Source organism: Cetorhinus maximus, chromosome 19, assembly GCF_964194155.1.
Source record: "Cetorhinus maximus chromosome 19, sCetMax3.hap1.1, whole genome shotgun sequence".
NCBI lineage: Eukaryota > Metazoa > Chordata > Chondrichthyes > Lamniformes > Cetorhinidae > Cetorhinus > Cetorhinus maximus.
The window spans coordinates 83,598,107-83,726,337 of NC_135897.1; the positions used below are offsets into that span (position 1 = coordinate 83,598,107).

Sequence of the window (128,231 nt, forward strand, 5' to 3'; positions counted from 1 at the left end):
GCAAGACAGGCATGTTCGACATGGAATTTGGTAGGCTGAACATTGGCATAGCCTCCCTACAAGAGACCAGGCTTGCCGAGAGTGAATCACTGAAAGAAAAATGTTCATCTGGCAGGGGATGAGTTCAGAGGAAGTATGTGAGCAAGGTATTGGCTTCACAGTAAGGGACTCGCTACTCTCAATGATAGAACTCCCCACCCCCCACAAATGGTTCAGAACTTGTTCTCTCCATCCACCTCTCAACGTTAACAGGTCAGTTACCATCATGAGTATCTATGCTCCAACACAGTGCTCCATTGCAGAGGTGAAAGACCAGTTCTATGAGGACCTTGACATTGCTATCCCTAAGTCAGAACACCTTTACCCACTGGGGGCTTTCAACGCAAGAGCAGGTATGGACATTGAGGCATAGTTCTCCTGCCTAGGACATCATGACCTGGGAAAGGTAAATGAGGACAGACAGAAACTACTTAAGCTTTGCTGCTAACACGAGTTTTGTGTAACTAACACCTTCTTTCAGAACAAACCATGCCACAAGGTGTCCTGGAGACATCCAAGATCAATGCCATTGGCACCAACTGAATCTGATTATCACCGGACGTGATTCTCTGAACAGCATTCTCAACACACTCAGCTACCACAGTCCTGACTGTAATACAGGTCGCTCCCTGGTGTGTACTGGGGTTAGGACGCAACCCTTGAACTTTTTCATCCAAAGCATAAATTCTGCCCTTGTGCCAATGTCAGTCATATTGCCTACCCAGATAAAAACCAACAGTTTCTTGACTCGATTGAACAGGCGCTGTCAGGCATTCCCACACAGGGTGCAGAAGCGAAATGGAACATACATCTACCGTGTTGCATTCTCAACATATGGGAAGCAAGAACAGAAAAATACTGACTGCTTAAAGGCTAATGTCACTGTGATGGAACCAACCATTGAAGACAAGCAGTCTGCTGTCATTAATTACAAGAGAGATCTGAACAAGAAAACTCTGAATGCACTAAGATCTGCTCAAAGTAAAGTCCAACAGACAGCTAGGCGGTGCACCAGTGACCATTGGTTACAACTTTGTCAAAATATCCTGATGTCCTTTGACACAGGGAATGCTAGAAGCATGTATGAAGAGATCAAAAAGGCAACAGCAAAGAAAACGGCTCCATTGAAAACAAAGGCAGGTCATCACCAACTGCAATAAACAGCTGGAGAGTTGGGTGGAACACAACCTTGAGTTGTACTCTAGGTAGAACACTGCGACCGAGGAATCTCTAAGCACCATAGAAAGCCTGCCTGTCATGGCAAAACTGGATCTTGAACCCACAGTGCAGGAGCTTAACAAAGCTATAAATTTATTTGCCATGGGCAAAATTCGAGGTGCTGATGCTAAACCACCTGAACTCTTCAAGCACAGGAAATTGGTAGCCCTGTAGGATCTGCATGAACTTCTCTCTCTCTGCTGCAGGGAGGAGACATTGCCCCAGGATATGCATGACCCTGTACAAGAACAAGGGTGGCCATAGCAATCGCAACAACTATTGAGGCATCTCCCTGCTGAGCACTGTGGGAAAGGTACTTGCCTGTGTTGCCTCTGTCAGACTGTGATCCTGGCTGAACGCATCTATCCTGAATCCCAGTGTGGTTCCAGAACTGGAAAATCTACAATTGACATGATCTTCTCAGTCCAGTAGCTGCAAGAAAAATACTGTGAACAAAGGAGATCACCATATATTGCCTTCATCGATCTCTCCAAGGCATTCGAGCATGTGAGCAGAGGTGGTCTAGTTAAGCCGCTGGAGAAAACTTGCTGACCGCTGAAACTGATCAATGCGATCTCTTCTCTCCATGACAACATGATGGGTAAGATCAGCTGTGACAAAGCAACATTGGAACCCTTTGAGACCCACAGCTGGACCAAACAGGGTTGTGTTCTGGCACTGACGCCCTTTGGCATATTCTTATCTTTGCTGTTGTCATATGCCTTCAGGCCATCTACAGAGGGTGTCTACTTACAGGCCAGAACTGACAGAAAGCTGTTTAGCCTAGCTTACCTGAGATCCAGGGCAAAGGTGCACCAAGACTTCATCAGAGTGTTGTTCAATGCTGACAATGCTGTACTTGCATTCCATATCAAGGAAAAACTTCAGCTGCAAATGGACAGATTCTCTCACCCCTCTAAAGAGTTTGGTTTAACCATCAGCATCAGGTTGTACTGCCATCTATCAGCGTTGACAATGTGACACTGGAGGTTGTCGATAGCTTCACATATCTAGGCTCCACAATCACCAGCAAGCTGTCACTTGATGCTGAAATCAACACACGCATCACAAAAGCTGCAGCTGTTACATCCAAGCTGAGGGGGAGAGTGTGGAACAACAGTAACCTGACTGAGAACACCAAACTGTGAGTCTGCCAAGCCTGCGTCCTCAGCACACTCTTCTACAATGGTAAATACCTGGACAACATACACCAGGCAGGAGAAAAGGCTGAACAGTTTCCACCTTCTCTGTCTCAGACGTTTCCCCGGCATCTCTTGGCAGGACAAGGACTCAGAGGTCCTGGAGTGTGCTAATTCCATCAGCATATACTCAATGCTAAGCCAACAACCTCTGCGTTGGCTCAGCCACATTCATGGGATGGATGTTGGCCGTATACCCAAAGACCTTCTGTACGGTGAACTGGTCATTGGGTCACAACTTTCTGGGCGTGCATTATAATGATAGCAGCTGAAAATGAAATATGAAGATGGTGGGTATTGACACTGACAACTGGAAGGCAGTTGCTGGCAGCCGTGACCTCTCGAGGATGACTGTTTTGAGGGGCATTGGAAGAGGCGAGTGAAAAATAAAGCTTGGCTGGCCCAGAAGAGGGCACAGAGAAAACAGAGGCCAGTGAATGGCACACTTTCTCAGTGCACTGTCTTACTCTGTAGGAAATGCGGCAGAGACTGCTGCGCCAGAGTGGAGCTCCTGAGCCACACCAGGCGATGCTTATCACAGAATTGACCAAAACGGGCCAACCATCGTCTTACACAGACAAAAGGCAGCCACAGACTGACAAGAGGCTGTTTATTTCTTTCCAGGGGTCTTTCTGGTCCCTTTTATAATGACCTCCTGTCTTCCATCTCTTACTCCCATAAAGGACCAGTAGTTCTTAACATCGCTAACAGAGTCCTCGGCAGCCAGAGAAATAGCTGACCTAAACAAAGACTGTTTAAATTTATTGACTGATGCTTTCAGAATGACAGCAGTTGATGAAAATCTATCAATGCAAATGGCCTCAATGTCAAAGGTCTATAAAGTGGCTTGTAGCCACTGATACAGACACTACAAGGTCTTCTGCTGGGGCGAGATAAAATATCTTTTGTAGCATTTACGGTGTGGAAAGTCCCAGCTTACTGCAAATGTAGCATTTTTCTTTTCTGTCTAGAACTATTAAGAAAATGTTGCTCTTAGTATTCAGAATGGTAAGAATTTCTGGCTGGCTACTACCCTGCCACAACAGTCCTGAAGAGTGGGAGTGGTGGGAGATTATTACCTGTATCTCAGGGTAACAGATAAAACTCCAACGGCTTGCGTGTCATGTTCAATGGGACACAACCTTCCAGCGAGCTATGCCGCGCTTGCAAATTCAGTAACCCCTGGTGAGGTACTTGACAAATTCAACTCGACCTTCAGGGACCAAGATTGCATAGCCTGAATAAACTGATGTTGTCATACTGTATCCCAGCCATGAATGCTACTTTTAATATGCAGAGAGTGCATTCAGTAAGACGTATGCATATTAATGCCTCAATTGGGTTTGAACTGTCTCTGCTGATACAAAAGCATCCATACTTGATGAGGCTTCCTGTGAGAAAATGCTTGCTCAAGTGCCTCCTCCTTTATGCAGCCAGTCCTTTCCCTCTTTTTCAAGCACTCCTTCATAGTCTGCTCAGACACTCTCACTCAATAGCATAACAACTTAAATAAGATACATGTACTAACAATGGGCGACAGCTGTGCATAATTCAAACTCGCAGAACCAGGTGGATACATTCTCATCTGAAAATGCTTCAAGGCAAGCACAGACCCAGTGACCTGTTGCCTGGAATCTTTGCAGCTGACGTTGCATCTCTGAAGTTGTCCTCTCCAAGCAATAAATAAAATTGTACATTAGCAGAGAAATGCCAGCTTAAAAACAGCACTTTTTTCCCCCACACACTACACGAACAGATCTCACAACGGGACAGGAATATGTGAAGAAGCCATTTAAAGCAGTTAATGTCCTATACTAATCAACTCCACTAGTAAAGCCATGGATGAAAATAGGGCCTGGGACTGATAGAAATGAGGATAAATATAGACACTATCACAATAAATACATACCGTTGGAACACTATCATTCCAGCCTTCCTGTATAACCCTGAAAATGTTATTGATGGAATACACTGTGGAATGTAATATTAATAAAAAGAGACTTTGAATTTGTCTGACACCCTTCACATCCTCAAGATGTCCCAAAGTGCTCTTTTTATATTTGTTCTTGGGATGTGAGTGTCACTGGTGAGGCCAGCACTTATTGTCATTCGTAACTGCCCTTGAGAAGATGATGATGGGCAGTCCACCCACAGTGTTGTTAGGGAGGGAGTTCCAGGATTTTGACCCAGCGACAATGAAGAAATGGCGATATAGTTCCAAGTCACATTGGGAGAGTGACTTGGAGGGGAACCTGCAGGTGGTGGTGTTCTGTGCAAATGCCCTTGTTCTTCTAGGTGGTAGAGGTTGCGGGTTTGGAAGGTGCTGTCAAAGGAGGCATGGCATATTCTAAAGTGCATTTTGTAGACACTTCTGCCGCTGTGCATTGGCAGTGGAGGATGTGAATGCTTAGAGTGGTGGACGGGGTGCCAATCGTGCAGGTTGCTTTGTCTTAGATGGTGTTGAGCTTCTTAAGTGTTGGAATGGCAACTATCCAAGCAAATGGAGAGTATCCCATCACACTCCTGACTTGTGCCTGGTAGATGGTGGACAGGCTTTGGGGAATCAGCAGAATTCCCAGCCTCTGCTCTGCTCCTGCCGCACAGTATTTATTTCACTGGTCCAGTTCAGTTTCTGGTCAATGGTAACCCTCAGGTTTGATGGTGGGGGAATTTAGTGATGGTAATGCTGTTGAATGTCAAGGGGAGATGGTTGGATTCTCATGGTCATGTCCTGGTACTTATATTGTCCAGATCTTGCTGCATGTGGACATGGACTGCTTCAGTGTCTGTGGAGTTGCAGATGGTATTGATCATTGTGCATTCATCAGGAAACATTCTCATTTGGATTTTATTGAAGGGAAGGTCAGTGATGATGCAGCTGAAGATGGCTGTGCCTAGGACACTGCTTGAGGAACTCCTGCATCACTGTCCTTGGGCTGAGACGATTAGTCTCAAACAACCACAATCACTTCCTTTGTGTTAGGTATGAATTCAATCAATGGAGAGATTTCCCCGATTCCCATTATTTTCAATTTGCTAGGGCTCCTTGATGCCACACTAGGTCAAATGCTGCATTGATGTCAAAGGTGGTCACTCTCACCTCACCTTTGGAATTCAGCTCTTTCGTCCATGTTTGGACCAAGGCTGTAATGAGGTCAGAAGAAAATTGCCCCTAGCAGAACCCAAACAGAGCATCGGTGAACAGGTTATTGCTGAGCCAATACCACTTACCACTTGATAGCACTGTCTATGACATTACTTCAATGATGATTGAGACAAATGGGGCAGTAATTGGCTGGATTGGATTTGTCCTGCTTTTTGTGGACTGGACATACCCGGGCAATTTTCAACATTGTCAGGTAGATGCCAGTGTTGTTGCTATAGCGGAGCAGCTTGGTTAAGGGCACTGTTCTTGCTGGAGCACCAGTCTGGCAACAGCCAGGATGTTGCCAGGGCGTGTAGCCTTTGCTATAGCCTGTGCCTCCAGCCATTTCTTAATATCACGTGGAGTGAATTGAATTGGCTGAAGACTGACATCTGTGATGCTGGGGAGCTCAGGAACAGGATGAGATACATTATCCACTCAGTACTTCTGGCTGAAGATGATCGCAAAAGCTTCAGCATGCCTGTTGCGCTGAGGATATCATTGGGGATCGCGATGTTTGTGGAGCTTCCTCCTCCAGTTAGTTGTTTAATTGTCCACCACCATTCACAACTTGATGTGGCAGGACTGCAGAGCTTTGATCTGATCTGTTGGTTGTGGGATTGCTTAGCTCTGTGTATAACATTTTGCTCCTGCTGTTTAGCATGCATGTAGTCCTGTGTTGTAACTTCACCAGGTTGGCACCTCATTTTTAGATATACCTGGTGATGCTCCTGGCAAGCCCTCCTACACTCCTCACTCCTCAGGTTGGACCCCTGTTTAGATTATAATGGTGGAGTGAGGAATATGCACTGGGTCAAAATCCTGGAACTCCATTCCTGACAGCACTGAGGTGTATATCGTGGTTCAAGAAGGTAACTCACCATCTCCTCAAAGACAATTAGGGATGAGGAACAAACACTGGCCTTGCCAGCGATGTTCGCATCCCATGGAAGAATTATAAAAATGCTGGGCCCTGAGGTTAGATTGTGGTTGAATGCAAATCTGCTGCTGATGATGACCCACAGCACCTCATGAATGCTCATTTCTGATCTGCTAGATCTGTTCTTAACCTATTGCATTTTACATGGTGGTAGTGCCACACAACATGATGGAGGGTGTCCTCATTGTGAAGATGGGACTTCGTCTCCACAAGAACTGTGCGGTGGTCACTCCTACCAATACTGTCATGAAAAGGTGTATCTGCATCATGAAGGCTGGTGAGGACCGAGTCAAGTAAGTATTTCCTCTTGTTTGTTCTCTCACCATCTGCTGCAGGCTCAGTCTGCCAGATATATCCTTCAGGACTCAGCAAGCTTGTCAGTAGTGGTACTCTTGGTGAAGGATATTGAAGTTCCCCACACAGAGTACATTCTGTGCCCTTGCTACCTTCAGTGCTTCCTCCAAGTGATGTTCAATATGAAGCATTCATCCATGGAGGGGACTGAGGGAGGGCAGTAGGTGGAAATCAGCAGGTTTCCTTGCCTGTGTTTGACCTGATGCCATATAGATTTCCTAAAACTAAATCCAGAATTGGCCTTAGTCTTGTTGGACTTTCTGCTTACTGGGATGAAAAGCTTTCTTGAATGCATTTCAAGAATTCTGCAACCTCTATATCTTTTACATTTATTTTATCCCAGTTAATACTAAGGTAGTTGAAATCTCCTACAACTAGTGTTGGAGGAGGCTGCAAAGATAAGTTGGGGTGAGACCATGGAGTGATTTGAAAACAAAGGTGATCGTTTTAAAATTGAAGGATTTTAAAATAAAGGCTATTACCACAATACTTGCCAATCCTGGTTCATTGTATCAGGATAATGTTCCCATGTACTCACGTCCTTTGTTCAGTAAACATCCGTTAGACTCTTTTGTCCCGTTTTTACAGAGATTCTACAGTTTCTGTGGCTCCTATTTACCTAACTAGCCATTAAACATTGTTCAAAGTATGACCCAATCCATAAAAGTATAAATGGAGAGCATTCTGAATTAGCCTGTGTTGAAAGTGGAATTCTTTTGGCCTGTAAGATGTGCCTATCTTATATAAGAATAATTTTAAAGTTGTGATAACTATAAGGTGGACTGGAAATGCTCGGATGGTTTGCCACATCAAAGCCTAGGAAGCTTTGATCAAGGATTAGCGAAGTTAAAGGTTATCTTGGAAGGGAGAGGCACTTTAACTGCTAATTTCGCAACCAACATTCCAGATGAGAACTTTGTTTGCAACTGGTGTGTCAATAATGTTACTGACTTCCCCACCATCTCTAAATTAACTACTAGGTACACATGACCCTTTACATATATAATTGCTGGCAATCCATTGTAAACTGTAGTTTAGAACTGACGTCATTGTTTCAAGCTTGTTGCTTTGATGGATTTAATGTGACCAAGCTGACTGCCAATTACAGGATTAAAGCAAAATACCGCGGATGCTGGAAATCTGAAACAAAACAGAAAATGCTGCAAAAACTCAGCAGGTCTAGCAACATCTGTGGAAAGAGAAACAGAGTTAACGTTTCGAGTCCCGAGGACCATCCTTCAGAGCTCTTAGAGTTTTTCCAGCATTTTCTGTTTTTGTGCCAATAAGAGGAATTTGCTCCAGCTGCACAGGAAACACATCTTTATAACTCATGGCCCTTCTCATGCTCTTCACTTATCTGTTCCTTGTGCTGCTATATGGGATAGAGGCTCATGGATCTCCCTAAGCAAGACACATGGGCAAGATTTTAACCCAGTCAAAACCCACCTATTTGCACAGCATTAAAATCAGGCCCTTTCTGCCTCACACCGGAAACAACAGCTGGGAAAGTTCAGAGGCAGCTTCCTGGAGGATTAGGAAGGTAGAAGCAGAATTTCTGCCTGCCACGTGAATGTATTCCTGACCTCATTGAGTGTATTTAAGACCGAGATAGATGGGTTCTTGATTGGTAAGGGGAATCAAAGGTTACGGGGTGAAGGCGGGAAAATGGGGTTGAGAAACTTATCAGCCATGATTGAATGGCGGAGCAGACTCAATGGGCTGAATGACCTAATTTATGCTCCTATGTCTTATGTCTTATGGCTTATGACCTTGTCCAAAATCCCTGGAGATCAGGGCCACTTGAATATTGAGGTTGGTCATCCATACAATTTCCAGTGCAGTTGGGGTTTCATCATCGGTAGTGGGAGTGGGGAGAGAAATGGCTGCAGCCCTTTCTTTCTGTGTAGGGAGAGTCACTTTTCTGAGCAAAGATCTTTACAAACATTTTCTAAAGTAATTTAATTTTAAATTTGCTACTTAATGCCAATCTGTGATGCCCACAGAGAAGGAAATAGACGCAAGAGGATCCCACCCCAATTTCAAGTGGGATTTTAAATCGGCCAATGAAAAATCATTAGATACCCAAGTGAACGGGGTGCACCACATATTTCTGCCCTGGATAATAGCGGCTTTGCTTTGCTGGGGTCCAGGCATTTCAAGACCCGTGCCTTACTAAGATCTTGACAAGAGAAGCCCGAAGAACAACACACTTTTCCAAAGGACATGTTAGTGAAGTATAACATTTTGCCCATTTCCTTTTGCTCCCAATAATTGTTTGTAACTAAATCTGCCACAGTTGCTTAGCCCAAATTAGGTGACCCACAGGCATGGCATTTTTCACCATTCAATATAATAGGAAACACATTGGCTTTCCCAGAAGCAATTCACTGCCACCAGGGTTATTTATTAGACACGAGCTGTCCTAATCCCAATAACAGTGGACAGTAAAGATAAAGGAAAACAAAAACAGAAATACCTGGAAAAACTCAGCAGGTCTGGCAGCATCGGCGGAGAAGAGCAAAGTTGATGTTTCGAGTCCTCAGTTACTAGATCCTGGCCTCTTGTGCACCCCACCGATTTTAATTGCTCCCCATTGCCCATCATGCTTTCAGCTGCCGAGGCCTTAACCTCCGGAATTCCCTCCCTGAACCTCTCTGCCTCTCTACCCCTCTCTCCTGCTTTAAGATGCTCCTTAAAACCTACCTCTTTGGCTTAAGCTTTTGGTCAGCTGACCTGATATCTCCCTATGTGATTCGGTGTCAAATTTTATTTGATAATTCTGCTGTGAAGCATCTGGAAATGTTTTTCTATGTTCAAGATGTTATATCACTGCAAGTTGTTGTAGACTTGAAAACAAAAAGTGCTGGAAAAACTCAGCAGGTCTGACAGCATCTGTGGAGAGAAAGACAGAGTTAACGTTTCGAGTCCGATAGGGACTCGAAACGTTAACTCTGTCTTTCTCTCCACAGATGCTGTCAGGCCTGCTGAGTTTTTCCAGCAATTTTTGTTTTTGTTTCAGATTTCCAGCATCCGCAGTATTTTGCCTTTATCTTGTTGTAGACTCTTTGTGCTTATGGAATTTTCTACATGAGCAAGTGGGAGTATATATGGAACATGATCAGGGTGGTGCGGGAAGCTTGAACTGTATCATAGGATCATACAGCACAGAAGGTGGCCATTCAGTTCCTTGTATTTATGCTGACTCTTTGAAAAAGCTATTTCGTCCCATTGCCCAGCTCTCTCCCCATGGTCCTGCAAATTTTTAAGTTTGCCAACCCTCCAGGACTGGCCTACATCAATCTCCAGGGCACTCCTGTCTGCAACCTTGGAGAAAAATCACCGGGACATTAAAAAATATTATATTTTTGTCACTTTCTTTGAACATTTCTCTTTCCCGGCTATAAAAGTACTGAAAATGGGAAATAAAGGCTGTCTGACTGACAATCAAGCATCATCCAATAGGGCGATAAGTTTTTTTGCTTTCCAATTGGCGTGTAGGAACGCAGTGCGTCACAAGGATAGATGTGTTGGCCAACTAATGGCTGGAGTGTGGGGGCAAATCATGTAATGAAACTTCCAGGAATACATTTAGCCACAGTTGGCAACCCTATTTCCTTTACCACCTGATATAATCACAATGGATGGAATTAGAAATAGATAGTCAATTTTACATTCAAACATGACATCTGTTTTCCTGCCGGCTGTGAAAATCAGTTGGCGTAATCCATAAGCAATTTTCAAAACTGGCAGATAGGGGAAAAAAAACATAACTATCACCTCCTCCACACCTAACACCATTTCTAAGCCAGAAAGCTTCTTACTACTTATATTGAGTGTTTCACGTAGATCAACTGATAAAATATGAATAACATGAAATGATTATAGCAAAATTATTTTTAAAACATGAATAGACAATCATGCCCTTTGGATGAAATATTAAACATAGATCCTGCTTTTAACAAAGACAAAAATTGCCGAAAACACTCAACAGATCACGCAGCATCTATGGAGAGTGAAACAGCATTAAGGTCCATTGGTGAAAGGTCATTGATCTTATATTATAATTGGCAAAGATTAGTGATGCAACAGCTTTAAGTGAGTAGAGAGACTCTACTAGAAAGTAGGAAAAGGGGAGGATGAAGAAAGAAAAAATCAAAAGGTCTGAAAGGAGTGATTCAACGATTAAGGGACATTGGTGCAAGGCAAAAGGGAAAGGTGGTGGCACAAGTGAAGGTACAAAAGAAAGGTCCAGGAGTGATGCAAATAGCAAGTGCGGAATCATTACCAGTGGCTGCTATCTGAAAAAAATGGGGGCAGGGGTTATGGTCTGAAATTGTTGAACTCAATGCTGAGTCCGGAAGGCTGTAAAATGCCGAATCGAAAGATGAGGTGCTGGTCCTCGAATTGACATTGAGCTTTCTTCTCTTTATTCTTTGATGGGGTGTGGGTGGCACCGGCAAGGCCAACATTTGTTGCCCATCCCTAATTGCCCTTGAACTGAGTGGCTTGCTAGGCCATTTAAAGAGTAGTTAAGAATCAACCACATTGCTGTGGGTCTGGAGTCATGTGTAGGCCACACCAGGTAAGGTAATGGTAGATTTCCTTCTGTACAGGACATTGATGGACCAAATGAGTTTTTACAACAATCCATGATAGTTGTCAGGGTCATCATTACTGAGACTAGCTTTGTATTCCAGCTGTATTGATTAAACTTAAGTTCCACCGGCTGCCATGAGGGGATTCAAAGCCATGTCCCCAGGGCATTAGCCTGGGCCTCTCGATTACTAGTCCAGCAAAATTACCACAACACCACCGTCTCCCCCAACTTCATAGTGGGTGTGGGATGGAGAATTAAAAGGCCATGCTTGCAGACTGAATGAAGACGCTTAGCAAAGCAAATCAGCCCAATGTGGAGGAGACCACATCACAAGCTGGGAAAACATATGCTAAATTGAAAGAAGCCCAATTAACTTGCTGTTTTACTTTGAATGAGCATTTGGACCCCGGCTGCTGAGAAGGGAAGTGAAAGGGCAGGTGTTGCACCTCCTGAGCTTGCATGGAAAGGTGCCATTAGAAGAAGAGCAGATGTTCGGAGTGATTGAGAAGTGGACCTGGGTGTCAGAGAGGGAACAGTCCCTTTGGAATGCTGAAAGTGGAGGGGAAGATGTGTTTGGTGGTGGCATCACACTGGAGGTGGTGGAGAATGATCCATTGAATGTTGAGGTCAAGTGAAGGAACAGATAAGGACAAGGTGAATTCTAATGTTGTTCTGGTAGGGAGAGGAAAGATGAGGGCAGAGGTGCAGGAAATGGAAGGACGCAGTCAAGGGCCCCGCCCGCCGCGGTGGAGGGGAATCCTCAGATGAGGACAAGGAAAGACATATCGGAAATGCTGCTGTGGGAGAGATCCTGCCTGCAAGTTCAGGTCAATGTCAAAAATCCCAAGGCTCTAAATGAATATAATCACTGAGCCTTGTTCTTGGTTGAAAAAGTACAGACTAAATAGTTGTCCTATTCACTGCTGCCTGTGTATTGCTTCTAGTTTCGAACGGCTGCTGCATTTTCCTTCATGATGTAACCGCTCCTCAGAACTAATTGATCGTGGGAAGCGCTTCCAGGCATTCCAGTGTGACAAGGAGCTGTGGAGGTGCAACTAACCGTACATTACAAAAGCCAGAGTGTCAGATATAAAAGAATAAAGACCCTGGATGGATTAAGGTATACTCTCACAGAAATTTAAATAAGGTACATTGCTCCTTTAAACTCTCCTCATGATGATGATCTCATTACCTCTCCCTGCCAGCTGATGTGTCATAGTTTCACATGTTCTTTTTGTGTATGCATATCCTGGACTCTGCAACAGCACATGTCTTTCTGTTTCCCTTTTCCTTGTGTGTTCAACATAAGTGTCCTTTTATTTTTGCTCGGTTTATTCGTTCTGTGACTCATTTTCAACGTGTGCAATCTCAGTGTAAACTTCCCTTGCTTCCTGCTTTGACTTCTTTCAAGCGATTCTGTTGAAGTGGCTGAAATTTTTCTGTGGGCTGGCTTCATTACAGTCAGAATGCCCACATGGGCCTCTGACAACTTCTTATCTACTGTATAATTCTGAAAAGATTTTTAATAATGGTATGGTTTTAGTGTTTCTTTACAGCAACACATACCTGCATTTATATAGCGCCTTTAAAGGAGTAAACCATTCCAGGCACTTCATTGCCATCACACCAAGCCACATGACATATGAGGTGACCAAAAGCTTTGTCAAAGAGGTAGGTTTTAAGGAACATCTTAAAAGAAGAGAGAGGTGTAGCGAGGCGGAGAGGGTTAGGGAAGGAATTTGAGTTTTGAGCCGATATGGCATATAAACAACATTGTTAATTGCTCCACTAATTTGTGCCTTATTAGCATAAATATGCTTTCCGTTCTTAAAAGGTTTACTCTCAGAGCCATTCTCCTCCACAAAAGTGTATTTAACCTCATTAAGTTTTGTGTTCATTTTTGTTTTAGGCCCTAAGCTCTGAATTCCCTCCCTAAACCTGTCCACCTCACTTTCCTCCTTTACTACACTCCTTAAAACCTACCTCCTTGGCCATGCTTTTGGATCGCCTGTCCTAATATTTCCTGGTGTATCTTGGTGCCACATTTTGGTTTAAAGTAAGAGAGACTTGCATGTATACATCACCTCTCACAGCCACTGGAGGCATAACGCTTTACTGCCAATGAAGTACTTCTGAAATGTATTCATTGTAATGTAGGAAATGCAGCAGCCAATTTGCACACAGCAAACTCCCACAAACAGCAATGTAATAATGACCAGATAATCTGTTTTTTGTGGTGTTGGTTGAGGGATAAATATTGCCCAGGACACAGGGATAACTCTCCTGATCTTCTTCAGAATAGTACCACGGGATTTTTTATGCCCACTTGAGAGGGCAGACAAGGCTTTGGTTTAACACTTCATCCAAAAGACCCACTTCCAACAGTGCAGCACTCCCTCAGTACTGCACTGGAGTATCACTGTAGGTATTTGTGCTAAAAGCCCAGGAGTGGAACTTGAATCTTGTAACTCAGAGATGACAATGCTACCAACTGACCCACAGCTGACACACTAAATACCTCTGTGAAGCTCCTTAAGACGATTTATTATGTTAAAGACATTATATAAATCCAAGTTGTTGTTCTTCGAAGGCATTGAACAAAAACTTATGAAGTGACTGAAGTAATCATATAGTTCTTCTAACTGTTATTTCATAACATACCTTATAACATTAGTTAAAAGTACTTAAAAGAAGATAGGTGCAGTTTCACAGATTACACCTATATGCTTCCAGCCAGAGTTCTCATATTATCCTGAATAATTTCACTCAAGGACTGTGGGTTTTCCCACCTTTTTTTATTTTCCAACCTATTTGCTCCCCTTTCCCTCCTGAAGCCACGCATATATGTTTAACTAAAATTCCATCCTGTGTCTTGGTCCTTTCAGTACCTCCTGAGGCCACTATTTGTCAGTGAGAATGAATGTTGACAAGCTGATTGACCCTGGGAGAGGCGGGGGCAGGGTATCGTAAACAAACCCAACGCTTCTCCTTTGACGACAAATGCGCATTTTCCAGCAGGATTGAACTGGAGAGCTATCAAGAGCAGGATCTGTGGCTGATTTCTGATTTCTACCCTCCCTAGCCTGAGGGCACTAAAGCCAATTGTAGGGCTTCGAACACCACCGCTCAGCTACTAATTACTGAATCGGAGGTGTACGTGCTTTAATAACTCAGGGTACTGCCCTTACCCCACTTGAACAACCAAGGAGGACCATAATGAATGCAATACAACCAGTTTGCCTTGACATTTCCAGGATATTAGCACTATTTAGGGGGAGATGGTGGTGTAGTGTTAATGCCACTGGACTAGTAATCCAGTAGGCCTAGGCTAATGCTCTGGGGACACGGGATCAAATCTCATCATGGCAGCTGGTGGAGTTTAAATTCAATTAATAAATCTGGAATTGGAAGCTAGTCTCAGTAATGGTGACCCTGAAACTATCTTTGATTGTTGTAAAACCCACCTGATTCACTAAAGTCCTTCAGGGAAGGAAATCTACCATCCCTACCTGGTCTGGCCTACATGTGACTCCAGGCAGACCCACAGCAATGTGGTTGACTCTTAGCTGCCCTCTAAAATGGCCTAGCAAGCCTCTCAGTTCAAGGGCAATTAGGGATGGGAAACAAATGCTGGCCTTGCCAGTGATGCCCACACCCTGTAGTAGAATAATATTGAGGGCATGTAGGTCTGCACTGGGCCCTATTCCTTTTACATGCCTGTCGAAATCTCGGTCCGTTTGTAAGCTGGCACAGGGTATGCCCACCTAGAAACGGGTGAGTATGTACAAACACCACAATAATGTTGGAGAACAACATTCTCCTATTCGCATGCTTAGCAATACTGGGCACAAGGGGACACCTGAACACCACTGGCATCCCTCCTGCCAGCCAGATACTAAAGCTGTTAAATAGTTTTAAATCCACTTTGCAGTACAAGATGTGCCATTTTTTTAATCCATTTCTGTGGGCTGGCTTACCAAATGCCAGAGCTGCACCCCCTCTCTCCCACCAGCTCTGAATTTGCCAAAGAAGATATTAGTGGTGGAGGTGCCTGCTCTGTCTCAGTCGGGGGGGCACTCTTAGCTCTGAGTCAGAAGGTGGCGGGCCCACACGAGAGACTAGAGTGCATAATCCAGGCTGACACTTGCAGTGCAGTAGTGAGGGAGTGCTGCACAGCCAAAGATGCTGTTTTCTGATGAGACATGAAGCTGAGTCCCTGGGCTTGATTTTTAGCCCTGGACAGGGTTGGGGTTGGAGGAGGGCGGGTGCTAAAAATGGCGCCACTGGCCTGTGTGCCAGTTCCCTGGCTCCAGCCTGCACCCGGGCCATTTTTTCAGAGGAGGAATGGAGGGGGTTGGCAGTTCTACCCATTCACACTTGGCGGGTAGTCAGTCCAGGTAATGAAGGCCACTTACGGCCAATTAGCTAGGATTTTCCAGTCAGCCTCCAGGTTCCCCCAGGCCGTGGGCACCAGTTTAGCTGCCTGGAGGCAGACACATTGAGGCAGATGGGGGGGAGTGGGGGCAAAACTCCACAGACTCTAGGGACTGTAGCAGCTGCAGGCTGCCCTGTAGATGGGCAATCACCAGCACTCACCCACCACACCCCCCAACTCCCCCACAATGATAGCCTGACTGCAAAAACTATTTTTTAGTTTAAATTTTTTTTTTAAATTAAAACTTTATAAAGCTCTGCAGGTTAGGCCACAACTAGAGTACTACATCCAGTTCTGGTCGCCACACATTAGGAAGGATGAGCGTCCATGAGAGATTTACGAGAACACTTCCAGGGGATGAAGGATTTAGCTACAAGGTTAGGCTGGAGAAGCTGGGGTTGTTCTCCTTGGGGCAAAGGAGATAGAGGGAAGATTTGAAAGAGGTGTTCAAGATTATAAAATGGACAAAAAAAATCTGTTCCCATTAGCTCTGGTACAAGGACTCAGGGATGCAGATGTGAGATTATGGCCAAAAGTTGCAGCAAGTAGTAATGAACTGGAACTTACTACCCACCAGGATGGTGGAAGCGGAGAGGATCATTGATTTTCAAGGAAAATTAGATGGGCACTTGAAGGATATGACCTGGGGAGAGGGGTTATGGAGATAAAGATGGGCCACGGGACTGACTGGTTTTCTCTATGGATAGCTGGCATAGACTTGATGGGCCGAATGGCCTCCTTCCGTGCCATAAATGACTCAATGATTATATGTTGGAGCGAGAAGCCACCTCCATTTTGAACAGCCCTCTCCCTTACTTACCTTGCATTACAGCCTGCTGCTCCTTTCAAGTTGAAAAGCCTCCTCTGATTGGCCCGTCAGCTTCAAGAGCCCTCCTGCCATCTATAATAAGATGGTGAGCCTGTACACTGGCCATTAATTGTTCTCTCTGGGGAAAATCACAGTAAGTGATTGCTTCCCACACAGTGCAGGCTCTGATCCACATTTTGCCCTGACAATGGGGACCAGAAGCCCACAAAGAAAATCCTGTCCCTCATCTTCCCTCTCACATGGATGTAAAAAAAAAAAATCCCATGACACTATTCTGAAGAAGAGTAGAGCAGTTGTCCCGTTGTCCTGGCCAATATTTATCCCTCAATCAAGGTCACCAAAGCAGATTACGTTTGCATCACTGATGTTCATGGGATCTTGCTGTGCATAAATCAGCTGCCTCATTTCCTACACTGCAATAGTGACGACGCTTCAAAAGTACTTCATTACCCATGAAGCATGTTGGAATGCCCTAAGGTTGTAAAAGGTGCTATAAAAATGCAAGTCTTTCTGTCGTTCCGTTCTGAAAATGTTAACTTCTTTTACGTCATTTCTAACTGATTACTCTATTTTAACATTTCTGTGGCTTAAACGACTTTACTTACTGTTTTATTCTCTGCCGGGTTCAAATATCCAATTAGGTGGTTAGACCCACATCAAAATTTTTGACTAAAATTCTGCTCTAAAGTCTCCAGTTCCAGCCAATCACCCTCAAACTGCACTGAGTGTACAAATTGCCAGCAAAGTGGTTAGTCGTATCTATGGGTTCCACAGTAAATGCTATGAAGAGAGGTGTACTGTGGAATCCATGGAAATACTTGCTCATATGAACCATCGACCATCCACTTTTTATTCCTCTTTTTATTCTGCTGGTGTTTTAAGAGAGTCCCACTATCAAAACCTCTTTCAAGCTGTTATAAAGAGTTATGATGAACTTGAACACCTGTCCAGCTCTTTCATCAAATCCTGTTTTCCTCAATATTATTGTTGAACACTGAGTTACGCTGTGCACCATCACCAACACAAGGTCTTTTAGCCTCAGCTGTGTGTATGTTATTTCAACTTCGTCAGACCGTTGGCTTAGTATCTCCTCCAAATTGTACACCTCCAGTGACTTCTCATTGGGATTGAGATTGGGACTATGGGAGTGCTAGAGTGTTTCACGTGCTGCCCTAAAAAACCAGACGTGATGAGGAAAAGGTCGACTGATTGGCATCGTGTCTATTTCACATTACTGACATAAGCCAGTTCATCCCCATTTTTTAAACATTTTATTAAAAATAATCAACAGAAATGCAGAAGTAAACTAGAATCATGTCAAAGTTACATCTTTTTAACTTGATTTAAAGAAGGTGACTGGAATAGTTCAGAACAATCCCAAAGCTGGGCAAATAGTGGCATAGTGGTATTGTCACTGGCCTATTATTTCAGAGACCCAGGGTAATACTCTAGGGATCTGGTTTCAAATCCTGCCATGGCTGATGGTGAAATCTGAATTCAGTAAAAATCTGGAATTAAAAGCCTGGCCTGGTGAGCTACAAAATCATTACTGATTGTTGTAAAAATCCATCTGATTCACTAATGTCCTTTAGGGAAGGAAATCTACTGTCCTTACCTGGTCTGGCCTACATGTGACCTCCAGACCCACAGCAATGTGGTTGACTTTTAATTGCCCTCTGAAGAAGGACAATTAGGGATAGACAATAAATGCTAGCCTAAACAGCGACATCCACATCCCATGAATGAATAAAAAATAATGTGGGTTCCATAAGGAAGAAGAGCTTGAGGATAGCTTTGAATTTTGTCAGTGTGTGGAAATAATGAAGTGAACTGAATGCAGATCAGGTATACATCATGGTTATGTTCACGCTCACTATTTCTACAAATTTGCCATTTAAGATAGGTGCAAACTTTACCCCTTTCTTGAGGCTTGCATTAGCAAAGGATGTACTGGAAGCATTTTCTCTGCATCAAGTTTATGGGAACTTATCTTGCTGACCCAAGTGTGCAGCATATTGGTTTAACAGGCCAAATAATATTAATTGTCTAATTGGAGAGGACGCAATGCAATAGCGAAAATTTTGCTGGGAGACATTGATTGTCAATATGAGCAGTGAACATCATGCCTGGTAAATACTATGATGAACTTGAACACCTGTTGGATTCTTTCATTGAATTCTCTCCTTCTCAATATTATCATCTAACACTGAGTTATGCTATGCACTATTTGGGAGCTTGACAGCTATGAAATATTGATCGTTTGACCAGTGCAATTACTGATGAGGCCCCAAAGAACAAATATAGAATAATGAATTCGACAGCACCTTCCAAACCCTTGAACCCTACCATCTAGAAAGACAAGAGAAGCAGATGCATGGGATCACCAGCACCTGTAAGTTCCCCTCCAAGTCACACACCATCCTGACTTGGAACTATATTGCCATTCCTTCACTGTCGCTGGGTCAAAATCCTGGTAATCCCTTCCGAGCAGCACTGTTGGTGTACCTACAACACATGGACTGCAACGGTCCAAGAAAGCAGCTCACCACCTCCTTCTCAAAGGCAATTAGGGATGGGCAATAAATGTTGGCCTTGCCAGCAATACCTGCATCCCATGAATGAATATAAAAAAAAGTACCCAGTATTGATTACAGTGTTGTAATCTCTGCAGTGGTCAGATTGCATCAGAAACTGAGTTTACAGTGATTATAGCTTTGAATCATTCCCATGCAACTGTTGCTTTTTACAGTGTGTACTTTGGAACTCATGGGTGCAATTTTACTCTTTTTTTAAAACAGCAGCAAATATGTTAAGTGTGGTTGATGGATCGCACCAATCACACTACAGGATCACTGAGGCAATCACTATAGCCCTTGTTTTATATATCAGTAGAGTGTATGGTGTGTGATCCATGAAGCATGTGGCAACCCAGGGAGTCTGGGAACATGGAGACCAGGTTAATCTTAGCAGCTGGGTCTCATTACCATAATTTTTCTCATCCATTGTTCTTAATCATTCATATGTAAGAAAATATTCTGAATTGTCTTCCTTGGGTTTAAAGCGAATATCCTTTACACTTCCCCATTTGGCCCATTCACTTAATCTGTCTGCATCCCTTTATAACTTCATGGTCCCATTCACACAACTTACTCTATTTCCTAACTTAGTTTCATCTACAAACTTGGAATACTGGAATACTTGTAATCCTCCATCAGCCCCTACTCCTCAACCCCCTCCCACGGCACCTCCCCATGCAACCGCAGAAAGTGCAACACCTGCCCCTTCACTTCCCCTCTCCTCACCGTCCAAGGGCCCAAACACTCTTTTCAAGTGAAGCAGCATTTCACTTGCACTTCCCTCAATTTAGTCTACTGCATTCGTTGCTCCCAATGCGGTTTCCTCTACACTGGAGAGACCAAACGCAGACTGGGTGACCGCTTTGCAGAACACCCTTGGTCTGTCCGCAAGCATTACCCAGACCTCCCTGTCACTTGCCATTTCAACACTCCACCCTGCTCTCATGCCCACATGTCTGTCCTTGGCTTGCTGCATTGTTCCAGTGAAGCTCAACGCAAACTGGAGGAACAGCACCTCATCTTCCAACTAGGCACTTTACAGCCTTCCGGATTGAATATTGAGTTCAACAATTTGAGATCATGAACTCTCTCCTCCATCCCCACCCCCTTTCCGTTTTTTCCCCCTCCTTTTTGTTTTTTTCCAATAATTTATATAGATTTTTCTTTTCCCACCTATTTCCATTATTTTTAAATGTATTTCCATCCATTGCTTTATCTCTACCTTTTAGCCTTTTTAGATTCCTTCACCCCACCCCACCCCCACTAGGGCTATCTGTACCTTGCTTGACCTGCTTTCTACCCTTAATTAGCACAGTCCTTTAGATAATATCACCACCTTCAACACCTTTGTCCTTTTGTCTGTGACATGTTTTGGTTATCTCCACCTATCACTGGCCCTCTACCTAGCTCTTCTTGTCCCAACCACCCCCCAACCTTAAACCAGCTTATATTTCACCCCTTTTCTATTTTTACTTAGTTCTGTTGAAGGGTCATGAGGACTCGAAACGTTAACTATGTTCCTCTCCACCGATGCTGCCAGACCTGCTGAGTTTTTCCAGGTATTTTTGGTTTTTTTTGTTTTGGAATGCTGTATCTCTACTTCTTCATCCAAGTCATTGATATAAAGGATGAAAAGCTAAGGGTGGGGGGAATGGGTGGCAGCACCAGGGGTAGGAGGAAAGAAGGGCTGGTGGATTCCATGTGCCCTAACAGAAGCTCCTACTGACTATCACTAAGTAACCATGTTGTGTTCTAATGCTTTGACGTATCAGTCCTTTGGAAGATATGAACGCAGCAAGGTTTTCAATTGTATTTTTCCTCTTGTGTGCCCTTCTGTTGTGTGAAGGCACAATGAAAGAACTCCATATTGAAACGCCCTATCTGTCACTTACCTTCTATTAAACCCTGATGCTCCGCTCAAGCTGGAAGGCCTCTGATTGGTCCTCCAGCTTCGAGAGCCCTCCCACAACCCTTAATTGGACAGAGAATCTGTCTCCATGCCAATTAAGGGTCAGCCCTTATGAAAATCCCAATGAGCGACTGCTTCTCCCTGGGGGTGATCTTGAGACCCAGAAACAGTCCTGACCTCAGTTCCCACATCTGGAGGTAAAATCCAGCCCCAGGAGAATAAATGGGGTGAAAGAGCAGAGGGTTCTAGGGGGACAGATACACAAACCATTAAAAGAAGCAACACAAGTTAATAAGGCCGTAATAAAAGCAAACAAAACAAAGAGGTTCATTTCGGAGGGATACAATGAAAAAGCAGAAAAATTATGTTTAAACTTGTCTAGAAGCTTGCTTAGGCCACACTTGGAGCATTGTGCACAGTTCTGGTCTCCACATTGTAAAATGCATAAGTAGAGTAACATTTCAGAATGAAAGGAAGAGTTACATTTGTATAGAAATTTTCACAACCTCAGAACCTTCCAAAATGCTTTATACCCAATGAAGTTCTTTTGAAGTGCAGTGACATGTATTGCAATGGATTTGTTAATAGGGGATAGTACGGGAGAGTGGAGTTGAAATAGTGGATCGGTCATGATCTTATTGAATGGCAGAACAAATTCAGGAGGCCAAATCCTGTTCATCTTTCTTATATGTCTTATATTCATACGGGTTATAGGCCTTGAGTTCTGATGAAGGGTTCTTCCTGGAACATTAAACTACCTTTATTCTTCAGACCGTCACTATATACTGTATGTACTTCCACATTTTCACCTTTATACTACTATTTTCCAACATCTGTAGATTTTTTCCTTTTTATTCCCAAATAATCAGGTGATTGGTGATTTTTATTCAAGTTTGTCTGTCGCCACTCTGCCATCTGGATGACCTGTTGATACTTTGAAGTTCTTCAAACTCAGGGAGGTCTGACAGTCTCAATACTCTTTTCAGTTGTAAGAAAATACTTAAATCCAAAATGGAAAGTTGATTTTTTTTTTCCCCCAGTCAATATTCACCACTTTGTTCACTCTGTTTAGTAAATACTGCCAGGTGCTCTCGGTGCTGATTGTTGGCCAGCAACCTGACAATCAGCATAATCTCCTAGTCACAATGGGGCCAACTTTCTGCCTGCCATTCAGATCTTTCACGAAGGAAATTGGCAAGCAAGATGAGTAATCAGTGAACACACGGAACATTGAACAAAAGTCTGATCACACCCATGATACCCTCTTTTTGCCAAGCTTAGCAAACTAAACTGGAAGTGAGATGATTGGCGCCTTAACAAGCAGACAGTAAACATCATGGTCCCCGAAAGAAACAAATGAGTTGCCAATATTAGTATGATCATTGGAAACATCAGAGCTATGATTCATTAATTCTCAAGAAGGCCTATTTTAGCTCCTCTGGTGCATCAGTTTCCATAGAAACGGAAATTCGGTCCTGGGTTCGGTGCAATGCATGTGCAACCGTTGAATTTGGGAGGGAGTGAACTCCCCCCTGACAACAACTCAGCAACTTTGGTTGAAAGGTGTGCTAGTGTGGACATCATGTGACACAAGGCATGGTCTTAGCAGCAGTTGCATTACTAATATTGACAAAAAAGCTATTTTTAAATCTATTTTGCCTCATATATTTTACAATGATGCGCATTCCTTTAATTTAGAAAACAGCATTTAGTGAAGATAATGTCTGCATTTTGCATACATAAGAAAAGCTCTCATTACTTGCTATGTCTACATGTTGAAAGAATTCAGCAACTGTCATAACTCATCCAGATAAAGCCTTTGGCTCCTCTCATAAGAGCAATGAGCACATTTTTTCTCTCTCTGTGCTCTATTCCTCTGTTGCAAAATGTCGATAGATTCACTCTTCCCTTCCAGTTGATCCATCTCGCACAGCTCTGTTAAAATTAGGATTGTAATCAGAAGTTAGAATTTAACTCTCCTCATTATAAATGTAAAAAAAGAAATAAAATGAACAACGGATTCACATTGATATTCATGCATCAATATAATGCACCCATAAAACCTGCAGGCAACTAACTATGAGGTAAGAATGCACAAGGATGAGAAAAAAAACCACAAAAGGAGAGAATCTGAAATCAAGACAGAAAGTTCTGGCAAGTCATCAGCACCTGAAAGAGGAAGGCAGGTTAACTCTTTAGATGGGACTCACCATCACAAGCTTACCGGGCAAAATTTTGCCCTTGACGGGCGGGCAGGCCCGACTGACTCAGCGGCGGGTGGGCAGCCAACCCCTGCTGCCGAAACGGGGCCGCGCCAGCATTTTGTGCGGGTGGGCCAATTAAGACCCGTCCAGCGGGGCTTCTGACTCCTATCTTCATCAGGAAAATTAAACCGGCGGCGGGCGTGTTCAGACCGCCGGTTCCAATGGGGAACCAGCAGTCTGTATAGAGAGCGGCCAGGCAGCCTCCTTTAGGCTGTTGACCATGGCCAGTCACTGGGCAGCAGAAGAGGTGAGGGCAGAGGAGGAGGAGGAGGAGGGGGGCAGGCTGCAGGGTAGGCCAGCGGGGGGGGGGGGGGGGGGGGGGTGGCACTGTGCCCCTCGGTTCTCAGATGCCTGCCTTGCTGTCCTCCTCCAAGAGGTGTCCAACCATCGGGAGGTCTTGTTTCCAGAGGATGGGAGGAGGAGGGCCCCCCCCGCATTAACAGGCAGACATGGCAGGAGGTGGCAGAGGCTGTTAGCTTTCATGATGCTGTGTGGCGCACAGTAACGCAGTGCCGCAAGCGCTTCAATGATTTGCTACGCCCTAGAAGGGTGAGTACCATGCCTGTCTTGGCCATTTTACCCAGCAGGTAGCCTTAGCCTTTGAGGCCCCCCCCCACCAACCCCCGTCTTAGTGTTGTTACTGCATTGGGCATTTGGCGCACGCTGGGTGGGCAAACAGATAGTGACCATGCTTACATCAGCCTTAGCGGTTGAGGAGAAGATGGGTTCTCCCTGGAGGATATGTTGATGTTTGTCACATTTGAGTAGTCTGGGGGCAACCTGCAGGGGAGGCAGCGAGACACACACTCAGAACCCCAACACATGTCATATTAATGGTGATGAGATGGTGGAAGGGGAACCTCAAGGTGTTGTGGCCAAGGGCCATCTGCTGGCCTCGGCGCCGCACCTAGTTGCTCCTCCTTGCCATGGGCGTTAAGACCCATGTGTTATTCAAAGTGATGGACGCCAAATGTGTCCAAGGTGGCCATTGGGGGAGGGGGTTGGGACCAGCCGTACTATCTTCTGGTGACTGATCACCAGTAGTGTGGACAGGAGCCGCTGGAGGCCTCGGATGGGCCACTGTGGTTGGGGTGCGGCGTGCGGGTGCAGAGTACATGAGCGATCAGCCCCAATAAATGCTCTTCTCTGTTCTGCAGGCAAAAACTGAGAGCAATATGCAGGAGCGGCAGCAGACTGGTGGTGGGTACTCTGTGCTTCAGCGCCTCACCACGTATGTGGAGCAGGCCATGGAGCTGGGGAGGAGGCAGGCGGCCAGGTCGGCAGGCGTCAGCGAGGCTGGGGTGCAGCGGCCAGGTATTTGAGGGCCACACTCCTATCCACTCTGTCTCCCCACCATCCAAACCACTGATGGTTGCTGCAATCGTTAATGCAGCAACACTGCTCATTCACAGACTGAAACAGTCAGACGTGTGGGTCATACACAAAGGTCCCTCAGCCCCTTGAGGATGTGTGTCTCTAGCACCTTTCAAAGTTACCTTATCCCCATTTGTGACCACTATCCCCATGGCCTAACATGCCATGGCATCGCTGCTGCACATCCAAAGACTTATTGCATCTTAGGAGGGTTTGTACCTCCTCCACCCTTTCAACCAGTGCGTCCCACATTACTCTGTCCAAAAGGTCCTCAGCACCTCACCTGTCAACCTCATGGCACTCAACTTAAATAAATGCCACCACGTTAGTCATCCCTGCACCAAGGGGAAATGTTGCCTTCTGTCCACCCATTCTATGCACCTCATAACGGTATGAAGGTCAATAATGTGACCTGTCAATCTCCTGTGCTCCACGGCAAATGTTGCAAGTGTTTGCAATGTTTCCTCATCACTCCAACTCTCCAGGCCAGCATGCATCCAGGTCAGGAACCTCTGCACTTTCCCCACTCCAATGCCATCCCTCCCATGAAGCACAGGTCACAAATGGACGCAGAAGTGTAGATGTGGCCTCGACAGCGTTTTCTGCACTTGCAACATGACCTCCTTTTTCCTACATTCTATTCCTCGGCTAATGAAGGCAAGTCTGGCTTCCACCTTGTTAACCGCCTTATGATCCTGTTCTGCTACCTTAACGGGTCTGCCCAGCAAGGTCCCTGTAATCGTCGTGACTTCCCATGGTCCTACCATTACTCATGTATTCCCGTACCTTGCTTGTCTTGCCCAAGTGCTTAACCGAACACTTATCCACTTAACATTCCATGTGGCATTCCTTAGGCCATCTGACCAGCCTGTCTGTATGCGCGTGTAATGTTTGGGCCTCCTCTTGACTATTTACCACCCCACCAGGGTGAGCGACTTATGAGGCTGGAGGGGAAAGGGATGAAAGGTGTTACTGACTGAACGCTAACTGATGCACTGTCCTTGTTGTTAATTTCAGCATCCCCACCGCATGGCCGCCACCAACACGTCCAGAGCCCCCCCTCCACACCTGAGGGCAAAGACTTGCAACTTGTGTCATATCCTTTCAGCGAGCCAGGCACCAGCGCAGTTACAAATACTTCGGTGGGTATTATGATGTCGACTAGTGTCCCGGGGCACAGTGGAGAGGGCACTTCATAATTGCTGGAGGAGATGGCACGGACAGAGAGTGCCGATGGTGCCAGCAGCCGGAGGACTGCAGGAGACCAGGCACATGCTGAGTCTGGCAGTAATGATATGCCTCTAGAGATGTCAGCCATGCATCAGCTGCGGGACAAGCGGCAGAGTGCGCGGGAGCATCTGGCAGGGTTGCATGAGGGTGTGCTTTAGTTGGTCTCTGTGGTGGAGGAATCCAGGCAGAGTGTCAGTGAAGGCATGAACCTCAGAACAGAGCTTCAGGCTTCCTCCATTGAGAGATGGGCGACTCTCATGGAGAGGGGTTACCATCAGATTGGGTTACGCTCTGACCTGCAAGCCCTCACAGTGCTAATGGCCACAGGTGGTCATTCGTAATGTGGGAGATGTTCTGGTCACCAAGTGTCTCAGCTCGGTGCCCATCCATCTGCGGTGAGCAGGGAGGTCCAATGTGACCTCACGTCGGCGCAGCAGCTGCCTGTCGTCGCTGCGAGCTCCTCTCAGGGGCTCCGGATGAGGGCAGCAGCTCCTCCGCCCCTCTGCCAGTGTCCGTTGCATCGGTTGAGGCTGCGACAACTGGGGAGGTGCCAATTCTGGAACTGGCAACTCATTCCCAGGCAGCGCCAGCACAGGCTCCATGGACCAGGGGACGGCTGCCAAGGTCATCGAGGCCAACAGGACAGCAGAGTCAGCAGGCTGTCTCACAAGCCACTCCGAGCGATGGGGTGGCACCAAGACGTAGCACCCACAAACGTAAGCATAAGGCACATCAGGCACTCCACGGGTTTGTCACTGGTGATTTTGTGTTGGCCCTAGATAAGGGAATATATCATTATGTGCGTCAGAGCGAACTTTGTGCTTTATTTTGGTGGGAATAAAGTCCACTTTTCTGACCATGGCTGAAGGTGTTTCCTTTGTGCTGCATTTGTATGTTTCACAGACATATCATGAGTGTTTGAGTGGACATTGATGTTTCTGTACTAAGCCCTTAGTTGAAGCTGATGAGGTGGAAGATGTAGCACCTAGTGCCACGTGTGGAAGTGCCAGGCAATGCTGGTCCTGCTGATCCATGTGTGTGGAGCTAGCTGAAGGTTCGTTGGTGTCCCTGCCTCTTTGGTGTAATAGCGGGTCGGCGTGCTGCCCCTCATCATTGTCCTGTGCTTCCTCATCCTCTGAGCCACTGCTGGATTCATCATGTGCAGCCTCATCCACTGTGTCAAGGTCTTCATCGTCAACTGCATCCCCCCCTTTCCAGCGCAAGATTGTACAGAGCACAGCATGCTACCACTATCACAGAGACGCGATCTGGGGGGTACTGGAGTGCACCCCTGAGCAGTCCAGGCAACGGAAGCGCATCTTGAGAAGACTGATGGCTCTCTTCACCACAGCCCTTGTGGTGCCCTGGCTCCAATTGTAGCGCTCCTCAGCTTCTGTTCTTGGATGGCGGAGAGGCATCAGGAGCCACCTTCTGAGGGGATAGCCCTTATCACACCAGCCAACCATCCAGCCAAGCCAGATCACTGAAGAGCCTCGGCACCTGGGAGTGTCTGAGGATGTAGGCATCGTGGGAGCTGCCTGGGTACCTTGCACAGACTTGCAGAATCAGCATCCTGTGATCACACACTATCTGCACGTTCATGGAGTGGAAGCTCTTCCTGTTGACGAAGGCACCGAGCTCACCTGCTGGCGCCTTGATGGCCACATGTGTACAGTCTATAGCACCCTAGACGCGGGGGAAGCCAGTAATGGCTGTGAAGCCTCTGGCTCGCTGTGTCTGGCTTGCCTGGTCACAGCGGAAGCGGATGAAGGTGAATGCACATCTGAACAGAGCATCTGTAACCTGCTTGACACAAGTGTGGACAGCTGATTGGGAGACACCGCAAAGATCACCCACCGAGCCCTGGAAGGAGCCAGAGGCATAGAAGTTGAGGGCAGCTGTGACCTTTAGAGCCGCTGGCATGGGGTGTCCACCCACACAGTTAGGGGAGATCTCAGGGCCAATCATCTGACAGATATAGTTGACTGTTTCCCTTGACAGTCGGAGCCTCCTTCGGCACTGCACCTCAGTCATATTGAGGTAGCTGCTTCGCTGCCTGTATACCCTGGCAGCAGGATAGTGGCATCTTCTGCAGCCCCTTCCACCTTGGACAACCTCTTGGCCCTGCACCTGGCCTCCAAAGGTGGCTCCCCTGGAGGCTGATTGTCCACTTCTGGCCTCCTCCTTATTCTATCCCTCCCTTCCTCCTCAGAGGAGCTGCCTCCAGTGGAGATGTCAGAACCCATACCCAGGCTAAATGGAGGCCTCCGGAAAGCTGCAGGCCCGATAAAGATTATGTTTGCAGACTGGTGAACTGAAGCTTCAAAGTACAGAGAAAGCTATTGGAAATCGATCTGAACTGCTAACAATCACACAGGCAAGTTTAAAACACTTTCTGCATTAAACACTTCAGAAAAAAACATTAACAACCCCTCTGAGCCCACATATCCTGCCTGTGGATGAGGTTTGTTAAAAAACCAGTCACCCACCTGCCCATTGGGCCCGTGCGCCGAGCTGAAGATCGCATGGGCGCCTCAAAATCGGCTTCAATTGCCGAGTTAAGGGCCTTAACAAAGCCTTTAATTAATGGCGGTTGCGCGTCGCGCTTCATAGCGCGCCCGCCCACCTAAATATCACGATGCCGCGCACTGACGTCGGGACACTTGTCAGCGCGCGGCATTTTAAGCGCTAACGTGCGGGCTCCGCCACCCGCGCGTCAGCCATAAAATTCTGCCCACAGTTTGTGTGTCTTCCCTCATCTAATGGACGAAAATTGCACTGGTCTTTGTTATTAACGTTTTTGTATTATCACCTTCCTTAGAATAATGAAAAAAGTAATTTTACGCGAGCAACACTAATGTTGTTTCTAACTTCCTCTTGGGTGCACCTAAGAGGTTTGCCTCAACTCCTCCATGTGATAGCAAGCTCCACATTGTAAACACTCTGTTTCTCCCAAGTTCTTTATTGTATTTATCAGTGTTCATCTTATATTTATGGTGCCTAGTTTTGGTTTTGCCCAGGGGTGAAAAAATCTTCTCTGTGTCTACGCTATAAAATCCTTTCATAATCTTAAAGAATTCAACCTTCTCTGATCTGGAGATAAGAGACCTCGCCCGTTCAATAAAGGTCGCAACTGTTTGAAGCTTTGTCTTTATCACAAAATTTGACACACATAGGAATTGTAAACATTACGTAATTATAATTGTATTAACATCGGTAACAATCTTCTTCTTCAGTTCCAACCCACAGCGCCATGACCTCCACCATGGGTAGGGCAAGGAGGCAGGACCCAGAATGCACCTCCATGCTGCGGGTGCCCATTTGATCCACATCAGCCATCCAGCCAAGCAGTCCCAGAAGAAGCCCAAGTTGCTGCGGTAACACTTTTACGTGCATATTGTAGTCCTGGGACTTCAGATAGTAAGGGTAGAGGCCCCAATTTCTTTCCATCACATGGTTTGCCAGGGATCTCTCCCATTCTTACCACCTGCCATTGGCATATGTTGGAAGGATTTAAAAGTTGACACTTAACCTGTTTGGTCAGGTTACGAACATACCTTCCTGCTCATCAAGTCCTGGAGTGGGACTTGAACCTGGTGCTTCTGGCTCAGAGGCAGAGACACTAGCCGCCCATTCCACAGGATCTCCCTCCCCTATTAGTAACAATAAACGTTGTTAATCAGCTAATGAAAGCTAAGTTCCTGTCTTAGCTGGCTAAACCTCAGAAAATCACATCTGGTGTGAATAAAAACCCAGTCCACAAAATTACACCCTGGCAAAGCGATCATGTGAGCATTTAACGTAGTCGTCTGAAATTCCTGCTTTTGTTATTTAAATTGAGACTTTAACCCTTTTAAAGGAAATGCATGGAGTAATTTCAAGACTGCAGCGTCGGAGCCTGAGTAGGAGCTTGCTTGATCTACCAGTAAGTTTATAAAATGAGTAGCAGAACCATTTTGATTTAGAAGGTTACAGGTTTGACTGCTGGCCGTTGCTGAGAGAACTACTCAGCCAGCACTGCAGTAGGGAAGCCATAATTGGCTTCTGTGCCTCTACATTAGAAAAAGGAACAATAAGCCAGTGTTCTCACTCTTGATCTTTATCCAGTTACGCCTGTTGAAGGTGTGCAGGTAAAACTGATGGATGGGGACAGGATAGGACTTGACTGTGATGCTTGTACAGTTGAATAGCCTGCTCACATTAGCTATGCATTGTCTGTACGTGAATAACTGACAACTGGGTGAGGCATTGGGGGTTACTGGTACATCTGAAACCACACTCCAACAAGTGTTATTATGTTATAATTGAAGGTTTGAATAGTGTGCCTATTGATAGATTGTTCAGTTTAATAGGGAGGAGTGTGGGACATGTGTTTAAACTATGTAAGAGTAGGAATTGACTGGCTGTTAGGTGGTTTCCCTTTTCACAGAGGTCAGTGAGCCTCTGAAATGTGGTGCCCAATGGTATGGAGTGGTGGGTTGCTGGCTCTCTGTATGCCTTCAAGAGGAAGGTGGATAGGATCTTGGCTAGGGCAGAGGTCGGATTATTGGGAAATTAATACTTGGCCCATGTTATCTCCTGGACTGGTTATAGTCATGTGAGATGTTCAGAGAGGAATTTTTCAGAGTACCTTTTCCCTTACTGGCCCTGGAGTTCTTGCCAGATTTTTGCCTTTCCCACATTAAGTGGTTGGTGGGTGGGGGTAATGGGGGTGGGGTGGGGAGGGGGAACCTGTTGGCTGGGGTAAGGAGAGAGGCTGGGAGGGAAGAGGTATTTAACCATGATGCTCCAGCCATCGAAGTGTGGGCTGTCTTGACGGACCAGCTGGCCTTATCCCTCCCATTAGTTTTCAGGAAGGAAGTGGAGAAATATAGAATATCGAGCTATTGAAAGATAATTTCTTAATGTTAGCGTTAAGAAGAAAGAGCTTGGGTTGATATAGCATTTTCCTGTCCCAAAATGTTTTACAGCTAATGAAGTACTTGATGAATTCCAGTCACTGTCGTTTTTGTAGGCATAGAAAAGCAACCATTTTGCACATTGCAAGGTCCCACAAACAGCAGTTAAATGAATGACCTGTGCATTTGTCTCCATGGTGTGGTTATTGGGAAAAAAATTAGCCAGAACACTAGGAAAACTCTTGTGCTTCTTCAAAAAAATGCCTCGGCGTTTTACTTGCAGAAGGACAAGGAAACCTGCCTTTAAATGTCTACATCTCCAGCAAAGCAGCACTCCAGCATTATTAAGAAACTGCCACTTCAGCAGAATGAAAGCACAACCTCACCTCTCCAAAATTAATATAGTTTTGGATGAGGGAGAACTACGATGTTCAATTTATCATACTGCTCCTGGCAGGTCCTTAATGAGACATTGGCAGAAAAATCAATAAACCATTGTTATTTAATGACTTTATTTCCAGCTTACCACAGCCTGCTGATTGAAATAAAATGGCTTGATAGACAGATACAGCAGTGTAATGAGAACCTACTGCAACAGCTGTCATACGTATCAGTTGATCTCCCCTGCTGTTGTTCATCGGGAGTCAAGACCAAGGTCAAGATTCTCCTCTTCGAGGTGGTGTTCTGCTGCGATTGGTCTTCCACCTGCCCATTTGCTCCCAAGAAACCTCTATCTTTGGCCTCCAGGTTCAGTTTGAAACCCTGTGTAGTTTCCAGATTGGTCTTTGGAGCAGGTAAGTCGGCATTCCCCAGTTACCAACTCAGTCCTCTTCTTGTGTCTGGAAGTGTGGTGGAGGTAGGTTCAATTGAGGCATCCAAAAGGGCATTGGATGATTATCCAAATAGAAACAACGTGCAGGGTTACAGGGAAAAGGCAGGAGATTGGTACTGAGTTAAAATGCTCAGAGAGCCAGTGCAGACGTAATGGGCCCAATGGCCTCCTTCTACACTGAAACAATTCTGTGAATTGTAGCTCTCCCCATTGTGGGGAGGAGGAGCTATAGTGGAGCTGCTCACAGAGGGAATTTCTGATAGGCTACGACAGTCATATCTTTGGTGCAAGTAAACAAAATTTGGAATGGAAGTACCCCCCCCCGCCCACAAAATCTTTTGACCCTAGTCAGAATCATAGAATGTTCTGTTGCCACTCTCAAACCAAAATTTTCTTTCATTTTAGGTAGAATCGTGGAGGGCAATGCCAACCAAGCTTAAGCTGCAGGTGAAGAATCAGAGGTCAATGATTAACCGAACCCTGCATGCAGGTGTAATTCAGCACTTATTTTTATATATTTGCATTGTAAATTTCTGTGTCTACCTCTACAATAGAAACTGTCATGTAAACTTGTCACATTGCAATTACACACTTCTGCCAGTGGTGCTGCTGCAATCCTGGCTAATTGGCATGCTGAAATGTTCTTGTCTCCTCATGGGTTCCTCATTATTATGCCTCAGTTCAAATGGCAATCAACCTTTATTGTCATTTATCAATAGGACACAACATTATGGTGTCCACATAGAGCACCTGTATGGCAAGTACACCTGCTTCATACAGTTGTACTTGTTGTTTGCCGTCTGCTGCATGGAACTAGTTGAATTTCTGTAGGATCCAGGTATGCTACCAGTCTTGCCAAGTGAGGGGTCAAGGTTGTGAGCGGTAGATACCACAACCTCTTTCATCAGAATTTATCAATTGGGCCAGAAATGGGCAGAATTGGCCCCCAGCCCAACTTCCTCCAGGATTACACAATTCTGCGCTGAAACCAAATTAGAATTTCTAAACTTGCAATTCCAAGCTTTGATGATGGATGTACGTATTTCTCCAAGTTTGAGTTCCTATGGTAAAATTAGTTAAAGCATTCCAGAGTTTGAAAAGTTCAGACAACTGAAGGAGCAATTGGAATCCTAAGGTACGAACTGAAATTAGATTTTGTTATAAAAATTATATTTTGCGATGGTAGCTGTGGTTCTTGGATCTCTGAGTTACCCTTCAGCAATAATCTGTATCCTCATTCTTGTTTTTTCACTTTTACTTAATAACTTTTATTTTCTTTCTCACTACATTATATTAAGTACCCTAAATATATTCTGTTTATTTTAAATTTTGTGTTTTAGAACTGTTTTACTGTCTTTCCCTGTCCCAAATTCCAGGCAAAACTGACAGAATTAAAGTCTCCTCTCTGCAGGATAAAAATATAAAATAAGCTCTGGCGCTGACAACCCAATGAGTGTGGATCTGCAGCACAAGTGTAGCACAAATTGACAGTCTTACTCAGAGAGGCCATAAGGATGATTGATGTGGGAAGCACACACATTCAGACTACTACAATAAAGGGTTGAGTTTTCTGAACTTGACTTTACAGGAAATGGATGCTGGAATATTGACCGAGGTTTATTTTGACCTTGCTATGCTGTCAGCAGTCTTCAAATGCTTGAGGCGGACACTGGATAGCAAAAAATGGAATAATTCTGTGATTTTCCTGTATTGATGTCCTTTGCTGAATACAAAATTTTCAAAAATAGATACAAGGAAATTTAAAAATAATTCAAGAGGAGGAATTTATTGGATTCAATCTGTCAGAAAAAGGTGATGGAGAAAATAATGGGACTTAAGGTAGACAAATTCCCAAGAACTGATGGTTTCCATCCCAGATTATTAAATTAAATAACAAATGCGTTAGTCATACTTTACCAAAACTTTATAGGTTTGGGAGTCGTGTCTTTGGATTGAAAAATAACTCCATTATTTAAGAAGGAAAGGAAGGAGAACCCCAAAAATTACAGTCCTATCAGTTGTGGGAAGTTATTAGAATCTATCATCAGGGACATGGTGGCCGACAACATAGACAAGTATGGGCTGATCAGAAAGAGTCTGTATGGATTTGTAAACAGTAGGTCATATTCTGATTAATTAATATATGTGTAAAAATGAATGTGAGGGATAGATTTTCCTCTTCAGTATTGGGATATAAAAGCTGGTAGAGTGAAAGTTTTGGTTGCAGGATTGGGTACAAAGAGCTCACAATTTTTCATCCATTAAAGGGAACCAAAAGTGTCAAACTTTGCAATAGAAGATTTCTGCCCTGTCAGGAGCTTCTGTGTGAACATGAATCTACACAGAATGGTATATGGACTATGAAAGTTACATCTGTGAATGTCAGTGTAAGCTTGATTATTATTAATGTTATTATTATTATTGGGAATGGCACTAGGTGAATTGCTTATTCAGACACCATGTGCAGACACAATGGGCTGAATGGCTGCCTTCTGTGCTGTAACAATTCTGTGACAGTAACACCCACCATTGCATTAGACAGTTCTGGCCACCTGATTTAGGTTGTCAGACAATATAATAGAGAGAGTCTTGCATTGTATGAGTTCTGTCCTTTAAACTACAATAACAGCTTGTCACTGGACTTCAGAAAAATGTTTCAATGTAAAAGCTGCAATAAATTTTAGTGCTGAATAGCTAATATTTGTGTATACATTTAATGCCCCTGTCTCATCCAAAAAGTAGAGTGAGATAATGGAACTTGCTACCACAGGGAGTGGTTGAAGCGAATAGTATAGAGGCATTTAAGGCGAAGCTAGACAAGCATATGAAGGAGAAAGAAATCAAAGGTTACGATGATTGATTTGGATGAGGAAAGTTGGGAGGAGGATCCAGCATAAATGCCAGCATGAACTGGTTGGGCCAAAAGGCCTGTTTCTACCCTGTATGTCCTATGTAATCCTATGTAGAGCAATCTATGTACAGATGGTTAGACATGTATATGAATGCCTATTGATATGTATATATGGATATGAATATAGATGCTTGTATATGTGTAGGTATAGGTACATGTGTCGAGGTATGTATATTTTTATATGCACTTGTGTGTGGAAACCTATGTATAAGGATGATGTTATGCATAACTACATTTATGAATGAATCAGTATGTGTATATATGCACATTGCCTCTACATAAACACCTGCATGCAAATTGGATGTTGCATTTCCAACATTAAAACAGTAACTACACTTCAAAAGTGCTTCATTGGCTGCCTGGTGCTTTGTGGTTGTGAAAGGCGCTATAGAAATGCAAGTCTCTTTTTCTGCGTAGGTGCAAAATTTCACAATGTGTGAATTCTGTGAAGAATGTGATGAATGCACATGGATGTGCATGATGGTTGATCAATGAGCAGTTCTCGTTGATTTGTTTTATTTTCGTCACGGGATGCAGGAGTCACTGGCCCAGCCAGCATTTACTGCCCATCCCCTAATTGTCCCCGAGAAGGTGGTGCTGCCCTTATCCAGGTAAGTGGAAAGTATTCATATTTCATAGCGATAGATTTCTGGATGCCAATGACATCAAGGGATATGGGGCTCCAAAACAAAAACAGAATTACCTGGAAAAACTCAGCAGGTCTGGCAACATTTTTTGTTTTTATCAAGGGATATGGGGCTGGTGGGGGAAAAAACGGCGTAGGGGTAGAGGATCCGCAATGATCTGTTTGAACAGTGGAGCAGGCTGGATGGGCTGAATAGCCTACTCCTGCTTCTATGTTCCTATGCCATCACACTCCTGGCTTGTGCCTTGTCGATTTGCTTTTGATGTTGACAGTTGTCACTGGCTTTGTCATGGGCATCGAATGCACAATGCCCAACCCCACTGGGCCACCATATGGGCCGGCATGAATGTATCAAAATCTGTGCCTTCCCCAAAGTTGACACTGTGACAAGGGGAGGGAGAGAGTGGGAGAGCGCGGTGACGTCATCGGGACGTGCGTGCGTACGTTCCCAGAGTGCCGTGCGGCGGCGTGGCAGCCATCTTGGTTTGAGTGCAGTGAGGGTGAGAGAGAGAGACAGGGAGAGAAGCTGGGGCTCCGTGTATGTGAGAGAGAGAGAGAGAGAGAGAGCGAGGGGGGGGGAAAGGAACCGTGACCCGACCCAATAATAAATAGAGCAATAAAAGAGAAATAACTGACTCCCTGTTTCTCTCTGCCCTGTACTCTGTGTGTGTGCTGGGGGAGGGAAGAGGCCCGCTCGCTGCCTTGCCTTGCCTGCCTGTGCTGAAGGCCCCGGCTCCAAAGGCAGCCCCTTCCCTCCCTTGCCCCAGCCCCTCCGACGGGAAGAAGGCGGATGGCAGAGCTCGGCGGCTCCAGCTAGTGAACGCACATCCCTCCCTTTTCTCTTCCCCTCCCTCCCCCCCCCGGGCAGTGAGGAGGGGGGAAAGGCTCATCACCCCCCCCCCCCCCCCCCCAAACTCCCCTCCCCCTGTCCTACCCCTTAAGGAGGTGCAGCCAGCAGCAGGAGCAGGAACAGGGGAAGGGGAGGAGGAGGAGGAGGTGGGGGGAATAGTTAAGAGATCAGACAACTCACCATCGGATCTGCGACACCGGCCTTGCTTTTAATCCCGGGGAGCCGGCCACCTCCTTGTGCTGCTTAAATTTGATTTTTATTTTCTCTCTCTCTCTCTCTGGGAGGAGGAGGTGGGGGTGAAACAAGAACGAGAAGAGAGGCAGGCAGGAAGGAAGAGGAGGAAAAAAAAAAAGGCAAGAGCGGCTGCTGCTTATTCCGGGGGACTGGCTTTCAAAACCCCGGGGCTTTAGCTTTGCTTTCTCCATTCGACCAGAGCAAGCAAGCAGAGCTCCTCTCTCTCCTCCCCCTCTCTCTCTCTCTCTCCCTCACTCACACTCTCTCTCTCTCTCTCTCTCTGCATTTCATCGACCTGTGAGCAAAGAGTCAGAAGAAAAGAATCTGAAGGATATCATTGGGAGTTGGAGTTTTTTTTTTGAGTTTGGTTTTGGGGGGGGGGGGGGAAGAGAGGGAGGTTCTTTTTTTTTCTTAATGAGAAAGAGGACCTGAGTGAGCTGCCTGCAGCGCTTGTAACTGGAAGAAGATGATGATGATGGTGGTGGTGTGTCGCGGTGACTAATGAGAAGGGAGCTTGGAGTCATCCACACGTTGCTAAAGTGCGACCGTTCCCTGCTGAAGGAGGAAAAGTAAAGCCAGGATAAAGATTGAAGTGCGAGAGGAGGAGGAGGGGGTGGTGTTGGGGTGGGGAGGGGGGGAGAGGAGAGAGAGAAAGAGGAACAAATCATCTTCATATCTCCCTTTTCCAAGGATGTTTCGGTTGTGACCCAAGAGGAGCAGCAGAGATGGTTTGCTTCAGACATTGTTCCCAACTGTGTTAATTCATCTTTTTTGGGGGCGTGTGTGTGTGTCAGACAGAGAGACGGGGTTTGGAAGAGGAAAAGAAAAACCCCTTTACAGAACAATCTACAAACTCTGAAGATTTGACTTTTATTTCCCTAATTCAAAAGAGAACTTTTTATATATATTTTTTTCCCTCTCTCTCTGGCTGGATATTTCCACCCCAACGAGGAGGAGGAGGAGGAGAAGATGGTCTCTGTCAACTGCTGTGAATTATTATAAAACGGGAAAGGAACTGTAGCTGGTGTTTTTAAAAAAGAAAAAAAAAACACACACACACACACAACACCGTACACTTTGTGAACTGAATTGCAAACTACAGACTTGATTATTTTTTATTTCTCCCCTTCCTCCGTGGCGGTGGAGGGAAGAGGAAAAGACGAGAAGGTTGGAGAGAAAAAAAAAGGCTCGACACTTTAAAAAAAAAAGTCTTTTCTCTCATTTATATTTTGGAGTGTGAGAGAGAGAGAAGTGTTCAAAATGCCGGTGAAAAAGAAGAGCGGCTTCCAGATCACCAGCGTGACCACGGCTCAGGTGGCGGCCAGCAGCATCACCGAGGACACCGAGAGCCTGGACGACCCGGACGAGTCCCGCACCGAGGACATCTCCTCGGAGATCTTCGACGTCTCCTCCCGGGCCACGGACTACGAGCACGGCGCCGAGGTCTGCGAGCGCAGCTCCTCGGACGAGACCCTCAACAACGTGGGCGAGGCGGACACCCCCGGGGCCACCTCGCCCAACATACCTCACGACCGGGATGTGGCCGGACAGGCTTTCGGAGGAGGAGGAGGGGGGAGCCGGCTGCCTGCCACCGGCGGCGGAGGAGGGACCCCGGCTGCCCCCGCCGCCGCCGGAACAGCGGGCTGCCCCCGCCGCCGCCGGGAGCCACGCCGCCCCCGTCCACCTCTGGCAGCGGCGCCGCCGCCCCGCTCGCCATGCAGCCGGCGGTGGCTTGCACCTCCCGCTTCAGGGTCATCAAGCTGGACCACGGCTCCGGCGAGCCCTTCCGCAGAGGCCGGTGGACCTGCACCGAGTTCTACGACCGCGACTCGGACGGCACCATCCTGGCCCGGTCCGCCGACAGCATCCGGCACAGCAGCAGCAGCAGCACCAACACCCTGGAGCAGCAGCAGCAGCAGCAGCGGCGACAGGGACAGCGGCCTCGGGGCCACCAACAGCTCGGTCACCCTGCCCTCCGTGCATGGCACCGAGTCCCTGCCAGACGCTTCCCTCAGCGCCACCATCACGCAGTTGGCCCAGACCGACGTGATCGGCCAGCACCCGAGTTTCGCCCAGGGGCAGCAGCAGCAGCCGGCAGGCGGCCTGCCAGTGTCTCAAGCTGCATCCTCGACCCAGATATACAGCACGCCTGCGGCAGCGGGTCAGCAACATCCGTCGCAGGTAAACTTGCAGAGTAGCTTGGGGCAGCTCAGCGTTCTACAGATGAATGGCAAGGCCATTCACACACCTGGTGCATCGATTTCCCAGACCAATTCTCAGCAGACTGCTAACATCCCTGCTCCCCAGCCTCAGCAGTTTCAGTTTTCTCAGACCCAGCTTCCACACTTACTGCCATCTCAGTCCACTATTGCAAACAGTCACACAGAGTATATGCAACATCTGCCGGTCATGCAGGGTCCAGGAGTTATTCAGCCTTCACCGGTTAAAGCAGTTCAGAATACAAGCCTATCTGCGGGTCAGGCAACAAGTCTTGGTCCTTCAATGGTGATGCAATCTTCCGCCAGTGGAGCACAAGTGCCAGCCCAGAGCTGTGATTTGGTCAATCAGGGTGGACAAGGGATACAGAATACTCAGCCAGGCCCTACACCGGGTCTGATTTTGCAGCAACAAAGTTTGGGGTCATCAGGTGTTCAACAACATTTAAACCAACAGCACCAAGCTTCTGGTCTCCAGTCTGGAATGGTTAGTCAGGTGCCTGGGTTGCCCAGTGGATCTCTCAGTGTGGCTGCTGGCATCCAAAATGTGCCAAGTACTGGTGTTTCAAGTGTTCCAACTGGTGTGTCTGCGGTGGGGCCTAGTGCATCTGCCACTTCTGTTACTATGCCAAGTGCTCCAGTAACCATGGTTCAATCACAGTTAAGTACCCAGGCGCTGATAACTGGGAGTCTGATGCAAGGTTCGATCAACTTATCTTCAAACGTGTCGCAGACCAGCCTCTTCCAGATACAGCAAGGTACAGGCCAGCTAGAGGAGAGACGGAATTCGGAGCAGCTTATACCTCAGACATCTCAGTCCAGTGACAGCAAGCCCTCTATGAAGCCTCTTATTCCAGAAATTCTTGGTAACCCTCTGCATTTGCAAGTGTCTAGCCCAATGAACAGCCTCTCAAATTCTGTGTTCTCTATACCTATACAAATCGATGGCGATGAAGACAGGTATGATTTTTTTAGCCTACTGTTTGAATAGACTTTTGCCTTGATAAATTCTGTGCATATACTGGCCATCTGGTATTGAAAATGGTATGCGATTTCTAACTTTTCATTTCTTACTCCTTTCTCAAAAGTGGCAGCTTGTGCTGGGATGTGGTTTCACAGGTACCAGCACCCTCTGTTGCCTTACTAAGCAGGAGTTCACGTGACCTTGAACAGTAAGTGTAGGTGGGTTTATTGGACACTGGGAGCCATCACAGCTGAGCCTAATCATGTCTCTGTGTGTACTTTCCAGCATGGATCACTAAATAGCATGCAGAAGTGGGAACAATATTTTCCCCCATGGCAGGGGGGCTGGAGCAAATTTACTAACTTCTTTGCTGCCACCCTATTGACACAGCAAAGACAAGGGATCAAAGATAACTAATTTGAAATGAACTAACAGCTTTTGTGTATGTGTTGATTGAAGAGACATCCAGGAAATTGATTATGACAACGAACCTTGCCTAATGACCCACCTTTTGGGACTGACATCAGATGGCCTGTATGAGCAGGTGGTAGCCTTTTACAAGAGCCATGGTGAAATCTTCCATTTATGGTTTGAAATTGCATTTGAGTGATTAGTTGATGCATTACCTCCCTTTTTAAAAGCTTGTTTCACTGGAAAAAGCATCAACTGTAATAAAAATGCACAATTAATCCATATGTTTGCATTGTGGATTAATATATTATGTTTAGATTTTGAGAAAAATGAAAGCTTTTTTAGTACCAGTATTAATATAATTAAGGCAAATTCAATCTTATTGCTTCCTTTAAATTATGTTCATATTGTTACATTTCATAATTAAATCTAAATTAAAGTTTTCCCAGCCCTAATTGTTGTGTGTATATATACAGTAATATGTCCAGCTAATTGAACAGCCCGGTATTAAACTAACCAGTTACCAAATCTCCAAACGGTTAAAAGTTTAGAAACATTTTTTAAGTCAGCCCTAACAGCACCTATGAAGTGCTTTTTCCAACTGATTTAACAACCCAGTAATTTAATTCACAATCTGCTATTTTAATTCCTTTATACTCAGCTGAATTTGAGGAGTCATAATATATTGATTTTGGTATATTTGAAATTTTTCCTTTAGGCCTCTTATTGGATATCAGTGTCCATTAATTTTCTCAATGCAGATTTGCTGCAGGAAAATACTAAATCCACAGTAATTATCCATATGTTATGATTTTAAGATTAATGCTGTAGGGTTTTTGTTGGTATAACTGTATCATGTAAAATTAGACTTGAGAAATTTCCTTTTTATTGCGGGGGGAAGTTCACTTTATTAAAAAGGTTCCTTCATTATGGAATGGCAAAAATGCAGATGGTTAGGTGGTTTTTGACATGATATAACCATTGATTATTCTAGAAACCTTTGTAATACCAAGAAATCAGGAGTTGAATGGTATTCCTTTTTCATTGCTTACATTTGATTCGTTGTCTACTACATAAAAGTTCACAATGTGTAGAAGATCAGATGATTTTTATATGACCAATTTACACAAGACTATGTTGGTGTTTTCAAGTAAGGTTTTTTGTTCTCCTTGAGCTTTAGGCCCAAGGGCATATACCTATATGCTCCATATTTGTGCTCTAAGGCACGTTATAACAAGGTATGTAAGTGGTGATATTTCAATTAATTGCTACTTGGTAGTAATCGTTCCTAATTTAGTTATGGCCCAGAAATACAATTGGTGGCTTTTAAAGATTAAATTAAAAAGATAGATTTTTAGCAAGAAGACACTTTGACCAGCATAAGTGGAAAATCAGAATTGAATGGAATTTTGCATATTTAGAGTTATCGTTGCTGTGGGGTTTTCTTTGACCACAGTATGCAAAGAGTATAATATTTCATTTTTTCTAGCCATTAATGGACTGCCAGTTTGTTGGGTTAACAGCTGTGGTTATTTTTTGTGCATTCAAATGAGTTATTCACTTTTTGCACCACTGGTGGTGTATGTGTAGAGAAATGTGGCATGATTTTAACAGGTCTCCCCAAAGTGTAACCAGCAAACTGTGTGGGTTAGCAACAGTATTATTTCCACTGAATAAAATTGTATCCCAAGTACTAGATCTGATTCAGAGCAGAGTGAACCAGAGAACAGCTGACTTTAGTTGGAGCAGCCTCCTAGCGTGCCAAAATAAGTAATGGGTATTGAATATGGTAAATGAAAAGAATTGTTAATAATTGGTCTATGATCACATACTGCTGTCATTGAAAAGGCAGTCAGTGTTGCAGTCAACTTAATTTTGCTCAATTGTATGCTTACATGTATTGGAAGAAAATAACTGAAGCATCTTTTCTGATTAGGGTGCAACTTGTGCTGTTTTTAACTCCTTTCAGTAACCATTTCATTTTAAATCTTCAACCAATTTAGTGCTTCTTAAGTGCAACCGCTACTTTAAAGCTGAGAAACCACTAGCTGACTGCAAAAGAGCTCTCCAATTAACTTGTTGATTATTCAGACTCCTTAAAAATATATCCTCAAGACCAGCATTGTGTTCTGTGTTCACGTGGGTGTGAGTTGATTGCAGCATTGTCCCAGGACTCCTAATTCAATTGTGACAGTTTGGTCTTTATGCTGCAGTAGAGTTTTTGCTAGTTATTCCAATAGAAATTGTGCCAGTACTTGTATTCTGTTGTTCAAAGAACCCCCAGTACATAGGAACATCAGAGATAGTGTTAAGCCATTCAACTCCTCGAGCCTGCTCCACCATTAAACAAGATCATGGCTGATCTACCTCAGCTACATCTTCCTGAATGATCCCCATACCCCTTGAACCTCTTAGTGCCTAAAAATCTGTTGATCTCTGACTTGAATATACTCAACGACTGCTATTTGCAGCTTTCTGTTGTAGAAAATTCCAAAGGTTCACAGCCCTTTGAGTGAAGAAATATCTGCTTATCTCAGTCCAAAGTGGCTTATTCTGAGACTGTGACACCTAGTTCTGGGCTCCCCAGTCCTGGGAAACATCCTCTTGACATCTACCTTGTCAAGCCAAAAGAATTTCATACGTTCTCAATGAGATCACCTGTAACTCTTCTTAATGCTAGGAAACATGGGCCTAGTCTATTAAATAATAAACGAGCCCAATATTGGAGAACTTTTACAGATCAGTGGGATACTTTGAAATTAGATACCAAGCATGTTCCAGAACTTTGACCAGTGGAATTTTTGACCCCTTCATCTGATATCTCTAGGTAAAGTGGAGACTTTGGATGTATATGCTAGAAATTGTTTTAAATAACTTACCTGACTGTATAGTTTTATATAGTTAAGAAGTAGTTTAAAGCTCAAACTACATCAAATCTACAACTGTCCAATTTATTGAAACAATCTACAGACCTTTGGGTTGATTAGTAATAGACTTGTGTAATGCAACTGAAACTGGATGAATGATGGTGGTAAAAGGGTATTTTTTGATCTCTTAGTAGTGTGTTACCATAGGTTATTTTTATGTGTGAGGTGGGTGATGGAGGGGAGAGAGGAACTTGAACTCATGTGTAATTTACTGATTGGGGGATTGCTTTGCAATGCTATTGTGGGACAGCATTTTTGGATAAGATGCTGTGTTTCTGTTTGTGAAGAACAGAGATTGTGTGGTGCTAGTCTCCAAGGCAGGAAGTAACACCATATCTTGGCTAAATATTTCTCAACGCTCCTGTTTCTGAAGTAGGGCCAACCACAGGTACAGTAGAATCGAAGTTATGGGGAAGTTAGGTATTGGCTATGCTTTAAGTGGGTGGAGGGCAGGTGGGGGGTGAGGTTTGTGTAGAATGTCACTGTTACTTTTTTTTGGGTGGGGGGGAATGGAAGATATGCTAATTTTAAAGGGAAGCTTTCAAAATTTGTATTCAAATATAATTCATTGCATTAAAAGGTCATAATTCCATGTAGATGTTCAGTTATGTGTACTGCATTTCACTGCATGTGAACTGTGTATTTCAATTGTGAATGTTTGGACTCTTCTTTTAAGTGCCAACTGATAGCAGCAGCTAGCCATATGGGAATGAAGACATAGTACAGATAATTTTCCAGAGATAGCTAACCCCTGTGAACTCTCTGGGCTGCATTCCAGAATCACAGTGAATGATTGCAATTATGAACCCTGCACTGCAGCAAATGGAGCACTGGAGCCCTGTGCCCTATGCATATCCTTCAGTTAAATGTAATTGAGGGGAGTAGCTTGTATTTATTGCCACTAATAAAGCGCAGAATACATTGCCATTATAGTTGCTGACCATCTCTAATAGCGAAGAGGATGTTTATAATTCTTTTTTATGAGTAGATGAGTTGCTAGTGTTGTAACCTGATATCTGGTAGTTAGGAGTCTTCAGAAGGAATGTAAACATTAGTGTGTAACTCCTCTGCAAATAATCCGCAGTTAAGCTTGGGTGCCCCAGGAAGTTTTGTCCATTTCACTTTGTGGCTTCCTTTTTCTCCGCCTATTGCAAAGGAAGTCTCATGGTTGTACGTGCTGCTTTTGGTTGTGTCTTGTTTGATCATACCTTACGGTCAGTTACTTGGTAGTACAGAACTTGAAGAGAGACTTGCCGCCGAAGCTTTTCGTCTTGCAACTCATTGGGACATTTAGGATTCTTGCGTTTGCTCTGGTGAGTGAAAGACCAAAAGCTTTGACAATATATCTCACTTTTAAACAGCTTTTAGTCAATATGTTGGCTATTTCATATGTAAATCTTGGAATCGCTCCTTTCTCAGTCTATCTGCCCCCCCACCCCGCCCAGTTGTCCAGTTTTCTCCCCTGCTCCCCCCCCGCTCAAGGTCCAAACTCGTGCTGTTGTACTGTTAGTCCAGTGATATCTCTCCTAATTGATGGATGTTGGTTGGCTGTTCTACAAGTAGCATCATACATGAGTCTGATCCACCCTTGTCAAACAGCCAGTCTATTTTATTTCAACGTTGAAAGTTTCCAGACAACAGTTTCATAATTGATTGGCTCAGTTCAACTTGATACTTTAGGCAACTTAAGTGTTGTCTGGTTCTGCAGGTTGAGCTGCCTTCAGTGTTTGACTAGATCTTGGATAGTAAAATCAAGAAAAATGTGGAGCATATCCTGTTAAATGTGTATGTGCAACATTCTGTGAAGGATATAGAAATCTTTATAATTTGTGTAGCTAAAGTTCATCAATGAATTGACCAATTAACTGTTTCTTCAGAATGTATTATTTTCTTTGTTAGAATTGACTAATATTGTGTCCCATCTCAAGCCAAGAACGATAGATTGTTCTTTACAGATAATAATGGCATTGGATTTTTAGAAATGTATGTTGATGGGTATCGCTTTGACCAATAGAAGTGTTTTTCTGCCTACTTCATATTGTCAGTTAATACAGTAAATGTATTTTTGCACTAAAAAAAATGGCATGACATACAATTGCCCTGTGTATCAGTCTATGGTGTGACTGCTGAGCACACTTAAAAAAAAAAGTTCACTTGTTTGCAGTTGCTTTTTTTAACTCCTCTGATCACATCAGTTCTCTGTTTAGAAGTGATACCTTTCTTCAAAAGTCTCACAATGCTTCCAAGTGTACCAAAAAAACTGACTTTGAAAGGAATATAAAGCTGAGAAGAGAGACATGTTGCTAAAGCTCTTCACTTTGCACTCGTCAGGACAAATACAAGAAAGGCATATTTCAAATGATCACATCAATTTATATTACTGGTGAAAAATGCTGTCAAGCTGACTCTGGCCAAGGCGTTGTCATGCAGACAGCAGCAGGGAGCTATAGGCTTCCCATGCTTCTGGAGAATTCAAAAATGGCATGCAAGGTTTGAACATACTCCTTTTGTTTGCAGAGAATGGGTCCCTACGTATGAATGTATGCAGTTTCTAGCAAGCATAAATGAACCACATTATAAGCTCAACTGGTTACCTTACAATGGTTGTTAGTGTAGCTATTAGCGCACTTGGGAGTTTTCAGCAAGTACTGTCCAGTCGCAAAATCACATCTAACAGATGTTTTGTACAGCTGGTTGAGTATGGTGTGTACTCTGCCTATTACGAATACCTGGAGGACTATGTTGTTTGAGGCTAATCCCAGTTGACCCGCCAATCGTCAGTACCCTTTTCTCCTATAGTATGAATTGTTGTGATTTTTTGAAATTTTGCATTCTTGCATTTGTCCTGCTGAGTTTAAGATGAAAGCTTTTGGAAACATGTCTCTCTTTTCAGCAATATTCAAGTTCTGTACTACCAAGTGACTGAATATAAAGCTGCTTTTAGAGACCATGGCATGGGGACAGAGCTATTCCTATAGGACTGCGGTTTTGATTTAAAGCAGTCAAATTTTGTTCTGCCTCAATGTGTACTAGTAGATCTCCTGTGGCATTGAGCATGGGCAGTTTGGGTGTATCTCCTATGATGCCAACATGGCTTTTTTTCCAAGTCTTGCAGCTGTTTGGTTGCTCATCAGATTAAATGGGTATTGGAGCCCTTTGGGCGAAATGAGAGCCTGTGAAGGGGAGATAACAAATTTTATGCTTTGCTTGTAAAGCACTTTTTGGGGCTCTGGAGATTTCACCCAGGTGTATTTCATCCCTCTGTCTAGGAGGCACCTGGCACACATGGCTGCAGAAAATAAAAACATAAAATAGACAAAAGAACAATGTCAAGCTGTAAAAGGTTGCTTAGGAAAGGTGATTCAAAAGTTGGCTTTAAGTAGGATTTTAAGGTTTGGAGAGAGGTAGGTGGCTTTCGGGAGGGGGTTCCAGACAGTAGGGATGAGAGCTCTTCCACTAATGGTTGGATGAAGTGAAGATGGAATGCACAAAAAGCCAGAGTTGGCACAGAAGGGCATGGGATAGGCTTTAAGAATGTAGGAGGGTTCCAGAGATGGGGTGGTTCAAATCCATTGAGAGATTTGAAGGCAAAGAGTTCAAATTTAGTGCAGAGACTTTATGCCATTGTAGGTCAGTGAGGGGGAGGGGTGGTGTGGGCAAGTTTAAAAATAACTGCAGCGAAGGATTTTGTGTATTTTAAGAGAATCACTGCTGGAGTAAAATGTACTAATTAAGCTGACTGTGCTGCATCCAAACATATATGAATGAGGACGTACCAGTGCTAGACAGGATGACAGCGGATTGCTTCCATTACCTCCATGGCAGTGCAGGGATTTTGCTGATCTTTTAAACCTTGACAATAACCATTTGAAAACTGCTCCTTTCCAGAATTGATTGGTAACAGAAACTGGCTTAAATAAGTTATGGCTGCACTGTACAGGGGGGAGTTGGGGACAGTGGAACAATCTGAAACATTGGCATCAACTTTTCAGTTGTAAATTCACAAATTATTTACAACTTAATTGCATATTTTGGGATTGAGATGGTCTAAACTCGGAACAATGCTTTAAAAAGCACTCCCACATTGCACCCTTACTGGGCTCACCAAACCCATTACATTTGGGAGCACTTCATTCTCCTTTTTAAAAAAAGGATAAGATTGTACAATGCTCATGTTTGTACATTGCTGCTTACACCTGAATCTGGCCAGCATGATCAGCTTTCAGATAGATTGCACCAGTCATACTGATTTTGTATGTGGAAGAAGATAAATTAAACTTCTGCATTAACTCCTGCAGTGAATAAGACATTGAAGCAATCTTAATGTGAATTATTTTGTTCCTGCCTTTAGTAAATGATTTGAGTGTGTTTTAAACTAACTGTACTGAAACCCTTAAGCTTTTAGCTGAAGACAATTGCCAAAAGTTGTTTTGATTGCAAATTGATCTATTTTGGTTTGTTCATTGAAAACAGCAGTTCCTGGGTATAAGGATGCTGGAAATACTCAGCAGGTCTGGCAGCATCTGTGGAGAGAAAAACAGAGTTAACATTTCAAGTCTGTGACCTTTCTTCAGAACAGAGACAGTTAATAAGGGAGGAGATGTGGCCGTGAAAGCAATCTTTGATAGATAAACTGGTCAAACACAAGAAAGGAAATAGAAAGTAATAAAAGTGAATAAGGTAAAAGAGACAAATGTAAAACCTGTCAGGGAGAAAGGCAGAACTTCTTCAAGTTGGGCATTCCTGGAATAGAATTGGCAGTGAATCAAACACCAATACAGAAGCAAAGTACTGCAGATGATGGGCATCTGATTAACAACAGAAAATGCTGGAAATACTCAGCAGGTCAGGCAGCATCTGTGGAGAGAGAAACAGCTCATCTTTCAGGTCCATGACCTTTCATCAGATCAGTTCTTCAGGCATAGTTGCTTCATGCAACTTATAAGATTGTATCTAGCTGCAAGTTTTGATATTTGCCGCTAAAGAAATCTTCTGTGTCAGGCAAACTTGAAACTGACCTTCTAGCAGAATGGAGTGCCTCCATTTTGCTGCAGGTTTTGTTTGAAACATTTCTCTTGCATAATGTAGTAATAATTTGTAATTTAGGGCTTAATAGGGCCTAAGCAATTGTCCCTTCGCCCAGAGATTGAGATCAGTTGTACTCCGCTTAGTCCTTATAGGATAGTGATTGAACCTAGTACTTCCCCGATCTTTGTAACTTGGTAGTGTACCATATTGTCTTGTTCACTTACCCATTCAGCCATCAGGATATTTAATGAAGCCACATTTGATGGAGCATTTCAACAGAATCGCAACCTTAGAATTTAGCATCATTATTGGGCTGCCAATGCAATAGACTTTCAAAATAAAAGATGTCTATAGAAGCAGCTTATCATATGTACAGTCCCATGGGCTAACATCGAAACATTCAATTGTCTAGATGACCAGTTGCACTTAAACAATTAGTTTGAGTCTGGTTGACCACTGCAAATTCTGAGCTCTGCAAAATGAGTGCGTGGAAAGTATAGTGCAGAATTATCTGCAGGACAATTTTTGTATCAAGTTGTGTAAGAAAAATGCATTTGTTTCTAAGTTGGCTTCTTGGAAGTATTTATTTTCAGAATTGCCCAGATCCTAGGAAAACAGCAAGGTTTCATTGTGTGAGAGCAGTTTAAATGAGCTTATGAGTTTGGATTTCTTCAAGTTGAAAGTGAAATATCTGATTGAACAACTATGCAGTTTGTTTTATTGAACTTTTAAAATCATTGACATGTTTACGGACTGACTGCCTTTTTTCCTGTGGGTATTTTTTTCAATATCTATAAATATTTTTGTGATTCTTCACTGTGGCATCCTAACCATCTATGTATAGAACAATCAATCTGACAATTCTTTGATTTTTTAAAAAAACTTTTATCTTCTGTATTAAAGACTTTTATGAGTGAAATGTTGCCGGGAATTGGATCATCCATCAATATACAATTTAGAAGAATCAAAGTGCAGAATTTAAATCAAATGAACTGCGGCGTTTGTCAGAAGGTTTGATTTTGAAGTATATTTGAGTTTTTTTTTGCCCTCAATTGAATGCAAGCAGGTTGTCAGTTGACTAGATTTTAACAGGCTCTTATTTTCCTTTCTCATTTAGTAGTTATTACTTGATACAGCTTTTTGATGGTTGCTGTGGAAAGAGTAAAATAGCTTAGTTTGAGATGAGGTTGCTTTACTGGAATTGTGTGTTTGCAGATGCTAGATGTCTTTACAATTGCAAATGCTCTTAGTTTCCAAAGGTAAAAACAAATTGATAAATGTTCTTTATTTCCCATTTGGGTTAAATTGAAAAATATAAAAGAGCTTGAGAGATGTTTGTATAACCCGCTCGGCACCGGAGCCCTGGTAGGGGCGAGTGGTTGGCAAGATGTATCATTGCAATGTGATTTTTCAAAAAATATTTTTAAATGGATATTGTGCTGCAACTGTAGTTATTTGATCATATCACACCTGAGGGCAGGGCCCAGCATTGGCCAACAAGATCCAAGCAAAGCATTTCGGGCCTAGAGGTTGTACAGAGGAGAACCCTGCAAATGATTCCTAGTCATATGATTTTATAAAAATACGACAAAAACTTTGGATGTTTGATATATGAAAGTGGGTGGCTAGAATTTAAAGTGGTTGGCTAGTTTTTAAAGGCACATCTGAGATTAAAAGCAGATTTCCGGCTGGTGTTGGTTGTTCTTGAAAAGGGTAATTCACGCTTGGAATTGACTCAATTTTAGGTAACGAAGTCAATTTGGATGCTATGATTTGAGAGACTAGGATTTTCTAAAGCCTCCCTTATCCATTGTTATCTTGTGGAACTTTGTGATAATGTCTGAGTGGGAGATTAATCAGTTGATTCAAGGTTTTCTCATGCTCTGCAGTACTTGCTGTCCTCAGCCTCCCAGTTTCATCTGCAATGCAGCGCAAACTCTGTTTCTGGCTGTATTTTTGTTGTTGTTTAAAGCTGGTCGTCTTTTTTTTCAAAGAGGACTCGATTTAATTTTTGATATTGGTTGTACACTGTTTTAATAAAGGTACTGATAGGTTTTTTTTTCCCAATCTTGCACATGTGTATTCCAGTACAGGGATGATTCTTAAAGAGTATTCTTGCCACCAATGAAATATCAAACAATTGCATAAAAAAGGAACATATTTTAACATTACCTTTGTTTCCATCACCCATTAAAATGTTTTGGCTGCATTGAATGAGGTGAAATTTGAGCCCAGCAGTGCGAAAAATCAGAATTGATGTATCTAGTTGAATTGATGTATGTAAGTCTGGATTGATGACTACCTCTGGACATTGATTCACCCTTATTTCACAATGCATCACAGTAAATCTTTGTTCCACCCCACTCCCAAATTAAGTCACCAATATTCGACAAAAGATGATGTATTCCACTTTAATTGAAAATATATTCAACAAAAGCTTGATTAATTATGCAGGAAACCTCCATAGTCTGGTGCGTTTCTTTCTCTCTTCCCTGCGCCACCTTGTTTTACTCCCACAAGGGGAAATAAAATAACACACAAAGATCGGAGGCCCTTTAGACATGCAGAAAACAGGCCCTGAGAGGTTGCTGATCAGTTTTTCGATCTTTCGCTGGACCTACTCAGATGCTGTAGCTAAGACCATGAATTCAAACTGGTAGGAATGTTGGGCACAAATATGCACTTTATCCTTCTGTGTCATTGTTTGAACCCCATTGTATTAAAACACAGTTTATTTCTATTAATAGGAAAATTTTGTTATGATGGTATCTAACAGGTTCGGTATATTTTGTTTTTAACCCAGATATTTCCTACAGAATCTGTACATTTGTTTTTCTCTGAATCTTTAGATCCGTGAGCAGTTTGTTTCTCAAGTTAGTTATTAATGGTGATTTAAAGTGGACCTGTTTTTTTTAATTCATTCATGGGATGTGGGCATCGCTGGCTAGGCTGGCATTTATTATTGCCCATCCTTATTTGCCCTTGAGCAGATGGTGGTGAGCTGCCTTCTTGAACCATTGCAGCCCATGTGGTGTAGATACAGCCACAGTGCTGCTAAGGAGGAAGTTCCAGGATTTTGACCCAGCGACAATGAAGGAACGGCAATATATTTCCAAGTCAGGGTGGTGTGTGGCTTAGAGGGGAAGTTCCAGGTGGTGGTGTTCCCATGTGTCTGCTGCCCTTCTAGGTGGTAGTGGTCGCCAGTTTTGAAGGTGCTGTCTAAGGAGCCTTTGATGAGTTCCTGCAATGAACCTTGTAGATAGTACACACTGCTGCTGCTGTGCATCAATGGTGGAGGGAGTATATGTTTGTGGATGGGATGCCAATCAAGTGGGCTGCTTTGTCATGGATGGTGTTGAGTTTCTCAAGTATTTTTGGAACTACACCTATGGAGGCAAGTGGAGAGTATTCCATCACACTCCTGACTTGTGCCTTGTAGATGGTGGACAAGCTTTGGGGAGTCAAGAGGTGGGTTACTCGCCGCAGAGGACTCCTAGCCTCTGACCTGCTCTTGTAGCCACAGTATTTATATTGCTAGTCCAGTTCAGTATCTGGTCAATGGTAACCCCAAGGAATTTGATAGTGGGGGAATGAGTGATGGTAATGCCATTGAATGTCAAGAGGCAATGGTGAGGTTCTCTCTTGTTGGAGATGGTCATTGCCCAGCACTTGTGTGGTGCGAATGCGAATGCCACTTGTCAGCCCAAACCTGGATATTGTCCATGTCTTGCTGCTTCAGTATCTGAGGAGTCACGAATGGTGCTGAACATTGTGCAATCATCAGCGAACCTCTCCACTTCTGACCTTATGATAGAAGGAAGGCCATGGATGAAGCAGCTGAAGATGGTTGGGCCTAGGACATCTTTACATTCTTTGTGTAACTGCTTTCTCAGTTTGATTTAGCTGAGTAGTTCGAGTTTAACTAGTGCACAAACTTCTCTAGGTGAAATGCTGTAGAAATTTTAAAAGAAGCCCTTGCATTTATATAATGGCTTCTCACATTGCTCAAATTTCTCAAGTCACTTTGCGTACAGTGAATTGCTTTACATTGAGATAAATGACCGATCTGTTTTCGTGTTGTTTATTGAGAGGATAATGTTAGCCTTGAGAGAACTCCTAGCTCTTGAATAAATGTTTAGCTTTAACTTCTAAATAAATGCCATTACATCCACTTGAATGGGTAGACAGGACCTCTGTTTAATGTTTTAATTTCTGTTTGAATCACTTTGGTCCGTCTTCCATCTTTCTCATAACACTAAGATTGCCTTGACCAAAGTCATAAATGACATCCAAAATCTCAAGAACATAATTGTAACTGTAGCTGCACTGCATTATCTCTTGTTCTTTTTGACTCCACTGTAGAATTTGATCCAGTTGATTTTCCATTCTTACTCCATTGTTGCTCTTCCTTTGTCCAGCTCTGTGGAACTGCTCACACCTGCCTGTATGTAGCCAATGCATAAACAGTGACTTTTCACATCAGGCCTGTACCACCCTCTCAAGTTGCTCAGGGATTTGTTCTTGTCCTTACCCCTCCCCAGTCTTTCTTGTCTACATGCTGCTAATACTTGGTGACATTACTCAATAGATACGTGTTTCTATTACATGCTGTTGACAACCACCTCTCGCTCTCCATCACCACCTTCAGACACTTGCATGCTTTTCCCTATCTGTCGGACATTAAGTTATGAATGAGCTAAAAGCTCCTCCAACTGAACATTGGGAAAACTAACTATTTTCTTTTAAGAATATCCTTTGTACATTTTACATTGAAATATGTATTGCTCTCTGAATTTAAACTAATCTTCATGGACCATTGTGCCTCTGCATCAGAAAGTTGTGGGTTCAAGTTCCACTCCAGGATCAAAAATCAAGGCTGACACTCCATCGTCATACTGAGGGAGTGCTGCACTGTCAGAGATGGTGTCTTTCGGATGAGACTTTAAGGCAAGGCCCCCTCAGGTGGATGTAAAAGATTCCATGGAACTATTTTGAAGTGGAGGGGTGAAGTTATCACTGGTGTCCTGACTAATGATTATCTCTCAATCAGAATCACAAAAACAGATTATCTGGCCATTATCCTTTTGCTGTTTATGGAAGAATGTGTGCAAATTGTCTGCTGCATATCCTACATTACAATAGTGACAACACTCCAATTAAAGTACTTAATTGGCTGTAAAACACTTTGGCTATGAAAGGTGCTATGCAAATTCAAGTCTTTCTTTTATTTCATTTTAAAGTTGCTCTGTTTACCCAATTCCGTTTATAAATTGGATTTTAACCGGGATGTTTTGTGTTCTTTTGGAAAATAATGGGAGGGGATATGCTATTGTCTTTTACCAAATAAACATTAAACTTTAATGTGAAACAAAAACAGAAAATGCTGGAAAAACTCAGCAGGTCTAACATCATCTGTGGAGAGAAAGACAGAGCTAACGTTTCAAATCCGTATGACTCTTCTTCAGAGCTATGAACTTTAATGTACCTGAATAGCAATAACATGTTCTACAAAAGCCAAACTAAAATTCAGTGAGGTTTTTGAACTGTGACGTACATTTTGGCTAGGACATTGTTGTCCTAGGGCATCTATGAATGACCATGGCTAGCACCTCCAGTGTATTTTTGGGAGTGGGGTGTAGCAGAGAGCCATTCCAGTGTCAATGTTATGGGGTCAATACTAGGATCCTGTCCACCATCTACAAGGCACAAGTCAGGAGTGTGATGGAATACCCCCAACTTGCCTGGTTGAGTGCAGCTCCCACAACACTCAAGAAGCTTGACACTACCCAGGACAAAGCAGCCCCCTTGATTGGCACCACATCCACAAACATTCACACCCTCCACCACCGACACACAGTAGCAGCAGTGTGTATCATTTACAAGATGCACTGCAGGAATTTACCAAGGCTTCTTGGATAGCACCTTCCAAACCCACAACCAGTACCATCTAGAAGGACAGGACAGCAGATAGATGGGAACATCACCACCTGGAAGTCCCCCCACCCCAAGTCGCTCACCATCCTGACTTGGAAATATATCGTCGTTCACTGTCACTGGGTCAACATTCTGTAACTCCCTCCCTAACAACACTGTGGGTGTACCTACACCACATGGACTGCAGCGGTTCAAAAAGGCAGCTCACCACCACCTTCTCAATGGCAACTAGGGATGGGCAATAAATGCTGGCCCGGCCAGCGAAGCCCACATTCCGTGAATGAATTTTTAAAAAAGTTCCATTGCTAGATGGAATGGATAGAAAGTTGTGTTTCATTTTCTCTTGTTCCTCTGTTCTATACACTAATTCCAACACTAAAGCTTTATGTCTCTGCAAAGTAAGCAGTAGCGCACATTATAAGAAACCTTTTGGACAAATCTAAAACTTTTGATGGCTCTTATTGATGCGGATGCAGACAAAAAATGTCTTACTGATTTATAGATCATAAACTTGGGAGAAACAGAAGAATCTATGAGAAATATATAGGATAGAAAAAGGAAGTTGAGTATAAGAAATAAAATTGAAACTTAAAAGACATGAAGGTATGAGGGAAATAGTTAATGGGATGAGCAGAATTAATGTAGCTTATAAATATATTGCTGTTTAGGGTTAATTTCAGTAATAAAGTCAATTTGATGCAAATAGTTTAGTGTTTCATACTGCATGAACTGAAAATCTACAATAATGTCTGACCCGGGAAGACTTTCATTCCCCTGGGCCTCCCAGCAATCAAAGCACTGTGTTTATATTTTAAGTATGTAGGCAGAATTTGAATTACTCACTGGGCTTTACCACACTAGAAATTTCCTCCGGTACTTCCTCCCCCCCTCTGAACTCTGACTAAGAACCTTCTCAGCGAGCATTTTTGGCATATCTGTAGGGTTGAAAGTGGCGTTAGAGGGGCAAAGCAAGGGTTAGTGGGGAAATAAAAGAAAGGGTTTTGTATTGCTGATAAAAGGAGACATGTCTAAGCTTTTCATCTTACACTCATCAGGACACTTGCAAGAATACCAATATAAGGGGAAAACAACAATTTATACTGTATGTGAAGAGTGCTGATTGATTGGCAAGTGGCGTTGCCATGTGGAGAGCACCACTGATGGTGACTGACAGTTAACTGCCAAGCATTATTTGAAATTTAAATCAAGCAGCTTGGCCCTGATTGGCCAAAGCATTGATCTGAGCAATGAGTCAGCAAATGGCCGTCACTTATTTTGTTTAGCTGACAAAGAACAGGGCTCTCCGTATTAATATATGTAGCTTCCAAAACACACACATGCGCCACACTGTGAGCCCAACTAACGATCTTAAATTTGGTTGTCAGCGTAATTCATAGCATGCTGAGGATTATTAAGCAAATTTCCAATTGTAGCATCACATCTAACGTTGGACACTGTGTTTTGAATTTTGAAACGGGCTGGTTGTGTACAGTCTGTACCCTGTCCATTGCAAACAGCGGCTGGGACATGCTATTTGATATGATCCGTCAGCCTTTGGGACGTACGGCGTACATAACCTAGCATCACACTGGCACTGAAATTCATATACCCTTACTCATTTGTGTGATAGGCCGAACGTCTTTTAGGCTTGACAGCAGTATTCTGTTAGTGGCAAATACCACTCGTGTTGCTACTGCATAGTAGCAGCATGAAACAGCTAGCTTCACCTGTTGCACAAGTTTTTGAGGTACCTTGCCCTTCCAGAGTCATCTGAGGTAGACTGGGCACTTTTCAGGGCCAAAAATGATAGTCTTAGGCCCGTTCATGAGCTTGCGTGATATACAGCGTGAAGTGATCTGATCAGGGTAGCCATTATCCTGCAGTGGTGCCTTCTCCATGGCAGCAACACTTGCCAACCAATCAGCATTCTCTTCACGTACAGTATAAATTGTCGTCTTCTCCTCACATTGACATTCTTGAAAGTGTCCTGATGAGTGCCAAACAAAAAGCTTAGACGTGTCTCTTTTTTCAGCAACTCTCAAATTCTGTACTACCAAATGGTTTTGTTGTCTTTTCTTGCAATTTTTTTTTAAAAATTGGATTTTGTGCTTTTTATGCCTTCACAACACTGCCTGGATTCTACAGCTCCTGTGTGTAGATTTCCTACACACAGGCACTCATGAAGTGCCTTGGGTAGGTAATGCCACATGGTGAGCTTTCCTTTCTTAATCTTGATATCAGATGTCAAATTGAGTTTGGCATGCCTTGAATATTTCACATAAGCTTCCCTTGGTTGATCAGATAGTAAAGCTAGTAAGTAACTGAACCCTACAGAGAAAGAATGTGCAAGGTTATGGGGATACATTGAGGGAGTGGGATTAGGTAGATTGCTCTTTCAGCGAGCCAGTGCAGACTGGATGGGCCAAATGGCCTCCTCATGCACCGTAAAGATTCTTGTGAACTAAGCGAGGCTACTTTGTTTATCCTGCTTTGGCTGATCTCAGTCAGGGCAATGACAGGATGCCTCAGTCATCCCCTGCTCACCCTTAGTTGACAAGTTGACCAGATTTCCAGCTGGTACTTGCTATTCAGAGAGTCCAGTTGTAAGTAGATGTGTTTGGTCTCATCCGTGGTGCACCTCTCCCCACCTTTTTCTCACTCACACTCACACACACACACACACACACACCCCCCCCATAGAACTGTCCTCTCTTTCAGGTGAGAGACTGAGACAATTGGTTCAGAAAGCAAGGTAAGTTAAGATAAAACTCAGTTGAATTCTGCATAACAAAGCAAATGACTTCATTTTGAAGGCTCTGTATTTTAAAGTGATTGTATTTCTATTTCTTTGTCCCAAATTATACCCAAACTAGCTCAAAAATAAAGCTTAGCTGGCTGTTGGTTACCTACAAGGGATAATCATACAGTGCTTTATCTTTGCATTATTTTTAGTATGATGAAGTGGTGGCACTAATTGGATAGCTTTACCTAGGGGCACAGGTACGATGGGCCGAGTAACCGCTTTCTGTGCTGTATGAAACTATGGAAAGATGTTGCGACTGGATTTAGCTCCCTTTGGCTGAGGACGAAAAATAGCCACAGTTTCCACTCCTGATTTGTTATCCATTTCACCCCCATCCCTTCTAAATTTGTGAGAACATGCATGCTGAGGACAGGTTGGGTATGCCCATGGTGTCATCAGGCTGCTGGCACTCTGGTGTTCAGCCTCTCATATGGCTGATAGCTACTTGAGTGAGGTACCAGAGGGTACCACTGCAACCAAATTATAGTAGGGAGTTAATGCCTTCAGGTGGTGAGAGTCAAATTTGGCAAAAATAAAAGCTGACAGCTAGTTGGCTTCTTCTAGCAAAATAAATCAGTGGCTAGTTGAGGGGGGTGGGGGGGGGGGGGTGGGGGCGCGCGCGCAATGAACCTAATTTCTACATCTGATTCAGCGCACAAGTCGGCACTTTTTATTGATGGACAGGGGCTTAAATGGGGTGGGATAACTGTACTGGTTGCTTACACTGCTAAAAGTGTAAGTGATGTCAAGCTTACATTTGCTGTTGAAATGCATCATTTAATCTTACAGGGTAACTATTCTGTAAGTTAATTTTGAGCTCAGCCCATTCTCCTGAGGCCATGTTCCTAAAATTTGACTTGCTGCACAGAAGGAATAATGTGCTCGAAGAGTGGGTGAGCCTTGACCTTACCTAATGTCCTGATTTATGGTGAGAAGCTGTTAAAACTATCTTGAAATTTGTGGGCCTTTCACAATTGTAAAGCTGTCTAACCCATAGGTTTTGACTCTGCCCTCGTGTAAAGCAGATCTTCCTCCGAGTTGGGGGTTTTACATCCTCTAATCTGGATGCACACATCAGTTGCTGCATCCACATTACAGCATTAGGTCACAGCATAAAAATGCTTGGTATCTTGTACAATTGTGCACTGCATGCAGACCTACAGGGATTATTTATTGCCAAAGCTGTGAAATGATGACTCCAGACAAGTTTGGTATATATGGATTTCATTTTTGTATTCTGTTGAGAGGGTTTGTCGCCGTAGGGTTGAAGCTTAATACTTGACCATAGCAAATCCAAGAATATGAAACGCTTTACTCAACAGTAGTACATAACGTGAACATAAAGGTCTTTTCTGCTGGGAGTTTTCTGCTTACAGAATATTTGTTCTTCCTAGTAATTAGTGGGTAGAAGGCCAGTTATCTTTCTCTTTCTCTTCCCCTTCCCCTTCCACATATTAGCAGAAATATATGCTAGTCCATTTGGTGCTTCTGGAGCGGAGGGGAGCCAAATGTAATTAAGTTCACCAATGAGTTTTACTTTTTTTTAAGAAGAGTTAACTTTTGAGTCCAAATTATGTTTTTAGATACTACTTGTGCAGCCTTGTGGTTTCTAACCTTATTTTGATCCCTCATTTGTGATACTGACCTGTAATACTCCTAAAATTCTAATCCACTAATTATATGTTTCTTTTATTCCTACTAAAGATTGTAGGATTTAAGTTTATCTTTACTTTACTTAGGTGAAATGTTTTCTGTACAGTTAAATGTGTATATGTGGAGCCAATCTATTTTTAAAATATTTAAGTCTTTTAAAATAACTGAGTAGCAGTTCTAGTGATTACATTTGAAATCTTATTTAGATTTATTGAATGTTTTCCTCAGTGAATCCTTGGTATGCTGAAAGCATGATTCATTCCCTATTGAAAGATCTGGTTCCAGGCAAAGAAATACTTAAAAACTTTGTTTACAAACTATGAACATTGAATATCCTTTGAAGGAAGAAACAAATGGTTCTCATTACATAGGAACAGGATTAGGCTATTCAGCCCCTCGAGCCTATTTTGCTATTTAATCAGCTCATGGATGGGTGGATGATCAGTATCTCTACTTCATTTGCCTAGTGTTGCTCCATATATCTTGATGCCCTTGTCTAACAAAAATCTATTGATCTCAATCTAACATTTCTGGTGACCCAGCCTCTGAAGGGAGAGCTGATTTCTGCTATCTTTTGAGTGAGAAAATAATGTGCTTCAGTCCTTTAAAAGCTAAGATTGGTACCCCCATGTTCTGGATTCACCCACCAGAGGAAATGCAGTGAAATCACCATTAGTCAAACTCGGATGACACAAAATTCCAGGTATGTTGAAGTTGTCAACCATGCCCACCAGCAGAATAGCAAAACCCATGGAACGATGCCTGTGATATGCCAAAACTCTGCATTGGTAACTCCGGATTAGCCGATTTTGTCTATGCTTGTCATATGACCACGTCGACCAATCAGAGGGCAGTTAGACCACACAGGAGTAAAATCATGGAGCACCTAGCAAGCCATCATTTGACATCGCGGTCTCCCTGTGAAAGGACATGCAAAGCCTGCGAGTATGGCTAAATCTGAGAGAAAGTTAAGTGTTGTCGATCGGAGAGAAGGTGAAGTTGATACAGCAAGTGAAAAACCATGGAGCCATGCTCCAGGATTTTGCACTGCAGCACGAAAACACGTTTGACTGCATTGATGACATGGTGGAATATATCTCGCACGTTTCAGAGCAGAAAAAGATTAGTTTTTCCACAGCTAACCCCTGACCATTTTTTCAGTGCAAAGTTCCGGCCTCTTACAAGGTCAGGCCTTTATAAAGTGTGAACAAATTGAACAAAGACTTTTTCACACATTTACTGTTTTAAGTAGAAATACATAGAGCTACATAGAGATGCATTCAATTGTGAATGGGGCTTCCTTGGCCATCACGAAGCTCCAGTTAACACTAATTTGTGAGCAGATCCCCTGGGATTTGACTCATTGGGATTTTACTGTAGTTTCTCTGTCTCCCCCCTAACGAATCCCTTGATCTTTTTAAGTGTTTTCACTCGATCACCCTTCACCCTGTTATGCTCACAGCCGATATTAATTTCTGCAGAAACCAAATCCCAGAGGGAAGCTTGGCTTACAGGCCATACCTTTTTATCATATTCTGATAAAATGCACTGATCTCAGCAGCAAGAAGCCCAGTAACACTTTTGGGATTTTAAAAGTTTAAAGTAAAAGTTTTATTAACAAGAATAAAAGAAAAAGCACATAAGATTACAGTTGCACAGTTAAAAATTAGTCTTACAAAACATTCCCCCCCAAAGACTCCCCACTTGGCCAGACCCCCAAATAAATACCTTCCAGGCAACACTCCCTTATAGATGTTTAACTATAAAAATCCAGTAATATTACCCAAGGCAAACTGCTGTAGATTTAATAAAGGCATACCACATAACTTCTAACTCTCTTTCCCTCTGCTGTGGAAATCCAAGGCTTCAGAACAAAACTGCTTGTTGCAGCCCAAGATTTCTCTGGCTTGACTGAATCAAACTGCACCTTCTCTCAGCCTAAAGCTTCAGCTAACAGCTCAACAGCTACCTTAAGCTTTCCACAGTAACTCTAAAATACCTTCCCCCCACCCCCCATCTCAGATTCCATTGTTTTCACACCTCTTTGAAACTCGAATCCTTCCAAACAAATCTTTCATGTTTCTATTTTTTCCTCTGTTTTCGGGTCAGTAAAATGTAATATACCCTGTTCTGTTTACCTATGGAACTCCAAGATGCAAATGTATTTCTTGTTGCCTCTGACTTCCCTTTGATATTCAAACAAACTCTCAACTTATCTAAAAATGTAAATGTTAGATCTAACCTATTTACTTGTACCTCAAACCTAACGCCTCTATCCTTTCATGTTTTAAACCACTCAGACAACCTGTCTCCTCGTAACCTTGGCCCAGCTCATTTCATTTAAATCATTTATACACACCCACATACACACACAATATTCCCCAAATATATTAAAAAGAATAACTTCCATTTCTCACAGTCCCCACCCCTCCACTTTCCAAACTTCAGGTGCTACAAATCAAGTTTCTGCAGCCTGTTCTCATAATTTAACGCTTAAAGCCCTGATATAATTCTATTGGAAAAATAAACATACCATTAAGAAGTGCAATCCTGGTAATTAGCCATAATCTACAAAAGACCATGGGCACAACTCTCCATTAGAGAGAGACAATTGGTTATATAGCTTGAGGGACACCACTCCACATCATGTGTGAGCCATGAACTACCATAGCCACTACAGGAATTGAACTTGTGCTGTTGGCATCATCCTGCGCCACACTCTAGCCCTCTAACCAACTGAGCTAACCGACCCCCTTGTGATTATATTCCAAAGAGGATATCAATTCAGAATGAAGCTTTGTGTGAGTTACTCATTAAAGAGGCATCACTTTCATTCATACCCAATTTACCATGTGGGTTTGTGAAATTGTTTAGAATTTATGTTACAAAGGATATTGTTGAGGACCAAGAAAAGATGTTTGCAGCTCATAAAGAGAACACGGTCAATCTGCATCAACCATTAAATTGGTGTGGAATACAAGGCAGTAACCCAATGTGGAAATTTTAATAATATGTGAATTTTATCAACATGTTAAGATTGTCGCAGGCTGTAGTGCATAGAAAACGACTTGCTCTTTTAATAGTTTCTTGAAGTGTAAAAATCTTTCTATTTTTGACATTCAGATCGCATTTATAAAGCTGAGTATCAGTTGCAGTTTGACATCTGCAGCTCTTGATACGGTCAAGTTTGCAACTATGTAAACGTACCTGTTATTTTCTCTGACTCTTGAATCCATTATACAAAACCAAGTAAATCCTGAAGAAATTGTGTAGTGTACAGTATCTTAAACCAGGTTGTACAGATCATACATTGAGGAATAGTGTGTGTTTAAAATCCTTTTTGGATTATTAGTTTTGGCACTTGGCTTTTTTCAATAAATTGTGAAACTGGCATAATTGTCATTTGTGCCAAAATCCCGAGCTAACTACCTGTGAGGTATTCCTAATAACGGCAGCATTGCGTGCTGCAGTGACTAACTTCTATGCTTAACTTGCATTTCTTACATATCCCATCCATTCGATTCTATGTAAACCTGGCATATATGCTTTTCAAAGATTTTACATTGGGTAACTTGATGGTTTCAATTGACATTTGAGCATACTCACTGCAAGTGTTATCTGTGGCACGACAAAGTAAAATAACTTAAGCCTGGTCTGTAGGCCTAGTGTACATCTTGCCCCAAGTTTCGTGATGAGCAATGGAATAATGGCTTGTCACTGACCTCAAAGATTTAGCGAGTTCTGTCTTGTGGATTTCACTTTTCCCGATGTTAATTTCATTCTGGCACTGGTTATAAGGGGTCTCTGCGTCCAACAACAGTGATGTCATCAAGCAGGCTAAACATCCAATCATATTGAAGAATTCTCAATAAACCAGGAAGTGATCAGCAGGATTTATCTATCGTTTTAAAAATTTTACAGAAACTTTGGGATATAGACATGGAATTAACAGCTGGATTTCCACATTAATTGCACATCTGCGGATGCCAGAAGTTGCTGTTAGTTTCATAAAGTAATGATGGCAAATACTGGCAATTTTGCTATCATTACAGCTACAAAATCTGGGCCCTTGTGTTCTTCACCGACAAACTTAGGTCACTGGCTTATTGTGCAATCACTTCTATTTTTAAAAGAAAATTTATGCACAGAATGAGAAAGATATTTCAGACTAAAATTCAGTGCTTTGAAAAACTGAATCAAAATGTTTCAAACAGGATTATAGACCTGGCATAGGAACTAATCTATTGGCTCTTTAGGCACTGCCTAAGCTGCTTGAGGGTTTTCAGCATTTTGTGTTTGCATTTCACATTTCTAAAGTTTGCCATTTTTATTTTTTGCCTTTTGAATCGGTTAATTAACGTACTTCATTTTGTATATAGCAATTATGAAAAGTAATTCAGTTGATGAGAGGAAATAACAGCACTTGCTCATTTTTGAATGATTTCCTGGGGAAGAGGGTTCATTGGTTTTATTACCTTTATGCTGAGAACTGACGGCCACGTTTTTTGACTGATAAATTACAAGGTGCCTGTAGTTTCCTGTCTGCTATTCAATCCGTGCAGCTCTTTTTTTTGTTTGGTGCATTTTATCAACCAAAATGACCATATATAGACTTCGAGTAGAATTTTTCCCAGTTCAGTTTTGACTTCTGCTTGCTAAAGCTTCACAGTTTGAACACGCAGAGTAGAACATTTCCGACCAAGCTACATGAGGAAAATGCTCCTGACCATAATGAAAGTTGTAATGAGGAAATGGGATGGTTATAATGGGGTAGCATTTTAGAACTTTTTAACAATCATCAGACAAAACAGTTTTAGGTCAGCTTTGGATATTCTGTCCGATAACAGTGGTGCTGGACACTCCTATAAGTTGTCTGAGGATTTTGTTTCAGGTGTATACCCATACCGGCCAGTATCTAAAGAACAGTGTAATGCAGAGGTGTAACAATAGGATCCCCATATGATTCGATATAGATGCTTCTTTCCTATATGCCCTCTGCATATGTTTTTCCAATCTTTCTGAACTTATCTGAAATGTGCCATCAGGTATTGATTGTTAAGTTACTTATTTCACAACCAGCAAGTAAACATAAAGCAATGTTCAAGGCAAACTTTATTTAGAAGCACCGTAGGCCATTCAGCCTATTAAGTCGATGGTGACTCTCTGTTGAGCAATCCTGTCTGTACCATTCCCCTGCTCTATCGCTGTAGCCCTACAAGTTTACGTCCCTCAAAAGCCCATCCAATTTCCTTTGATATCATTGTCTCTGTTTCCACTACCCTTGTAGACAGTCCATAAGACCATAAGATGTATGAACAGAAGTAGGTCCATTTGGCCCATCGAGTCTCCTCTGCCATTCAATGAGATCATGGCTGATCTGATAATCCTCAACTCCAATTTCCTGCCTTTTCCCCATAACCTGATTTCCTTACTGATTAAAAACCTGTCTATCTCAGCCTTGTACGTAGTTAACGACCCAGCCGTTACAGCCCTCTGTGGTAAAACGTTCCACAGATTCACTACCCTCCGAGAGAAGAAATTCCTCCTCATCTCTGTCTTAAACAGGGGACCCCTTACTCTGAGATTATGCCCTCTGGTCCTAGACTCTCCCACCAGGGCAAACAACCTCTCAGCATCTACCCTGTCAAGCCCCCTAAGAATCTTTTATGTTTCGATCAGATTGCCTCCTTGTAGACTCACTAAAACCTTAAATCTGTGTCCCCTTGTCCCTGTACCATCAGCTAACGGGAACAGCTTTTCTTAATTATAAAAACTGACTACCTGCACTTCAGCTTTGAACCCTAGACCTCAGGGCTGCATCTCATTCAGTTGTCTAAAACCCAATGGCACCTCTATCCCTTTGTGCTCTTTTTTCAGGGCTTCCATCAAAAGGGAGGACTGTGATGCTATTCCCTTCCTGCTAGATAGTCCAACTGTAATTGTAAAATTGAATTGGCAATCTAGTCCTACAGCCCAAAGTGGGAGGACAAAGGCAACATCCCCTGTTCTCAAAATGAATTGAATGGATTCATCTTGATAACCTCTGTTAGCTTGGAACAAACTGTGGCCTGTAACACTCCACAAACTAGCCTGTCTGGTTTTAAAGCATATTCAATTGCTTCAGTTTTTTAAACCTGTGCAAATTCACTTTGTCTGAAAGCAACATTTAATCACGATTGAATTCCAGGATCCTTTCTGCGAAGAAAAATGGCATCAAAAAACCCTGAAATGAGATTGTGGTTGCATTTTGAAATATATTTAGAAATAAATTAAATTTGAAACTTGTAGATTGAGGTCATCATTTCGCTAAAGTTGAAGTAAAATAAAAGTCAGTATTTTAATGCTTACCATTGTGTTGCAATGGAATGCAGCTTTCACCTAGGTTCCTGCATATGTTGGGTTCTTTATCTTGTCCATGCTGCATGTAGAATGAATTGTTGGAATGAAAGTGAGATGTTTCATTTGCAGGAAATGTGGGTGGTAAGGAAGTGGCTGTAGATGACATTTTATAAGATTGAGGCCTTGGAGTAGAGAGATGACAAGGCGGCAAGGTCAAGGGGAAGGCCTTGAAAATGGGTAGGAGAGTTTTATATGGAAAGAGAGATTTGGGAAATCAGAGGAGGGGTCGAGATGTGTTTTTAAGGAGCTTGAGATCACCATGCTGAGGAATAATTAGTGCAGAAGCTGAAGGAGGAAAGCAGGCTGAAAATCTGCATTTGGTGGTGGAGAATGAAGATTTTAAAGGACATGCAAGAGGCGTAGAACAAGGTGATGTGTAGAGTGGAGAATATGCTACCAAAAGAGTAGGGAGAGACCAGGGGAGGATTTCCTCTTAAAGATCGCCACATCCACCACAGCAGTTTCTGGGGGGAGATGTTGCCACACGTGAGCTAAATATCGGTCAAAGCTAGCATGTTAATGCTGTTGTCCATTAAGGTCGTACTTGGCATGGGCTTTGTTTGTGAGTGGACGGGTGTTCTGGAAGGAAATGGCGAGAAGAACAATTAATGGCAGAGCCCAAGGCAGTAATGGTAGGTAGTGAGTGGGATTGGAAGGACAGTGACTAGGTTTGCCCCCAGTAGCTGTACTGGGTAGGAAGATTGGTGAGCGAGACAGATGGAGCAGTTGGGCTTGCTGCCAGCAAGGAAGCAGCGATGGGAGTAGACACAACTATGGCCATCCAAGGGTATTCAAGCCCGAATGGTGCCAGGAGAATTGGAAGGTATTGAGGTAATAATGATTAAGGGGTAGGGATTTGATGGGGCATATTACCAAAGAGGTGAGAAATTAATAGGAAAAAGATGTAGATTCTAGCTCTTTTTAAAGCCCTGCCCCCACCCCCATTCAAAATTAAAGTCTGACATGACACAGTTCTTCAGCATCTCATGTCCAAAACATATGCTGGAAATGTCTTCTCTTTCCAGGCTTCGCCTAAAGTCACTGCTATGGTTACGATATTAGTCTACCAGCAACTAGGTAGGAAGTTGCCAGGAAAATTGGATTGCTCTTAGCATACCTGAGGCGGCTATCTGAGCTTTTCTTGTTCCTTAATTGATAAACTATTTACATCCATCCTGTTGGAAGGTTTTTGATGTCTTTCTGGGCATGAAGAGTTAGAAATAGACAGCGGTTTGACATTTGGAAATGGCATGCTAGTTAAGTAGAAAAAGGCTGTGAGAAAGATGGAGTATTGAAGGGAACACTGGAAAACCTGATTTTAAGTGGTGTGGACTGGAGGAAGATATACAGCAGGGTTGCCCAGGTGGGGGTATTTGGGCCACTGATTTTCTTGATCTATATTAATGACCTGGGTGTGTGTGCAGGGCACAATTTCTAAATTTGGTGATAGAAAATTTGGAAGTATTGTGAACTGCGAGGATAGTGATAGACTTCAATAGGACTTAGGCTAGTGGAATGGGTGAACAGGTGGCAGTTAAAATTTAATGTGGCGAACAGAGAAGTGTGAAATGATTAATTTTGGTAGGAAGAACAAAGAGAGGTGATATAAAATAAAGGGTACAATTCTAAAAGCGGTGACGGAACAGAGGGACCTGAGGGGGTATCCGTACACAAATCATTGAAGGTGGCAGGGCAGGTTGGGAAAATGGTTAATAAGGATCACAGGATCCTGGACTTAATAAATAGAGGCATAGAGCACAAAAGGGAAGTTCTGGTGGACCTTTATAAAACACTGGTTCAGCCTCAACTGGACTATCATGTTCAATTCTGGGTATCACACCTTAGGAAGGATGTGAAGGCATTACAGAGGGTGCAGAAAAGTTTTTGAGGGAATGGATCCAAGGATGAGGTACTTCAGTTACATGGAAAGATTGCGTGGAAAGATTGGCGAAGCTGGGGTTGTTTGTCTTGGAGAAGAGAAGGTAGAGAGGAAATTCAATAAAGGTATTCAAAATCATGAGGGGTCTCGTCAGAGTAGATAGTGAGAAACTGTTCCCTTTGGTTGAGAACACAGGACACTGATTTGAGGGGATTAGCAAAAGAAGCAATGCGACATGAGGGCAACCTTTTTATGCAGCGAGTGGTTAGAATCTGGAACTTTCTGACCGTGTAGTGGAGGCAGATTCAATCCTAGCTTCCAAAAGGAAATTGGATAATTGTCTGAAGAGAAAAGATTTGCAGGGCTGCTGGTAAAGGGCAGGGGTGTTTGATTGGCTGAGCTGCTCTTGAAGTTAGAGACAGTCTGGACATGAAGAGCCGACTAGTGGCCTCCTGTGCTGTAACTATTCTATGATTGTGAGGTACGGTGTTCGTTATTTTTGTCTTATTACATGTATAAGTGTACGGTTGGAAAATGCATGCGTTACATCATAACCTCTATTTGCCCACCTCACGTAAGCAGTTTATCATTTTTTGTCTTATCTCACCAAGCGTTCACTAGGTCTGCCCTCAGATTGAAGAAATAGATGTGCAAATAACACTAATATCCAATCTTCCAATCTGCATCACAAAGGGGTGCTGCTGTTCCCTTTTGCAACCCCCCCCTCCCTCCCCATGTTACATTATTGTGCAAGCAGATATCAGACAGTGTAACACTTGAACCTTAAGGGAGTTATGAAGGCCACTGAAGCTAATAAGGTAGCTATGTCTGACCTGAACCCTGTTTACAGGGCAATGAGCAATTGTTGGAATTATCTGCTTTAATTCCAAACTTTGCCTCAGTAGTAGAATTGTGTGTTGTTGGGGAAGGGTGTAAAGCTTTTGAGTTAATTTGCTGCAGTTAATAAGCGTAATAAAATGGTGCTAGAAATAAATGTTCTCCTTTGGTGTCTCCCCGACACAGTAGCTTTTCCTTTTTGCAGTTGGTTCAGAATGCCACAAAGGCAGTAAACTTGGCAATTTTAGAAGCTATCATGGGTTGAATAGGTTAGATCAGGTTTTATTATAACTGTACAGCTATTACTTTTCGGTGGTGATAGCCATAAACAATTGGGATCCGAGGAATGCAGCAGGGTCTTGGTGGTCTGGTTGGTAGTTATCACAACAGTTTTCATTTCTTGTCAATTTTCCATTTGATCTGTGGGACGAAGAAAACCTGTATTTATTGCCTACTGGGAGCTACATATGAGCTGGTTTTTGTCTTTCATGAATGAAAAGATAGATGTCCTTTGTGATAGTTGCTGATGTAATTGTGTAGAAATGTGTTGGTTGCCGGTGAGTACCTAGGATTGTCCTGGTGACCTACTTTATGGTTGCACAGCTCAGCAGCCTGCTTATCAAAAGATCAAATCTGAATACAACTTGTGACTGATGATGGGAATTAATTGTTAGTATGCTGGAAAGGTGAAATATTTTTTCTTCAAAGTGAATTTGGAGTTGTCAGTAAAATTTTCTATTCTGAATTTGAGAATCTTCTCCAGTTCCTATTGAAATACACAGTACTTTGAAATTAGCACATGAGGTGATCTTCAGGTACTTTTAACTGCTCGTTCTTTAGGTCCGCTTCTGGGTGACCATCTTGTATGCCAGCTCCCGATACTCACGTCACAAAATCTGCCACCCATATTGAGGCTGCAGAATTGTCAACCCATTCTTTGAGACCGCACAATTCTGCCATTACAATGAAAAACACTGGGACCTGGCTCCAGGATATTGTTCCTTTGGAATCCAGTCTGAATGAGTAGCAGTAAAAGAACAACTTTAATTACTGCTTTTTGAAAGGGCAGTTAGAATAATCTGGGCACCGTAAGGCTAATTTCAAGGGAGGGAGGGGATGGCATGGGAGGGGTAGATGAGATGATGGAATTGGTTTATACTAATTTGACCGTAAACGTTTTGCAGGAAGGATGGAATGGGATGGCATGGGAGGAGTAGGAGGGAGCAGATTTCATCGTGGCATGGGAAGGATGGAATGGCATGCACGCGAGGGAGTGAATGGCATGGGGAGGGGTGGATGTGAAGATGGAATTGGTTAAAGATACTAATTTGAGCACAGATGTTTTGCTGATCTCTGCTAGTTAAGTGAAAAGCAGCTCCTCTCAATCATTTACTCCTGATAACACAGCTTTTAGTACTAAACGAATTTGAATTATTTCTAATAATTTGAGCTAAGCAATGTTAAATAGCCAAGTGAAAGTGCTTAAGGAAATTGATTTATCAAATCATTTGGAATTAAGCAACTTTGAATTTAAGTATTGCAGATAAAAGACAATTTTGCCAAAGCTTTTTGTCTTGCACTCACCAGGACAATCGCAAGAATATGAATGTCAGGGGAAGCAACAACTTTATATTGTATGAGGAGAGAATTCTGATTGGTTGGTAAGTGGACTTTGGCAGAGGCGTTGCCATGGAGAATGCACCAGTTAATGGTGACTGACAGTTAGATGCCAAGCATCATTTGAAATTTTACACCAGGCAGCTTGAGTCTGGTCAAGGCATTGCCTTTAGGAATGAACCAGCAAATGGCTATCACTTACTTTGTTTAGCTGAAACAGGCGTAGTGTGTGTATATGTTCTTTCTGTCTGCAAAGAAAGCTATGTATTAATAGATGTATCATCCAGTACGTGCAAATGCAACATCACACTGTGAGCCTGACTGACAATCTTAAATTGATTGTCAGCGTAATTCTTATTTAGCAAATGTTGTCCAATCACGGAATCACATCTAATGTGAACACTGTTTGCACGTGCGGGCTGGTTGAGTACGGTCTGTACCTTGCCCGTTGCAAACAGCAGAAGGGACATGCTGTTTGATACGATGCGCCAGCCTTTGGGACATTCGGCCTACATACCTAGCATCACAATGGCATTGAAATTCATATCTTACAATACTCATTTGTGTGATAGGCAGAATGTCTTTTTGGCTTGATGGCAAAATCCTGTTAGCGGCGAATACCACTCGTGTTGTTACTGCATGGTAGCAACGTGAAACAGCTAGCTTCACCTGTTGCTCAAATTTTTGAGATACCTTGCCCTTCCAGGATAATCTGAAGTAGACTGGGCACTTTTCAGGGTCGAAAGTGACGGCTTAGGTCTGTTCATGAGTTTGCGCAATATACTGTGCAAAATGATCTGATCAGGATGACCATTATCCCACAGGATGTCTTTGATGTGCACTATTTCAGCATCAAGCTTCCATGGTGAGCAAATGGCTCGGGCCCTATTTATGAGGTTGCCGATAAGGCCAATCTTAGCGCGTGGAACTGAGAATTCCAACACGTGTATTGACCAGTGAAGATAGGCTTGCGGTAGACCATAGCAGTGAACCCCCTGTCAGATGTCTCAATTAGTACGTCAAGGAAGGGGAGTTCATTTGACTGCTCTATTTCAAAGGTGAATTTGAGTGCAGGATGGAACCCATTAAGACAAAAAAGAAAATTATTACATGCTGTTGCAGATTTAAATATAGCAAATGTATTATCCACATAACGGAAGTATGCAAGTGGTAGGAGGTTAGGTGTCATTCCATCGAAGACACGTTTCTCATGGAACCCAACAAAGATGTTTGCGAGACCTGGGCCTAGAGGGGATCCCATGGCAACACCATCTATTTGCACATACATGGTGTCATTAAAACTGAACTCAATTGCGCGAGTTTAAAAGCTCAATGAATACTGATTCACACAATGGTGGCAGGTCTAGATCACCATGATTATAGCACTGCAATGCAAATAGCTATTGTTTCCTTAAGTGGAACATTGGTGAATAGGCTAGCATTGTCAAATGAGCACATGGACACAGCTTTGCTATCAATATACAAGTCCTGAATGGTCTTCGTAAATCTGAAGGCACCCTTCACTGTACATCTGGAAAACTTGTTCAAAACTGGTTGTGACAATTCAGCCAACCATTTGGCCAATTTGTGCTGTGCAGCTCATAGATAAAATAAGGTGCCTTGCTTAAAAGTAAGCTTAAAAAAAAACACTTGCTGGACTTATGTCAGAGCGATGAGCTGCCACGTGATATATTCGACAGGGTTCATCCTCACGGCTCACTGCGTCTAGGTTTGTATGGGCTGCCTAAGACGCACACAATCTTACCGTACCCAACCAGCCTGTGCTTGCAAGACTCAAAACAGTGTCCAACATTAGATGTTATTCCGTGATTTGAGGATTATTTAGCAAATGTTGTCCAGTGTGCTAAAAATTGCATTCACAACCAATTTAAGATCGTCAGTCAGGCTCGCAGTGTAGCGCGTTTGCATGTACTGGAAGCTACATATATTAATACACAGGGCCCTGTCTTTGCAGACAAAAAGAACATGTACACACTATTCAGCTAATCAAAATAAATGAACTATTTGCTGGTTCATTCCTCAGGGCAATGCCTTGACCAATCAGAGTCAAGCTGCCTGGTGTAAAATTTCAAATGATGCTCGGCAGTTAACTGTCAGTCACCACTAACTGGTGCATTCTCCATGGCAACGCCTCTACCAATCAGAGTCCACTTGCCAATCAATCAGCATTCTCTTCTCATACAGTATAAATTTGTTGCTTCCCCTGACATTCATATTCTTGCGATTGTCCTGATGAGTGCAAGACAAAAAGCTTCAACAAAATGTGTTTCTTCCACAATACTGACTATGACTATGAGCAAGTCTATGGAATAGAAACATGATGTTCAGTACCTAAATTGTGAGTGAAAATCTGTGAATTCAGTATGATCAAATGTTGTTTGACTTAACACCATGCAACAGTGGCCTTGGGAAGGGTGGAGGAGGGGGTAAGAGCTGTTTGGCAGTGCATCCTGCCCAAAGCATACTTTGAAATTACTGGGCAAAAAATGGAAAACGGAGTGTGTCTACCTTCCCCTCCCAAGATAAGTGAACCAACCATGATGTAAATTATTCCATGCTTTCTATTTGCTGTCTCAGCCAAACCTCAGCTCCTGAATACTTATTCCGAGTTTTCCAATTTTTGTCCTGAAGCCTTCTTTCTGGAAGGGAACTGATGTATGTGATTTGAATGATTCAGTATCAATGTGTGCAGCATCTGGTTTGAGTAAGCAATCAGTGTGTTTTAAGAAAAACAATTGACAACGCCCTGGTAACCAAAATATTTGACTGAAAAATAATCTTTCAATTAAATTACTAATTTGAGCTGAGTTTTAGAAGATTGGCCTTTATCAATGCAGTTTTCATTTCAGTTTCTTCACAGTTGAGTTAAGGGACCTCATAGCTTATTTTGTATCTTTTCAATGCTCCAATATGTTTGTGATGTTTCTCAGCCTAATCTGTAATGTATCAGTATCTGTGACTTTCAAATTGTAAATGACTTGTTTGTTGAAGAGATGTAATTTGGAGCCACGTCTTCATGCATTAAATACTCTCTTTGGCTGTAATGGTGTACATCTAATTTATTATTAAAATCCAGTGTTTTATTGTGAAAGAATTAAAAAAATCATCCATATGTTAACCATCCCATGATAATCAATGCCATTGTATATGGTAATGATATTGTTATACTGATTAAAACTAAAAATTCTAGTTTTTAAAACCTTTTTGTAGAGCAAGGATGTTTGACCAAGTCTACAAGGTACTGAAGTTGTCCAAAATAACCAATCCATTTGCCAGGTTGAAAGCGCTTGAATTGACTGCCTTTCCTTCCTGATAGATTTCATAATTTAGGTGAGTGACTCATCATGCACAATCAGATCAAGATCCTATTGCGTTCATGTGAGCAATATTTTGGTCTTTTTCTTCAAATTGTGTTTTGGGCAGTATGTGTTATGGGTTTAAGTTTTGAGTTGATATTCCAGCTTAAGTTTTGAAAGTTATAGGAAGCATCAAATGCAGAAAGTAATGGTAGCTAATCGTCGATAACAGCAGGTTTCCTTTACTTGTCCTCATAGCAATTCTCATCTTACAATATAACCTTAATCATTCATGGATGCCATTTACCATAGTAGTTTAAACCTGTTCAAAGACTTTTGAGATAACGTCTAGCCTTTATGTATAGAACTTGTAGAACTACCCAGGCCTACCACAATAAGTCTGCACTACAGCATAATAACTTGGCAATAACATTAGTAAATTATTCTAAACTGTGTATGAGAGACTTGGCACATCTTTGAGTGGGAACAATTGCTTCATATGTGATTCATGCAATCCTAACTATTTTAATGTTAAAATGATACTGGGCTATTACACATTTCAGTAGGCTGGACTAAAGATAACTTGGTGTATGAACTATTTCCAAAAAGCAGAAGTGCTGTAGTTTCGTGCAGAGCCAAAGCGACCTAATGTCAACAATGACTTCCCATTTTCAAACACTTAACAGTGCATTTTTCTGATGTGTCTTGGCCACCATTTCCTTGTTGGTGGCCAAAGTGCCTGCCCCAGTTGTAGGGCATGATTTGCGGAATGAGAACCATTCAGAGATGCTTCCAACTGAAGTGCTCTTAACTTTGCGAACTCTTTGTGTGGCATTTTTACCATGTTCTGGCTAGGCAAGCAGGGTGAGGAGAAATGGATGTAACTGTTGAAGTCAGTCCTTTACTGCAGAGCCAATTTATTTTCTTCTTGGCAGTTGCATCAACAACGAATGCAGCTTAGGAAAAGTCCACAGCAAAAATTGTCTTGAAATGAACATGAATGTTGGTATCCATAATTCTGGTGGTTTGGTGCGCAAGGGTGGTTACTATTGTATGTGATTTCATTTGCGTTAGTTCACACAAGTTTGCTGCCAGCTTTTGTTTGGAGACCACCCTGTAAAGTTTTGAAAACTAGTGGGGCATATGATTGTAAGAAGTACTCTGCTTGTGTGTGGCGGGGCATGGAGAGGAAATGCCTGGATAAGCATTGTATGTTATACTAAAAGATGTCGTTGAATCATGCCAGCTGAAAATCTTCAGTTAGAACTAGGCTTTAGAACTTGGCTCTAGCACTTGCTGAAAGGTTGCATCTTATATTCTCTCAGGCAACATAACATCAATGGTTGTTTATGCCCTTATTAGCTGTACTTAGAATTTTGATGCAATGAATTAAGAATCATACTCAAACGTGAAATAGATTGCTACTGACATTCGTGACACATGAATAACTATTGAAACACTTGTATGGCACAATGTTCTGATATCCTATTACTAAAATAATTTAATGTTTGGGTAACAGTCTGGATCTAGAATTTTAATGATAACTTCTCACTGCTCCCACCCTCCTACCCCGACCATTTGTACTGTCAACTCCTAGTAATGCTTTCTGCTCTGTCAAATATGCTATTCAGTTTAATTCTGGATAAGATTTATCTGATCTATATTCTGATTATTTTTGTTTTATTTACTATTCTTTTGTCTCCATCTTTGATTCTTGAAACATACAGGAATCCATCTGCTGCTTTCTACCGAGCTTTCCCTGTAAACAAGTCTCGGGATGCAAAGAACCTCTACGATAGGTATGACTGTACGTGAAAATGCATACAGGCAGTAGTATGCATGTATTTGCTTTGCACTGTTCTGGTTTCTCGTCAACTACTTAGTTGCAAAAATAAGTGCAGTTTGACCCACACATGCAGTCATTTCAAATACCTACAGGGCCCTGGTATACAGCAAGGGCCCTCAAAATACCATCAGAAGTTACTCCTAACCATTGTCTTGTTTAGTAAGCTGTTCAGGCAAGGTTATTTGCCTCTGGATGAAACAAAAAATAGTTTGGATGGGAGGAAAAAAGAGAAAACATGCTCTTGCTCTGTAAGTTCTCTGCTCCTTAGAGGTTACAAATATAATGAAGTTTTGACATCGGGGCACTCTTTAAAATCAATATTGATATCAAAAATAATGGTGGATCACTCTCTATGGCACGAGGTACAGCTTTGGTTTCTGTTTTCTCACTTATGTCAAGTTCAGTTTCCACATCAAGAAGTTGAGCAGTTGAAAGTGTTTGAGCATGCTATATTTTTTTTCTCCCTTCCCCATAAGGAACGTTTTATCCCTTTAAGGACCCATCAAAAAATGCTTCCATGTGAAAAAATTGACCAGAAACTCGTATCATTATTCTATGGTTCACTGCATTGGTATACTGGCAGACTGCAGAAACCTGCCATATGTGCACAAGGACCATATGTGTCCAAATAAGAACTTTAATATTACTCTTGAACTTCAAAGGCAATGACATGAGCAAAAATACAGTCCAGACAGTAGGGTTTTTTGGTTGCCCAGTCTAGAGAGAAAGCAGATATCTGCTGATTGTAATAGATGTTTTCTTACATGCTATATGATGAAGCAATGCTAGGATACCTGGTGTTGCTGCTGATCTGTGTTGTAGCTTTGTTAGCACTGATCCTGCAGTTGGAGTAATGCCAGCATTTTGGGCTTTTTTTTACTCTCCTCAATCCCAAAAGTTACGAATTTGTCATCTTGTTTTTTTTTAAAAAAAGATTGGCGAGAAACATTCTTAACGAGTGTTATTTTCACATGAGCTAATCAGATGTTTGAGATGGCCATTGACAAGTTGCATTACTAATTCTTCCATTGTAGCTTCCTTCTCTTGCTTTGTTCAGTACTTGTTCAGCCTCTAAGCTACACCATAAGAAGTAACTTTGAGTGTGCCTCTGCAAATGTTGCTTTCTTCACTGCCTGGTAATGCTTGTGTGGGGCACAGAATACTGCATACACTTGAACTGCCACTAGAAGCCTGCTACAACACTGCAATGTTTTATCTTGGTTCCTAAAGTCAGCACCATTTGTTATATCTTTTTTAAAGGTCACTTCTTTGGAAAAAAATTGTTCTGCTTGAGCTATTTGTGTCCTTTTAAGCAGATTATGTGCATTCCACTTGTGTATTTACAGTCCTGTCATTTTCCACCCCCCACTCCCCCCCCCCCTAGATTTAACTTTGATTTGTAAATGGGAGGCTGCATCCTGTTTTATGAATGCAATTACAGTAAATGAAACTGTCCTGATTGTTATTTTTCAAGATTTACTTCAGGAGTGAATAATTTTCATCAACTTCCTTTTTGATTTGTATACAAACACGGAGGCCAGAAAAAGTCAGATCGCAAGAATGGGTACAACAGTTAAGTGTGTGATTGACGAATATTACCAAGTTCCATGATGGTGCTCAGAAACAAGAACTCAGCAAGTTTGAGTTTACAATTAGGGTAACCACTTGAGGCGTGGGAAAGGGAGAAACATAACTACCTAATTTCAGACAGGAGTTGTAGAACATAATAACTGTTAGCTCATAAATACTATATTCAGTTATCATTCTATTTAACTGACAAAACATCAATTCCCGTTTATATAACATCTTTGAATGTAGGAAAGCATACCCCTGTTGAATAGGGGAAAATGTTTATTATATACTTTAAAAGATTCATTAAATTTAGCAGTCTGGGGTGGGTGGGTGATTGTAATCAGCTTTAAAATCCCTTTGCTAAGAGTCATTTTATGGAAGCATGGTCTCCATTGCTGCTTTTAAACATCATTGTTGCCTCTTCAATAATTTTCAAATCATGAGTTTTATATTTTGCCTGTTTATATCTACCTTCCATTAATCAATAGATATGCCTTTAGAAGTTAACCTAGGTGAATGAATGTTCTGTTGATTAATTGATGATTTGAATTGAACCATAACAGCTGTATTACTACTTGGTTATACGGGAATACAGTGTCTTCCCAGCTAATTTAAGATCTCCGCTTACAGTAGTTTTTTCACTGCAATTTCAGCAGTTCTGTTAATTGTACTGTATGTGATTAGATGCCAATATAACCCATTTGACTGTAAGTTTTTCAGAACATTTGAGATTTTTTGCTGTGCGCAAACCACCTAGTGTCTGATTCTAGAAGACCAGGGCAACTAAACTTTACTGGGGTCGGATCATTAAACCTGAATTTAGTCACCATCACTCTTGCTTTATCCCTTAATTTTGCTGATCTCACTGTGCTGTTGGGAAGAAAAGGGGTACCAAGAATGAACAAGAAGGAGGGAATCTAAAATTCCTCAAATGATAAATTACTGACAAAATAAAAAATTGTGGATGGTGCAACATATGATTCATGGGTGCCTGGTTTTCAGTAAATTTGATAACTTCTAAAAGTTGTGCTCACTTTGAAACCATTCTCTCTTTGGGTGCATCTAACAACATTGAAGATGTAAAATGCATTGTAATTAAAATACCAACTCAAAATACAGGTGGAGTCCACTCTGGTAGTTTACCTTTTATGTTTTGAGAAGGAAGTAACTGAAAGAAACTTTAATTACATTTAACCATTATTTCCTTGTGTGTGCAGCCAGCCACATGGAGCCTTTCACTACAACTTTTACTTGTATGACTGCAATATTTGCATTTCCTTCAGTGGCTACAATATCCTTATTTGCTAACGTTCTTAAAAGCTTTTAAAAATCAGATGTTTAAATCCATAATTTTCAGTAAAGTTTTGATATTTGTACCACTCTTTTAAATAATATAAATAATTTGAATGATTTTCCACGCTTCATAAGGATGCAATTCATAGAACGTACAGTTCAGAAACAGGCCATTTAGCCCATGCCAGGATTCACGCTCCATTCTACCCTTCTGATTTGAATCTGTCAGCATAATCCTTTATTCCCTTCGGCCCCTTACATTTATTTAGCTTCCCCATAAGTGCTTCTATGCTATTTGCCTCAACCAACCGTATGGTAGAAAGTTCCACATTCTCACTGCTCTGCGTAAAGAAGTTTCTTCTAAATTCCCTATTTAATTTCTTGATGACTATCTTATATTGATGGCCTCTGGTCTTGTTCTTCTCCACGTTGGAACATTCTCTCTGTGTCTACTACATCAAAACCTTTTTCAACCTATATTGGATCACATACCAATCTTTTTCCACAGAAAGGCAACCCTCGCCTGTTCGTCCCTTCCTGATCAGCGTAACCTGCCAGTTCCGATATCATCCTTGTAAATCTATTTGGTACCCTGTCCAGTGCCTTTGTATTATTTTTAAAATATGGTGATCAGAGCTGTACATGGTACTCCACATGTGGTCTAACCAAGGTTTGGTCCATGTAACCTTTCTTCAGTTTGTAGAATTTCTGCCAATTTTTAACTTTTAAGGTGGATGGGGTGTAACTAAATTAAATGGTCATTTAATTGTAAATCATTAACATTTAAAAAAGACTTTTAGTACACACTTTTGCTGTGGTTTAATGTGGCACTGTCTCGACATGTAGGCACACAAGTTTCCAAGCTCCTGTGTACTAAATACCAAAACAATGACTCCTCAGTAAGAAAAAAAGTTGCAAGCTACAATTTTTTAAAATATATTTATTCATGCGATGTGGGTGTCACTGGCTAGGCCAGCCTTTATTGTCCATCCCTAATTGCCCTTGAGAAGGTGGTGGTGAGCTATCTTCTGGAGCCGCTGCAGTCCATGTGGCGTAGGTACACCCACAGCGCTGTTTGGGAGGGATTTCTTGGATTTTGACCCAGCGACAGTGAAGGAACAACGATATATTTCCAAGTCAGGATGGTGAGTGGCTTGGAGGGGAACTTCCAGGTGATGGTGTTCCCATCCATCTGTTGCCCTTGCCCTTCTAGATGGTACTGGTTGTGGGTTTGGAAGGTGTTGTCTAAGGAGCCTTGGTGAGTTCCTGCAGTGTATCTTGTAAATGGTACACACTGCTGCCACCGTGCGTAGAGGGAGTGAAGGTTTGTAGATGGGGTGCCAATCAAGCGGGCTGTTTTGTCCTGGATGGCGTCAAGCTTTTTGAGTGTTGTTGGAGCTGCACTCATGCAGGCAAGTGGAGAGTATTCTATCACGCTCCTGACCTGTGCCTTTATAGATGGTGGACAGGCTTTGAGGAGTCAGGAGGTCGCAGGATTCTTAGCCTCTGACCTGCTCTTGTAGCCACAGTATTTATATAGCTAGTCCAGTTTAGTTTCTGGTCAATGGTAACCCCCCAGGATGATGATAGTGGGGGATTCAGCAATGGTAATTCCATTGAATTGGATAGGTAAAATTTTCAGTTAATGCTTCCAAAATACTTCCCCTGTCTGTATTGAAATTTAGATTTCCTTTTCGCTGCTCAGCAGAATGGTGCAATGATTATTGTTACTAATCATGCATCACAACTTATTAGGGCTTTTGCAGCCTGGTAATCAAATACTTGGTTGCTTTAAATGTAAAAGATTTGCTGTCAGTATAAAGTCACACATACATGAGAAAAGGCCATTCAGGCTACTGAGCTTATGCCTTTAGTGATTTTGCTCATCCAGCCTTGCATCTTGAACTTCACTATTGGCTTTTGATTTCCCCTACATTACGTATTAGAGCATTCCAAGTATTTATCACCTTTTGAGCTAGCATTTTGTTCCAAAGATTTACTTTCCAGAAATACAGTTTGCCTTGTTTTATTGGGCTTTCTTTAAAGTAATATCATTAACCATACCTGTGCCTTTAAATCATTTATATACCTCAATGTGCTCATCTCTTTACCCCAATCTCTCTAAACTGTGAAGTTTTAGTTTCTCAAATCTTTCCTCCTAACTTATGAATGAACCACACTTTAGATGTGCCTTCTAAAGTAGGTTTCTGCTGACCTATGTGATTAAAAACCTGTGGTGGTCATCAAATACTTGGGCAAACAGTGTAAAGTGCCCTGAGCAAATTTTGCAATATTGCAGTAATTTAAAATGCTTTTACCCCCAGTCTTCCCCACCCCCTCAATACTCCTGTCAGTTCAATTAGTAGCAGTGAATGTATGAGTAAGCATTGAAATTGCTGTTCATTAAGGCCAGTGAGAATCTTACTGTGCCTCCCATCTAGCTTTGTAAAGATGCTGAATAAGAAAACCTGCTATTAATATAATTCGCAGAAGTCAAACAATATGGCCCTTCATATTTCTTATTACGTCTACTGTAATCGAAGTAGTTTATATCTATACATCTGTTTTTCTCCTCCCCTTTCCTCCCACACAATTTTATATGCTTAAATTAAAAATGGAAATGATATAAAAAGCTGTCAGTTGTTCCCAAAGGGTTAATAACCCAAACAGAAGAACTCTATAAAATGTTTGCAATGATGCGCAACATTCCTGCTACTTGTCATGCAGAGGCAAAGTAAGGCAGTTAATTCCATATTTCACTGCTTACTGTTGCATTCTCAAACTGTTACTCACTGACCACATTAGTGGTGGGGGGAAAGAAATTAGTTATCTTGCAATCTTATGGAACTCACTAATTTGGCTAAACTATTTGCCCTAAGTGATGGGCTTCCCAGTTGAAACAGGCATTCCTGCAGGAGCCTACTTAAGTTTTCATTCTTAGGAATATTTTGTACAGATTTCAGAACTGCAGTTTATTTTACATTGAGATGGAAAAGTTACGTCATTGCCTGCCAGATATCCTTTTCAGTTTAGAGTAGTGGGAAATAGGAATGTCATTTGAGAATTGGTAACCACTCAACAACTGTGAGCTGGTTCAGTGTTCCAAAAAGTTGAAGTCATTGCAGGATATGTGAAAGCTTTCTCAAATTATTTCAAAGCTTTTGTACCCTACAATTACTCTGAAATTCCTCACTGTATGAGTAGAGAAGTCTACTGCTAACAGAAAGGGAAACGTTGTGCTATCCATTTTGTTGGATTGAACATCTGCTTCTGAGTTCAGGCTCTGATTGATAGGAACCCAGATGAGCAAAGGGAGCCAACAACCACAGCTTGCATTTATATAGCATCTTTAATTTAGTAAAACGTCACAAGACGTTTCACAGAAGTGTGATTGGACAAATATTCACCAAGCCAAAGAAGGAGACATTAGCACAAGTGGCCAAACTTTTGGACATAACACAAGAATCGGGAGCAAGTGTAGGCCATATGGTCCCTTGAACCTGCTTTGCCATTCAGTAAGGTCTTAAGGTCATTGCATGAACTTCTACCTAATTATTTTGTGTTTGTTAATCAATCTAAGCTAATATATTATCCCCAACGCCATTAGCCCTAATCTTCTATATCTTATGTGATACCTTATAGAATGCCTTCTAAAAATCCAAATATACTATATCCACTGATTTCGCACACTAGTCTGCTAGTTACACCCAGTAAAATTAAACTATAGATTTGTCAAACTCGTATTCCCTTTCATAAAGCTATGTTGATTCTGATGATTTTCCAAGCACCCTGTTGCCACGTTTTCTCTACTGCTGATGCCAGGTTAATTGGCCTATAGTTGCTGGTTTTCTCTCTGCCTCCTTTCTTGAACAGTGGGGCTACATCTGCTATCTTCCAATCCATTGGAACCATCCTAGAATCTAGGAAATTTTGGAAGATCAAAGCCAATACATTACTAATACACTATTTATGTAACCACTTCTTTTAGAACTTTGGGGTATAAGCCACCAGATCCAGAGGATTGTTCGTTATTGGTTTTATTAATTTCTCCAGTATTTTTTCTTTGCTAATATTAATTACTTTGTTCTTCAACCTCACTAGACCCTTGATTCCTGGTATCAGCTTCTATTGTGAAGATAAATGAAAAATACACTTTTTCCATCTCTTTCTATTTCCTTATTACCTACTATAATCCCTCCTGTCTCTGCTTCTAAGGGACCCACATTTACTTTGGCTGATCTCTTGATTTTTTACATGTAAAAGCTCTTGCAATCTGTTTTTATATTGTTAGTTTGCTCTCATTCTGTTTTCTCCCTTTATTTTTTTAATCAATTTTTTGGCCATCCTTTGATTTTTAAAGGCCTCCCAATCCCCAGGCTTGCTATCTTTGGCAATATTGTAAGTCCTTTTAATTTTCAAATTTCTATTACTATCCTTAACTTCTCTACTTACCCATGACTGTACCAATTTTCCACTTCAGTTTTTAAATGTCTGCCATTAACTATCTAGTGTTGTATCTTTTAATCGAATTTCTTAATCTACTTTAGCTAACTCATACCTCATGCCTCTGGAATTGGTTTTGTTTGAATCTAAGATCCTAAATTCAGACTTCACCTTCAAAGTTAATATGAAGTTAATATTATCTCACTCTTCCCCAGAGAATCCTTCGCTATAAGATTATTTATTGAGATTAATTGATAATTAAATCAATGTACTGTTTCATTGCTTAATATTCGATCTGAAATAGTTGTTCCTTCTTTGGTTCCTCGACACATTGTTCTAGAAATCTGTTTGGAATGCATTCCATGAACTCATCCTCCAAGGCACTTTTGTCATTTCGGTTTCTGCAGTTTCTATGAAGATTGAAGATTGTTGCATTACTTTTGCTATATGCTCCTCAGATTACCTGATTTATACTAAGTCCAACACTTTGATTTCTGTTATGGGGCTTATAAACTACTCTCTCCAGTGTTTTCTGTTCTTCGTTATTTCTTAGCACCACCCATACTGATTCTATACCCTGAGTTTCTGCATTAAGGTCCTTTCTCCCTACTGCCTCTATCTCATCCTATTATTATCAGGGCTACCCCACCTGCTTTTCCATTTTGCTTATCTTCTAGAAGTCACATACCCTGGAATATTTGGTTCTTAATCTTGGTCACTCTGTTTTGTACATTCATATGTAGTGCTTTTAATTTTAACCTTTTGTTATTTTTCCCAAATGTGGCATTAGCCATTAATGCTCTATTATGTCTCTTTCCGACAGCCTGCTTGATATTACCTAAACTGCAACTCTGCTCTATGGCCTTGATTTCTGAATTCAGAATTATTTCCCCTTACCTGAACCTTTTCTTTCCATATTAGCTTACAGCCATACCCATCACCATAGTTATTTGTTTTGCAATGTTCATTTGGTCAGCGAGGTGGGAATTAAAGAAGGCCTAATGAAGAAGACTGAGATGGTGAGGTTTACAGAGAGGATCCTAGAGCTTGGGGCAGAAGTGCCAGTGATGGGACTAAGGAAGTTGGATGTACACGAGTGGCCAGGGTTGAAGGAACACAGTCCAACTTTGCAGCTACTTGGCTATGCAACAGTGATGTCTCTGCTGCAAAGACAATGGTGCTAGAAGTTTTCAGAAGTGTGCATCTCAGCTCCTGCCCACATCAACAGCAGTTTCATTGGGTGCATTGAGCATTTTCACTTCCACCTTGCCTCCATTTGCAGGTGTATAGAGGGGCAGAACAGTGCAGCAAAACCTGCTTTATGTATGGGGTGAGGTGTTGGGCTGTAATTTATTCCATCGGCATGTGGGTGTTTTTTAAACTTAGTTTTTAAAATTTTTGTCTGCACTGAGTTCCAATTTTTGAAGATGCAATTATTGCATCACTTAATATAAGCATATGATTGAAATTTGAAAAGAAATGTTGGAAACTGCAATAGCTCGAGTAATTCTATTTGTTCACATGAGTGAGATCTGCGAATTACATACTTATTACCAAATAGGACTTGTATTAAAAAAGAATGTACCAACACTAAACTCCAGCGTAGTTTTTGATGTCTTAAATAGTGCCCTTTCCTGCTCGAGAGGGAGTTCAACCAGTTTTTGGTTGAATAAGCGCTTCATTGATGAGGCTTCACTTTTTTAACATTGCTGATTATTATCCCGAACTCTCTTATTCTGGAAAAATCTGAGGTAACTCACATGGGAGAAACTTGCTGAGAGGGTGGGGAAAGATGAGAATTGAAATGGGAGACCCTTACGATCATAACTGGGCATCAAGTAGGATTTTTAAAAAGTGTTGGAAAAGTTCCGACGATGTATCGACAAAGAGTGTTTTAATGCCTCTCTATGGCATTCACTTTCAATATGATCCCAAGCTACATTTTAACAATAGTCTCCAAATTTCCTTTTCAGTTGAAACAGTTGTTCGGGCAATATTTACATTTTCTTTACTAATAAATGTAGGCACTTCAAAGCGGCACTGCAGTTTGGCCAGGGGAAATGTAGGTCAGCAGAACTAGCTGCCTTGGAAAGTGATGAGAGAGGCAACTTTTATTATGGAAAGGGGATTTTATTAATTTGTTTAGATGGCAATTGCTGACCCAAGCTGCTTCTGCTTCAAGAACAGAAAATAGCAAGTTACTGGCATTCCAGTAAAATATGCAGACATCTCTTGCCCTGTTGCTAAGGCATTGTATTAATTTAAAAAGCGCTCAAGCCGTTATTAAATTGCTTTAATACAGAAAGATGAATTTTGTTGAATCCTGTTTCGCAAGTTTGTATTGAAATCTGCAGTAGGCCGCTTGTGCATTTCTTTATGGATTGTCTTTGCACACCCTAATTTTAAATAATTACAATTCTGTTGTGTTAATTGTGTATTTGTGACCCTTTCTTTCAAATAGCCTGAATATGGAGAGATCACTGGCATTCATTTTTTTTTAATTCATAGTGTATGTCTTTTCATTTCCCTTAAACAATAAGCATGTGGTTTTGTGCTCATTTAAAGTGTAATATTATGAGAACAAACAAATTGAAATCAGTGAGTCATCCTGGTGTTACAGAATAGAAATGGATAGGAGCATTCTTTACCAAAGACTCACATGTTTCAAGCAATGAGTAATGCAGCATTGTTTCTAATCCCATTGTTTCGATACATCCAACTCTATTGCTCGGCCTCTTTATTCAGTTAAATCACAGTTATTGCCATCCTATTATCTGAATTGAGGTTAATTAAATGAAAGGACACTTTTTAACTGAAACTGTCTGTGTTGCTTCCAAACTGGTAAAGTTGATTTACTGGTTTAATGGAAAAAGCTGCAGAACGTAAGGTTGAGGAGAAAGAGAGTAGTGAAGGCAGAATTACTGGTAAGTAAGTTAGCACAGCAGTTAGATGTAGCTCTTTCTCTGCAGAGGCGGGTTGGTGGTGGGAGGAACAGATTTAAAGTGCTGCAAGACAGGACTTGGTAAGAGACTAGAAACTGAAATTTCTAGTATAGTCATCTTCAGAGTGAATGTGTCTAACAATGTGGGAGTGGAGAGGTGGTTCAGCTTTGTGTAGATTTTTTAAAACTTAGTTATGTTTAAGTGTTTGTATTAAAAGTAGTAGATTCAGTGTCTTTATAACTTTGAGACCATTGCACCATAGAGCATACAAGCATATCCTGTCGCTGAGGTGGAACTGAGAGAGATCTGGCCACCTGTACATTTAAGGCCACAATGTCTTGATGTATTCATTTGCAATCGGAGGTCTTTTGGAGGCCTATTCATTCTGGGCACATCCTGAGGTTACTTTGTAACTAGGGAACCAGAAAATGAGTTTTTTTTTGAAGTGGCAGAAATTTGCATATCAATCATTTCAAAACTTGGATTGGAATAGCATGCAGCTAGCTACACCTGATTTCCTACCTAATTTTATACCTTCGCATGTTCTCATGAAATAACCTATTGACCGCACTAAACAATCTGTAATTTCCTACATGGCCACCTTTCTTTAAGTTTCTCTGTCATTTGTATGAAAACTTAGTTATGTCCCCCTGTTTAATTTTACCCTGACTATGTTATGCTCAGTTACACTCTCTCCAACTTAAATGCACTTCTAAGCACCTGTTCGCAGCAAATAACCTGTTCGGTGCAAGAAAGGATAGCTGTACTTGCTGCATTTCCAATTCTATTCTGGGCCTACATTGACCTATTTTTCTTTCCTCCTTCCACCCCAAACCCACATCTGTGCCACATGTGCATTCCTACTTTGCTACTTTCTATACCGTGTTGTTCAGCTCACTGCCATGCCATTCACTTGAAGTTACCGACTTTGCTTGGACATGATTTCACTGGAGCCTTTGAATTTGCCTAAGTAGCTATAGTTTGTGTGTGAAACTTAAAATGGTGAAGTGTCGAGAAGCTATTTGGCAGCTATGGGGAAACTGAACTTGATGTTCAAGGATGTACATTTCCAGCAGAGCTTGATCTATAGTAATTAGCAATGGGAATTGCAGCTAATTGTCTTTGTTCTGACTCCTCTTCCTTTCCTTCCCCCACCCCCACTTCCCTGCATACCCCATTTCCCCACCCACACAATAATCCAGGGCGCTAGTTGTAACTACCTCAGCCCACTGGAGATTAGACTGCTGTATGAATTCCTGATGAAGTTATTGCCAATTAGGGAATGTAGAATTCTGCAGTTGGACCATCCTCTATAATGCCTCTCGCACATAGAACTATGTGAGGACAATAAAACTGTTACCAGGAGTGTCTGCCCTGTTGCAAATTCTGTTTGCTACAATAACATGCATTTTTATAGTGTCTCTAATGCTTAAAATGCACACCCAATCAAAACGCTTGGTTAAAGAGATGGGCTTTAAAAGGGTCTTAAAGGAGTATAGACGTGAAGATATAGAAGGGGTTTAGGAGAGAAATTTCATGGCATGGGACCTATATGGCTGAAGGTATAAAGCTAAGGAAGAGAAATAGAGAGATTTTGCTGGATAGCTGTTGGCTCAGACTAATGCAGTGGATGCAAGGACGATGGTTTATAGCTTTACATTTTCACCATTATCCCATCCTCTTGTACAGTGCCTAAAGCAGGGATAAAAAAATTTTTGTCAAAAACAGAAACAAATACCTGGAAAAACTCAGCAGGTCTGGCAGCATCAACAGAGGAGAGCATAGTTGACGTTTCGAGTCCTCATGAAGGGTCATGAGGACTCGAAACGTCAACTGTGCTCTCCGCCGATGCTGCCAGACCTGCTGAGTTTTTCCAGGTATTTTTGTTTCTGTTTTTGTTTTGGATTTCCAGCATCCGCAGTTTTTTGCTTTTATAAAAAATTTTGTCTTTTGGCAGAATTCCGGCTTTTCGATGATGGAATTCCGCCCTTTGTAATGTTGTCCTGACATCAGCCTCCCTCTCTCCATAGCCCTACGCTTTGCTTCACAAGTACACAATCCAGCAAGGTCATGTTCCCTTGTTAGTATGGATTTCATCCTGTGTCGCATGCACTAACTAAATTGAATGCTGAAATTCTGGGGTGACTTGGTGATTTCATACAAATGCGTTTGTCCATGGTTTTGATGGTAACAAAAGGTAAACGAAGGGAAAACTGATGCTTCTACCCACCTGAATTTGAATAATTCCACCCATTTGAAGTAGCCTAGAAACACTTGCATTCCATTGCAGGTCATAAAAGATGTTATAATTTTCTGGTACCCATGCTGCAGTGACTTTGCTTCTTTGCACTATAATATGTACGTGATTCCTTGTTGTAAAAAATTTTCAGACATTTTTTGTCTTCATTCACCCTCATCCCTGCTAAAGGTAAATGCAGCATCAGGAATCATTTTTCTTTAAATGGGACTGTGTATTTTAGTTAAATTGCTGACTTGCTTTCAATTAGTTGCATTAACGTTATTCTGTAAAGCAGCTGCTGAGAAGACCAAAATTTTACTGATCTGATTTGAAATGGTGTTGAAATAATTGAGATCTTTTGTCATGGGCATCTGTCTTGTCATTATTTGGCTGCTCCTAGTAACAGTCTCTTTTTATAGTGATTCTGGTGAATTGACTTGCCTGCAAGTATCACTCACTACTGCTTCAATGCATTTCTGGACCTGATTTATATCCAATCCAGGTGAAGATTTTCCATGGTTGGCATACAACATGATAAAAAGACTGGTTCTTCTGTTTATAAGTTTCCAAGCAGTCCATGTCCAAATGCAGCAGGACCTGGACAAAATCCAGACTTGGGCTGACAAATGGCAAGTAACATTTGCGCCACACAAGTGCCAGGCAATGATCATCTCCAACTACAGAGAATTGAACCATCGCCCCTTGATGTTCAATAGCATTACGTTAATGTGTTTTTTCTAGATTCTGGATTCTTGTCTCTCTGGGGACAATAGTTTAAAGTAATATTTTTGCAGTCTCTATTACAGTAAAATAAGATTAACTTCCAGATGTAACATCCTGGGAGTTACCATTGACCAGAAACTGAACTGGGCTAGTCATATAAATACTGTGGCAACAAGAACAGGTCAGAGGCTAGGAACCCTGCGACGAGTAACTCACCACTTGACTCCCCAGAGCTTGTCCACCATCTACAAGGCACAAGTCAGGAGTGTGATGGAATACTCCCCACTTGCCTGTATGAGTGCAGCTCCTACAACACTGAAGAAGCTGGACACTGTCCGGGACAAAGCAGCCCACTTGATTGGCACCACATCTACAAACATTCACTCCCTCCACCACCGACGCACAGTGGCAGCAGTGTGTACCATTTACAAGATGCACCTCAGAAATTCACCACGGCTCCTTAGACAGCACCTTCCAAACCCACGACCACTACCATATAGAAGGACATGGGCAGAAGATAGATGGGAACACCACCACCTGGAAGTTCTCCTCCAAGTCACTCACCATCCTGACTTGGAAATACACCGCCGTTCCTTCACTCACTAGGTCAAAACCCTGGAACTCCACCCCCCCACCCCAACTAACAGCGCTGTGGGTGTACCTACACCACAAGGACTGCAGCGGTTCAAGAAAGCAGCTCACCACCACCTTCTCAAGGGCAACTAGGGATGGGCAATAAATGCTGGCCCAGCCAGCGAAGCCCACATACGTGAATGAATTAAAAAAAGATTGTTTAAAACTTTTTTAAATAATTAAGTCCCAAAGAAAATTAGGAGGTGTAAAAGCTGCTTTCCCTCGATGAATATTTAGATGAGATATGGTTTGAATGTTTAATGTTACATGCTTAGTCTTTTTTTCCTTTTTGCATTTTAGATCATATACAAAACTTGTTGATTTTGATAAAGAAAGAAAGACTCATTTATGCAATGCTTGTCATGACCTCAGGATGTCCAAAAACACTTTACTGCCAATTAAGTATTTTAGTCACTGTTATAATGTAGGAAACATGGCAGCCAATTTGTGTACAAGTGTTCTTTTTGACATGAAACTCTTGCTGGCAAAGATGCCAACAGGTTGTTTCCAAGCTTCTGCCAAAACTTGTCTGCAGTGTCAGACAGGGACCAATTTTGGGCCCTCTTGCAGGCATTTTACGTCAGTCCATGCACCTCCGGAATAGTTGGGTACTATCCAGCAAACGGGATTATATCCTTAAATGGCAAATTAAAAGGAAGTATTGTGGCCGGTTGTTACTACAAAGGAGTTAAACGAATCTCTCTCTCTCATATGTATGACTGTGCCTCCGAAAGGACTCGGAGGCAGGGAGGTTGGTTTCCCAAGTGTTTATGAGCTGACTCATTGCACATAGGCTCGTTCTAACCCCTCCTTTTCCTGCAAGGTGTCATGTTTGGCTTTGAATCATACATTCACACTGATCAGTGAGTCAATGAATCTGGGAAAGTACATTCTCAAAGTGATAAATGTGCAAATTTCATAGAGATTAAGGAAAGCGATTTAGTTGCTTGATTGTAGACCTGAATTATCACAAGTATAGTACATTCATTTATCAAACTATTTTCAAGATTTCACTGCACAATGAATGAAATACTTTTAAACTGTAGTCTTTGTTGTATTTTAAGAAATGGGGCAGCTAATTTGCACATGACAAGGCCCCACAAATAGCAGTGTGATAACCAACTAATCTGTTTTATTGATAAAAGCAAAATATTGCGATTGCTGTTAATCTGAAACAAAAACAAAAATTGCTGGAAAAACTCAGCAGGTCCGACAGCATCTGTGGAGAGAAAGACAGAGTTAACGTTTTGAATCCATATGACTCTTCTTCAGAACTGGACTCAAAACATTAACTCTTTCTCTCCACAGATGCTGTTAGACCTGTTTTATTGATAGTTGATTGAGAGATATTTATTGACCAGGAGGCCTCCCATGTTCTCCTTTGAATAATGCCATGGATCTTTTACATCCAGTTGAGAGGGCAGACGTTTCCTTGTTTTAATGTCTGTCTGAAAGACAGCACCTCCAACAGTGTAGCATGCTCTTAGTGCAGCATTGGGGTTGTTGCCCTAGATTATGTGCTCAGGTCTTTGGAGTGGAGTTTAAGCTCTCAACCTTCTGTCTTGGCGATGCAAACACTGCCACTGAGGCAAGGCTGGCACCTATAGCTCAAACTAGTCGGTTTATATGTATTTTCAGAACTGGTTTACCAGGATGCTGCCTGGTGAGTGGCATGGACAGAGTAGATAGTCAGAAGCTTTTTCCCAGGGTGGAAGAGTCAATTACTAGGGGACATAGATTTAAGGTGAGAGGAGAAAACTATAGAGGAGATGTGCGGGGCAAGTTTTTTTACGCAGAGGGTAGTGAGTGTCTGGAATTCGTTGCCAGAGGAGGTGGTGGAAGCAGGTACGATAGTGGTGTTTAAGAGGCAGCTTGACAAATGCATGCATAGGATGGGAATAGAGGGATACGGACCCTGGAAGTGCAAACTGTTTTAGTTGACGGGCAATATGATCGGCGCAGGCTTGGAGGGCCGAAGGGCCTGTTCCTGTGCTGTACTTTTCTTTGTTCTTTGTTCTTTTCCTTCATAGATTCATTCTCCCAGAACCATTCCAAATTGGGGTGTGTCCAAATGCTCGTACGTGGGCCCCACCTTTTTTTCCCCCTGAAGTTCCATATCTAAAATATATTTGTGCGTATTATTGCTCAGCCTGAAGGAAACTAACTTTGGTCAAAATTGAACTTGTAATGACATTTTACTTGTAGAATTGCATGTGCGCTTATGTAGCTTTCCTGTCTCCTCTGAAAATTAACTGATATATTGTTCTGGCATGTCTCACATGCTTTTAAAGTCAAAAAGTTGCTTTTACTTTCTAGTACAGAAAGAAAAATGCATTTACCCTGAAACTAACAAAGCGGTATCAACAAAATACGAGTTTGGGATACGTAGATAAATCTGGCCAGAAGTGATAAACCACCACAGTTCAGTTGCAAAATTGGAAAGTATTTTGGTATTTTTTAATTTAGAAATGTTACTCATTTTTTAAAAAAGCTTGAATTGTTACTAGTTTAATATTCTGGAATTGTTGCAATGTTGACAAGGGTAAAGGTTTCAGTGTAACAAGCAACCAATCTGTAGAAACTGGAATCAGTTTGTGCTTTGTGTTAAGCAGAATTCTATCTTTTTTTCAAAGGAAAGGCTTGCATTTATATAGGGCCTTTCATAACCTCAGGACATCTCAATGTGCTTTACATCCAATTAGGTACTTTTTGAAGTGTAAACGCTGCAGTCAACTTGCATGCTGCAAGATCTCTCAAACAACAATGTGATATGACCAGATAATCTGTTTTAGTGATGTTGCTTGAGAGATGGTGGCCAGGAGCCGAGGGAGAACTCTTCTACTCTTCTTTTAAATAATGCCAATGGGACCTTTTTACATCCTTCTGAGAGTTTAATATCTTTTATGAAGGACAGCCCCCTCTAACACTACCTTAGAGAACACTACTGTCTTGGGCTACAGGAAGATATAGACGGGTTGGTCAAATGGGCAGATAAGTGGCAGATGGAATTTAACCCTGAAAAGTGTGAGGTGATACACTTTGGAAGGAGTAATTTGACAAGGAAGTATTCAATGAACGGCATGGCACTAGGAAGTTCTGAGAAACAAAGGGACCTTGGCGTGTGTGTCCGTAGATCTCTGAAGGCGGAGGGGCACGTTAGTGGGGTGGTGAAAAAGGCTTATGGGACACTTGCCTTTATCAATTGAGGCATAGATTACAAAAGTAGGGAGGTCATGTTGGAGTTGTATAGAACCTTAGTGAGACCACAGCCTGGGTACTGTGTGCATTTCTGGTCGCCACATTATAGGAAGGATGTGATTGCACTAGAGGGGGTGCAGAGGAGATTCACCAGGATGTTGCCTGGGATGAAATATTTAAGTTCTGAAGAGAGGTTGGATAGACTTGGGTTGTTTTCGTTGGAGCAGAGGAGACTGAGGGGTGACCTGATCGTGGTGTACCAAGATTATATGGGGCATGGACAGGATGGATAGGGAGCAGCTGTTCCCCTTGGTTGAAGGGTCAGTCTCAAGGGGGCATAAGTTCAAGGTGAGGGGCAGGAGGTTTAGGGGGGATGTGAGGAAAAACTTTTTTACCCAGAGGGTGGTGATGGTCTGGAATGCACTGCCCGGGAGGGTGGTGGAGGCGGGTTGCCTCACATCCTTTAAAAAATACCTGGATGAGCACTTGGCACCTCATAACATTCAAGGCTATGGGCCAAGTGCTGGTAAATAGGATTAGGTAGGTGGGTCAGGTGTTTCTCACGTGTCGGTGCAGACTCGATGAGCCGAAGGGCCTCTTCTGCACTGTGATTCTGTGATACACTGGTGTGTCAGTCAAGATCTTATACTGAAGTCTCTAGACTTCAACCCACAACCGTCTAATTTTGAGGCGAAAGTTCTATCGCTGAGCCAACTCTTGTTGGTATGTTAGTATAAGATTGTGCTTTTATAGAAGTACATTTGTCACAATATTTGGTCTGTAAGTCAACTTTGGGGGAAAAAAATTCAGTGTTGGAATTCAAAAAATGTATTGGTGAAAATCCTTCAAAGCTCTTTCTGAGCTGTTGTATTTGGTTACGATGCAGCTGCTGAGAATCGTCACTTCATTGGAAAATGAAATTGGAAGACAAGGTTTTCTTCTTCCTCCCTCCACCCCCACCAACCCCCCTTTGTTTTTAATGGAATCTGGTCTTTGAAACTTTTCTTACTGTGGGATTGGGCTTTGTAGATGAGCACTAACCTAACCCTGCTGCGTGATGTAATGTAATGACATCTGTTATTTAAACAGTTGGAGTTACCATAGCTATCAGATGTGACATAGCAGGCTTGGTGGGTCAAGGGACCTATCCCTGCAATTATCCCTTTTTAAAACTGTAATTAAAATGAGTTTGAAACTTCACTTGGATTGCTGAACTGCCCTCTGCATTTCTTGTTGCTGTAGAAACTTTCACTTCACATCACAGGCTAAAGCAACGTAACAACGTTGGAACAACTTGATGTTCTGAAGAACAGTCATAGTGAACTCGATGTTAACTCTTTTTCTCTCTTCACAGATGCTGCCAGTGTTTTTTTCCAGCACTTTGTTTTTATGTTAAATTAGAACATTGGCTCTTTGCAATCTTTTCTGAAAGGATATTAACCATCCCAAGTGGCTGGGGAAGAGTCCATGCAGAACAGCAAGTGGAAAATTGCTTTGCTGACTGTTAAAAGTGCATGCATGAAACTGCCCATAGGTCAAAAACATGTACACTACTAAATGACATAGCTTTGGCCATTAGTTCAGGTGGCACTGCCTCTATGTGACGCAGAACACAGAAGGGCCAGGCCTAAACCACAACTTTTGGTGGTCCATCCTTCGCATAGCACAGGTGGCTTTGCTTACTATGACAATTGATGCCAAGTTTGGGATCGTCTTTTGACAACAAACAGCTGAAGTAAATGCAATATTAAAAAGACTCTCAGCTCTTTTCTGACCACTAAACCATCTATTGGCACACTGAAACATTTGAATACTTTATTTATTAACTTGTACATTGTGCCACATTTAGTTTAATGTTTATTCATGGTTGTGCATATTTGGAGAATGCTGACAGGATGTAATTGAACGGCTGTGATGTGATTTGTTTAGCCAATCTGGCTATTTAAAAAAGCCTGAAAAGATTGAAGATTTATTATCTCAGTTAATGTTTGGAAAAGACAAGGTGCATTCCATATGTGCTGTGTTTTTTTTGTGGCTGTGAGTGTTCCATAAGATTTCATTAGCATTCAAGCACACCTAAAGTGCTCATTTGTTACAGGTAGACTGCTGCAGAGACTTGAATATGATATATATATATATATATATCTCTCTAGATATAAATATATATAGTAGTCTAATGTTACAAATTAGAAACTGAAATGAAGTAGTCTTAGTGGGACAAAATCTGAGTATTTCCAGCATTTTTTGTTTTTATTTCTTGTTTGTGAAAGGGAATCTTTCTAGAAGTTACACAATAGTGACGTCTCTGTATCTTTTATGTTAAATGTAGAATAAACCGTATTGTTTCCAAGTGACAAAGGAGAGCTAATGTCTGCGCTTGTTTGAGGATAGACAATCCATTTATCAGTTGAAGTTTTACCCTTCAGAATTGTCGCATATGTTCGTGTGGAGCCAGGTTTACAAGCTACATCCACTAGAGGATGCTGCTGCTGTTGAGTCAGCTGATGTTTCGCTAATCTTGTCCTATGCAGTAAAAACAGAAAATGCTGGAAGTACTCGGGTGAGGCAGCATCTGTGCGTTATCTTATGCAGTGTCGTTGGCTAAGTACCATTGGAATTTGCAGTGTTCTGGAATGCTGAACTCTTGCAAGTCAGGGCGATGAAGTGCTCGGAGGCCAAAGTTTGACTTAGCACACCATCTCACAAAAATATCGCCTTTCCTTGCACAATTTATGTTTGTCTATTGCAGAAGAGAGAAAAGTTAATATTGTACAAAGAGCATTCATTGGAATCAGTGTCTGGTAGTGCAGCATTGTGCAATATGCATCCTTCTGATCTGCAGTTAGTATTTGTGTGTGATATTTTTGAGGCTAGTGATAGGATAGTATGATTGACAGTATGGGTTAATAAGTTATTTTTGTAATTCACTTCTTGCACTACAGCAGTAACTCACCACAGTATCGTAAGTTGTAAAAATGCCCAGTCAGAATTAAAAGGATAAGCTAAGAGCATTAGACCTTTTGTTTTTACCACAAAAGTAAATGGTGTTCAAAAACTGTTTGGGGTTTTAGTTTTTTTTCAGTCAATTTAAGCATCGACTGCTAAATAATCAACAATTTAAACTTCTAACCTAAAGGGATTAGAAAAAGGCAAAATATTGGCCCTAAGTACTCTCTCCCATTAAGCTGATACCTCTCTCTTTGCCACCCCCAAGTCTTTAAGTCTTTTTCTTTACTATCTTTGTAACTCCAGAATTGACTGATGGTGTATGTGCTCATAAAGGGTAGTGCGAGCTTGTCAGTTCTTTTCTCTTCTGGCTTTGTCTCTTCCTTTTTTCTCCCTCTTCTCACTTTGCCCCACTCCTCAAAATGGGAAGTTTGACTGCATTTTCCAGCCAAGAATGCCTTTGAAGGCCGTGCACTGACTAAGTTGACTGATTTTTCTTCCTTCCCCCCCACCCCGGCCACGCCTCATCACTGGATATGGGCGTTGCTGCTCATCCTCAGTTGACCTTCAGCAGGTGGTGATGAGCTATTGCTTGAATACAGCCGAATGGCTTGTTGGACCACTTAAGACTCCACCACAGTGGGTCTGGAGTTGCATAGGCCAGAGCAGGCAAGGTCCATAGATTTCCTTTCCTAAAGGACTTTTAGTGGACCAGATTTTTTTTTCAACCACCCGGTAGTTTCATGCTCACTATTACTGAGGCTGTTCCAGATTTTATTTAATTAAACAAATATAAGTTCCCCAGCTGTCATAGTGAGATTTGAACATGTATCCAGATCATTAGTCCTGGCCTCTGGATTACCAGACCAGCAACATAACCACAATGCTACCACCCCTCCTGAATCTAGTAAGCAGGAGAGAAAGGGATGGGGTGGGAAGTGAAAGAGGAATTCTCCAGATCATAGCTATTATTACCTAATTCAGCCTGGTGAGACTGAGCAAATGGTTCAGACAGTGCTGAGCTTGCCACATTCTGCAGTGCAGAAGAGATACTGCAGTGTGCATGTGATGAGAAAGCCTTTCCTGTATAAGTGGTGCTGGCTGATCATGCATATTGATTTTTCTGAAACTGCGTGTAATACAAGCTGCATAGGGTTCCTACTGATGCAAAGTTGCATTCCAAAGATTAGTTTCAATCATGCTATATTTGTTTTTCGTGCATGCATATCATTTATTAGCGATTAATTAATTAATTAACTTATTAATATTTATTAGTGGTGCCTCCACCTAGAAGTAGTTAGGACAAAAATTCGGCAGATTCTTCGGATCTTCTGTCGTCTGTGGCATTCTAGACAACACTATATCCAAGTGCGCAGCTGACTACAATTTGATAGTGATGCTTTGCTGATTATGAAACAACATGCCTAAATATAGCTCCTAGCTTCAGATTACTGAACTGTCTTTCATTGTTCAACAATGGTCATGTTGTCCACCCTACACTGTCCAGCCTCAGCAGCTGGGAGATAAATTATGCTGATCAACCATGCAGACAAGCTGACTGTTCATTTTGTCTTGGTCTATACTGTCCTCACCTCATGGATCCTAACTACCTTTCTAGCAATAACTGCAAACAGGGGGGGAAAAAACTAGGCTGTATTCATGTTTTTGTCCCTTGCTCCCCACAACAAGCTCTCAAGCACACAATGGGCAGTAGGCCTGGGTAATCAGCATTAATGAGCATTGTGTTGTCTTTTATTACAGGGTTTTGCTGATGCCTGTGACAAGAACATGGTATTGTACCACTTTTTTGTTGTGAATACAATTGGTACAATCGGCCTTCATCTTCAACATATGAAAGTTTAAAGGGATTCTGTGCAAACATAGAGGCAAACATGGGAAAAGCCTATCTGGTCCAGTAATTCTCTCCCCCCACCCCCAATCTACGAAATGGTGCAAACTTGTGGCAACTACTAGTGATGCTAACTGCTGGGCTACTTTTAAGAAAAGCTTTGGACTAATCTAATTAACCCACACCCTTGCCCTTCATGAATTTGTCAATTCCCTCCTTGAAGGACTTTAGAATACCCACACTTACTTACATTCATCTGTAAGCAGCCCGGTTCTAGAGGGTGACAAGTGTTGGAGAAAATAGATGAAACAGATTTAAAATGTTAACCTAATATGACTATTGTTGCTCTCAACTAATGCTACAAAACAGGCATCAGATTCACTTTATAGCCTGAAATAGGACTACACTGCAATTTTCTAGAAAATTGGGAGTTCATAATGTGGTTTTATGAAGGACTGTATGCAAGTGTGGATAGTTTAACTTGCATGTAGATTTATTTGGGGTTGACATTGAAAACCAAGACGCTGCTTAAAACCTAGAAGCTCTGAAGATTCTGAGATCCCGAGGCAGTAAACCAGCAAATTTGCGCATACCAGTTACTTTAAAATCTGATAAATTAAACATGTTTTAGATTTTTATTTCAGTCTAGTTGGGTATATTGTGTTGTACAGCTGAAAATATAGCAAAAATAGCTGTTGAAGAATAAAATTCACCAGTGTGGTTTTTAAATCGCCATGGAAAATAGTTTTCAAGCTTTTTGTGCTCCATAAAATAGGTCATATTTCGGGATACTTGTGACTGAAGGCCACCCTGCAATGAAAGCAGGATCACCCTCCTATAAAAGGGGTTCTCATGAAAGGTCACTGACCTGAACTCTTGTTTCTCTCCACACAGGGTGCTAGATCCACTGAGCACCTCCAAGGTTTTCTGTTTTTATTTCAAATTTCCAGCATCGGCAGTATTTTGTTTTTGTGCCATATATTTGAGTCTTTATAACAGCAAGGCATGATCCAGCCACCTTTTAGCCCTGAAGAAGAGTCACACGGACTCGAAACGTTAACTCTGTTTTTCTCTCCTCAGATGCTGTTAGACCTGCTGAGTTTTTCCAGCATTTTCTGTTTTCGTTCCAGCCACCATCCTGATTTGGGCATATGTAACCATTCTGTCATTGTCACTGAATCAGAATCCTGGAATTCCCTGTCTACTTGCATCATTGCAGTGATTCAAAGAGAAGGCCTAATATCTCAGGACAACCAAACGTGGCCTTGCTATCATTGCTCAAATCTTGAATTTGAAAAATAACATTCTGGGGCCTTTATTGCACGTGTCATGAATAACCTGTTTTTGGTTTTATTGATGATCGGTAGCTGACCTGCAACTGCCCAGCTGGAAACAAAATAACCACTATTGGCTTGGAATAGGGATGGCACTGTCAAGGCCTCATTTATAGCCAACCACAGTTGCATAAGAAGGGTGGTGATGGATCTTCTCCTTGGTTGCTGCAGTCCTGTCATGGTGTTTCCAAGATTCTCGGTTGGGGAAAAAACAAAGTGCTGGAAAAACTCAGGTCTGGCAGCATCTGTGGAGAGAGAAACAGAGTTAATGTTTCAAGTCCTGCACTGTGTTTTTATTTCAGATTTCCAGCATCCGCAGTATTTTGCTTTTATTCTCAAGTGGAAAAGTTGGTTGTTGCCGTTAGGGAGTGGTTGAAAGGCAAGGTGTTGCAGAAGAAAATATTCAACTAATTGTCAACTTATGCTGAGTCCTACTGACACCTCATAAACCTATGTTTATAGTGATTGAGTAGGTAATCTTACCCCTAAAAGAAATGTGTGCTCCAGTCTCCTCTCGGTCTATCTTTGGGTCATGGAGTATTTGGGACTCCTTTAAATCTGTCCTTCATCACCCCTCTCCTCAAAAACTAGCCTTTGATCTCGTATTGAACTAACGCCCTATCTCCAATCTTCCTTTTTTCTCCGAAGTCCATGAACATGTTGCCTCCCAAATCCATGCCCAAGTTTGCCAGAACTCCATATTTGAATCCCTCCAAACAGGCTTCTGCTCCTGCTGAGGTACTGAAATGTTTCTTCTCAAGTTACTTTATATCCTATGTGACTGTGATAATGGTAAACTATCCCTCTTCAATGTGCTCTACCCATCTATTGTCTTTGATACAGTTGACCACACCATCCTCTTCACTGTCCTCTAGCTGGGTGGGACTGCTGTCACCTGGTTCCATTCTTATCGATCTGATCATAGCCAAAGTATCATTTGCAATGGCTTCTGTTCCTGCTGCTGCAGTATTACCTCTGGTGTCCACCAAGGATCTTCCCTTGACCCCCCCTCCTATTTCTCATCTTCTTGCTGCCCCTCGGCCACATCAACAGGAAGCACAGCATTAGTTTGCCACATTTATGCTGATGACACCCCGCTCTATCTCACCACCACCTGTCCACCATCTATAAGACATAAGACAGTAGTGTGATGGGATATTCTCAACTCTCCTGGATGAGTGCGGCTCCAACAGCACTAGAGGCTCAATACCATCCAAGACAAATCAGCCCTCTTGATTGGCACCCCATCCACAAACATTCACTCCCTCCCCTGTTGACACACACTGGTGGCAGTATGTGCCATCTACAAGATGAACTGCAGCAACTCACTAAGCCTCTTTTGACAGCACCTTCCAAATTCACAACCTCTACCTCTGGAAGGACAAGGGCAGCAAATGCATGGGAACACCATGACTTGGAAGTTCCCCTCCAAACCACTCACCATCCTGACTTGGAAATATATCGCAGTTCCTTCACTGCCGTCGGGTCAAAATCCTGGAACCCACTCTGTAACAGCGCTGTGGGTGTATTTACAGCAAATGGACTGCAGTAGTTCAAGAAGGCGGCTCACCAACACCTTCTGCAGGACAATTAGAGATGGCCTAGCCAGCGACCCCCAGATCCCGTGAAAGAATAAATTTAAAAATCCTCTCTCAAATCCTCCACTGCTGCTAAATGAGATCAGATTTGTTAGCCGACATCCAGCACTAGATGAGCAGAAATTTCCTCCATTTAAATATTGGGAAGGCGAAGTTGTTTTCAGTCCTTGCTTCAAACTCCATTCCCTAACTACCAACTCCATCCCTCACCCTGGCAACAGTCTAAGATTAAGCTTGCAACAGACCCCATATTCGCCATCACTAAGATTACCTGACACCACCCCTGTCTCTGCTCATCTGCTGAAACCCTCATTGATGCATTTGTTACTTCTGGTTTTGACTATTCCAATGCACTCCTGGCTGGTGTGCCACGTTATACATTTTTTAAACTCAAAGGTACTGAGCATGCCTTAACTCTCACCAAGTCCGGTTCACCTATCTGCCCTTTGCTCGCTGATCAAGAACGGCTCCTGATCTAGCAACATCTTGATTTTAAAAGGCTCATTCTTGTTTTCAAATCCCTTCATGGCCTCACCACCCCCCCCACCCCCCCCCCCCAGCTAAGTGTCATACTTTGTTTTATAATACTCCTGTGATGCATCAGGAGGTTTTATGTAAATATACTATATTTGTTGTTGTTGGAATGCTCTGAACAATTAAAACATATTTTTATAACTGACCTTTAACATAGAAAAACATCCCAACGTGCTTCGTAGAACGAAATCAAACAAAAATTGACACCAAGCCAAAGGAAAGAGACATTGGGACAGGTGACCAAATGGCTGGTCAAACAGGTTTTAAGCATTGTCTAAAAGGAGGAGCAAGAAGCGGAAAGCCAAAGATATGAGAGGTGAAAAGTACAGAATTTGGGGGCCCAGACAATTGAAGATATGGTCAGCAATGGTGAGACAAAGGAAGTGGCCATGCACAAGAGGCTAGAGTTAGAAGAACACAGAGTTGTCAGTTTTGTTGAGCTGAAGGTTATAAAGATGGGGAGGGACTTGGTAAGGGTAAGAATGTTAAATTTGAGGTGATGGTGGACCATATCCAACCCCTAGGAGGTACATAGTTGTTTGTGTGGCTGAGCATTTCCCTCCTTATCGGAAAGTACATTGCCTCTGCATGGCAGATCCCCTGATGCCATAGGTGCAATCACGAGTTCATGGTTTAGCGTTTGGCAGGATCCTAAATTCCACCAGCAGTGACATATCATGTTATGAGCGCCAATATGCTGCAACACCCAATATTTTACTTTAATATCAGATACTGTTAAGCTAGTAGATTTACATACATGGGATTACACAGGATATACAGCACAGAACAGGACATTCAGCCCAAACAGTCCTTGCAGGCTTTTATGCTTCATTTGAGCCTCTTCTTTCCTCATCTAACTTTATCAAGGTAAATTTCTATTCCCTTCTCCCTTTTTGTCTAGACTCCCTTCAAATGCATCTATACTGTCTGCTTCAAACCACTCTTATTGTAGTGAGTTCCATAGTCTCAATTATTTCAATAAAGTTGTTCCTTCTGGATTCCCTATTTGATTTCTTCGTGATTAACTTATTGATCTAAGTTGATTAAAGTTAATGACTTGGTTCAGCGTATTCTTGGTAACTCTTCAGCCAGATAGTCATCAACCTTGTGGGTTCTGGTTCATGTAAATGGTGCTAATTCCAGCCCATGGTTTGCAAGTGCATAGAAAATGTGTTCTTGACTGAATTTATTTTTAATTGTAGTTCATTGTAAACAGTGTCTTTTGTTTTCACTCCCTAAGGCACAGTGTATTCACTGTTGCTCCTTGTTCAGCTCAGAGAGATTTATGGTGCAAAAGAAATGCTAATCCTGGGCATGGGTAAACCTCAATTTAGAAGAAGTAAACTTTACAGAAATCGAGTGTACAACATGGAAAATGCAGTTGTTGAGTAAGACTGAGCTGTTTACGTAAAGATGAGTCCGATATGCCTAAGTTGCATGGAAGAACAAGTCATTTTAAACTGAAACAAAAACAAAAACTGCTGGAGAAACTCAGCAGGTCTGATAGCATCTGTGGAGAGAAAGACAGAGTTAACATTTCGAGTCCACATGACTCTTCTTCAGAGCCTGGACTCGAAACATTTACTCTGTTTTTCTCTCCACAGATGCTGTCAGACCTGCTGAGTTTTTCCATCATTTTTCATTTATGTTTCAGATATCCAGCATCCGCAGTATTTTGCCTTCATTTTAAACTGGACTGCCTTTTGCATTGAAGAAAAAGATATCAATTTGTGGGTGCTGTTTCTTAAGTTCTAGCTACACATTAGTATGGATGTGCGCATGCTACTGCTCCTCATAACCTATTCACTGCAGCCTGTTTTCAGTAGAACGTAAGAACATAAGAAATGGAAGTAGGCCATGTGGCCCTTTGAGGCTGCTTCACCATTCAGTAAGATCACAGCTGAACTTCTACATCAACTTGACTTTTCCACTCTATCCCCATATTCTTCGATTCCCTTAGTGCTCAAATGTCTATCAAACTCATTCATTCAGCAACTGACCATCCACAGTCCTCTGGGCTAGAGAAATCCAAAGATTCGCAACTCTCTGAGTGAAGAAATTTCTTCTCATCTCAGTCCTAAACGGTTGAGCTCTTATCCTGAGATAAGATCCCTAGTTCTAGTCTCTCCAGGCAGGGGAACATTCTCGTGGAATCTACCCTGTGAAGCCCTCTAAGAATTTTATATGTTTCAATGAGACCGCCTCTCATTCTTCTAAATTCCAAGGAATTGCTGTCTTGATCTCTCCTCATAGGATATCCCTCTCATTCCCAGGAATCAATCTAGTCGAGCAAACCAGTGAACAGGTTAAATCCAACCGTTGAACTTTTTGTGGCCTTGTAAAAAAATCTGTAGGTTTCTTGCAGCTTAGCATTTTTTGATGCTAAATCTTGGTAATATGGTCAGTGTTGTAAATTACAAACAAGCTTTCTGTCTATGTAGTCAAACTTTTTAATTGAAAGCACTCAACTGTCAGGTCATGGGCAATCCAGTGTAGACGCACTGTACTTGAAGACTTAATGGAAGACAGAGTAAGAACAAGAGAGTTCAGGCAGGAGTAGACCAGCCTGCTCTGCTACCCAATATAATGATGGCTCATCTTCTGCCTCAGCTCCACTTTCCCACCAGCTCTCCAGTGTATTATCACCAGTGTACATGCAATCCCAAAAAATGTTGAAGTCCAGTCAACTAGAACAGTTAATGACAGGTAATTGCATGATTAAGAACAGGGAACTTCCTAAAAAAAAAATCAAGGAGTATGGATACAATGATGGGAGGAGTGTATAGGGACAGGAGGAGGCTATTTAGTCCTTCAAGCCTGTTCTACCATTCAGTGAGAGCATGGCTGAACTGTGAGCATTTTTCATAGATTTGTCTTTGCCCCATAAACCTTAATACCTTTGGTTAACAAAAACCTATTAATGTCAGATTAAATAAACAAATGGCCTTGCATCAATTGCCATTTGCGGAAGAGCATTCCAAACTTCTACCACCCTCCGCATGTAAAAGTGTTAACTAACTTTACTCCTAAAAGCCTATAAATTAGTTACAGACCTATGTCCCATGGTCCTAGACTCCCTAACCAGCGGAAATTGTTTCTCTCTTTACCTTTTGTTTCCCTTTTAATATCTTGAAAACTTTGGACAAATCATCCCGTAAAGTTCTAATTCCAAAGTATACAATCCTAGTTTGCGGAGGAAATCAGATAGAAACTGCAAGGAAGCACAGAGTTCTGTAACTTTCAGGTTTGGGAAGTTATAGGAATGAAAATGGGTGGAGATGCAGTGTGTTGAAAGCATCATTGAGCATCCATAAGAGATTTCTGGGTTGGTGCTGTAGGGTTGTCACATAACAGTAGTTGGTCTCCATTGAATAAGTCACAAAATGTTACCTTCTCAGTGCACCTACAGGCTTCAATAATATTATAGTATTGTGGTCAATCATTTTTAATAGTATGCAAGACATTTTACATTTTTAGTTTGCATAAAATGCTGCAAATTACACTCCTTAAAATCTACCTCTTTGACCAAACTTTTAGTCATCTGACTTAATATCCCTTTATATGGCTCAATATTACATATTGTTTTATAATGCTCCTGTGAAACTCCTTGGGACATTTCATTATGTTAAAAGTTCTGTATAAACATACTTCGGTGTATTATTTTTATTTTCAGCCACTCTTTCGAACTCCTAATTAGCTTTTGCCCCTTCATTCACTGCAATACTTATAAAGTTGTTGATTTGCCATTTCCATCAACCTTTATGCCCCACACTCTGGAATTCACTCTCTCAACCCGTTAATTTCTCTGCCTTCCATTCCTTTAGGACTGTCCTTAGAAGTCACCTCTTTGACCCAGCTTTTCAGCCCAGCTCTGAACATTTTTTTTCTGAGTAGTCTGCTTTAACATAGTTTATTTTCCAATTAAACTCTTTCTTGCCACATAAAAGAACGCCCTATTTTTTCCACTAAAATTCACAGGTTTGATGACAATCCTATCATACTACAGAAAGCTACTTGAATTAATGGAAGATATTGAACTGCAAAAGTACAGCTGGGGAAATTCCACCTCGGTATCTGCCTTAGCACAGTTGTAGCACTCTCCCCTCAAAGTCAGAAGGTTGTGGGCTCGAGCCTCCTCCAGAGACATGAGTACATAATCTAGGCTACTGAGGAAGTGTCGGAGGTGCCACCTTTTATTTTGAAACATTAAACCAAGGTCTCATTTGGCTTCTCGGGGATAAACGATGCCGTGGCACTATTCAAAGACAGGGGTTGTTGCGTTTGTCCTGTCATTTATCCCCCCCTCCAATATCACTTGCAGATTACCTAGTCAATTTCTCATTGCTGTTTGTGGGAGCATGTTGTATCGGAAACTGGCTGCTGGTAAATTAGGACATCCTGAGGATGTAAGAGGCACTATATAAATGCGTAGTTCTATTTAATTTGAAGACTTTTGAATATCTATCAGTGATCTTTACAAATCACTCAACGGCCTGGATTTTGCGATTAGCAGCAGCGACGGTGCTCACCACTGACCTCAAAGAAAAACTGCCTGACAAGCTCCTGCGATTCCTGTGGTCTTGAATTTAAATTTTCTCAATGTTAATTTCATTCTGGTGCCATCTATAGGGGATTTCTGGAATCTAATAGCAATAATGTCATCAAACATGATAAGCAACCAGCCATGTTGAAAAATTCTCACAGACGAGAGGCCAGAAGTAAAAAGCATGTTTTGTCATTCGCCCTTTGTAATTTTACAGGAAGCAAAATAAAGATTGGGATATACACATGGTGTTAAGGTAGAAGATGAAATATAATATTTGAACTTTCTTAAAAATCAATTATTTTGAAAATATATGGAATTTTTATGATGGAATAGAAATATTTGACGTTCCACAATTATAAAATTAGCTTTTCAGTGCTAGAGAGGTCATTCAGCCATAATTATGTCTTGGAGACGTTGTTTAAAAACCCAGTTGCACCTCATTTGACAAGGCATGACCTTCGTGTAAAAAGTCGAAGTTCATTATCAAATCAGTGATTTCAAATTGATTTCCATCTGTGAGGACCATCAACAGCAACTTCTAGATTTCTGCCAGAAGTTACTGTCAGTTTCACAGAGTAATGATGGTGACTGCTGACCACTGCAAAATCCAGACCATTGTTGCCTCCTTCAGGTTGACTGCAACCGTACACATCTGTGAGCTGCTTTGGGAAGCTTGCCTATATTAATGACAATATAAATGCTGGATGTAGTTGTATTATTACTTTAAAGCAATATTCCATCTGTTTTGATCTATTCTTTTATTTTGAGTTTATCCCGTCTGTTTTAACTTTCACATTTTTATTTTCCTGTCTCCGCTGCTACAGCCTCAACGTTATGGTGTAGAACCATATTTATAGTTCCTGATTGGCTGAAAACTGTTTTTAAAGTCAAGACTTTTTATTCAATGCAGGGTGAGCATTATAATTTGCTTTGGTCTAGTCAGCATGTTTCAGGTCACCCTTAGCAATTGTAATAGAAAAAGAAAAACTTGCACTTTTATAGCGCCTTTCATGGCCACCAAATATCCAAGAGTGCTTTACAATCAGCAAATTACTTATGTCACTGTTGTGATGTAGGAAGCATGACAGCCAATTTGTGCATAGGAAGCTCCAACAAACAGCAATGTGATGGCCAGGTCATCTGTTTTTGTGATGTTGATCGTGAAATTAATATTGGGCGGGACACCAGGGATAAGTCCCCTGCTCTTCTTCAGAACACTGCAGTTGGATCTTTTGTATCTAACTGAGAAGGCAGACAGGGCTTCAATTTAATGCCTCATCCAAAAGACAGGACCTCTGAATTTGAGCACTCCCTCAGCACTGCACTGGAGTGTCAGCCTTGATCTTTGTGCTTCATTCTCTAGAGTGTCTTGAACCCACAAACAAATGACTCCGAGGTGAAGATGCCACCAGCTGAGCCACAGCTGATAAACGGCTGTCAGGCAATGCACAAGATAACTCCATGGGATTGGGGGAAGGGGTGAGAGTCAGAGTGCGAATGGACACCCCAAAATAAGTTATCCCATTGGTAGTAGCCCATATGGCCTAAATGGAACTACTGTACTTTAAAATATGAGTGGCCAATCTCTTTAGAAACCACTTTTTCATGTACTGGCTCAGATCTGAAGTTTTTCTTCCTGAGAGGTCTGTGCATGCATAGTTTTATTTTCCAGTTAAACTCTTCCTTACAACATAAGAGTCCCCTATTTTTTCCACTAAATTTCACAGGTTGTTGACAATCCTGTCATATCACAGAAAGCTACTTGCTGTAATGACAAGAGTTAATGAAAGATACTGAACTGCTAGAGTACAGCTGTGGAATTTCCACCTCGGTGGCAGCCTTGACACAATAGTAGCACTTTCCTCTCTGAGGCAGAAGGTTGTGGGCTCCAGCCCCCTCCAGAGACTTGAGTACCTAGCCTGACACACCCATGAAGGACTGAGGAATTGTTGGCAGTGCCATTTTTTACTTTGAGACATGGTCTCATCTGGCTTCTCAGGCATAAACAATGTCGCCGGACTATTCAAAGAAAGGAGCTCTTGTGTTGTCCTGTCAACATTTATCCGTCATCCACTACCACTTACAGGTTATCTGGTCATTTTTTCTCATTGCCGTTAGTGGGAGTTTGCTGTGTGCAAAACTGGCTTCTGGTACATTTCAGAAAATACTTCACCATCTGGGAGGCATTGGGGCATCTTGAGGCTGTAAGAGGTACTATATAAATCCAAGTGCTTTTTCTTTTTTAAAATTTAAATTTGACTTTAATTTCACGCACGCATCTATCTGTACAAATTACACATGGATGATTATGACCTAAAACTTGGTCAGCAGCACAATTTTACTTATTTTGCTAATTACATTATAATTAGTGGTGGGGTTATAGCGGGTGGGGGGGTGGTGGACAATAATTGTGAACATCCTACTGACAAACGAGTCCAACACAAGCAGTGATGTAAAGCTGCTGTGCTAAAAGGGGAGGGAAAGAGAACAATACTTTTCATAAAGGTTATTACAGGAAACTTCAACCATGTACAACCACTTGAGCAATAATTGTATAACAATTCGCGCCAGTTATGGTACTGGAGTCACCTGGAAGGGTTGCATGTTAAGTTTAAACATTAAACTTCAGAGGATGTAAAACCATTGATTTTTTTTTAAGAAGGAGTTGCTCTTAAAATAACCATAAATGCTTTTAACATTTTAAATGGTAACCAGTTGGGCCTGTTTTCTGTGAAGGTGACGGAAATTACTTTTGTGTGTAGATAAGTATCACTTTTTGCACGTCGTTCTAGGTGTTGTCAGCTGCGATGTGGTAGTTTAGTCTGCACAGTGGTTTATGTCTCCTTGTCATCAGTGCCAATGCAAATATAATGCCTGACTTTGCCTCTACTTGCCCCTTGCTGGTTATGACAGTGCCATTTTTGACTTTGTGATGCTTCCGGCTTCAACAACAGGATGTGTGTAGTATACATTAACAGACAGCATTTGCTGTTCTCTCACATTGTGTTGGAGTTTGAGTATCAGCATTACACATACCAATAAAAATGCCATACAGGAGTAATTCGCACAGAATAAGAAATTGGACTGTAAGGTAAGTTTTGTAAGTTTTTTAAATGGGGTGTCTGGTGTGACTTGTACATAAAGATCCCTCGAGCATCTATTACTCTAGGTAAACGTTTTGAGATTCCAGTTTACGATCGCTGGAGCGTTGCATTGAAAAAGTTAAGGATTAGCAAAGTAGTCCAATTTGGCGAGGTTTCAGTACTTGCTGCATTTTTGTTGTCATTTGAACTGGACCACAGAAGGAGGATTCAGGAGGAACTTTCTAAGAGCTGAGCACATAAAAGTTTTACTAGGCAAAGGAAAATTTGTAGAAAACGGTTAAGAAGATGTAATGTATTGTGCTAATTCTGTCTGATTTGGAGAGGAATTGAATGTGAACCAAAAAAATTAAAATTAATTTCCCAGTGATGTTTTAAAGTGGTTTGTTGTATTTGTGTCCAGTATTGAGTGACGAGTTCCATTTGTTGCTACCATTAAACTTAGAAGGAAAAGGTTAATTACATTTTACATTTACTTCACTATCAATCCGACCTTGTGAGCTGGTTTCAATACGACAAGCCAGTGTAGAAAAAAAGTAGCATGTTGTATATACTTGCGTACAAGGTTGGAAAATGCAATTTCTTGTGTAGGGCAAAGAAGTGCGGGGCAGTTGGTTTAGATGCAGGTCAAAGACTTGCTTGGCTTTTCCTACCTGGCTGGTTCACCTCCTAGCAAAGCAGTTTTGTCAAAGATGGCCAGGTCCAGCAGGAGCATCATACAAGCGATTGTTTAAATAACAACTTGTCCTTCCAACTCCAGACGAGGTTCCCATTGCTGACTCAAACCAGAGACAGCTGAGTAAGATGAGCTAGGGAAAGCAGATTTAAAATTAGCAAGGGGAGCAAAGACTGCAGTAGAGGAGAGTTGTCATTCACATGGTAAATGCTGAAGGTAGCAGTGACACAAAGGAACGTGATGGTTGAAATGAGAAAGAACTGAGTGAAATGTATTTGTGGACATAAGCCAGTTTGAGGAGTGAATACTGAGTTTATAATGCTGACCTTCGTTTCACATGAGAGTTGTCCTTCAACTTGCATCAGGCTTGTGGTAGCTGGTTAGATCTAAAATGATTTCGGTATCTTTTGTTTTGAAATATTTCAGTTTTTCCTTTCCCAGGCTGTAACTACAAGAGCAGGTCAGAGATTGGGTATCCTGCACTGAGTAACTCACCTCCTGACTCCCCAAAGCCTGTCCACTGTCTACAAGGCACAAGTCACGACTGTGTTGGAATACTCTTCACTTGCCTGGATGGGCACAGCTCCAACAACACTCAAGAAGCTCAACGCCATCCAGGACAAAGCAGCCTGCTTGATTGGCACCCCATCTGCTACCTTAAACATTCATTCCCCCCATAACCAACACAGTGGCAGCAGTGTGTACCATCGATAAGATGCACTACAGCAACTCACAAGTTCCCTTCAACAGCACCTTTCAAACCCACAACCTCTACCACCTAGAAGGACAAGGGCAGCAGATGCATGCGAGCACCACCACCTACAAGTTCCCCTACAAGCCATACAGCATCCTGACTTGGAACTATTATCACTGTTTCTTCATTGTCGCTGTGTCAAAATCCTGGAACGTTTCTTCCTAACAGCACTGGGTGTATCTACACCACATAGACTGCAGCGGTTCAAGAAGGCAGCACACCGCCACCTTTTCAAGGGCAATTAGGGATGGGCAGCAAATGCTCAACTAGCCAGTGATACCCACATCCCACGAAAGAACAAAAAGCTGTTTATGATCAAGTTTTATGCAAACAGTTTTCACTAGTGTTATCACTGGGTGTCAATGGCACAGATTAATGGGAACTGTGCACATACAGGTGCTCCTTGATCAATTCCATTCTTTCTTATTCAAACACAGTCAATGCTCCTCCTTTACTGGGTTAAACTTATGTTTGAATTTAAAATAATGAAAATCACTACCAACATTTTCAACGTTTAATCAGTTCAGTGTATTGAACTGAGTTTCTGGTGAACTCTGGAGTAGTTTGCCCAGAGGAACCAGACAAATTCAGTACGTTGCAACTGCTGTTTGACAGATGCGTTTTATTTTTAGTGTAAAGGGTGAATAGAAAACGCTTTGCAGTTCTGATTTCACTTTCAGTGCAAAGTGAAATGAGTTTTGCAGCTGTTAGCCTAGGTGAATTAGCTGCAAATTAGTTTAAAGATTAGAATTTATAGGTTCTAAAAATATACAACTTTCAGCATCCTAATGTGCATATAATGTTTGAATTTAAAGTAATGCAAATCATTACCAACATTTTCAACGTTACTGCCATAGTTTTGGTATCCTATAATATATGCAATTGCTTGTTTTCTACTTCCCTGTTCTGCTTTGTGCCATTCCTCATTCCTCGATCAAGGAACTGACCCGCTTCCTGCTGGAGATATGTTATTACTTTGGTCCTCACTGCCTTTGTGGTTCAAGTGGATGCTGAAAGATCCCATGGCATTATCTAAGGAAGCTCGGTGCCCCAGCCAGCATTTCCCCCTCAACCAGTAAGATGTGGTCGTAAAATCATAGAATGACAAGGGCGCAGAACAAGGCCATTCTGTCCATCGTGGCGCAGAACAAGGCCATTCTGTCCATCGTGCCTATGTCAACTTTTTGAAAGTACTATCCAGATGGTCCCACTCTCCAATTCTGTCCCTATATCCCGCAGATTTTCCTCTGCAACTATTTATTTGATCCCTTTTGAAAGTTGTTGTTGAATCTATTCGCTGTGTAACTTTTTTCTACCCATGTCACCTCTAGTTCTTTGCAAATCAGCTGATCAGTTGTAAATGCTGCACAGAATGCTCGGTGCATTTGCCTGCATGACGCTCAATAACTATATGAAGCACTTTTGAGATGATTGTGTGATGGTCTCTGTATAAAATGCAGGTATTTATCATAGGATATCTGGTACACTATGACTAATAATCTTAAATGTTCCTTTTGAAAATATTCTAGCGTTTAAAGACATGTTTGACCATTCCTTAGCAACTGCGCTTTTCTTTATACCTGTCCTCATTGATTCTAGGTTTTGAATGATGTGGGGAAAGGTGGAGAATTGTTTTTATATTTATTCTTTCACGGGATGTGGGTGTCGCTGGCTGGGCCAGCTTTTATTGCCCTTCCCCAATTGTACTGGAAGGTGGTGATAAGCCATTAAATAAAGCTAACAGTGCAAATATTATCCAGCCACACTGGTAACATGTTGTATTGAGGCAAACTGTGCATTCAAGAGTTTAAGTTCTTATATGTTTCAGCTTATAATTGGAATAGTCTACTGTAATATGAACACCTCTGGGGCATTTAATAAGTTTTTAATGCCTTCCAAAGTTCCCTTCTCTAAGGTATATGGTGCATCATGATCTAGCAATGTAAGGAAACCAGTGATGATTGTATTGATGCCACAATAAGCTTCCTCTTGAGTAGACTTAAAATGTATTAAGGATGACCCAATACATTAGATTTAGACTGGGGAATTTCTGATTGTACTGCTTAACTAGAATGCTCATGTACAAGATTCATGAATACCATATGCAGGCTGTACTGAAATGTGTGAATTACATGAAATACATGTTGCTATGTATTGTGCTTCTGTATTTCTTGGACTCAGTCAGGGGGGAGTGGGGTGAAGAAATTAGCACTGGAGTGATGCCTTTAAACATGTTTAGTGGGATGCTCGTGCAAATGCACAGCTGGTGACAACTCAGTAAGCTTTTAAAACCAAAAAACGAAAGTGTTCCCAGCCATCAGCTTCCTCAGTATGGTGAGTAAGCTCGTGAATGTCGTGGGTTACGAGAGCACTGTGTCAGGAGCCAGTGGTGCTAAGACCCAAACAAAACGATTATTTTTCTCTTCAGTTCAAACTTGTTGGATACTTTGTCCAGTTTTTTTTTAATGCAAATGAATATCAGGATATTCTTTTGAGATTTAATTCAGTCTTTCTGTTGTGACATTCTGCTCTAGCTTTACTCTGTGTAATATGGGTTGCTCCCATTAAATCACTGGCAACTGTCTTTTCTGTGCACTTCTCAATAACCTAAGTATGGAAAGATGTGCCTAGCCTAGTCCAGAAACCATTGGATTCTGATGAATTCAAAACAAATCAGCAAAAGTTTGTGTTACCAAATACAATAGGTGTATTGTTTCTTAAATGCTGTACCACAGAAAAAAATGTCTGTTGTGCCTTTTTAAATATAGACTATGCAGGTTTTGGACAGTATTGCACATCAATATCAACTCAACATTGTGTTGAAATTTGTATCTGGAATGTAAGGTTGCAAGAAATAGGAGCCAGGAGTAGGCCATTCGGCCCCTTGAGCACACTCAGTCAATCAGTAAGGTCATAGCTGATCTGATTGTGACCTTAACACCACTTTCCTGCCTCTTCCCCATAACCCTTGACTCCCTTGTATATTGAAAGTCTGTCTAACTCTGCCTTGAATACATTCAATCATCCAGCTGCCACTGCCCTGTTGAAGAGAATTCCAAAGGCTAACAACCCTGTATGAGAAGAAATTCCTCATCTTCCACCGTTATTTTTGAACTGTGGCCCTCAATTTGAACTTCTCCCACAAGAGGAAATGTCCTCTCAGCGTCTATCCTGTCAAGCCCCCTCAGAATCTTTTATATTTCAATAGATCATCACTCGCTCTTCTAACTCCAAATGAATATAGGCCCAACTTGCTCAGCCTTTCCTCATAGGACAACCCATTCATCCCAGGAATCAGCCTAGTAAACCTTCTCTGAATGCTTGCAATGCAAGCATATCCCTCAAGTAAGGAGATTGGTGGTACAGAATTTGAGTATTGCTGAAAATGAGACATTTTTTTGTTGAAGCTTTTTTCCTTGCACTCATCAGGACAATTTGCAAGCATACCAATGTAAGGGAGAACAGCACATTTATACTGTATGAGAAAAAAAGTGTACAGTCTACCTCAGATCGTTCTGCCTATGACGCAAATGAGTAATGTGGTATATGAATTTCAGTGCCAGTGTCATGCTAGGTATGTAGGCTGTATGTCCCAAAGACTGGCAGATCATATCAAACAGCAAGCCCTTTCTGCTGTTCGTAACAGGCAAGGTGCAGACCATACCCAACCAGCTCATGCTTGCAAAACTCAAAACAGTGTCCAACATTTGATGTGATTTTGCAATTGGACAACATTTGCTAAATAATCCTCAGTGTGATAAGAATTATGCTGACAACCAATTTCAGATTGTCAGTAGGGCTCACAATGTGGCGCATTTGCATGTACTGGAAGCTACATATATTAATACACAGGGCCCTGTTCTTTGCAGACAGAAAGAACATGTACACACACTCTGCCTGTTTCAGCTAAACAAAATAAGTGACAGCCATTCGCTGGTTCATTCCTCAGGGCATCAATTGGTGCATTCTTTATGGCAACACCTCTACCAATCAGAGCCCACTTGCCAACCAATCAGCAGTCTTTTCTCATGCAGTATAAATTTGTTGTTTTCCCTTACGTTGGTATTCTTGCAAATTGTCCTGATGAGTGCAAGACGAAAAGCTTCGACAAAAAGGTCTCCTTTTTTTCAGCAATGCTTAAGGAGACCAAAACTGTACTCAATATTCTAGGTGCAGTCTCACCAATGCTTTTTACAGTTGTAGCCAGACTTCCCTCCTTTTATGCTCCATCCCCCAAAAAGAAAACAAAAACAAAAAAGAAAGTCAATTCTTAGGAATTGAATAACTAGATTACATTTATATGGGGGAGTTTGATTAAAGCTGGAGCTGTCATTTTGGGGGAAACTGGCATTAAAACTCACTTTTCCTTATCCCGTTGTGCTTATTTTACTCCACATGCTGTTTCCCTTGGTGGAGAATTCTAGAACCAGGGGACATAGATTCAAGATAAGCTTGCGGAAGGTGTAGGGGGACATGAGGAAGAACTTTTTTACGCAGAGGGTAGTGGGTGTCTGGAATTCACTGCCCAAGTTGGTGGTAGAGGCAGAAACTCTAAACTCTTTTTTAAAAAAAAGTGCCTGGATCTGCACCTTAAGTGCTGTAAGCTGCAGGAAGGTGGGATTAGAAAGGGCACCTGGGTGTCCTCAGGCTGGCATGGACAAGATGGGCCGAATGGCTTCCTTCTGTGCTGTAACTTTTCTATGGTTCTATGCTGGTTGCATCACTTTTAGTTGAATGATCAGCCTTGTGCTTTACATCCCAGCATGCGCTGCCACTGAGGTCTGAGGAGATGTAAAGTGATATGTTTTACCAGCACCTAGTTTTTATACATTACATCCAGTAAAGATTTTGGAGTCTTCATTCAGAAACTTCTGAAAATGCTGTACTTGGTAATTCATGGTGCTCCTTATTTCTGTTACAGTGCTTCAGGAGCCAGTGTGGTAGCAATCGACAACAAAATAGAACAGGCAATGGTAAGTCAAATGATCCCTTTAATATTCAATTTGTTTCCTCCAAGTTAATGATGCAAAGTTTCCCGCAGTTATTCTCTATTATTTATTTGCAAATATGCAAATTTGACTTGCATGCTCAATCTGTTACACATCTAAGGAAAGGTTAACTTGTCAAAAGGTGGAACAAGTCAAGTTGCCATATCAATTGGTAATCCAAGGCTGTTTTGTTGTGAGTTGTGATGTGTAAGATTTGATGGAGGGCATTTGAGAATATTTAGCTGAACTGCAGTAAAAGTGATAGCTTGGATGAGCCAAACTAAAATTCTAAATTTTAGAGCTTTAGTCTTTTTTCCTGTTGAAAACTGGGTTCAGGGATGCTTTGCATTGAGGGATGGCATTGTGTATATAACGGTGTGCGTGTTGTAGATATGATGTACTTGCAGAAAAATAACAATGGGGATATTTTTTCCTTCTGATTCAGCACCTGAAAAAAAAATCTGGGAATTTATTGTTGGAAATCAGTAAACAATTTGTTGATTGCCAAAATGCATGTTGTCATGAATCCTCCCCTGTCTATCGTCAGCTCTCTGCTCCACATAGTAATTTTTTTTAAAAAAAGAAACCTTTCCAAATCTTGGGCCTGCCCTGAAATAGACTCCAGTTTAGTTCTCCACCCTGGTATCAGATATGAACAAGGAGCAGTAGGCCATTTGGCCCCTCGAGCCTGCTCCGCCATTTACTAAGGCTGATCTGATAGTAACCTCAAATCTACATCCCCGATAACCTATCACCCCCTTGTTTACCAAGAATCTATCCACCTCTGCCTTAAAAAAAAATTCAAAGACTCTGCTTCCACCACCTTTTCAGGAAGAGACCCTCTGAGAGAAAATTTCACCTCATCCAAGTGCCTTTTTTTCCCCTCTTCTTTCCCCACCTTGTAGCCAGTCATTTGTTACACTCTTATTGCCAACCCAACTAAAATCAACAGTCAATTTGCCAGGGATATAGAACCTGGGTCTCCCTCGTCTATACAATATTAGCAACATCCTAAACTCAACCAGTTTGACTATCTAAATCTAGTAAAAATAATCATTACTTGTGTAGTCAAGTACATATCTCAATAGGGCTGCATTTTGTTGACCACGTGGATGAATTGATTACGAGCTCTTGTGGTGAATGATTTTAACTCCTGATTTTTAATTGGGTAGTTGCCCACTGAAAGGTGTTTTATTCTTTCCTGGAGTTCTACTATATCCTGCTCTTCAAACATAAGCAGCTCCATTGTAGATTAGCTCAAGCACTTAACTAACTTTTGAATTATTTCTCAAAATATTTTATGACTAAAGCAAGACTGGATAGGAAAATGTGCTTCATCTATGAGCTTCCTTCCATCATAAGGTCAGAAGTGGGGATGTTCACTGATGATTGCGCAATGTTCAGTACCAATCGCAACTCCTCAAATACTGAAGCAATCAATGTCCAAATGCAGCAAGACCTGGACAATATCCAGGCTTGGCTGACAAGTGGCAAGTAATATTTGCACCACACAAGTGCCAAGAAAAGACCATCTCCAGCAAGGGAGAACCCTAACCATCGCCCCTTTACATTCAAAGGCATTACCATTGCTGAATCTCCCATTATCAATATCCTGGGGCTTACCATTGACCAGAAACTGAACAGGACTAGCCATATAAATAGTGTGGCTACAAGAGCAGGTCAGAGGCTAGGAATCCTGTGACGAGTAACTCGCCTCCTGACTCCCCAAAGCCTGTCCACCATCTACAAGGCACAATCAGGTGTGATGGAATACTCCCCACTTGCCTGGATGCGTGAAGCTGCAGCAACACTCAAGAAGTTTGACACCATCCAGGACAAAGCAGCCCGTTTGATTGGCACCCCATCCACAAACATTCACTCCCTCCACCACCAATGCACAGTAGCAGCAGTGTATACCATCTGCAAAATGCACTGCAGAAACTCACCAAGCCTCCTTAGACAGCACCTCCCAAACCAAGAACACTACCATATAGAAGAACAAGGGCAGCAGATAGATGGGAACACCACCACCTGGAATTTCCCCTCCAAGCCACTCACCATCCTGATTTGTAAATATATCGCCGTTCCTTCACTGTGGCTGGGTCAAAATCCTGGAACTCCCTCCCTAACAGCACTGTGGGTGTACCTACACCACATGGACTGCAGCAGTTCAAGAAGGCAGCTCACCACCACCTTCTCGAGCAATTAGGGATGGGTAACAAATACTGACCTAGCCAGCGAAGCCCACATCCCATGAATTAATAATAAAGAAAAAATTGCAAGCTTTGCAATTTGAACATCTTTGTAAATGCTTCCAGGTGCAGACATTGCAGTTCCTTCAACTTTTGGTCTGCTGCCTTTATGTACAGATATGGGGCAGTTCTTTATTCAGAGAGCAAGAACAGTCCATCTTTTCTGTTAAACGTAGGTACAGATAGATGGAATTCTTTGCCCTGTGGAGCAATTGAAGCAGAGACTATTGCACCTTTTTTAAGGGAAAAGGGGATGCATATTTGATGCAGGGGAAGATACAGGTCCACAGGATTGCTCGAAGAGAACGGCAAGGCACGATGGATTGAATGGCCCCCGTGTGCTGTAAACGTGTATTGCACTTTGTTTGCCGTAGCGTTTTATAGGTACAGGTGGCCTACACTGAAGTGCCAGTTTTCGGAACTGTAACAGTTCAATTCCCTGTTTCCCCCACCAGTGCCCTCCCATGTTTACATTTCCAACTATCAACTTTTTTATTATATACTCTCTAAATCTGGTAAAATAGCTTTGAAGTGCAGCCATCGCCTATGGAATCATGCATTTGGCTGCAGTTTTTAAATTCGAAGTGCCTTGGAATAAATATCTCGTTTATTACTATATGCAAATTTTTGGAATTAAGCTGCACATTTGAAAGATGTTTTGTAATAGGAAATTGTCCCTGCATAAGTCACTCATTTGCCTGACATTGAGGCACCTGAATAGAGCAACCTCCCAGCTATGCTGATCTGACGTCAATCACTAGCAGCCTGCACTTCTGGCTCTCGCGGTTTAAAAGGTTACAAACTACAAAGAATTACCTTGTGGACTGGCAGCCGGTTTGAAATCATGTCCCTGTTTTCTACACTGGAGCTGCTCCTTTAACTCAGGTTACCAGAGGTGTCTAGCAACCATTAGCAAGAAAATTGGCTTTTCTATTTAAAAAAATATATATATATTTTGAGCCCATTTCTTTGTTCTATACAAGGTACATTGAACAAGAAGCATCCCAGGCTTCACATCACTTCCTCTTGTTAACAGACTAAGAAAATAGAACAGTTCTGTCATGTTGAAGGATTGCAGACCAGTGTGAAATCTGTTTGAAAGTGCAAGTCATTGATTGTTTTGTTTTTTTAAATGCAGGATTTAGTGAAAAGTCATCTAATGTATGCAGTAAGAGAAGAAGTGGAAGTCTTGAAGGAGCAGATCAAAGAGCTGATTGAAAAGAACTGTATACTAGAACGAGAGAATTCACTATTGAAGTCACTAGCGAACAATGACCAACTGTCTCAGCTCCAGACCCAGGTGACCAATCCCAGTAGCACTTCACAAACACAGCAGCCGACAGCAGTCGCACAACCTCAACACAGCGCACAACAGACACAGCCTCCACTGCAGCCTAATGTCCCTTCTGCATGAAAATTGCTCGCCTGCATAGGAAAAGAAATCTTCAAAAAAATAAAATAAAATCTGTGTGCCACTGGTGTTCTTACCACTCTACATTGAACAGCAGATAGCCGTGCTTAAATGTGTTTTTTGCTCTTTGGCCTTCTCAGTATTAGACAATCATCCGCAAGAGCTTTCTACGTGCGATGTCGCAGTCGGCATCCGCAAGTATGTGACTGCACGAAGAAAAGTGGTTGAAGGATTTGTATCTCGTAGGAGGAAAGCTGATTTTCATCAGATTTATGGACAAGTGGGTATCTACATCTTTATGGCTTATCAAGGTTTTATATATATATATATATATAAATATATATATATATTTACACATAAACATACACACATATATGGAAAATAGGAATCTCTGGGTCGTTGCGCCTGTCTAACATTAAGACCTAGTTAGCAGCTCTGTCTGAAAAGAGCCACCATTCTAGTAACTTTTTGCATACATGAATTTTCATTTACTGTTTGTTTTTATTTATTACAGGGCTGCTATTTTCATATGTAAATGAACAATGTCATAGAATCTTTTTTTTTGTAAGTTTGAAATTAAAGATTATAAGATTACTGGTAAAAGCAAGTGATAGTTGGGATTGCATATATTAGTTTAAAAAAAAAATACAGGCAATAATAAAATTCAAAAAAAAAAAAAAAATCCTGGCTTAAAGAGTTCTAACACTAATGGCAGTTTTACCATGGGGATTTTCTTCTGCAATAGTCAAATCCTGGTTTGAATGTAAATTTTGTATAGAGTGTAAGTATTATAAGAACATAGCAGACATGTACAAGTAGGCACTGGACATTGTGACCTAACACCTTGAAAGGATATTTGGGCTTTATTGATGAAGAAAAAGAAACTGTCCTCATTTCTGTTACTGATTTCTTTTATCTGGAAAAAAAAAAGAGTTGCCATGATTTTTCTTTACGTTTTCTTTTTTTACTTTTTCCTTCAGAAGTGTGTTTGAGGAGGGGGGGAGGGGTGGGGGGTGGGAGGGGTGGGTGGGTGGCATAATAAAAAGCTGTGAAATTGTTCAACCTACTTTGTAACCAAAGAAGCTAAGCTGTGTATCTGAATTCATTTATTTTTTATGGCTGTTCTGTAGGCATTATTTTAGTTTACCTTTTTCAAGCTTTAACGAGCAGTTTTTTTTTTCCTTTACACTCTTCGCATGTTCTGCATGACCCCTTTATCAAACCAGTTTCTTACCTCATGTTTTTACTGAGCACTCTTACTGTAACAAGTTTAGTCTGTGAACAATGTCCAATTAAAACTATTAAAAACAGCTGTTGGATTCAAGCTAGTGTTAAGTGCTAGTCAGAAAAAAATGGAGTGAGCCATCTTTTGTTCATTTAAATGGTGTTTTGAATTTCATATGCATAAAGTTTTGTTACATTGCAGATTTTATTGTATTTAATAAATGCAACGTGCCGATTCAGATGTGCCGTTTGTCCCGAGTGCTTGAATTAAAGCATGCAATATACTGCCATAGCAGTTTAAAATAAACCACCTCCCTCACTGTGTCTAACTTTTGTAGCAGGGGCTGAAACTGATGGCGATAGGAATAGACTTTCAGCTAGTGAAACAGCAGTGCCTGATTCATGGCCTCAAGATCACAGGAGATTCTCATAGACTGGCTTTGGTTTGCAAGGGAGCAGGAAAAGTACAAGAGTCATGATGGTGCTTGACTATGTCTTTGGTGGAACACCATGGGAAAAAGACAAACACACCTGAACAGCATCTCTTACCAGACCATCACAGACAGGCGGGATGAATTATTTATGATTATTCTTGGTGGGACTGGGGAGAAACAAGAAGCTTGCAGTACCAACTTAAATTAACCATTACATCCCATCTAAATCTAATATTGTTTAATTTAATCCAGATGCTGTTTAGTTCAATCATCTTGTGTTGTATAACTCTTTTGTACACAAAGGCTTGCTATCGATATCTGTGACGTCTGGAGCACAAGACCCTAGCAGCTGATCGATTTGCTGCAATCACATGCTTGCTGGTCAGCAATTCAGACATTTTGTTTGTTTTCCCTTATTTGCTTCTGTTTTTCTCGACAGCTTTTAAAGATTTTTTAACAACAAGTAAACAGCTTTTATTTAAATAACGCCTTTAATGTAATAAAACTTTGCAAGGCGCTTCACAGGAGCATTATAAAACAAAGTATGACATCAAACCATTTAAAAAGACAGATATCGGGCCAGATGACCAAAAGCTTAATCTAAGAGGTAAGTTTTAAGGAGTGTCTTAAAGGACAAATGCAAGGGAGAGGCCGAGAAATTCAAGGGAGGGAATTCCAGAGCCTAGGACTGAGGCAACTGAAGGTGCGGCCATCAATGGTGGAGCGATTAAAATCGGGGATACACAAGGGGCGGGGGTGCACTGGAGAGGAATTAGGGAGGAATTTGAAAACCAGGATGAGAATTTTAAAATCAATATGTTGCTTGACTGGGAGCCAATGTAGGTCAGCGAGCACAGGGGTGATGGGGGAAAGAGGACACGCAGGCCGTAGAGTTTTGGATGACCTCTAGTTTACGGAGGGTAGAGTGTGGGAGACCAGGAGTGCATTGGAATAGTCAAGTTTCAAGGTAATCGTGGCATGAATGACGGTTTGCCGAACTGAGACAGAGACGAAGTTGTGCAATGTTACAGAGATAGAAATAGGCAGGTGTAGCGATGGCACGAATGAGGTTGGAAGTTCATCATAGGGTCAGATGTGACATCAAGGCTGCGAACAGGTTGGATATGCTCAAGAGCTTTGGAGAAGAGAGTGAGTTTGGAGGTGGGGTTACGGGTTGGTGATTTTTTTTCAGGAGAATGGTAATGACGGCAGATTTAAAGGAGAAAGGGTCAACACCTGACGAGAGAATTGTTTACATGGGAATCAGGAAGAGGAATTTGGATGATCAGTTTGGTGGGAATAGGATTGAGGGATCAAGAGGTGGATCTTGTGTATGATGAGTTCAGAGAGGGCATGAAGGGAAGATAGGAGAGAAACTAGAGAAAGATGCAAGTTCAGGGCTCAGGCATGGGGGACCATTATAAGAAGTTCAGCCAGGTGGGCTAATGGAAGGGAGGGACCTGGCAAAGGCAACTGATCGCATGGTCCTGATCTGAGTGACAAAGAAGTCCATGAGCTTCTCTCACTTTTATTGGTGGAGGCAACAGGGGAGAGGGGGTTAAGAAGATGCCTAAGCAGTCAAGAAACAAAGCCGGGGGTTAGCTTTGCCTGGAATACCGATTGGGTTTAGCAGATGAGAGCAGAACCCAGTAATACTTTGTGGTCCACTCAGATCAGGCGGTGGATGGCTGAACCGGTTGTCCACCACATCCTTTCAAGTCTGTGTTCTTTAGACTTGAGGGAATGGAGATGAGGGCTGTACATGAGGGCTGTACCAGGGGACCAGCCAGGGTGAGAGACACAAATGGTTTTACTGGGGACTCGGGCATCAAAAGTTGGGGATGAGGGTGCGGTCGAGTAAATCAGTAGCTGCAGAAATGTTGTGGTGAACGGAGGTCGGAAAAGCTAGACGGTTGGGATTTTGGAAGTGCAGTTGTAAGTGAATTGGGGATAGTCTTTTCTACGGATGGAGACAGAAGGATGTAGGGTTGGGGCTGGAGGGTGCATGTGTGTGATGAGTGATACAAGGAAGTGATCAGAGGTGACCTATTTGTAATTGAAATTTGATGTATTGATATACTTGAGTTCTAATGAGAGATGCCTTTTAATCAGGTGCACAAGGTTGAAATACTTTCCATTGAAAGCACTTTACCCTTTTTTTAGGTGTGTCGTTATTGTCAAGGAGGTTAAGACGTGAATTAATACTTAGGTGAGAATTTAACCATTGCTGCTTTACAAAATTAATCCACTACTTGCTATTCCTTCAGATCTCCTTTAACTCATCAGCCCAGTCCTAATTCCCTCTTGCTGATTCAGTTCTACATTCATAAGCTTCCTTTTACTTGCACGTCCTTAGTGCTCACAACTGTCAGTTCTGCAATGGCTGAATCAGATCTCGATCTCCATGTTTCTCAACAGATAACATCAGGAATGTTTGATTCATTCTTCAAAGACTAGTCCCTTCTTGCCCCTTATTAGAGGAACTTGGAAACCCTTTGCTGCACCTTCCATCTGTTGACATTCTTCGATTGACTAACAGAAAGCAGAGCGTAGGGATAAATAGTCTCTTTAAATAGTCTCTTTTGGGTTGACAAGCTGTAACTACTGGAGTGCCACAGGAATCAGTGCTGGGGCCTCAACTATTTACAATCTATATCAATGACTTGGATGAAAGGGTTGAAGGTATGGTAGCTAAATTTGTTGATGACACAAAGATAGATAGGAAAGTAAGTTGTCAAGAGGACATAGAGCCTACAGAGGGATTTAGACAGGTTAAGTGAGTAGGCAAAAAATTGTCAGATGGAGTATAATGTGGGAAAATGTGAACTTATCCACTTGGCAGGAAGAATAGAAAAGCAGCGTATCTAAATGGAGTGATATCGCAGGGCAGGAATGTGGAGTTAAGGCCACAATCAGATCAGCCATGATCTTACCGAATGGCGGAGCAGGCTTGAGGGGCTGAATGGCCTACTCCTCCTAATTCTCAAATGTAACCTCCATCTCCTCAATTGTTAACAATTGAGGAGCAAGCAGTTAAGGCAAATGGTATGTTGGTCTTCATTGTGAGAGGACTTGAGTACAGGAGCAAGGATGTCTTACTGTAGCTGTACAGGGCCTTGCTGAGACCACACCTGGAGTATTGTGTGCAGTTTTGGTCTCCTTACCTAAGAAAGGATATCCTTGCCATAGATGAAGTGCAGTGAAGGTTCACCAGACTGATCCCTGTGATGGCAGGATTGTCGTATGAGGAGAGATTGGGTTGACTAGGCCTGTATTCACTGGAGTTTAGAAGAAAGAGGGGATCTCATTGAAACATAAAATTCTGACAGGGATGGACAGACTAGATACAGGCTGGTGGGAAGGGGGTGGTCTAGAACAAGGGGTCACAGTCTCAGGATACAGGGTAGGCTATTTAGGACTGAGATGAGTAGAAACTTCTTCACCTAAAGGGTGGTGAACCTGTGGAATTCTGTACCACAAAAGGCTGTGGAGGCCAAGTGAATTAATATATTTAAGAAGGAAATAGGTATGTTCCTGGATTCTAAAGGCATCAAGGGGTATGGGGAGACTGCAGGAGAATGGTGTTGAGATAGAGGATCAGCCATGATCATATTGAATGGCGAAGCAGGCCCAAAGGGCTGAATGACCTCCTATTTTCCAAGTTTCTATATTAAAACTTGCAACAGGAATCTTGATTTCCTCTTGTGCCAAACACTTAACGGCCATTGTTTCAGCACTCAACTCTATAAAGCCAAAGTATATTCAAGACTTTTAATCCTGCTCCTTTTCCTTGGGTTCCTCTTCTGTTAACAACAGAAGAAATAGAAACAGGCATAGCACGTGTGGCCCCTTGCATCTGCTCCACTGTTCAATAGGACATGGCTGATCATCTACATCAACTTCACTTTCCTGCTGTATCCTCATTGCTTAGTGCCCTCGAAAGGCTCATTGACTGAGCATTCAATTCCCTCTTAGGTAGAGATTTCCAAAGCTACACAACCCTTTGAGTGGAGAAATTTATTCCTGTCTCAGTTCTGAATGGCTGACCCTAAATTCTCAGACTGTGACACCTGGTTTTACCCCTCTAACCAGGGCAAATAGTCTCTTGGAATCTACCCTTCAAGCCCTCTTAAAAATTTTTATACATTTCAATGGAATCACCTCTTCCTAAACTCCAGAGAATATAGGTTTACTGTACTTAACCTCTCCTCACAGATCAGCCCCCTCATCCCATGAATCAACCTAGTGCACCCATCTCTGAAGCAGGTATATCCTTCCTTAAGTAAGGAGGCCAAAATAGGCAGTATTCTAGATGCTGCCTCACCAAAACTATTTATAATTGCAGCAAGAATTCCTTACTTTAATAGTCCAACCCTCATGCAATGAAAGCTAACCTATCATTTGCCTTCCTAATTGCTTGCTGTACCTGCACGTTAACTTGGGTGTCTACAGGGACATTCCCTCTGAATACTAAGATTTCTCCCCTCTTAAAAAGTATTCTGCTTTTCTGTACTTCCCAGCATAGTGAATTATTTCACACTTCCCCATATTATAGGCCACCTTCTTTCTCAGTCAATTAATTGGCCTATTTCTCTTTGCGTCTTCCTCATAGTTTACTGTTTATTTTTCCTTTATTCTTTTTTGGGATGTGGGCGTCGCTGGAAAGGCCAGCATTTGTTGCCCATCCCAAATTGCCCTTGAACTGAGTGGCCATTTCAGAGGGTAGTTAAGTGTCAACCATGTTACTATGTGTCTGGATTCACATGTAGACCAGACCAGGTAAGGATGGCAGATTTCCTTCCCTGAAGGACATTAGTGAATTGGATGGGTTTTTACAACAATCGATAGTTCCATGGTCACCATTACTGAGATTAGCTATCTAGTCCCAGATTTTTATTAATTGAATTTAAATTCCACAGCTGCTGTGGTGGGATTTGAACCCATTTCCCCAGATCATTAACCTGGACCACTGGGTTACTAGTCTAGTGACATTACCACTATGCCACCGCCTCCCTGTTATCTCCTGTTATCTCAGTCGGGCAAAACAAAAGATTATAGGAAATTTTTCTTTTGCAATCTTATCAGTTTTATTAGTGCGACTGTGGTCAGTGCTGCTCCGAACTTCCCTCTTTCTCAGCTCCAGACGTTCCTTGTGATACTTTCTGCTCCCTACATTCTCCTCGTGTTGTCATGCAGCCTCCAGTTGTAGCTTGTTCTTTTTCAAGACCTCAAAACCCTGGCACTCCTGACCTCTCCTCAGGCTTTGCACCTCCAACCTTAACAGTAGCCAAGTCACTACTTCCTGATTTACTTGGCCTTTTTTCCCCAGCTTTTCAACCTTTTTTGTGCCCTGAGCTATGGGTTCTAGTCCTTCAGTTTGCCTTCTCAATTCAAAAGAAAATCAATCCTGATTAGAGATCAGCATCTAGCCAGGAAATGTACAAATTTAATCCTTCCTGCTGACCTATTCATCTGCCAACTGAAGATGTGTCTCATGAGCCTTTATAATGGCTGTAAAACATTCATATTCACAGGCACAGATTAAAGTAACCAAGTATTAAACCTGGAAAGCAGTAGGTAGTAAAGGTTTTATTCCAGCCCCTTTATATTTAATGGAAATTACGTGCAATTGCAAAGCAGTTGAACACTAAATCTTGAAAGTACAGACATGCAATTTCACAAAGATGCTCCAAGTAGCTAGACATTCATCAGAAATTACAGCACAGGAACAGACTAACTGGCCCAACTGGTCTGTGCAGGTGTTTATGCTGCACACAAGCCTCCTCTCACCGTACTTCATCTAACCCTAGCAGGCAATCCTACTTCTTTTCTCCCTCGTGTACTCACCTCGCTTCCCCTTAAAGGCATCTATGCTATTTGCCTCAACTACTCCATGTGGTAGTGAGTTCCATATTCTAATCACACTTTGGGGTAAAGAAGTCCTGCAGGCGCTTATTCTGAAATATGACCTGAAGTGCATTTGATGTTACTAGTAATTTCTTGGTGGTGAAGATGCCTGATATAGGATGGATGCAAACCATCCAGGCAAAAACCAAGAAAGATGGCGTGTTATCTCTTCTGAAATGCCCAAACCCCTGAACTGTGACCCACCAAGCCCATGTCGGTTCATTCTGCCTGTGCTTGTATTTCTTATTTACCATGTTTGAATGTTGTAGGACTGAAGGTGTGGAAAGGGCTCCTGTTTTAGTGCTGTAGCCTCATTAGCGCTCCAAAGTATGTTAACGTCCATTGTTTGAGATGGCTGAAAATTAAAGGAAACGTTAATTTTCTGTACAGCCCAGTGACTATGCATATGCACCTATGCGGCTCACAAGGACAAGTAGCTTGGACCCTCCTGAGCAAAGGTAAGCAGCTACAGTTTGAGAATTGAGACTCTCTGAAGGATCAGGGTGCGGTTGGAGGAGGGAAGAGCCAACTGGATGCTTGCAGTTCATAAAATAGTCCTGCTGCTTCCTGAACTAATCCTTCATCTTGCCATTGAAAAGTAGCAAGGAGGGTAGGTGCAGACATCAGGTGGACCTTACCTGGTCAAAGAACAGTTTTTAAAAACTCGCCCAATGGCGTGTGAGCAATACTGGCATGGCCGGTGGCATTGCCCTCGAGAAGGTGATGGTGAGCTGTCTTCCTGAACCGCTGGAGAAACGGGCCTACTGAAATTAAGTGTGAAGTGAAGCATTTTAGAAGGAATAATGAGGATAATTAGTATTAAGTAAATGGTACAACTTTAAGGACGGTGAAGGGGCAGAGAGACCTGAGGCATGGGTTTCAGATACTCATATCTTTAAAGGTGGCAGGGCGAGTTGATCAGGTTGTTGATAAAGCATATGGGACTTTTGCTTTATAAATAGAGACATAGAATACATAGGCAGGTTTGTTATGTAAACCTTTATAAATGACTGGTTAGGCCTTCACCAGAATATTGTGTCCAATTTTGAGCATCACACTTTAGGAAGGCCTTCGGGGGTGGGGAGGGGGGGGAGTGGGGCATAGGAGATTTACTAGAATGATACTGGGGGTGAGGGGCTTCAGTTATGTGCAAAGACTAAAGAATCTAGAATCCGTCCAAACCTGTGACCTCCACCACCTTGAAGGTCAAGGGCAGCAGATGCATGGGAACACCTCCGCCTTCCAAGTTCCCCTTCAAGCCCCACACCATCCTGAACTATCGCTGTCCTTCACTGTCGCTGGGCCAAAAGCCTGGAACTCCTTAACAGCATTGTGGGTGTACCTGCACCACATGGACTGCAGCGGTTCAAGAAGGCAGCTCACCACCACCTTCTCAAAGGCTATTAGGATGGGCAATAAACGCTGGCCCAGCCAGCGAAGCCCACATCCCATAAAAGAGTAAATAAAAAAAATTATTCTTAGACCAGAAAAAGTGAAGGGGGCATTTAATGGGGGCATCTATTCATGAGAATTTTTGATCAGAGTATTTAAGGATAAACTCTTTTCACTGACAGGAGGGTCATTAACTAAAGGGCACTTTTGAGATAATTGGCAAAAGAACCAGAGGGGAGGTGAGATTTTCTTTTCACAATGTGTTATGATCTGAAATGCATTGCCTGAAAGGGTGTTGGAAATAGATTCACAGTAATAACTTCCAAAAGAGAATTGGATGTCTGCTTGAAAATAATAATTTGTAGGAGTCCTTCCATTTCTACCCCTCACCCAGATAGGCTTTCTTTGGGCATCAACCAGCCTCTGGTACCTCGCTTGAAGTTAATCCCTCAAGGTGTGAGCATAGGTTGCGTTAGCCATCATCTCATTGATGAATAGCAGAACAGGCCCGAGGGGCTGAATGGCTGCCACCTGTTGCTACGTGAATATCAACAGGCAATCCAACTATGGCTGATCCCAATGCTGAAGTAATGTTTTCTCTAGTTTGTCATGTATAAGAACACGATGATGTATTATTCTGCTGAGTTGACAACTTTACTGGAAAACCTCTGTGAAATCACCTTACGTGTTGGTGAGCAGAGGGATAAGTATTTACAGCATTTCCTGTTTTTATTTTATGTGAGAGGAATAATTAACCTCACTTGAGCCCAAACATAATGGGATAGATTTTCAACTTGTCACCTGCAGTTCGGGACCGACCACTGGCTGGAGAACCTGATTTTTATGCGCATCGTTTAATGTAGGTCTTCGCCTTTCACTTAAATTATAGCTACTTATCTGTTGCTGCCTATCTTGCTGAATCGTCTCAGACACTCTGCCCACATCCTTTTCCCTGCCTCTGCTTGTGCCCCAAGTGGATGAGTCAGAACTATGCTGTTGGACGTGGAGTGGTTAGAGAAATGATCAGAACTGTGATTACGGCGTACCAAAACTCTGATTTTCCCCCTCACTCAGAAAACAAGCAAAGGGGAGAGAGAGATAGAGAGAAAAGAAAATGAATGCTGGAAATCTGAAATAAGAACAGAAAATATAACAATTGTGTGTTGGTGAAGGGTCCCATCCGAAGTGACAGAAGAATATCACCTTGCAACATCCGTATTGTGCATCATCAATCTAAATCTTAATAAAGATCTTATATCTGTGCATATTTTAAGGCTACGATCATAACTTCACTTCCTGTGTCACGTTTTTGCTTGCACATCTGTTATATGTCCAATGTTCAAATTCCCCATCCAGTGTTAGTCAGTCAATGACTCCTACCCCACGGTGTAATTATAATTACAGGCTCTGTCCACAAGATGGTGCTTTTTGAAAAATGTTATGAGGATTTTTTTTCTCTCCCACTCCTTCGGGCAGTGAGCTCTGGACCCCACCATCCTCTGGGCAAGAAAAAATTCTCAACTTCCCTCTAAAACTTCTGCCAATTATTTTAAATATATCCCCACCCCCACTCTCTCTCTCTCTCTCTCTCTGCCATGCTAAGGGAAAATAGGTCCTCCTTATCCATTCTTATGATTTTTATGCACTTCAATTAAATCTCCCCTCAGCCTCCTCTCTTCCAAAGAAAACAACCCCAGCCCATCCAATCACTCATCACAGCTAAACTTCTCCATTCCTGGGAACATCCTTGTGAATATCTTCTATACCCTCTAGTGCAATCACATCCTTTCGATAACGCAGTGACCAGAACTGCATGCAATACTCCAGCTGTGGCCAGCTAGTGTTTTATGCAGTTCCAGCATAACCTTCCTGCTCTTATACCCTCTCCCTCAGTTAATAAAATTATCCCATATGTCGTCTTAACCTCTTAT

At 42.0% G+C, this 128,231-nt stretch overlaps 1 protein-coding gene across 1 annotated transcript; it reads left to right on the plus strand.

Moving 5' to 3' along the window:
• The first annotated feature begins 37,721 nt into the window (after positions 1–37,721).
• LOC144693979 (TSC22 domain family protein 2-like) lies at positions 37,722–118,806 on the plus strand. The gene is given in 7 exon segments (XM_078564263.1): positions 37,722–38,112; positions 38,115–38,401; positions 38,403–39,656; positions 74,193–74,264; positions 77,101–77,136; positions 113,614–113,665; positions 117,071–118,806. Coding segments are annotated over 7 exon segments (2,349 nt in total). The 5' UTR covers positions 37,722–37,740; the 3' UTR covers positions 117,347–118,806.
• Positions 118,807–128,231: the final 9,425 nt, after the last annotated feature.